The following is a 144179-nucleotide window of genomic DNA, read 5'->3' on the forward strand; positions in this document are numbered from 1 at the left end:
AGTAATTTACATACTGTACAACACAACCAAGTATAAATGATGCATTATTCTTCCATTTAGCCCCATTTGAATTGATTGATTACCAAACCTTCCATTTCTCATCTATGAGAATTGGGATTATTTATAACTTGTGCTGAGCTTACACCATAATGCATCAATCAAGAAGCTGAGTTGCACTTCCCTGACCCATAATGGATATTTTAATGATCAGGACCTGATCCTTGTATTTTTTATTTATTTATTTTGTCAACATTGAGCTTGAGAAGAGAAGCCAGAAAATAGAAAACTGAAACTATGGTTGGGAAAGACAGCACCCTCCCATTCCTTTTCCCCTTGCTGTACATTATTGACATTCATTGCTGTAATATTTACTTTAAGGTGTACCACAGAAAGTAACCCAGGGCTGTTTATTTTGGTAATGGGAGCAGCAGTGCCTGGGGAGCCACAGGGGACTTTCAGTTTGTGGCAGGGAAAGGAGCAGAGTGGTGCCTGGATGTGACTGCTGGTGCAGAGCCTGGGAGCAGGGACACACTGGGTTCCAGTGCTCCAGGTGCCACCTGTACCTGTCACCAGCCTACCAGCCTAAGATCCAGCTAGATTTACACTTGGACGTGGGGATTTTGTATGGACTGGATCTCTGTTGTTGGCAGGTTGACAGTGTGAGTGCATTTCCACTTTTTGTAACGTTTCCTTCCCCCAATTCCATGTAAAGCCCTCATTTACACAAAATCTCCCTGCCTTTCCCTGCAGTTCAGCTCAGAACTGCTGTCTCCCCTCCATCCCCACCAGGCTCCTGCCTTGCTGACTATTCCATGGGAAGCTGAAAGAAGGAGGCAGGCCTGAGACATTGAGCACTAAAATCTTTCCTAGTTAAAAGCTGCAATTCCAGCTCATTCTTTTGAGTGAAGGAAGAGACATTAATGATGAAATAGAGGCCACTGAAACAGAGCATGGGGGTGCTGGCTCTCCTAAAAGTTTCTTATTTGAGTTGGAATATCGTTAATTGATTAGAGAAATCCCAGAACAGGCCCTTTTTGGCTATGATAGCTTTCACACCTAATCACTGTGCAACCTTTTGTGGTCTGGCCTCACCTAAAGGCATTTTTTGTTCAAAACTGTTCAAACAGTGAGGAGCAGAAGTGCAGAGTGTGGCATTGCAGTGTGTCCAGCTCACCGGGCTCTTACCCTCTCTGCTTCTTTATTAACATTTGCTCTGCTGAAAGAAAGGAAGACTGAACATAAAATCCTGAAGGTCATCCCTACAGTTGTCTCAATAACAATCTGTGTGACTTTAACCCTGTTGAGGAAAAGTAATTACCCTTTGGCTTCTGGTGACCTCGACTAACCTTTGCTGAAGGACCAGAGGAAATAAAGGCTGACCAACAGCCTGCCCTCCCTGCCCTGTGGTTAACCTGCTCTGGGAATGAAGAACACCCTCAACAATAGAACCTGAAAATGTTGCCATGGAAATATCATTGGAAGGAGAAACAAAAATCTATTACAATTAATAGTGTTTTATTAGGTGACTGCTATAGAACTGTTTAATCCATGGAAGTTGCTTGATCTGAGAATTTGGGGTCAGAAAATTTCAGGCAGAATAAAAGAGGGGAGGGAAAGGTACCTGTTTAAAAATTCAGGAGCTGTTGACAGAGCTGGGGTGGTTTGCATGAGATGAAAGAATCAGATGTTGTGCACTCTGAGTCTGGGAAATGATAGCAAAGAATGAATGCAATTACAGTAATTGCAAATGAACCCTGCTAGCTCTCCCACTGCTCAGGGAGCATTGATACACCAATATTTGGGGGTTCTTATAGGGCAAATATCAGGGGTCAGTTTCCCCTTTGGATTGTGGAGAACACAGGGTTGTTTTCAAAGCACTTCCAAAATCAGGGCCTAAATTCTTTTGGGTTTATTCCCATTCCGTCCCCTTCCCCCCCTCCCCCCCCCCCCCCTCCTTTAATTGTGTATTGAATTTGACACCTTGCAGACATTGCATTTCTGTAAAATTCCCTCTGCTTTTTGTTAGGCAGGATCTTGGGCTCTCATTTCCCCAGCAGCTGGCTTTAGTTGAAGCTGACAGTGCTGCACTTTGCAGAAGTACTTCAGCAGTTTCCAACAAATATCGATAGTTCTCTGACCACACTAAGACAAAGAATTATGAAGACATCAAAAATCCAGATGTTGCTGCTCCACAGTTCCCAGTTTTTACAGCATGATAAGGCACTTCATTCTATGACATTCTGTGACATTTCATTATTCATGGGACAAACTACAATCCTTTAATGTCAGAAAAAGTTGTTAATGTGTTTCTATAGGTGCATCCCTAAATAATTTTTAATTATCCTGCTGCTTTTAGAGAAGTGAGAAATTTCTGCATATTTGTTTGAAAGCAAATTAACAGACAGTCGTATGCATATATTTCCTGCTATAGAAAATGAATTAAAAATTACACATTTGTTAAAGTCACATGCCTGTTTCCTTTTCTTCAGTTGTTTCCAAAACACAAATATTAAAAATGCTAAGAAGATGTCAACAAGAATAATTTAGTTTTACTGGAAATCTCATCATTACTGTAAATGGGAGCAAGCCTAACTGTATTTCTCCTAGTAAAAGCTGAAATCATGCTAAGGAAATGAATTGCAGTAAATATCAGATTAAAATATTTTACTTTTAAAATTATAAATAATTTTTTTTTCTCTCTAGTATTCTATATGTCAGCTTTTAAAAATTCAGCTGTGGATTTCACCATGTTGTCTTCAACTTCAATGTATTTTCCAGTGGTGATTTGCAAAGCGAACATCATGTACTGGATTAGAAACAGACATTTATTGGTACATGTGAAATTTTAGGATAATTTTCTGTATTGCAAATTCAATAATTTCTGTAATCTTTTCTTAATTATAACACTCCAGCTCAGTTTCTGAAGTTCCTTTGCCATTCAGAATGTTTGAGCTGAGAGAGCAGTGCAGGACTGCAGGAGTGACAGTGCACCTCCTTTTGTTTCTGCAATGTGGACCTGTGTGTTGTTGCTTTAAAATGAACTCTGCTTCTCTATTCAGACACCAAAAGAGGCTTTGCTCAGGGATTTGAACTACACTTTGTGCTTCAAGTTATCCAAACAGTGCAGGGCAGGAGAAAGGAAAATGCTTTCATTAATTTTCAACACAAATTCCCACATTCCTGCCTCCAAACTATTGTTTGCTCATATAACTCACCTGGCTCTCGTGCTGAGGAGTCCCAGTACCTGTCCTGCTGTCCTGTTCTTCCCTCGGGGGTTCCAGCTGTCCATGCTCTTCCCTCTCTACCTCCAAAGGGTGCAGGTCCATGGCCTGATGGTTGAAGCTCAGAACTAAACTCCAGGAAGTCCATCCTTGTCTGTGGAGTTTCTGTTCTGTTTATTGAGAGAGACAAAGCAGGAGGAGGATTGCAATTATTGCTCCAAGGTAAGCTTCTCCATCCCCTCTTGTGTTCCAGGACTTTGGGCAGTTGGAAAAAAACCCTTGAATTGTGTGCATCATTTCATTTCTACATCAGAAATTTCTGCTAAGGTGTCTTCTTTTCTGGATTGTGTTCTCTTATGCTTTGTTTGGCTCATGGGCTGCATCTTCGTCCATTGTTTCCTAACGTAATTCTAAAATGTTTGCATTGATCAAGATTTTAGTCTGTGGGATGAATAAATATAGAGGGATGAGGGATCTGGAAACAGATTGTCAAATAGTTGTTACTGCTGTTGAGTGTTTGCCACCAAAAGGATTTTCTAACTGAATTAAGAACGAGCTGTTTATACTCATTCTGCTTGAGAACATGTTTCATACTTTCATTCCCTGAAATGTATTGTTGTCTGCTGCCATTGTCAGCTGACTGGGAAATCAAATACCAGCTCTGTTTTCAGGGCCTTATTTTCCTGCCTTTTTTGCTATGCCCGAACAGGTGTGTGCTCTGTTATGTTAAGCACAGTATAGCTAAGCAATAGCAAAGCAAAATACTCCACATTTTTATAATTCAAGTGCAAAATCTGGTGACATGCAACCACATTCTTTAGAAAACAAAATCCTATTTATCCTTAAATTAAATTTTGTCCCTATATCCATTGATATTTTTGCCATAAAACACAGTTGTTTGGTAGCTGGTGATTAATCTTGCTAGCAGATTGTCATAATATGGTGTGGAAAGGCAGAATGGAAATTATTTCTGTTCTATTCTGACCTGGTAAATTCCCAGATATCTATAAAATTTAAGGCTTTCAAACATCCCCCAATTCTTAAAGCTTTAGTTGATCTAACATTGCCTAACTGGTGCATGTAACTGGTGGGCTCCTATTGTTCTATAGCATTATCTGAAATATTTTACCTTTCAAGAGAGAGACTGAAAATACCAAGTTAATGTTCTAGAAAGAAAAGAGAATTGATTTCATTATCAGCGGTAATTGTGACAGAAATAATAATTATAGCAAGATTACTTTATGGCAAACTATGATACTGAAAGTCCTGAATGAACGTCTGATTCTGGAAAATGTAAATACAGCCTGAATCGCAGGAATGGTTACGGGTTATTTTAGCACTTGGCATAAACTAAACAGGAGGTATTTTTAATAAAATAGGATGACATTTCTGCAGCAAATTACTCTCACTTTAAAGTCATCTATGAGCTATTTATTAACAGTACAGCAATAAAGCATTGAATATAGTTTGGATAAGTGTTTATTGCTAGCCTACATCACACAAACAGACAAGTAAATCTTTAGCATGATGCTTTTGTTTCTAAAGCAACAGCAGTATTAGATATCCTAAAAGTTACCACAGTCATTAAATACCTTATGGTGCTGTGTCCCTGGTAATCCAATTTACAAAACTCTATTCTCAGCAGAAACTCCTGGGATATAAGTAGTTCTCTTCAGTGAGCCCTTCCTGCTTTTCCTTGTCATGAAGCAGTGATGGTACATTTTTATCCTGTTGATAATTTGACTCTCATTAAACTATTTCTTGCTGCCCCACTGGGCTGTTCTTTATGTTCTTTATTAGGGTGGAGGTAGCTGGAAGCCTGAAGGACTGCAGCCTGTGTATCATTCTTCCTTTTTTACTGTACCTCAATATTCAACATAGCATCATTATTCTGAGGCAAAACGAGAAGCTGGTCCAGCATATATTCCACACATTGCTAGTCCTTCCTCCACATCCTGCAGCGCCAGGGAGGGGGATTATTGCTGCAGCAAAAAAAAATCTGGCCATAGTGGAGGAATAATCACTGCAGTCCAGCTCACCCCCACACCTCTCTTTCTCTCTCGCTCCTTCTCTCTGTGCCTGTGTTTGAGGCCCCAGCTGATTCAGTCTGCATCCATCCATACATAAATCATTGCCCTTATTCTATTGGTTACATGGTACATGGCAAGTATTGATTTTTTCCTTTGCCTCGTTGCTGGAGAACCCATGGTTTTTGTGAGACTGAAAATGCAAAAAAAACCCCAAAACAACCACATCTTTTTCTGGAGATTTTGTCAAGGGACAAAAATGACAAGCAAGGAGGGTGCTGGGTGCTGTTGTAAGGTTTGTGTGAGTTAAAAATCTTTGCCTTCTCTGTTCTACTCTCCATTTGCCTGGGTCCCAAAAAGTGGCTTGTTTAATCCCTGCTGCTTTAGGTAGGGATACTGCCTAAACAGCAGGGGAATAAGGAAACAGAAACAGGGCCTGGGCTTTTCAGGATGGCAGTGCTTAATTATTAAAAGTTTAATTATCATCTGAAACACTAACAAAAAAAAAAGGATAAAGAACATAATAAAAATAATGCTTTTTTAAGGGAAGAAATGACTCCTAGGCATAGGATAATATATATGCTGTGCAAAGTGGACATTTGTGTCTTTTGTGCATAACACATATAATATTGTGCTTAATTCTTGAGATAGGTCTTTGTAGCATTTCAAAACATGTTTAATAACTATTTATCAATGGGATTTCTGTATCTTAGTGATTTTGCTCAGCATTCAAAGCTGCCTGAGAAGGTCTCACAAAAGATGGCACCTTGTTTCCTCAAAAAAGTATCTTTGAGGAACAGAAAGACAGTTCTGAGACAGAATCTGAGGTGATCTCCTTCTGCAATAGAAAATGCCCTGGTATAAGACTCTGTCTTACAAGGAGCCTGATCCAAACCACACCGGAGTCAGCAGGAATGTTTTCATTGACTCTGTAGCTGCTGGATCAGCCTCAGTTCACACAGACACAGATATTTACCTCTTTATTTGGATACAGTAGCTTTCCCCTATTTTGAAGAAACAGTGTAATGGGTTAGGATGGATGGTTTATAGGTGGGTATAGAATATTAATATATTTAATCTAATCTGGTTTTCACACTGTGATAATTGATAAAAGATTCATGTTAATAATAAAAGTATTGGGGTTTGTATAAACCAGAATACTAAGGTCTGAAGGTCGTTAGAGTGTGGAGTGGGCAGTGACCCCTCACGTTCCCCAGCGCTGCTTGCTCCATCTCTATAAAATAAAGCAATCTAAATTTTGCTAAATATCAAGACCTTTTGTTTCTAATTTATAACACCTTTAAATGACATGTATTGAAATATGTATTTCCTTTACACTCAGTAGTGTGAAATGTGACTTATCACGTTCCTGTGCCATTCCTAACTACTAGATTTTGTTTCTTTGCTTTTCTGTGTGTTTGAAAGCCACTGCCCATTCTTCCTTGGATCTCCACTGCCTTTAGACCCCAGTCTTTCACTGAATATTGACTCTGTGTGTCATTTTACCTGACTTCTCCCTGAGCAGGTGGTATTTTCTATCTGCTTGCACATAAACCTAATACCTTGAACAACAATGCAGCTTTAGAGATTTTGTGTTGCTTTGCCTGTAGAAATTGAGCATCAAGCTAAAATTATCAATAAGAAATCCCAGCCAGATTCCTCCACTTGCCATATGGCACATAAAGGAGTGGAAAGCACAACTTGCACTGGCCCTTCAGTTGAGAGCCAGGGCTCGACCACTCCATCAGCTTTTCCCTGAGCAGCCTGCAAGGATCAAAACCTTGGCTCCTCCTGGAGGGAGCCATCTTCTCCAGGTGTGAGGGCAAACATCAGCAAAAGGGCTTCTTCCTTCACCAGAAGTACAGTATCTCTGAAAAATGTGCCTTTTGACTCAGTGGAAACTGTAATTTTTCTCCTGGTTTTGTGTATACATAGCCCAGGTCTTCTTTCTCCTTAGCAGTTATTTCTGTACTGATTGAAAGAGGAACAGTTCTGTGATCTTTGTGATAAAAGGGTTTGTTACACATCAGTGTGTTTCTCATTCAAATTTTCTGGTTTCAGTTCACTTATTTAACTTTTATTAATAAAACAGGAGGGTTCCTTGGCTAGCTGAAGTGTCCTTAGGTTTTTAATATGGCTTGAAGAATTCACTTCTTCTGGTCAAGGGAATAGGGTGAGTCTGAACATGGTAAAGTTCCTGATAGTGAGGCAAAAATTGGTCTTGGTTACTGGGATTTTGTAGAACTGGTGCAGAAGTCCTCCCTGAAAGTTCCTGATGTCAGCTCAACAGCTCTTTAGAGCTTAATTGTTCCCAGATTGCAGGTTATTGTATGAGGGTCTGGACACAGACACCTTTGACTTTTTCCCCTTGCAGGGAGCATCAGAAAATTCTGCCAAGTCCTTCTGGTGTGCTTGAGAAATGAATTGGCATAGACAGTATGTTCCTGGGGCAGGGACCAAGATTCTCCTTTGGATCCACAGGGAGAGGAAGATGGGATGTTAGAGGAATTAGGATGGAATTTTCTTTGTGCTGGTCAGAGGTCCTTAAAAAGGGAACTGGGCTGGTACTTCCCCTTGGTGGGTGCTGCTGCAGGCTGAGACACACGGGGTGGCTGTACAGATCATTTGGGAAGCTCCACCTGGAGCCAATGCTGAACCTTCCTTGTGCATCCAGCAGCCCAGCTCTGACCACAGCCATTGTCTGCCCTACTCTGTAACAGCAGGACGGGGCTAGTGCAGCCAACTCAGCCAAATTCTTTCTGCACATCTCTTCTGGAGGAAGACATGCGTTGATTTATTGTAATTTCCTTGAAAATGGACATGAGAATTACTCAATAATGATAAGGTGGCAACCAATAAAAATACCTTTGTTGAAAAATGAAGATTGAGGATTTCACCCTCTAAGGCTTTCATAAATGAGGCTGCCATGCAGAAAAATAAGTCTTGCCAGTATCTGTTTCATAGGTGAAATTAAAGAGCCCTGAGAGCTGAGACAGAAGCTGAGGTTGTGTTTGAGCTCCTGCTTGTGATACACACACGAGGAAACTGCTGAAGGACTTTGTGTCCATGTGGGAGTTTGACCCCTATGATGCTGCCAAGGGCACTGGGGCTGCCGTGCTTTGCTCAGCGAGCCTTAGGCACAAAAGCATGTGGCACAGCTCAAACTTGCACGTTGCAGTTTCTTAAAAATAAATGAAAAAAATTCCTACCCCAAAAAAGGGAATCAGGAAAAGCAAGTCCTTTTTGGAGCAGCACCTTCCCCTTTCTCTGTTTTGCTCAGCTTGTTGTTGTGTAAATCACTCTTCTGCACCCAACAAATGACCAGCACATGCTGCAATATGCTGTAGAAGCCTGTTGTGGATTTATCCTTTTAAATAGCAGTAGAATGCAGTGCCACCTCATTTAACCGATGCTGAATGCTGCATGAGATCCCAGAAAAGTTACTCAGCAATAATTTTAAATCCCATCCCTGGGAAGAAAGGGGGGAAAAAAGAAAAGCACAGGACTATACAGTTGGAGCCTGTAGCTGCAATAAAACCCAGGAAAAGGTTATTTTACCTGAATTTATCGCTTAGCAACCAAGAATCTACCTCCTGAGATTGCCGTTCCTGGGTTACCAAGTAACTGCCTGTGACAATTACCAAACAGCTGTCCCAGGAATCTACATAGCCTTTAACCCCCATGGGCTGTTGACAGCCAACAAACAATAGAAACACACCCTAATATTTTATTTAAGAGTTGAGGGAAGCCACAGCTGTATGGATCATGCAGCCAGCTGTATTTAACTGCTTCAAACTACGTGGCCTTACTTCAGGTAACTGCTCTGTGTGTTTAAAGATGCATTTGGATCTTCATCCTCCAGACTTTGGGTCAAATAATTGTGTCCAAACTCTCAAGACAGGGTTTGCTGTTGTGCGGGAGTGGGAAGTGGCTAATTAGAGAGTATGGCAGTGATTTACAAATTTTTCTTATTAATTAATTGAGTTCATCTTGAGTTTTACTGAATGCAACTGCTCCATTGATTATCGCAGAGAGGGAGAGCATTAATATATGAGTGATTTAAATTAGGAGCATTAATAAAGGAGTGATTTAAAATGAGGGGGGAAGTATAATCAAGACTGGTAAGATAAAAGTAATGAAAAAAGAATGCTGAGCTTGGATATTGAGAGGAGCTTCTTGATAATGAGCTGGATTATGTCTGAGGATGGTATCCCAAAAGAAACGAGGGGAACTCCCACCCATAATGTATGGAAGTGAGCTGGAAACTTGAGTGTTGCACTGGAAATGTTTGATGTATTGACTTGGGTGTCTGACTTGAGCTGTGCCAATTGTGGGGTTTTTTTTCCCCCTCTTCCACTTTCACTTTCTTTTGTATTTTAAAACAAACTTACAGATTTTGTTAACAGAGTAACAAAAGAGCAGCAGCAACAACTTGCAAGCACATTTTCTGCTGCTGCTTCAGACTCCCTGAGCTGGAGAGCTTTAGGGCTGTGCCTTCTTCAAGTTCTGAGTGGCTCCTTTTAGTTTAGAATAGAAACAGGAAGAAGGATTTTTCAAGTTAAGGGCCCGTTCACATTTACAAATCCCAGGCATTCAAACTGGCTGGGATGGCAGCAGCTCCTTTCTCCCTCAGGCTCTGTGCAGGTGTCCTGGGAGGGAACATGAGAAATCAGCTGTCTTGCTCCTGCAGCTTTTCTGTAGCAGCTTCTATCGAGATAATAGAAACTGCTCTGCTACACTCATTTATTCTTTCTTTTTTCTTCTTTCTTTCTTTTTCCCTGGCATGTTCCATGTGCCACAATAGTAAGAAGTGGCTCAGAATAGTCTCCACCAGCTTTCCACTGGCAGCAGGTTCACAAAGGATATTTTCCCCTGGCCAGAAACCACCTCTTTGGCACTGGAGGATTCTTTAACCACCTGGGCAAAGTAGACTGCATTAATTTGGCTCCCTCTGCTCTTTCTATAATTTTAAAAGCAAAATTAATGGCATTTACTTTTTCTGCAGACAAATGTAATAACTTTTTAGGTACTCACTCTATAGAGGAATTTCTGGCTCGTGAAAAAGGTTTAAACCCCCATAGCCACATCAGCATCATTTCCATTGATAAAGTGACATCTCTCATGGATGGGAGTGTCCCACTGCACATACAAACAGCTTTCAGTGAGTCCATGCAGGCAGGAAATGCTGAGGACTGGGACACACCTTCAGGGACCAGCACACACCTGTGCAGTGGGCTCTCAGCAGCAACACCTTTTCCCTTGGAACTGAAATGAAACATTTTTGTTATTGGTTATTCCCTGTGAGTGACCAGGGACGTGTGATTGCTTAGAAAATGAGCACAGACCTAGGAAATATTTATTAAAAAAAACCAAAAAAACTTGAAGCATAATTTCTTGTCAATATTAATGACTTGTCATTGCCATCACTGCAAAGCCTTTACATGTCTGATGTGGAGGTTTGGCCAGGTTTGTAACTCTGTTAATGAGATGTCTGAGGGAAGCATCTCCATGGTCATAAGCATCTGATGTTTTTTGGAGAACAGAATTGTCTCAGTCTTGTCACTGCCTGAAGGGTGGTTCCTTTGCAAGTACTAAAGGGACTTCCACTCCTAAGATGAGTGTTGGCTTATTTGGGTAGGAAGGGATGGGTAAGAGATCACAGCAACTCTTCCTTGCACCTCCTTCTGCTCACCATTTGTCTCCATGAGGAATTTGGTATAGGGAGGCTGTGCTGGGACATTGGTTCTGTATCTCAATGACAGATCATGGTTGTCCTAATTTCTGGCTGGAAACTGGTTGGTTATGTTGACAGATGTTGCAGTGGTTCCTTTGGCAATGTCCTGTTGTGCAGACTGTTCAAACAGGAAGCTAATCTTTTAGTATTTGCACATGTTAAATGTTTGTTTTAGTAGGAATTGGCTCTGACAGCAGACTGGTCAAACTGCATGTTTTTTGGAGCAGCAAACTCTGGAATTTTCAAAATCCCTATTAGGGTTTGGAGCCCTGCAGGACTGACTTTTGAGGAAAGGAGATTTGTGCTCCAGGTTGCTGCTGTGTCACTTTTTGGGTGCCTGTGAGTTCTTGGTGGCACTGAGTCCAAATCATAGCCTGGTGTGGCATTTGCAAGGACTGTTGTAAAGCAGAGCCTGTGCTGCCTTTGATTTCCCTTGAGTTTCTCCAAGTTTGGTTACTGAGCTGGCCTCAGTAAGGGAAGAGCAAAGTGGCTGTGGCTGGTGCTCAGCAGCAGAGTGAGCACAGCAAGGAATGCTTCCCTCCACACGAAGACCAGCTGGAGAACTTGGTCTGAAAAAGCTGATTTTCCATCTGAATCTCTGGCTGGTTGATCCCATTTCAGGTGACTGCTTTTTGACTTTGGCAGGCAACTTCTTCAAAGGACAACCTGCTAATGTTGGTGTGAATTTTGTTTCCTAAATTTCCATGAAGCAAAATTCTACAAATTATTTATTTGAGGGATAACAGTGTTTCCTGTGTGCTGGGGTGCCAAGCACATTATAGGATGCAGCTTCACAGAGACTTCTGGTACATGTGTGGAGCAAAGGCTTAATCTGGTCCAAATCTCCCCAGCCCCTTCCACTGTCACGTAGTAGGTGAGAAACAAGAGGCTTCCAGCCACATGTGAAAGTTGCTTTGTGCCTTGATGGATGGCCTTTTGGAAATCCTTCAGAGCTATTTTGGGTAATGGAGCTTGGAGGTGGAAAAAGGCTTTGTGGCCAGGCTGGCAGATGGATTTCTGAGAAACACATTTGGTGCCTAGAGGGTTATTTGTGTCATTTGTCAGGACAGAACTCATGTGAGGGAGAGCTTGCTCAGGTGGGGCAGATGACAATTTAAGATGTATTTGCACACAATTCCATGAACAATGTGTGCGTTTATGGCAAAAATGTTTTCTGGTGTCTTCTTCCAACAGTTCAGGCACAAAATGCACACCACTCATAACTTTCTAAGGAAATCAGAGCAGTGAGGTAGCAAGGGGATCCTTGAAAATGTTACATCTGCAAGAAGGGAGAAGAATCCTTGAGAGTCCAGTGCTGATCAGCATTGATGAAATCAAGGAAATCTAATGAAATATGTTCTTCAAAACCTGATATTTGAGTATCCTGGTGTTCAGAGTGATGTATCAGTTTGGAGCTTGTACTGGTTGTTCAACCAATTAGTTGCATTTTGAGCAAATGTGGTTTTTGAAGATTTAGTGTCACGCATATTTTGATGGTTTACTGATCTCCAGGATTTTAGATGCTATCTTTTTATCTTTATTTATGATTTTTCTTTTCAAATTCACCCATCCTAATCACTGAGTAATAGCATTGGTTCTGGAAGGGGGACATTCTTTCCAAAAGAAACTTAGAAGTGCTTTTATGTATGTTGGGTAAAAGTGCAGTGCAGAAAAGGCACTGTCTTTTAACAAAGTTGGGTTTTAAGCATGAAATAATCAGGATTTGGATGTTATTAAAGTAATATTTTTTGTGAAAAGGAACTGGGTTTATAAAAATGAACCAACTTTTCAGCCAGACCTGTTATGAATTGCAAAAGCAGCTGGGAGACTTGGCTGAAAAATCAAGGTTGGGGTTTCTTTTTCGTCAGAGTTTGTAAGATATTTGGAGGGATATAGCATTTATTTCTTATTTCTCTGAGTTTCAGGCCAGGTCTTTGAAAAACCCATCTGACAGTGAGTTTGTTTGTATATTTTGCATTTTTTCCCTAAGTATGCTAGGCTCATTAGCAAGCCTTGGAAAAGGCATGCTTTCTTAAAGTGAGTATGGAAAACAAGATACTAAGGGCTCAAATGTGTCTCCAGAATATAAATAAGCACAGCTTCCTTTGCAGCAGATTCTGACCGCAGCTATACTGGAAGCCTTGTTCCAGGGAGAGCCATGAATGTGCGTTTGCTCGGAAATGCTGAACCTTCAACAAATTTCCTCACACAGGTGGCTGAGTTCCTGGCTCTGGGAGCTGCCGTCTGCCTGCAGAGGGGCTGCAGGGCACGCAGAGCACCCTGGAGGGCAGGGATACGACGTGGGGTATTTCTGGGGAGGAGATCCTTGCCCAGCAGTAGTGGAGGTGTCAAGGCTGTCCCAAATCCTGCAGTGCCCTTGGTGCTGGCCAGCAGTGAGCAAGCACTGAACAGTCTGTTGCTGGCTGTGGGCTCCCTGGAAAACTTCCCTCTTTCTGTGAATTGAGGGAAAACAAATAATTTTTCCTTGCTTTACCTGGAGCTGTTTGTTTGGTTGTGGTTTTGCCTCCAGCAGTGGGGGGTGGGGGGGGGGGGGTGGGTTCTACCCCTGCACACACCAAGGACGTGGCAGTGGCAGCTCAACACACTTAAATCTGGTTTGCTCCATCCAACACCCATGGTGTAAATGCTACTGGATCAGCTCCAGTGGTCTGACCAAAGAGGGCACTGCTCCAAACCATGCTGTGAAACCTTAAATGAAATAAGAAAAAGATGTCTGTGGCACTGAGTGAAGCAGTCATCTTCAGCCGAGCATCTGAATTTTTATGGTCATTTTTGAATGTAAAGATGGGATTTGAGAAGTTTGTATGTATGAAATATCTGTGGGAGCACTGCTTAACCAGTTGGCACAAGGTGGGTGTATCCTCTTTAGACGTAATTTGTACTTCTCTGTTAAGCCAAAGTCATTCTATTCACTATCATTATCCTAAATAGAGTCCTTTGATGATCTCATAATTCCAAAAGTACAATAGTCAAATAAGTCTTGATTAAAGCAGTCCCTGTTTTCAAGCCAAGCATATGTTAACACTGGAGAATAAAACAGTGAAGCTGCAGTGGTACTGGAGAACTTGGAATATCCTGAATTGCTGCTTGAGTTTCTTGAGGCAGGGTGTAAAATTTTGCATTTGAAACGTACTCTGGAGCTCAAGTCTCCTCAAAGGATAAGATTTATCTGGTTGTTGAATTTATCATCAGTAGAGTATTTATATGAGCTCAGGCATGACACCAGGTGACACTTTTTAGATCCCTGCAATGTCTGATGCTGCTGTGGCAAACCCTGTGAAATAATTTTGATGAATCTCTGTTCTGGCTGTAAGTGGTTTTTGCTGTAACCCACCTGTGCTAGCAGAAAAATCTTCATCTTCAGAGAATGTTTATTTTTGTCGGGTTCATGAGCTTTCCCAGCTACTCTTTATCTGAAATCACCTTCTGGAGTGTGGCCCTGGAGATAACTATATTCTATTTATGCTGTTATAAGGCCAGTTAGATGAATGCTCAAAACTCTGCTTTTGGGCAACAAATTGACATAGTGGGAAATGATGCCTTTTTTAATATTCTTCATACTCCCTGTTTTGTGTGGCAAACACATTGATCTCAGTAGAGCTCCCGTCAACCTTGGCCAGCACATGCAGTTTCCCCTCACAAGGTGCAGTGTCACGTCTCTGTGCTGCAGCAGTGCACGGTTCTGTCACTCGGTGGGATTTACTGGAGGAGCAGTCCTTTTCCTGATGGAGGAGAGGGAAGGAGGAAAATATTTTCCTGTCTGCACAGACTTGAGAGCAGCTCTGGAGCTGAGGGCGAGCAGGGCTGTTAAAGCAGTTTAACGAACTACAGCAGGAGCACTCCCTGGAGCTCTGGGACCAGCAGAATTTGCCATCCACTTCCCTCTCATATCCTCTCTGGCTGGAGCCAAAGCAAAGGGAAGTGTTTTCAGAGCACAGGGAGCAAATGCTGCTAAGTGAGCAGGTTATGTATGTATGAGCAGGAGGAGCAGTATGCTGGAATATCTGCTCAAGCATTTGGGGAACCCTCTGAGTACTTGATTAAAGCTTCCTGTAGTCAGCAAAGCTCCGTGTGAAGGCACATGCAGCAAATCATTCATTACTTCTGGGCTTTGCTGCCCAGAGAGCAGCCTGCATTGGTTGGGATGCAGAGATGCATCTTTCCCTGGATAACTCAAAACCAGCATTTCTGTATAAGCAAATTTCCCAGTTAGCTGTTAGCTCTGTGATTTACACTACTCCTATCCTTCACCAAGGCACTGGTGTTTTTACTTTTACTATTGAGATAATCAAATGTCATTCTTACTGTTTTTAATTCGAACAGAATTCCGGGAAATTGCACAAGTGTCCAGAGAGTTAGGAGCCTGGATCCCATAGCACTGACTCAGTGAACACAGTGGTGTATGACCCCTCCCATGGCCTCAGGGCCACTCTGGAGGGTGGCCCAGGGATCCCCTGGTCATTCCTCATTTCACTGTGCCCTACTGAACAGGTTTCTCATGGAAACCTGCAGGTGAATTTCCTGGGTCTGTTCATTAATGATAGCCTAGGTTTATTTTCTCCTTTGTCTTGTGTCACTAATCAAGCGGTAATTGAATTAGCTGGGAAGAAGGATAAGATAAATTATGAGTAAGAATTAACTGTGTGCACCTGAGGTCAGAAGGCACCTAGAAAATTCTAGGTGAGCACTGGCTGGACTATAAATGAGATTTAGCAGGAGGATACTAAGCTCTCTGGAGAATCAAGATGCAGAAGTGTGTATTACAAATCAGCTGCAAAAATCCAGAGGTGTCTCAAACTCTTTGGGCAATCCCTTTCTGTTTTAAGATGGGGAAGCAAAGGATTGCACTTACGTTCTTTCCAAATGCTGTATTTGATGAAGGGAATTTCCCTGAAATGTATCTTTTTGTTCTTGTGTGAATAGACTCTGCCAGAAAGATATTTTCCCTTCTCTATCAATACTAAGGTAGTAAATTGTCTGTCCCTGTATTAACTCACTGGCCTTCCTTTTTTCCCCCCCTCTGCTTAGTCTGCACTTAAAGTTCATCTTTCACAAAAAACATATGTTGGAGTAAAGACAGGTTATTATTTTCATGCATTGTAATGTACTCTATTACCTTCTCCATCACAGCGCATGTAAAAATAATTATTATTCCATGTGTCACTGTGAATACATTTAAGATTCTTTAGGTCTTCTCTAGCAAGGGCTGATCTCTGACTCACTGGGCTCATTCTATTTTTATGTCAGAATCAGCCAAACATAAACATCTTAATTTTATAAAAGGCTTTCCAAAGTATGAAAAAAGTGTGTTAAAAATAAATAGAAAATTAGGTAATTCAGGAAAATATTAAGGTAACAACATTAAATTATTATTACATTGAAACCCCTTAAATAAATGTAATTAAGTTGCAATATAGAGAAAAATTCCAGTCTTAAACACTAAAGCAGACAAAGGCAGCAATTTATACACTTGCATTTGCTTTGACAGTTGTATTTGCTCTTTTGAACAAAGGTTGTAATTAGGTGACTTTTATGGGTTTGTGAACTTAGCTTTTTGCCGCAAGTTTAACCTGATTATCCTGACTCCATAGCAAGAGCCGCATTCGATCTGTTCACTGGATTTTTAATGTTCTCTTCCCACCAAACCTCAGCTGTGGCTGCATTAAATAAAAATAAAGAAATTGGTATGGTAACCTCACCATCTGCTATGCAGCTTTGGGTTTTGTTCTGGAGTCGGAGTAGAAATACATTACTGGAAATCATGGGTTAAGTCGCTGAAATTAGATGGGACCCCTGCAGTCTAATCCATAGGAACCAGCCAATTCTTTTGAGTTTTCTGTGTTTGATTAGTTGTACTGTAATTAAAGAAATTACCAATAGTCTTCTATCTGGAAGTGATTAACCCACCAAGTGCTCATACCTATATTCTCTAAGCATTTCCAAATAATATAAGGCTTCATTTATGTTCCTTAATAAGGAAACAAATGAAAATCGTCTCCAGCCTTAATTCTGTGGCTTGCATGTGACAAGTTGTTCTGTCTTGAGCCTTGGTGATGGCTGTTCAATTGTTGGTGATTATGCTGCATTTTAATTAAAGAACTGAAATGCTATTTGTATAAATGGAACATGCTTCTCAACACAGCCATGATCCACAGAGGGAAAGAAATCAGATAATGATGGGAGCCACCTAAGCAAACAAGACCTGGCACACTGACCCTGCACACTCGTGGAGATGTGGGTGTGATTGTTTGAATTATGGCTAAATTTCTCCTGGCCTCTGCAGCATCAGTGTCTTCATTCATTGAGGGACAGAAAGGAATAAAACCTGTGGGGAAAGAAAAAAAAGCCTCTCTCAATTCTGACTTCTTGATGATGATAATGATGATCTTAGCTATTAAAACAAACAAACAAAAAAAAAGCAGAATTGAATTATTTTGTTAGATTTACAGACTGAAAGAGCAGCAAAATGCAAATTCATCCTTATCTGGTTCTCATTGGAAGGAGGAGATTCATGGCCTGTCCCCCTCAAAAGTAAGAACTTTGTGCCCAGAGCAAGGGTCTGATGGCATGTACACATGAAAAAGGGCCAATAAGGTGATTTTGCCTTGTCTGTTCTGGGAATATTCCTGGGCATGTTTTCACAGTAAATGTATTTCTGCCTCCTCCCGGAGCTTGGGCTGTGCCCTGCACATAGGGAAGGGGGCACAGATACCTCCTGTGACATTCCTATGGTCTGTCATTTCACTCTTCCTGTGTGTAAAATGTGGGTAAAACCAAGACAGCCTCTTAACAACATGCAAATTAATACAACTTCCTTAAAATAAGTAGCATAGTATGTCACATTGATAAATAACCAACAGATAATACATAGAAAATTTCAAGAGTTTCTTTGAGACCACAAAGTAAAAATCACTCTACAAAATTCCTAAATTATAAATTCTCTATTTGGAATTTCTTCTTTTGATTCAATTTAGAAGTTGTATGGTTCTCACAGCAGCTTTTCAGTGGTTCCTTAAAAGGGATTATTCTCATGGAATATTTTTTTACCTTAACAGTCTCTCCAGTTTTCAGTCTGAACTTGTATCCATGTTATTGATGTCTCAACTGGATATTGCAGGAGAGAGACACTGCAGATGGGAAAGCTTTGAAGAGAAGCATTTCCTAAGCCAAGATTTTTTACCTGCAGCCTTGCGCTGCACCTAAAGGTCTGCATAGACCAGTTTAATTTGACAAGTAGGGATATAAATGCTATGGGAGGTTTTGATGGACTTTTAATATTAATGAGGAAATCAGACATGAGCCAGGTCTTGGTTCTCACCTGTGCTGGGAACCCTGTGCTGAATCCCAAATCCGTTTTAGCCAACTGATACATCTCCTTAATTTTCATGGATTTCAAACAGAGCTCAGCTCCTCCACAACCATCTGCTGAGATGTATTCTAGTTGAATTCATCAGTTTGTGTTAGTCTGTAATATGATGTATGTAATGGGCTTTTACAGCAAATAGAATTTATGGCTTCATTTCCTGTGCCATGCAAATGAAAGTTCTGTGTAATTAATACAGAAAAATCTGCTTACGCAGCATTTGGCATTGGCTGCTGCTTGTCCTCAGGCTGCAGAAATAAGTAAGAAATTTGCAAATCAAACAGGTAAATTTGTGTGCGAAATGTCACTGCATGGTGCAAGGTAGCACATTCTGTACCTCCCCACATCACTGCACTCACTGAGGGGTCAATGGGAGCCAGGGTCTTGTGGGATCATTCCAGGTGGACATGAGCCTTTTTTGTTTGCTGGGCTTTTGAGCAACATGTATTCACTGAGAAATGAAGAGAGCAGGGGTGCTGTGGAAATACCCTTACTTTTTGTGGGCCGTGAAGCTGTCGGGATGTCAGAATTGGAAATGAGAAAGTCTGGTCTAGTCTCACTGCTGAGCCTCTTCTATGACCAACCAGTGGCACCTGATAGCCCCAGGCCCTGGAGAGTGGAAAGCAGAAGTCAGGGATGGATGAAGTTGCCTGTTGGGTCTGAGGTGGAAAAGGGCAGTTGAGAGCTTCTGCCAAAACCTCTCAATTCATGGCAAGGTGGAGGCATTTCTGCCTAGAAAGAGACTCTGAAGGGGGCTGTAGAGGGGTTGTTGGCTTGTTCCATCTCACACAAAACTGCAGCAAGACGGGATCTAAGGAAGATCCCCAGCCTCCAAAACAAACTCCTCATCTTTTGTTTGCTCTTTTTTGCCTGCTTTGATTGAAAATCCTCCGGAGAGAGAGGCTCTCACCATGAGTTACACTGTGCTTAGAACAGTCTGTCTTCATCATGGCTGGTATTTCTAGGAATTACTGCTTTTCCAAGGGAATCCACATCATGGAGAAATAATCGTATTCATCCTTACTGAATCTCCTTTCCAACATTGCAAGGACTAAATGGAAATAGAGAATAAAGCTATTTTTCTGGTTCTAAAAACAATTCTTCTGGGTCATGTGGAAAATCATCGTAGAGGTTATTTGTGGGAGTTCAAACGATCAGTTGTTTTGCTTTCATTTTTCTAGGAATTGCTGCATGGCTGAGTGTCAGCCTCCAAAATTCTCAAAAAGCTCCTGAAAAGAGCTGCTCTGTTTCCTTTGGAAAAACTGGATGGCAGCTGAAGGAGGAAAAAAAAAAGTGTTAGAATGTTTCCGCTTTACTGGGATTTGGAAATATAGTTTAGGATTTACCTGTTTGTGTCACAACTCAGATGGGACAAGGAATTAATTTCTGGATAGGATTAATTGTTTTTATTGTGTTGTTACCCACCTATAGGACAGAAGGACTACTTACGGGTGGAACATCAGTGGCAAATCATGAGGTTTTCTTTGAAAAACAATGCCATTTCTCAAAGGTTGGTAGTGTGCAATAAAGGAGGCTGATGGAGCGTTTTCAGAGTTAAGGAAGGGCTGTTGGATGTGCTCAGTCATGGGGGCAGAGCCACGAGGGCGTGTCTGGGTAGGCCCTGGGGACAGCAAGAACTGGTCAAGTTTGCCCAAAAAAAGAGATGGGTTTCCTGAAAGCTGCTGGCCGAGGCAGGATGCTGAGGTAGCAGGACTGCTGACCAGCAATTCCTGCACTCTTAACTCTTTGTCAAAATGTAATAATTTTTTTTTTATAGTCAAAGGCTGAAAATAGAGAAAAAAAATAAAGTCAACCAGTGCCTGTCCAGTGTAGAGCAAGTGGTTTCCTGGTCCTAAAGCAGTTGTCAAACCACAGGTCATCAGCTCAGTTTGCAGTTCTTTCTCTGCAATAAAAAAAAAGTCAGAGCTGAAAAGGCAGCAGAGAGGTTCCTTCTGGGCACACCTGCACTTTTAAAGGTTACCTTGCTATTTTTAACTCTTATATCAGCACATATATTTAAAAGATAAATGAAATCAATCAAGACAGGAGCACCCAGCCGTTTGCCCTCTGTAATATATTTTTTTTTTCCAACACAGAATGTCTTTTTAAGGAGTTACACCTTATATGGGAATTCCTATGTCCTGGTAACAAGACAGAGAAATGGGATAAATGTAGCAGGACTGGGAATGGTAGGAAGCTATATAAGCAGTTTTCATTTTCTCTGTCTACTGTGTCACATGTTAACAAAAGTAAAAAAAAAAAAATAAAAAGGTTCTGTAGCCTGTATGTTGCATTTTTTGTGATCAGTTTGCATGGAAAGCTCTGATGTTCCTGTAAAACTTCTTTACATCAAATAAGGGAAGAAATCAGCTCGCCTGCCAATGCTCATCTTGTTTCCAGCACGCACATTTCATTTCATGTTTTGTTGCTGTGTGCTGTGCAAGGATGAGGGAGGGGGATACCACAGCACTGCTGTCTGGAGAGAATCTGTTGTACAGAAATTGGAATTCTAAGCCTCAAAGTTGCAAATCTATTTCTTGATACCTGTCAGCTTCAGGAGCACAGAATTAGCTTTTCTCCCTCTTCTCTGTCATATCAGCGGGCTGAAATGAGGTGCTTGTCTCCTTGAGAAAAATCGAGGCACAGCCAACAAATGACATGCACAGAAATCTGAACAACTGAAAAGCTTTGTCTTCTGCCTTAATTAGCTTCCTTGGCTCTAATTTCTAGTCTGCCTAAATACATGTTTAGCAATGAGGTTCACAGAGCTGAAAAATGTTTGCACTATGATATGTCATAGTGCTTATCATGTTCCCTGGTAAGAGATGTGCCACTCTGGGAGTCAGAGGTCTGGGGCAGAGGAAAGATCACTTAGCTCTACGTAGAACTAAATGCTGAAGGGATTTTGGCTTAGTAAAACAGCCATAGGCATGAAAAAAATCAGGACTTTAGCAAAGAAATTTGTGTGAGGGGGGAAAAGTTTTACTACTGGCTTTTAATTTTCTTGGCTTCTCAAATATATAGAGGGACTGGAGAATAATTACTGAGTAATTTGTAGTGAGAATTGGCCGTGTTCTGCTGGATTAGATGTTTGTGCAGAATTTCTTTTGTATCTTCAGCCAAAGCTTCCTGTGATGCTGCTGCTGTTGAGGATGCTGAGTCCCAGGTGATGGATATTCACTATTCCAGGCATGACCTTTGTGAATTCATGCTCTGAATTAGGCCCAGTCCAGCTAGAGGAGCCCTGGAAACTTGGGAGACCTCACTTACGATCTGCTGCTGGAAATTCTCCTTTCCATGAACAGTTTAAATCCTGTGGAAAACTCCCACTGACTTTGCAGGGATTATCCATTTGTGGAAAGTTATTTTGAGGGAGGTGCATTCCTTTGTAAAACAGCTGGCAATGGGTCTGGCAAGTGCTGAGGTCTCAATCCTGGTCGTGTATTTTTGTTGCTCCGAGTCTGTCCTGTGCCACGTGCAATGGGAATGCACTCTGTGACTACAGCTTGCACTTTCTATTTTAGTCCCATAAAAAATAATTTAAAAAAGAAAGCAAGTGCATTGAGTGCATAGGTGTTTTCAGATATTGGACCTCTTCGGGTGTATCATGTTTGTGTCTTTGTGCAATTCTGCTTGAAAAGAACAGACCCAGCATGACCTGTCTTTTGTCAGAGCCTTTGGGCTCCCAGGTGAGGGAAGTTGCATTTAAATGTGTTTATAAAAAAGTGCTTTCATTAATTTTCTGACCATTGTTATTAATTGTACTCTTTTTCTATTTTAATACTTTATGTTTCTATTTGTTTTGTGATCTCATTCATCGATGTATTTTCAATAATATTCCAATTTGAAGGAGAAGTAGAAAAGTCCCCATGCTAGTTCATTTAAAGAACATGTTATCTGTTATCTGTTCAACACGTTTTCTGTGATGCTTCAAGACTGAGAACCCTTTGCTGCTTTTACATTTAAGAGTTTGCTAGTAAAAACATACCTCTCCTGAGGTTATTTAAAATCAGGACCTACATTTCTCCCCTCCCCCTGTTGTCTCACATACAGAATCCCATCTGATACTGCTGTGCCAGAAAATGTTAGCAGATAAAGTGCAGAGCAGGTCAGGGTATTCCTAATTCAGATTAATGACCCCATTCCACTACCTCCTTAGCAGGAAATTAGAAAACGCTGGGAAGGAGAAAACAGCAATTCATAATGTGGGGCTCTCCGTATTGGCAGTTGCACTCATTAAAGCTACGATATTGTTTTGATATAAAATAATTGAGCCTGACTTATTTATGGGATGTAGCTTGTGGAGATTCCTCCAGAAAACTGCTGGCTCGATGTCTGGATCACCCCCTAAAGGGGAGCTGGCCTTCCCCTGCTCAAAGGAAATGAGTATCCATGCAGAAGCAAAATTTTTGCCTGGGTAAATGGTCCCAGTTCAAGAGCATTTAAGTCCAGCCTAGCATGGAAGTATGGAATGCTCCTTCAGAGAGCAATATCCACACATCACATAGGCATGGAGTAGGAAGGAGCTCTGTGGGTGATGTGTCAGGTGAGGCTGGACAGAGGCTAAGGTGTGTATGAGCTTGGATTTTCAATTTTCAGCACTGGAATTGGTAATGTGCAGTCTGCTGAAATCCTGTGTCAGGTGTATTAGGTGTCTCTTTGGACTCTTGAGTTTGGCTTGTAATCTTTAAGGACTCACCAGGTACTCCAAGGTGGTCTCGTGCACAGTTCATTGTTGCCTTGATTGAACACTGAGGTCAGAGGCCAGCAGGAGTCAGAGGTCCCTGCAAACTCACGCTGTGCACAGGCCCGCTGAGCTCTCTACCTCCGTGTCATGAAGACAAATGGCATTTTTGAAAATTCTCCCAATGAACTAACATTCATTTTCTGGTGTCTCTTCCTTCTCTATTGCTTCCTAGTGAGCTTTGTTCCCATTACTTCTAGCCTCCTGCTTTCCACCCTGCATTTACACCCTTGCATGGAAGAGAAGCAGATTGAACAAATTAAGTAAGTCGGCCTGTCTAATGAAATGGCTTTGGTGGCTTCTGGGTTTTTGCCTCTTGCTTTTTACAGGAATCTCCTATAAATCTTTAATGCCCACAGTTGCTGGGCTTTTTCTGTCCGTAGTTGGCAAGAACATCACATTTTCTTTGTATGGTTTCTCAGACTTAACTGAGAATTTTTCATTCTCTGTCTATATATTTACATATATTATATACATTTGTGTATTTTTACTCGTTATTTATATATTGCCAGTGGTCATTCTTCCTCCTTGTTTATTTTTTTAGCAACGGAATTTTCGTAAAAGTGCTTTTCAGGAGCCACTTGGAATAAAAGCTGTTTCTTAGGAGAGGGTATCTGTGCTGTTGCAGTCCACAAAACTTCCTTTTGACCCTGGAGTGGTCAGGGTGTGTTTTTTCTCCTGGTCTTCTCATGCTGCTTTGTTTGCTCTTGGACAAGTTAACTGCTTCAGAATCAAGCGTTAGCTAGATTATTATTTTCTTGCTCTTGCAGATGACGCAACTTCTAACACAGCACCACTCTTACCAGATGAAAGTGCTGTGGATTCTTTCCAAGGAATATGTGAACAATTTTAAATTGCTCAGCTGAAACTGCTTTTACTGAACCTTTCCCCCTTCCAGTCTGCACTGTGTTTCCACTTTGAAGTAATAAATACATACAGGCCTTTGGTATCTGGTTACCTTTCTTCCTTTTTGTTCCACAGCTCATCACTTCATTATACCTGAAAAAAGTGATGTTCCTGTGAAGTGAAGCTTATATAAAACACTGTTCTGGTTTGAAACAGTGCCTGAAACTTCAGTAGTGATTCATGTAAGGTCTCATGTCACTTGTTGAAATCCCAGTGGGAACCTGATTCAGCTGCCAGTGTTGTTATCCTATAAACTTCAGTGGCAATATGGCACAATGAGAAATATAAATTTTAAATTCATCCTTCTGTGCCATTTAATTCACTACACATAAGCATGTCCACAAGGAATAGCACAAGATTTTGTTCTTGCTTCTTCCATTGCAGAGATTATTGTGCAGTGTTTTGCCATTCTGCCACCAGAATGTGTAGAGATGGATGATAATATTGAGAAATTATTATTTTACATACTTGTAGTGAGTACAATGGATTCATTTCAGTCCCTGTGTGTATTTCAGTCTCAGAAGGAACAAAGGGGATCCAGAATAAAACAAATGCCATCAATTGGGGGTTGTTATGGAGAGAAATAAGTTCTCAAAAATCCTTTCAGCTGCATCCTCTTTATATTCTTGGTGTTTTTATGTGTTCCTACTACCCCAGAGATAGAAAGGCCATAATGGCTCCCTGTGGGGAGCTTAAAATGCCAGAAAGGGCTGCAGAAGACATGAGCTGGGACAGTGCTGCCACAGTGTTCACCTCTGGAGTCAGATTTGCTACTTGGAAAGCTGCATATCACTGGTGAGTTTATTTGTGGTTGTTTTCTTTTAGTTTAAGATACCAGAAAAATGCTATCCATGCTGAGAAGAGTAGCAAGGGCGCCCTCACCTCTAGTGAGATTCTGGACAATTTCAATAGTCCTTCTGCTTTCAAGTTCACTGGCTCCAGCTTTCTTAGTTGAAGGACCTTCTTCCTGTCTAGAATTTCCTGCACTCGAGGCAGTAACAATTCAGCTGGTTTTGGGAATTCTGTGAGCAGTTTGCACTCAAAAACTGGCACTAGGACTTAATAGAAGAAACACGTGGCAGTGCTTGCTGAGATGGAGGGTACCTCATAGCAGGATGAAGGCGAAATAATTTGTTAAAAGCTGCTGTGCAGGAGTAGTGGGCCTGGGAATGATTCAGCCTCTTGATGCCAGATCTTCCCAGTGCCTCCCAGTCTACAAACAAGGGTTTTCGACCTCAGAGAGGCATAAATTCAGCAAAACCTAGGTTTTGTCACCACATACCTGTCATGCCTCAAGACGAGCAGTTCCCTCGCACATGCCTTGGAATGCTTTGGAAAGGGGCTCTCTAGATAGTGTAGTTTTGTAGGGAATAATCCAGTTCTTTCACTCTGAAAAATCTCTGTATGTATTTAGGAAGAAGCTAAATAAGGAGGGAAACAAACCAAGACGTGCAAAGGACCACAAATAGCCTGGTGGTTTTTGTCAGTTTTCTGACAACACAGACACCTCTGTGCTCGACAGGTCTGACATTTACTCACTTTCTAGGAGTTGACACTTCAGAGAATATGTATTTATAGGGATGCATTCCCACCACTTTGCTTTGCAAAGACTACTGATTTAGATGCCTAATTTAGGAGCACAGGCGTGCTCTGTTGTCAGCAGAGCCTAAATGCAGGTCTCTGAGTTACCCCCTGAAAGGAGGCACCTTTCTCCAGTGAGTTCAGAACGACCTGAGGTTCCTAATTTAGGCCCATGAGCCATGTGTGCAGTGTGTGAGCCTTGAGTAAACTGCACTCAGGGATTAAGTGCTGGCCCTGGCACTGCTTCCCCCCACAGCAGTGAACTCTTCAGAGATCACGGCTTGGTCAGACTTGAGTGTGGCTGAAGAGAAAGATCATCTTCCTTCCCTGCTGGATGTAGCCAGATCCATGGGCCTCAGTGACTCGAGGGCAGAGACACAATTGCGAAGGACTGTGCCAAAAATACCATTTATTCAGTGAGGGAAGAGGGAACTTCCTACCCTGGACCCAGCTGTGCATGCTCGACTTTGGGTGGCAGGGCAGTTAGTGGCACGAGCCCCTGCAAGATGCTACATGCACAACTGGCTACCATGGCTGTTATCGTGGGATGAACAGAGCTGAAAAAATAAAAAAGAGAAGAAAACTCGACCCCAAAGCAACCCCCACCTCTGCAGAGGTGGAGGTTAATAAAGTGAGGACCAGAAGGGGCCTGGGAGACTCTGGCTCCTCCATCTGCCTCGGCCAAGGGCTCTTCCTGTGACCCCACACAAATTGTGGATCTCTTGGTTCTTCTCCACCTCTTTGCAATGAGAATGATTTTATTCACAGAAGGTGATGTCACGAGATTGTTGTGAGGGGATGTGGCTCAATGTTTGTATAATGCTTTGAAGATGAAGAGTGCTAAGTATTGCTATTTGAAATGACACCAAAATAAAACAAAATATGTTCGGTGCAGCTGTTCAAGCCAAATCCATTTTTAGTTAATCTTCCAAGCAGGAATTCAAAATCAAAGTAAAAATCCTTGCCAACTGGAACTCTACAGCTTGATGGGAAAGTTAGAAAGAAATTAATTGGTTTTAAAATAGTTGTAACTGTATTGTGATGGAGCGTGAAGTGCTCATCTACTCCTAATTGCCAGTCAGTTTGGACCTGGGGAATTAAGGCTTGCTCAGGGGAATCTTTTTTTCAGAAAAGAAAAATAGTTGGGCTGTCTTGCATGGCACATTGTATAAACTGTCAGGACTCTGAAAACATGTGCTTTTTCCACTTTATGCTGCCTTTTTGCAGTAATGCAAACCAGCAGAAGATGTGGAAAACAATGAGACTGCCAAATGCCACCACAGAGCTCCTTGGGGGAATTGCTGTTCTCTCTGAGACAGCTCAGCCTCTGATCCTGCCCCAAAGGGATGCTCCAGTAGGGCAATGGTTCTCCTGGCCCTGGGTAGCTTCTGCCTGGAATAATCTGGGATCAGATGCTGTGCTGGTCCCTCCCATCATCTGGTCCTGGTTGCTCATACATAGGTCCATGACAGGAATCTTTTCCCATTGGATTAGGGGTGTCAGTAACCACACAACGCTTACTCACAGTGTGATGGAGCAGAATTTGCTCCCCAGTCTTTGTGATGGCCTTTAGCCTCTCTCCCCTCAATTTTGGGAACACAGAAATTCCTGTGCTGAATCAGACTAATGCTTCAGTGTTCCAGCAGCAGCAGCTGACCTAAAACCCCATTAAGGAGACAGATGTGCTTCAAAATTCTTTCTACCTCATGGCTGATGTTTCAAAATGTGAGAGCAAAAATCCGCTGCCTGCACAGTCTCTATAAAAAGGGTACAATAACACCTTCACTTCCCAGGAACAGTGCTGAGCCTAGACCATTAGCAAAACATTTCCAAGTCCTGGACTTAAATTAGCAAAGCTCAACTACTTTTACTTCCCAAAGATCTGCTCCTTTTAAGGAAATGTACATTTGATTTAGAGGTTTTCCTGGTGTTCAAAGGGGACTTGGACCTGTTTCTCAGCCTCTTGTGTTTGATGGCATTTGTGCATGTAAAGCACCTTCATAAGAGGATTATTCATTACTTCTCACTTTGAGTGAATGCACTGTTTTCCAGCTAAACCATCCTGTTTGAGTTGTGCTGTCCTGTGCAGAGGTATGCCTTCAGATCCCAGTTTTTGTTTTCTTAATACTTTTGAAGTTACTTGTTCCTAAAATATGACTCTCAGTAAACATTTCAGTGCTTTAATTTGGCTTAAATTTACACTTGAATATTAAAGTTCCAAAATAGCTTTATGAGCAAATAAAAATATGATGGCTCTGGGAGCCTTTATTTTCGATATCTTTTAGTTATGTTAAACTCTGTACTCAAGTAACTGCCTTATAAACAGCTTTATATTGTGCTTGATTGCAAGTCATTTGAACAACATTCCATAATGGGTTGCAAATGGCATAACATTATGTGCCCCAGTTTCTGCAGCCAGAATGAACAAGATAATTGGAAGGGTTGATGATAAAAGTGGACATAAAAAACATAACCTTAAATCTAAACCCTCTACATCAGAAGTAATAGAACAAAGTAAAAAAAAAAAAAAAAAAAAACAAACCCATATATTTTTGCTCTCAGAAGCGACATAAGCCAGCTCATTCCTGCTTACTGAAATGCTTTTTCTTATCATATTCCAAGTAAAATTTTTATTTCCTTTAAAGCTGTGCTTGCTGTGACAAAAAATGATTGCATAAATATTTTTTCCTCACCTTTGGAAAGCTGGTTCTCTCTGAGAATCAATTAGTTAGCTGTCAGAAGGAAATCTGGATCATATATTTTGGAACACTTAGTGGGCAGAGCAGTGTTGAAACACCCGTGGCAAATGTTCATTACTTGAGGTCTGGCAAAATTAAAAGTGCAGCACAGGACTGACATTTTTTCCCCCTGCTGGAGAGAAGCCTGTATAATTAGATGCTTATATTTCTTTCCAAGGTGTAAACCTTTTAGATTTGTGTGAATGTTGCCATCAGCTACAAAAATGGGAAATAGCAGAAAAAATGGTCAGTACTTGTGGTATTTTGCAAAATCTTGATTGCAGAAATGTCATCAAGTCAGTAAAAGATATACACATTTTCCAATTATTATCTCAAAAACCTTGGTATTTCAAGTACTTTCTGAAACATATCCAGAAACTTATGAGACCCCAGTTCCTCACGGTGCAGCCTCTTATGCCCCTCCCAAAAAATAAACCTCAAACCCACCAACAAAATATCTTGCCTGAGAAGTTCTGACAGAAACGAAAGCATTGTTAAGTGAGGGACGTGTGTGCCTCCTTTGTGTGGGCAGTGTTTTGGGTGTCGGCTGTTTGATGATCATACATTTTAATTAAGGCAGGGCACGGGGATGTGTGCACTTTATTTGAGCTTGTTTTCCCTTGTAAGCCTAATGAACTTACTGAGCCCCACAAGCAGGAACAAGCCTGTCAGGTCCCTTTGCCAGCAGACTCTGGCACAGATCACTGAGCTGAGAGTATGAGATGGCATCACTCAAGAGAGGGGATGATCCAATTCTATAGAAATCCAGTTACTGTTCATGGTAAAATCCAGTACTCTAAGGTGAGGCAAATTTCCCTCCTACCTTCCTGTGAGGAAGGTGATACACTGGGGGAGAAAGATGTTTCCCAGATGCATTTCTAGGATCAAATGCTTTTGGAGGTGGCTGCAACATTTAAATTCTGGCTTTCTAAGTGCTTGTTTTATCAGCTGCTCTCAAGCTTATGAGCTGCAGCTGGATGGATTGTGGTCCTTTTGGGAAGTGTCCCTTGGTTTTATTTCATCACAGTCTGAGAGCTGTAACCATGAATTCCTGTGCAGTCACCTTTATGTGCACTACACTGCAGTAAAAGCAAATTGCTCACGTTTTGGTTTTTGTTTTGATTTGATTTGACTGGAACAGTCTTTCCTGACTTCTGTGCAGGAGAAGAGAGTGAGGCAGGAAGATCAGTTTTCACAGGGATGGTCCCAATGGTTAGAGCAGCAGTCGAGGATGAGGATTTCTGCGCCTTTCCCTGCCTCAGCCATGGCTCACTGTCACTGACACAATTCATGTCCCCTTTCTGAGCTCAAGTTCACAGGGATTTGTGTCTGACACAGTGAGATAGCATTGGCTCATGTGGTGCTGAGGGAATGGCGTGTAGCTGAAGCAGTGACTCGGACCAGGTCCTGCTCTTGTTTGATTACATCTGCCTGTAAGCCATGCCTGAGCTTCCTTCCTCTATTAAACGATACTGTAATCCCAGATTTGTACATTAGGGAATCCCTTCAGTAGGTAACCTCAAAGTGGCCAGCGGTACAAAACGTGTGCAAGAATGGGGTCTGTTAGGGGAAGCCCCGTAAAATGGTGGGAGATTCTTGGGAATCACCCCAATAGCCCTGGAAATGGTTCTTTGTGTGAGTCACAAACAGCATGGACCTTTCTCAGGAGAAGCAAAAGACAATTTCTCTGGAGTTGATTTCTGTGGTGCCATTGCCTCTTTACCGGTGCGGGGAGAGGAGGCTGGAAGCAGGCATAGGCCTGGAGGCGTGGGATGCTCCAAAGGGCCGTTAAGTACCACGGCCTGAACTGAAGCCGCTTTTTTTTTTTCCTGTGGAGATCAAACAGGAGGAGGTCTCAGACAGCCGGGGAGTGCTGATGTACATATTTATGTTAGTGTATAATTTGTGTGTATTTTATCTATGCCGATGGCCGTCTGGGCCGGCGCGCTGAGGCACCACCTGTGTGCGTGCGCCACCTGCCGGCCGCGATGCCCTCCCCGATTTTTCCCGCCGCTTTCTGTGGGACCCAGGGATGAGTCGTGAGGGGATTTGGCTTAGGAGGGAACCGCCTGGGCAGGCTGCAGGTATTTGGAACTGTGGGAGATGTCCACATGCCCTGTTACATGGCATCCGCATTTATCCCGCCTTATTTTTAAGTTTCTCCAAGCTGTCAGCCCCAGAGGAAACATCCCCCTCAGTGGAGATGCCCGGTTATCTTTCAGTCTCTGACTGAGTTAATGGCAGCAGGGATTCCTTTCAAGGCACCCTGTTCTCCATTAGCAGTTACTCCCACACAGGGCTGCTCTTGCAGTGCTCCTTTGTGGTGCTGGAAGTCCCACGTTGTTCCAGCCCTCTCTGATGGGAGCACACAGCCAGAAAGGCCTGGATTTGCCCTGGATTTGCCCTGTGTACCCTGTGGGCACAGCTGGCCTGAAGCAAGTAGCCCTCAGTCCTTGGATGTGTGCTGGGGATGCATCCTAGGGCCCTGGAGAGCTAAGCTGTCCTCTCAGATCCACTCTTGCCCCATGGAGCACTTGGAGTGATCTGCTCCCCGTGGGCACATCTGGATAGGTGGCAAAAGCTGAGGAAGACAAGTCTGGGTCAGCATTTCTTATCAAAGACAGGTACAGAGCAAGTTTATTTAAGCTGTATTTGACTTGCCTAAAAAAAAGCCAAAGAGGAATGCAGCTCTTGGCTCCTCGGTACAATTATGTTTTATTTGATGCTTGATGTCTAATTCCTGCAATTTTAGTGCTCGTATTAATTATTTTTTAAGATTTTGATTAATAGGTCCAGGGGTTGGCTTGTTTGTCTGTTTATCCCCCAGTGATTTTCACTAAATAAGAAATCCACACAGTTCACTGAGCTGACTGAAGTGATTCTGCTGCTGTTTCCCTAGTTCCCATGCAGTACTTCTCATGGACAGATGAGGCTGCTATGGAACTGGTCATTTCAGCTGGGCCAGTGATATTTAGGGGACTGTCCCCTCCCTGCTTGATACTTGCTGAGGGCTCTAACAAGCCTTGATGCAAGTAGTTACTCCTGCCTGGCTTCTTCGAGTCTAGGTCACTATGAAGTAGGATAACAGAGGGCTGGTTACCCTTGAAAAGTGCTTGAAGGCTTTAGGTGGTGCTGAAGGTGACCACCAGTGTTGCAGTGTGACACCTGTACCAGTTCTTCCATGTTCTGTGCGGGTGTCACCTCACCACAAGCACATCTGAGCTTTGGTTAGCATTTAGAGGGCACTGGGCTGCCTCGAGAGCTGCTTCTCTCTTCTGCCAAAGCATTCCTGCCTGGACTGCTCCTGCAGTTTTTTACCACAACACTAAGCTTGTAGATATTAAAGCACTGTCAGCTGAAATTCCTGGCTCCACCACTGACTTTCAAATTTGTAGTCTGGCCTTAAGCTTAGCACAAGCAAATGCTTATTTAGTTGTTTTGCAAGTATGAGGCAAATGTATAATAAATTGTATGATTTAATGACATCACCAGATTTCTGACTAATCAAGAACTCTCCAGAAGCAAACAATAAATGGCAACAAAGCATATCCTTGGAGTAGATTTTATGTACAAAACCCTGAGCATTAGCAATCTCATTTTTAGTAATGAGCTAAAAAGCACAGGATCAGCTTTTAGGATCAAAGATACATTCTGTTCTACACATAACAACACATGGTATGGTACACATACATGATGTGCAACAAGCAGCACACCTGACACCCCCCCAGCCAGTGAAAAGCAGTCTCCAGGCAGAACTGTTTGGTACTCTTATAAATCCGAAAGAAAATCAGGTTGTATTGTCCCAAGAAAGAGCATCTAGTTAGAGCAGCCCAAAACATTATTTTTCCCCAGGGAAGCATATTGAATGAACCACATTATTCTCCAGATAATGGACAAAAACCTTCTTTATTATGAAAACTTTATGCCCTTTCATAAGCATTAATAATGCTGGGGGTGTGTGGGTGGGAGAGCAGGTGGGTAAGAGTGCTAAACGGAAAAGCAAAAAGCAGAGCTATGAGGCTGTAATTTCTTATGAAATATTGCTCCATATGATACCTCTTTGCTTTTGAACATTTTTATAGAAGAGAAATACTTTGCATTTCCTGTAGTCTTCAAGTTTTTGCTGTTTTTTGTGACTGCAGTACTTCTGAAAGGCAGTGGGGAGGGGATAGCTTAGGAAAGCCTTTATTTATCCCAGTGATGTACTGTAACGACATCAGTGGAAATCTCCTTGTGCTCTGGGCCAGTGCCTGAATTTTGTCTAAAATCATCTCCTAGGCTCAGAGCAATATCCCTCTCCAGCTCTCCAAGCCTCCTGAGATGGGACTCACTGTTGCTCTTCCAAAAACATTTTCCTGTGCTTTAAAAACTGGGTGGTTTTCCCTCGTAATCCTCTTTGGAGGTCACAGAGCAATAGTGGCAGCAGAGGCTGCTGCACACAGGGATGGATTCAGGGGATTGTTGGGATGAGCTCCATGTAAGAGTACCTGGAACCCTTCCATCTTCTGTTTGCAAAAATTCTGTCATTGAATCTGATTCCTACATTGTGGCTACCAAATGTTTCAGCTTCACAGCTCTGGCTCATGTAGTAGTAATGGCCCTGGAGGTTTTTCAACCTGTTTGCCTCACTAATGCTATTGTAAAATTCTGAAATATTCCCCACAGTTACTAGTAAGGGTTTAGGACTGTCCTGTTATGAGAATTCCAAGGAGAATTTCCATTCAGCATCCAGAAAACTTTATTAGGACAGAAACTCTTTTATGAAGTGGTCAGATTGAAGTTTGTCTTCATAGTTGCACAGTTTTTTTCATGGCTGAAAGTAAAATCCAGTGAGCTGAAAAATTCACTATATAGACCTCACTATCCAGCTTCTGTCTAAATTAAAGAAAGACTCCATTTTAAAGAATAATAACATAATAAAAAACAATTAACACGAGAATGAATATTTGCAGCCCTATTAGTCAGAAGCGGGAGAAGTAATGAGCAAGATTAAAATCAGTGCTGGCCTTTCCTGTTAGAAGTGTATGGGCGTTTAATGAATTTTAATGGGAAAAGGAAGCTTATAATTGATCTATTTGTAAGAACTTTATTCAGCAGGGTTTGAGTGATTGCTGTTGGCTTTCACTCCTGGTGCTCCCCTTTGTCACCTCAGCCTGTGCATTGGGAACACTGGATCTATATTTATTTATGTAATCAGGCAAACATGGGAAGTGTGCTATTGATTGCATGGACTGGAAACGTGTAACCAGGACCAAAAAAAAGGGGAATTGGAAAAGGAACCAGCTGCTCAGAGGTTGCTACAACCACCTAAAGAGTTAGACAGGAGCAGAGGAGTCATTTGAAAGAGGTAACTGTGTCAGCCTGGAGAAATGCTTTTGGCTCTCCACACACTTAACACTCAACAGTTATAGGGGGACATGTGAGAAAAAGAGATTCCTACAGGAACCTCTGGCTGGGCAATTTGCTCTGGTCCATAAAAGAAGGCAGAGAACAGCAGAGCAAAGGCAGTCTCAGCCTACATAACTAGCAGGGAGAATGCTGCAACATGAATTAATTTTCATTAAAAAGGTGCATGAAATAGCAGGAGGACAAACTGCAAGTCTCTGCAGATGGAAAGGGCAATGGGAGGAAGGCACCAGCAGGGAAAATGCTGCAAATTGGTGTTTTGGAGAAAAGGCAAATACATTCACCCTGTCAGCTGCGGGAGGTTGCTCCTTATTGCAGGCTGTGTGTGGTAGCTAAGATGTGTTGGTTCTCGTGGCTTTGGGGATTGTTAGTTTGGGGTGGTTTTAGTACCTGAAAATCCTCAAAAACAGCTGCAAAAAAATCTAACGACTATGAGTTTTCCAGACACTGACAATGCTGCAGACCAGTGGTCTGCAAAGAAACCCAGAAGGAACTTTTCCCTTCTTGCAGAGATCAATCCATTTGCCACAAACACAACCGATGTTGAAAGGAATGTCAAACTTTAAGGTTTCAATTGGCAGCAGGGGAAGACGAGTTGCCAAAATGTGTCTTTGTTTTGTGTTTCTGAAAGCCTCAACTCCTCCTAGTGGGAGACTTTCATGTTTGACCCCTGCACAGATATGCTTGCATGTCATTTAATCTGCTGTGGCCTAGTCAGAAGGCTCTGGCTAAAAGAAATGTCCCAGGAAGCAGATCCAGAGAAGCTGACCCATGGAGAGCTCTGCACTGCTCTGATTTTAGTATTAGTGGTGATTTTTGGGGTGCATCAGCGCGGGCTGCACTCACTAGGTGTCTGGTGGGGGGTAATACCCATGTGGGAAGAAGCAATGGGATTTGGTCCCTGGAGCTTCCCAAATGCAGGTTTTCTGTGTGGGTGTGAGCACTCTAGTAGCTGCAGGAACTTCACTGTACCCCCTGTGCATGAGAAAATCCTAAGGAAAAAGGGATTACAGTAACACGGATCTGTGGAAATAACTAAAAAGGCAGAATTTCAGGGACGATTTCAGAGCAGATGTGAGTTCTTACTGACAGTTCTTACTTACAGGACAGCTCTGAAACTGTGTAATTACTTTGTAATAAGTTGTACAGGATCCTTTCTAATTATTACATGTGCAAATAAGTGAGAAGGGTTTTGTAAATGTAGTGGTCAGAGAAGGAGAGTAATTGAAAAGTTAATTCTAATCATATGCTATGCTCATGCATTGATTTTTAAATTCATATTATCCATTAATTAGTTAATACCTGTAAAGTGCATTGAAGATAGAAAGTGCTAGAAATTACTATGGACTATTGTTACTATCATTATCCACTAAGTTTAATTATTTCTTATACATTTTAAGTGGATTATTGAGATATAAACTTGGCAAAGATGAATTCACACTGTCCTCAGAATCCTGGTGAAGTGAGCTGTTGCAGTAGCCATCCATACAAATCAGGAGACTACCTTGTTTATGCAGATTGATACAGAAACCTTCTTAGGTTTGTCCTACACAAACATTCCATCTTCTGGCTTCTCTGTCCCCCAAAACACTCCTCATTAAAGGCCAGTCTGGCATACCTTCAGCCCAGCCTGGTGGTGGTATTGCTACAGAGGGATGTGTCACAGGGCTGACCAGTGATTTATGACCCTGGAAGACAAGAAACAGGATTATAGCACAAAGATGAGAAGATTCTGAATTTCCCTGTGGGGCCAGCATATTTCTGTCACACTTTGAAGTAAGGGAGTTGTCTTTAAAGTGATAGTATCTTTAACAGGATCTGGTTGTAGTTGGTTCTCTTTTCTTTCAATGTCTGTAATCATGATGAAACCCTCTGTCTTTGTCCTTCATTCTTGTCTGAGCTTTGGAAGGTTGTATGGAAAATAACTGTTTCTATTCAGCCTTTTTTATTTATATATTTATTTATAAATAGCTGCTTTTGAGGGAAGCATCAACATCTGATCCTCTTGGAAGAAAACTTCTGGGAGGTTTTCCTTTCAGTTTGGTCCAAACTGCTTTCCCCCGCCCCTGTGATAGATCAGGGATATCCTGGGTTTGTGTAAAGTTGAAGATAGTCTAGTTCCAGATCCTGCTTTATTTCCAAAAGTAATTTCTCAGCTGCACATGTTCCCGTGGCTGTTTGCAACAGGGCTCTGTGTTCTGCATTTTTCCAAATGTTTTGATTTTAATGCTTATAAGAACCACTGCTAAAAAAATCTCCCACAAAAAAAAAAAAAGAAAAAAGAAAAAGAAAATTAATAAAACCACATTTGCGCTATTTTAAAAGACATTTATCAATCAGCCAGGATTTTCTGACACATGGCTGACTTTCTAAATTCTCTTTAACATATTTCCATTTTTGGAAACGTAAGGAAGTGCCACTTGGATTACTGCAACTGTGTGTGGATTTTAGTTGACAAGAGAAAAAAGTAGGCAATGTGATTTTTTTTCCTAATTATTTTTTGTTAGCTGTTTCCCTCTTCTAATTTTGTTTCTGTCATTTTCTTTGTCTAAATGTCATTCTCCATTTAAAAAGAGGTGAGAACCAAGACTGGTAAGTTGTAATTGAGCAGGTTATGAGTCCAGGACTCCTTGCAAGTAATGGAAAGCCATGTTCTGAAGCCTGTGAGTTTTGGGAGAAATTCTGAAATATCTAACTGGTCTCTGCTTCCGTAGCACTGAATTCCTATTAAAAAATTGGGGAAGTTTGTTTCCTTTTGTAATCATAACTTCCTGTTAGTCAGTTCTGGGGTCTTAGGCTGTGGCATCATATCCCCAGTCCTTCAGGACTGAACCCAGTTGTCCCTATCCACAGATATTAGAGAGTTACAGTCTGTTCTTTAGCCTTGAAGAGCATTGGGTGAGTCAGCCTAGGGCATCTCACATGGTGCTGAAGCTGCAAGAGTTTGCTGTGCACAGATCTTTGTGCAAATTGTTTATCTAATGTTGCAAGCAGAGAAAATGCTCATCCCTGAAGGTTGGGGGTTGGGGTTCTTGGCCTCTAATATTTCCTTGTTGGAAACAATTGTTTCAACTACAACCTACCAGTTTATTTTCAGAACCACTTGCCTTTGGCTTTTTTCATACCCCTGCTGTGACAAAATGTACAGCAATGAGATTCTCTTTCCTCTCCCTGTGTATTCCAAACATTATGGTGTGTGCATCTCAAATTGCTGGGAAGTGACTGAGGTCAGCGGGATTTTGCTGACTGTTCTCAAGGATTGGTTTGTGCTTCACTTAGATTAAATCTTATTTCTTGGAATTACTAAGTTGCCCTCTCTCTGTTTTAGCTCTGTTTCATTCAGTTTAGAATGTCCACTCTGGTCTGTCATGTCTGTGGCTGTGCAAGCCACACACAGAGATTTTCTCTACCCATGAATTTCCTGCTCCACTTAAAAACTCCAACAAGCCAAAGAACTCCTCACTCCAATGCCCAGTTTCCTGAGTTCATGCATCTCCTCTGGAACTGATTAAATAGTAATAGCTCAAAGGACGATGCTTAGAATAGAAATCCTGATTTCGGTGTTCCTTTTTGTTTTGCTATTCCCATTCATAAGCAAATAGACCAAAATCTGCAGTAATGTGCATATCATTGCAGCATGGTGTTGTAATGATACAGCATGTAACGTTAAGTTAGCACTAGATAGAGTAGTTCACTTACCTAATATATTGAACACAACCTAATTAAATATTTAATGAATTTTTCCTGCTGAGAAGAATCAGTGGAATAACTAACGAATGTGTTCCTGGAGATGAAAGTTGCAGAGGAAGGTGATCTGTGGGGGATTGTTGTTCATTCAATAACCTCATGAGCTGCCTTGCTAATTACTGTGCACCTTCCTTCCAAGAGGGGCACTGCATACGTTGATATGTAGATGCATGTTTCAGTGGCCTGAAACCAGTGAAAAACTTCAAAGTCTTACTGCATGACATGATGGTAGATGTTCAGTTGATTACTGTTTGCTGAACTGACAGTAAAGTTATGGTTTGGTCCTTCCTTACTTTAATGTGAGTGCAGCTTTGCAGTGAGAAATGCCCACATACTAAATGGGACACTCAGATTTAACTGATTCTGCCTCTTTCCTTTGCAGGAACCAGAGGTCTAAAGGTGTATCTTGTAAATTTTAGGAGCACAGTCTTTTTATGAACTATATTGAGAACAGTCCTCTCCTTTAGTGGTTCTATAGTTAGGTCCCACACCATGGCTGGGGGTCTTGGGTGCTATTGCAGTGCAAATAAATAAGCGAGGCTTAGGGTGGATAATACACTGCAGTCCTTATTCCATCCTGAATGCCATTGTCAGAATTGATAATTAATTAATTTCTGGAGCCACTGGTATCTGCACAGGGCTAGAGCAAGTGAACAGTTCATCTCTTTGCAGGCATCTTCCTTTTGCTGTCCTGTAGTTTCCATCTGATGTGAAGGCAATGACTTTAGATCCAGCTGGGCTTTAATCCCAGCTAAAGCATAGAATTTCACTAGGCACTGTGATAGTTTTACTGCCATGCCATTGACTCTCCTTTTCTGTGCAACTTTTCTTGTTTTTCTCATCAGAACTAATCTGTAGATAGCAATAAAAAAAAAAGGAAAAAGGTGTGTTCCTCTGTTCAGCCACTGTGTTCACTGGGCCCTTTACTGACACTGTGAATGAGCCCAAAGGGCTCTGAACAGCCCCTTCACACGTGCTATTGCCATCTTCCACCGGAGCCCTGTGAGGAATTGCCAGTGCGCTGGAGACCCTGGGTTTGCTCAGATGTGAGATATAAACCCCAAGAAATACTGCAGTCCTTTTTAAACTGCTGGAGCAGCACAGAAAACACACTCAATAGGAAGTGCCATGTTCCTTTAGATAAGCTCTGAATGCTTTGCTTCATAGGAGCCCCAACACTGGAGGGTTTTGTCGTTGTTGCTGTTGGGTTTTTCTTCTGTTATTTTCCTTTTGTTTGCTTGGTTTTTAATTAAAAAGGAATTGGGGGGAAAAAGCTCAGTTCTAAAGAATATGGAGAGGAAAATGGGAATTATCAGAACTGCAACTGGTATAAAGGAAATGAATGCTATCGCAGGCACATCTGCTGGAGAGGTTGTGTTACCCCCGCTGCTTTTTACTACCTTAAAGGGCTTTTGTTTTGGAATTCTTTATTTCTTGCCGCAGGAGCTGTGCAGAACTAAGCAGCCCTCAGATGAAACCTGGGTTAGGGCTGGCAGGGTGGCGTTACAGGTTAACTTGTCAGGAAATGAGCTGTTCCCGAGATGCTGTCCTGGCTCTGGAGCCCAAACAAAGAGGGACATTGTGGAAAGCAATACTCCAGATGCTGTGACCTGGCCACTGGCTTTGGGAAGTGCTGAGCTGGACTTGGGCTTGCAGTGAGGACATGAGATTCATATGGACTGATGTGCAAATATCTCCTGTGAGTGTTCCTTAGTTTTAGGCTATACTTTCATTACTTGGTTTCCAATTTTGTACTCAAGGACCCATGCTTGGCTGGATGAATGGTTTTGTTTGTGTTTTTAAACCAGTCTGGTATTTAAAGTGACACCAGGGAAACCTTCAGAAGAATCTAATTTTGCTGCTCTGTAGATACGTAATCCTAGTAAAGATGTGAAAACCTTAGGATGGGAAGTTTGGATAATTTGGAAGTCCCTGGAATTGTTTCCCACTGAGCTGCACAGTGGAAGTTGTCAGTAAAGCATCAAGAGACAGGGAGAAATTGGCTTCTTCAACAGAACACTGGTGTCTCTGTGACAAAGTAAGTGGTGAATAAATAACCAATGATTTCAGAACAGAGCCCACCGTACTGCAGGCAAAACCTGAAATTTTGGGAGATTTGTTGTAAATTACAAAATCCTGCCCTACCAAGGAAGGAGCTGGATATAAAAGGCCATCACATAACCATGAGTCAGGCAGAGTGAGTGGGTGACTGATTTAAATGTTTTTTTTTGCTAAATTAAGATGATTGTAGACAAAAAACAGTGTTACAAACCATTGGAGGTCTGTCCTGTTGTAGATTAGTTTTGCTTAAGCACATAGAGCTTTATAAAAAAATGCAGTGAGTAATCACTTTTTGCAAAAATGTTTTATTAGCAAGTATCAATAGTGCCTTAATCTAATTCCAATGCTTGTGCTTATTAAGTATGTTATAAATGCTTAAAGCTCTATTGATGTCTTAGAGGAGGACAGAAGGTCTCCATCTTCACGTCTGTAGATACTGTGCCAGTATTTGCCATTCTTCCAGGGCTGGGGAAGGATGGTGCTGCAGTACATGCACCTTGACTCACTCTCCACCATATGGGTGTGCACTTTATTTCCATCAACAAGAAGCATCGGGCCCCTTATTGACTCACTAATCAAGTATGAACAGGAAGCAAAGTCCAGTGTTACCCAAATGAATGGGAGCACAATTAAAACAACCCCACAGATGCTCTCGTTATGTGTCTGTGTTGGATCCCAGTCAGAACAAACTGTCAGCTCTGCAGAAAAGTTGCCAAGGCCTCCACAATACAATCAAGCCCATAAAATTTTATAATTAATGATTTCCCTCCAACATCTATGGATGCCTCTAAGTTTTTGTCTAAGGGATGTTTTCTGCTGGGTTGGAAAGGTGCCTGTTTCCATGTTTGATGTTGTGTCTAAGGATCAGCCATCAGCCCACTTGTTTATTAACCTTGGGCAGTTATAAAGCATGTTCATTTACATGAACCTCACTGAGATTAACAGGCGGGTTCAGGAACATGGGCCAACACCTGCAGAAGCAATTTCCCTGTCAGTTTGAGTGGCAGTATTTTTTCTTGGCTCGGTAAAGGGGCTTTTCCTTACTCACCTGTGAGTAATCCATGACTTGGGGATGCTGGGTTTGTCCTGGAGGAGGGACACACAAGTCTGCAATTGAAATAAAAGGAAAAGCGCCTACATGAGACCTTGCAGTGGTTTTCATTTGCAGATTCCAAGCCAAAGCTGCAAGTCTGGCTGAGCCACAGGGACTGCCTAAGTTTAAGCAGGATGTGCTCATTGCTCTCCACTCCTCTCCTCTGGGTCATCTTTGGTGGCTGTTCTGAGTCAGGTTGTGTTTCGTCTGCTCCAAATGCAGGCTTCTGTCAGCAGGGATGGACTTGCTCCATCTCCATCCCTGGCCTTGTGTGTTCCTTCCACCTCCCTTGCATCCCATACAGCTTCTCTGAGCCAGATTAGTGCAGTCATCCATGGGAAAAACGGTTATTATTCATACGTGGTAGATTTTCACATTGTTTTTTCATTGACTCATGAAGCTGATCCAGCTTACCACACACTTGCATGGTCACTGGACCATAAGGAAGGTGTAGGTGGCAGCAGGAAGAAGTTCATCGAAAACTTTGCTTTGAAAGAATTTGTGAATTTTTAAATTTGAAAGAAAACTTTTCAACAACTTTGAGAAGAAAAAGCTTTTTATGCAGTTAGTTTTCTTAGAGAATAAATAGAAACTATTTACCACAAGTAATTAATTAAAGGGGATTTAAGTTGCAACTTCTGAAATTTTAAAAAGCTCAATGACTAATTCAAGGTGCGCTTCCCCTCTTTTTTCAGACTATTAATTTGAAAACATTTTATTCTAGAGTTCTTTTACATTTTCTCCTAGCTGGAAATACATGGACTTCTTTCTCTCTCAAAAGTATTTCTGGGCTGAGAAAAATGCCTGTTGCCTGGTTTGGTTTGCTCAAAGTTGGCCATTTACTTTTACCTGTGATCAAGTGCAGGAGCAAAGGATGAGGATTGCATCTGTAAATGCTTTGAATACAAAGGTGTCTATACTGAAGGATTTAGTTTGTGGCCAGCTTTAGCTTGTGGCATTATCCATCATATCCTTTGTGCAGTGAAAGTGGGCATGCAATGATGTAGGAAATACTGTGTGGATGGCCTGGTGTCAGATGATGAACTTTCATATGTACCAACACTCTGTGAACAGACTCCATTAGGAAAAGTTGATCTATATTGGATTGTAAAATGCATAATCTAATTTATGCTGGTACAGTGACTGCAGGAGTGGCAGGCCAGGCTAGCAAGTGAAGCCTATGATGGTGAAAGAGATGGAGGAGGAGTGTGGAGGAGAACTTTAACCAAGGGATGGACAGAGAGAGCTGATGGCAGCTACACAAATGTGGGAATAATGGACCAGACTGGCAGGCAAGAGAGGCATGGCTGGGTTGCTGCCATGGTGGAGAGAGGCTCTGTAGGGACAGGAGGGGAAGGCGAGGAAGGGGAACTCTCTCCTTGGTCAGGGATAGGAAGGTGTGGAGCTCTGCCCAGGGACAGGTGATGAACCAGCAGAGAATGAACACTGGAGAGCAGCTGATGTTGGGGTTGCTGTGTTGAGTGTCAGCTACAGACACATGACTGATGGGAAAAACATCTAGAAGCAACTATAACTAAAATTACTTGAACTTTTCATTTTTAAAGCTCTCTCCACTTCCTTCCAATTTGGGAACATCTTTCAAGTCTGAACTCCTCTCAAAAGTATTTTTGGAAGGTCTGAAAAAAAACAATTTAGCCATCTTTGTGTAAAATGACTGCTAGGCAAGTGCTCAGCTATGACATATTTTTGGCAGAGAGCTATTGAACATCTTTAGGGCCGCACTGGAAATGTCCAAGAGTTTTTAAAATCATCAGTTAATTATTATTGATTATAATAATCCTTAGAGACTTCGCCCAGCAGTCAGAGACTTAAAGCACTGGAGGGTCTGCAGGCAGCAATGAAAAGCAAGTCCTTGAGGATACGCCAGAGAAATTTTCCAGGAACAATTGCTGGGTGTCTGCATGTCCAGGGGTGAGCAGGACAGAGCAGTGAAAATGTTACTGTGCTGGCAAAGCCTGGTCAGCTGTGGAGACTTAATTGGCTGTGGATCCACATTGCTGCTGGCATTTGGCTCCTGGCATGAAGGAACTGGAAGGATGGATGGGGACTGCTACTCCCCTTGCCACTGGACAGAGGCTGAAGCAATCTCAGCATTGCTGTCTCCAAACTCATTTGCCCAGGCTCTCCATTCCAGGCTGTGAATGAGAATTATTCAGGGGAGTATTGCAAAAATGCAGCTTTAGTGTGAAAATCAGAATGTTTGTTGTGGGGTAGTTGTGGTGCTCGCCACGGGCAGTAAAGCCCCGGAGCAGGAAAGTGCTTGGCATTTGAGCAGTGAGGTGGGCTGTCTAAAAGGAAAGTTTTAAAGTATCCAGGAGACGGGAATAATTATGTTGCACATTGCACTCTGGTTTTGATCTTGCTGCACAAGCGTGAGTGAATGTGAAATTAGATCCTATCCTTACAGAAACGTTCCAGATCAGTTTCACTTGATACGGTTTTGCTTCCAATATTAGAGATACACTTGTCCCAGAGCTTTGAAGTTTGAACTACTTCCAGTGTTGTACTCCATAAATTCCCCTATCTCACTGGTGCCTGTACAATAACACCGAGCCTCCTGAAGACACAAATGTGGAGGCGCTTCTTATTTGTGGGGAACACGGTGTTCCCTGGAGCTGTTAATCTCAGATCTGTGCTCTCCATGGCTTCTTGTGATCAAAAGCTGTGAAATGCTGCTCCAAAGAAGCACTGGTAATGTTGAGGCAAGGGGACACTCTTCCCTGAAGCTTTTGCATTAAAAAAAGTTTTGGACATTTTTCAGTTAACTGTTTATATCATGGTTGGAAGTTAGTTTGAACTTTTAAAAACCCAACATCATGTGATCTTTCAACTCATACACTGCTGAATTAGAAGAAGAGAAGCCTTTATTTATTGCTGCCAAGCTGTTCTTTTTTCAGTTGCATTAACATGAAATATATTTGGGCATAAAAGGTGACAGCTCCTTTTCATGGCCTCTTACTGTATTTTTGGTGTGGCTGGTCAGATGCTTTTATCTCAAGCTTTGTTATTTGCAGTGGAAAAAAAAATCAGAGGATTTAAGAGAGTGATAGGGTTTGCAGAAAAAGTAACATTTTCACACAGTACTTGGTGCTGCTCAGGAAATGGGATTTCATGCTGGCAAAGCTCTGTGCTTGGTTGGAGCTCCTGTTGACAGTGATGGGATTTGGGATTCCTCCAGCAGCTGAGCCAACATACCACCCTCCTGTGGCACAGGTATTCCTTGGAATAGGGACAGAGGAGCCCAAGCAGCAGGCTGGACCTGTGGGAGCAGCTCAAGCGGAATTCCCACGCCAGGACCCATCCTGGATAGGACCAGAATGTCTGGCATTTGCCTGGGAGGCTCGAGGTACTTGGAAAATCGATCATCTGAAAGAAAAATCTCTTCATGAAATTGGGAAGGGAAAACATAGAGGACTAGTATGGTATAAAGTCCAAGTGTAGCCTGTGATGGATAGGAGCAGGAGAACTTTATAGCTGGCAGTTCAAGGAGAGGATTAGAAATAAGAACAGCAGAGCAGTGTTTGATTTAACCCTTCTTGTAGCAACTTTTAAATAGGACTGAGAGCAGAAAATAATCCTTGTCTGCTCCTCTGGCATTGGCAGGAAAATGCCAAGGGAGCCGTCTGGGACAGCTGTGTGGGACAGGTTCTGCAGCTGCCTGTGCAGAGCCAGCTACAACCTCTTGATCTGCTAGTGCTGGCATTAACTACTTCAATTTTCCCTTCAAGGACCAGGAATCTTCTTTAACCCTACATAAGTCTAAAATTGCAGAACTGGAAGTTGGAAGGGCCCATTAAACGAGGCAGCCTCCTCTGCCCTCAGGGGGATTGTTCAGGGTGAACTTTGTGATTGAAAAATAGGGATTTAACCAATTACACATCTAGTAGTTTCAGTTCATCCACCTCTGCCTCTGAGATCTGTCGTCTCATCTCTCTTGGTAAACAGCATGAATGGATTATCAAGTTTCATTCTCAGATCATCTGCAAGGCAGATCTGTGCAGAGTTTGTATCTTTAAGCGAACTGGGGAATGTGGGTCTCTTGCTACCCTGCGGCTGAATATTTTTAGGGAAGGCGTACAGGCAGCCCAGGCCTAACTCCTATGAGGGGTTCAGTTCGTGGCACGCGACCTTCAGCTGGAGTGAGGAGCTGCACTCGGGTTTGGTGCGAGCTGTCGGTGCCTGCGAGCCGCGCGGATCCGAGGCGGTGCTGCCGGCAGTGATGTAATGTCACCTCCCGCCAGCCGCCCCACCGCGGGGCATTGCGCTAATGCGCGGGCGGCTGCGGTTGTGCCTCCATTCCACGGGGCCGGGAGGGCTGGGAGGCTGCCGCAGGTGTGTCCGTCCGTCCCTGGGGTGTGTACGTCCGTCCCGCCCGCCGCCCCGGGATGGCCCTGGCCGCGCTGGCGGGCAGCGGCCGGCAGGGGGAGACCGCGAGCCGCGCGGCGCCGGCGCCGCCCCCGTCCGCACGTGGCGTGCGCCCCGCTGAAAAGCCGCGAGCGGCCCCGCACCCGCTCCTCTCCTCTCGGCTCCGTCATTCCCGATAATTCCCGCTCCGCCGCCTCCCGGCCCGCTCTGCCCTCCGCTAGGGTGCGCGGCATCGGCGCTTCGCATCCTCCCCTGTATCCCGCAGCCCCGGGCGGCGGGTGCCGTGAGAGCCACCGCGCATCCATGGCACTGCGGCGGGGACCAGGTGCATGCAGCTGGCGCTGACCTGTTGCAAGAGCCGGGCTTGTCTTGGGGACCTTTTGTCTGGATCTTTTTTCTATTTTTTTTTTCCCCTTCTTGACGGGGGAAGTTTGCTCCCTAGCCTGTGGCCCGGCTTCCTCCACACCCTTTCCTCCTCCTTTTCCTCCTTTTTTCCAGGATCCGCTGCCTGGGGCCAGAAGAGGTCTCCCTCGTTACCCCCGGCCCAGCGCTGGAGCTGGGGGCACCCCGCGGGCTCTGGGCTCGCCCTTTCCCGCGGCGGCGGGGCGGCCCCAGGAGCGCGGGGAGGCTCCACGAGTGCCCCGGGCTGCCGGGCTGCCACCATGGCCAAAGTGGCGGCCGAAAGTTGCGGGGCAGCGCCGGCCGAGGACTTGTCCAAGGTGTCGGACGAGGAGCTGCTCAAATGGAGCAAGGAGGAGCTGATCCGCAGCCTCCGCCGCGCCGAGGCCGAGAAGATGAGCGCGATGCTGGACCACAGCAACCTCATCCGCGAGGTGAACCGCCGCCTCCAGCTCCACCTCGGCGAGATCCGCGGCTTGAAGGTAGCGGGGTGGGCAGGGTGGGACCCCTGAAGTTTGTGCGGTGTCTCCGCGTCCCCCGCCCATCCCGCCGGGTGCAGTCTCGTCAGGTGGATGGTCTGGGAGGAGCTGCTCCCGAGAACCGCATGAAAAGTGGATGAGGAATGGGGTGAATAGCGTTTGATCCCGCTTAATAATCAAGTGTCCGGCTAAGAGATGACCTGCTATTCAGCAGGCTGTGGGGCACAGTTGGTTTATGCTCTGCCCCAGTGTTTTTTTGGGGTTGATAAAAACGCTGAAGTCTTGTCAGCTTTGTGTTAGACTTCATTGGTTTTGAGTGAGGTGTAATGTTCCTGAAGTGCAGGAGAAATAAGGGTTTGTGTAGCTCACGCTGTTTTCTGTCACTATTTTCAGACGACTTAGTCTATCAGGCAGGCTGGTAGGCTGCTGGAGAGAGCTGGTCATTTCTAGGGTGCAGTACCGTGTGTGGCAGGGTTTGGGATGAGCAGAACCAATTCCTAATTTATTGATGTCTGAAAAGGCATCTGGTAACAGATCGCTGATCAAACCATTCTCAGTTGTGTGTTTGTGTACGCTGCAGTCACAGGCAGACGAAGTCTGTAATGGAAGTCTCCCTTCTTAATTTCACTCTCTTGGTGGATGAGAAGCTTAGTCCCTAATGCTTCCTTCCTAGTTCTGAGAACTGGGAAGCAAGTATGACTGCTTACAGACTGCTTACCTTGCTTGTGGATTACAGACCTAGGAAGTTACCTTAGAGTAGGCAGAATACAGAGCATTTTCTGCCTTATTGCTTTGAGAATTTTCAGGAAATTCCTTCAGTGAGGTAAGGCTGGAGGGAAGGAGAGAAGAGACAGAGATGCAGTGCGTGCTTTTTAATTATTACAGGAAAGTGCATTAGAAGTTCTTCACTTGTAGAATGGCTTTAAATGACAGAATTATTGAGGCAGTGTCTTTGATAATAGTGTAGCACAAAATAAATAGCTCATGGGGGAAGACAGTTCCTGCCACCGAAGTTTTTGTCTTCTGCCAAGTATGAGTGTGTGTGCCCCTTTGGTGATGTCTGAGGGTAAAAAAGACCCACCCGTGGCAGTGTTGAGCAAAACTGAAGCTTATATTTTAAACGTAAGTTCAGTTACAACAGTAGTATCTTTCTCCCAGTTATGTGCAAAAGTATCTGGATTTCTGCATCTTCCAGGTAACTGACCAAGCACACTTAAGATGGGCAGGAAGGAGTCACAAATTCCTCTCTCAATTCCAAACTCCTTAAGTCTTATTTGACTTCCGCCTTTTGTTCAGATGCCTCAGCTGGAACTTTCGAACTGAATCTGGGAGCAGGAGGTTTTTTTGAGCCCTGTGTTGGTATCTGGAAATTTCCCTCCTTTGTCCTGTATGAAATAACTGCTCCATGAGTAAGAATGACCAGCTGGATGGGTGTCTGCTGTTTTCTCACTGAGGAATTGTGGACTTCCATAATTTTTTTATTCCACTATGACATAATTTCAAACATCTCTCGCTAGCAGAGTTTCTTAAGGACATCTTAAGGCCTCTTTGAGATTTTTTTCCCATTGTCAAATGCAGGTTGAAATTATTAGAATTCTAAGTTATTTTGAGGCAAAAATCAGACAAACACAGGCATTCATGCACCTAAATCCAGTGGAGCTACAAAAGCTTCCTTTTCTTAGGAAACTGTGCTGGAATGGTGTTTCCATAAGACTGACTTTTTAACAACTATGGCTAATCTCTAGTTGTAATGTCATTCATAAGGAATGAATATATAGATGATGGGAGGAAGATAAATATGGTCACAAGTCCCAACTAGAAGGACAAAATACTGAAAATGTTTTTTTATGCTGTAGTAATACCCTGAATGTTTTTACTTCGGAGCATTTGCTGCTTCAGACTGTTCCTCACTTAGGGAAGGGCATAGAATCATGTGCTTCGTTTTTGTTAGGGTTGAAAAATCTATTTAGGCAGATTATTTCCTTTCTGAGTGGTTGAGACAATCCTGGTCAAGTGATGACTGGCAAGGTTTTTTTATGCCAATCAGAAACAAAATCCAGCAAACCCCTATTTTGAAAAGATCTCTAAAATGGTCGTCTTTATATGTGATTATGCTTTAGGGAATAGGGAGTATACATGTTAATAATTAATTAAAGAGAGATCACAATTTCTGATGTACCTTGCACTTTTATTGAGCAATAACTCACAGGTGAATATTTCTAATGGGAGTGAGATCATCTTAAGAGCACTTACAATCTTTGCCCAGTTTGAGAGCTAAATTACTCTGATATTTAGCATTAAAATTAATTAAGCACCTGATCCTTTTCTGAAATTAAAAATTAGCTCCAAGTTAAGGGCAGTTTTTGCTGGACAACAGCTTTGTTTGCTTGAAGTATGGTGCTGTTACAACATGCCAGATCTACACATGGAATTATTTATGCCTCACGGGAGTACTTAAATATGAGTTTGCAGCAGTGCTGTCCACTGGCCTGGGTAACAGTTTAGCATCAATTCCTTTTGACACTCCTCTGTCATGATAATCTTTCTTTTAAAGGACATCAACCAGAAGCTGCAGGAAGATAACCAGGAGCTGAGGGACCTTTGCTGCTTCCTGGATGATGACCGGCAGAAGGGCAAGAGGGTGTCCCGTGAGTGGCAGAGGCTGGGCAGGTACAGTGCCAGTGTCATGCACAAGGAGGTGGCCTTATACCTGCAGAAGCTGAAAGAGCTGGAAGTGAGGCAAGAAGAAGTGGTGAAGGAGAACCTGGAGCTGAAGGAGTTGTGTGTGTTGCTGGATGAGGAGAAGGGAGGAGGGGCAGGCAGCCGGAGCTCTATCGACAGCCAGATCAGCCTGTGCCAGCTGACTGCTACCAGTGCCTACATCAGAGATGTTGGGGATGGCAGCAGCACTTCCAGCACAGGCAGCACAGACAGCCCAGACCATCACAAGCACCACCCAAGTACCAGTCCAGAACACCTGCAAAAACCTCGGGGGGAAGGAAGCCCTGAGCACCAGAAACACAGAAGCATCAGCCCAGAGCACCTGCAGAAGCCCAGGGCTTCTGGCAGTCCTGATCATCACCTGAAAGGGCTGAGCCCTGAGCATCACAAAACCATTGTCAAAGTACCTGAACAACAAAAGTGCAGCAGCAGTCCAGAAACTATCCCAAAGCACATTTTGAGTAGTAGCCCTGAACACTTTCAAAAGCAGAGGCCTGGTGGTAGCCCTGAGCATCAAAAGCACACCGGTGGCAGCCCAGATCACCTTCAAAAGCACACGCCCAGTGGAAGTACAGAGCACCTGCACAAGGTGAGGGGTACGAGCCCAGAGCATCTCAAACAACACTACGGAGGGAGTCCAGAACACCTCAAACACCTCAGCGGAGGCAGCAGAGAAGGTACCCTCAGGAGACAAGTGACAGATGAGCTGTCCCCTCACCACAGGAGTTTGTACAATGGAATGAATGGTGGGTCAATACTTGGAGCAAAAGCTCACTTTGAGAATTGCTAAGGTAGTTTCGGTGTTATTCCAGCTCTTTCTGCAGCAGTAATGATGTTTGGTGTGAAACGAAAAGCAATGAGTCTGGTGTCACCATTATTCCTTTAGCAGATTATTTAATTGGAGCACACATGTTTGTCTATCCAGCAGGTGTGGGGTAGATTAAAGAAATAGGGGAAAAGTGCATTTTGAGTTTTGGTGTAGGGTATCAAGGAGAAGCTCTCAGCCCATACCCTGCTCTGTGGTTGGTAGATGTAAACTGTTTGTCCCTGGGAGGATTTGTGTTTGCATAAGAGAGGACTTGCATTATGTTTCTTGTCCTGCCTGTATCTGAGTCAGCAGAGTGGAGGTGAGTGTCTCCAGTTTAATTTCCACCTTCCTAATCTGCCTTGTCTGTAGCTTTAAAGACTTTAAAATTTCCTGTTTATTGATTGAAGGCTTCTTATATTGTTTTCCATAAACTTTGGAAAATACCCCAGATGAAGAGTAGGTTCAATAGAAATGAATCTGAAAGCTCCTAAAGCTTTTCAAAGCCTTGAGCTTGCATATTTTTAATCATAACAAATTAAATATGTAGGAAGATTAAGAAGGGGGTTCTTTGCTGTTATTACTGCTGCCTTTTAGAAAGGTTTCCAATACATGGCTAGTTTTTAAAAGCTGTGTATCCTGACTGATAGAAATAAATTATTTGTCTTAGGAGAGTCACAATGTAAGTATTGTGTTATTTTGAAAACTACAAACTGTACAGTTATTTCTGCTGTAGAAATAACTAATTTTAGGCTTAGCAGAATTCCTATAGCCTGCTGCCTTTTATTTCTTCCATGTGCTTTGGGATGTTCTCATGAAGGTGATTAGTGTCCTGGTTGAAAACCCTTTTCTCCAGACTTCTACACCTAGATTTGATGACAAACTCTGCAGAAAATTATGATTTTTGCCGTAGAAAATTGTCTTGGATGGAATTTATGTGTTTCCATTTCATAATCAGCTGTGAGAAGCTGTGTTGGCATCAGTGGAAATGACCACTTGGATCTCCTTGTGAGATGGGTGCTGTCCTCAGAATTTGTCACACTGGTCCAGTTACCTCTTGGGATTAACTTGCACAGTGCCTTCAATTATCCCCTCTCTGCAGGGGAAAATCCACATTGTTTTCAGTGAAATGTGTATTGTTGACAGGGGTGACCAACTTCAACATGATAAGTGTAGACTCATCTTTTTAAAGATTTTAGAATGATTAGTAAGGTGTGTGACAAATACATGAAGAAGAGTAATACAGAAGCTGTTAAAGTTGGCCTTGCACAACTTCCATTAAATGCTGTATTTTTCTCCATTCAGTTCTTTGTGTTTACTATTGACCTTCCATAAGTAGCATGAAGTATGGAACCAGACTTCCTAACAATGACTTTTTTTTTGCACCCATGATGTTCATCACTCCACCACAGTTTATGTAGGAAGGTGATCCAAGGTTTGAAGTATGTATTTTTAAAGCTCACTCAATTGCAGGGGAAGTAAGATGTGTTTTTTTCTGCTGCCAGCACTGCAAGCTTTCTGTTTGTTTGGTGATTTTTTTCCCCCAAGTAGCCTTGTTAAGAACCAAATTCCTAACAGTGCAGTAAAAACAGTTGTTACTTTATTCCTGAGCTGACTGGCATCCTTTGTGCAGCATATTTCAGCTGTCAAAAGATTGGACTCAGGCCACAAGGTGCTGGAGAGGCCAGATGGTGCTTTGGGACACTCTTTATTGACTTTAATCAGAGCTTTGCCTGCCCTGTGCTTTATATAGTCACTTTTACAGAGAAGTCCCCTTTGGTTTGACAACTTCTCTCGCCAGAATGTTGCCAAACCTCTCTCTTTTTTTTTCATATTTATGTAATTTGATGCAAGCTTGAGGTTTAATTCTGACATCTGACCTTGATGAAACTTGGTGAGACTCTTGACAGTTCTGCTGTGAAGGAAAGGCTTTAAGCTTCAGGGAAATACTTGTTCTTCACAGCAAGGCTGAATCCTTCTGGGTATTTTGTGTTTTGATTTTGTCAGCTACTGTGAAGTTGTGGGCAAGAATTAATGTGGAAGTGGTAGAAGTGCTGGTCATTATAACTTGTTATTGTTATGAAAATAATGTATAAATGTTAATTTGGATGTTCTGTGTGTACCTGACCCTGCCAGCTGAAGCAATAAAAATCCTGATCTTGTTGTAAGGAATCCTGAATTGTAAGGAATTCTGAAATTGTGACATTGGGAGATAGGAAATGGCCTGGAAACCTGGCCCTAAACTCTGATGACCAATACACAAGGACAATATTTTGATTGTGATCCCAAAGTCATCAGCAAGAATATTATATCACATTCATGGAATCCAGTTTGTTTTCAAAATTGGAGTGCCTCTAGCTGGCAGATGTAGATGTGCACCTCTGTGTCGTGAGTTTGCAGGGCACTTCTAAACTTGCTGTAGTCCTTGTGGACTGTTATGTGAGCAGCAAGAGTGGTGACCTAAATGATGTTGGTGACCCTAAATGATGAATAGCAGAGACAAGGCCATTCAAACATAACATTTTGATATTTAAATGAGTAAAATACAATCTTTTAACTACTTAGAAATTTTCAGAGTCAGTACAAGCCTGTCCCATCTTCCTTGGTTTGAAATGGACTCTGAATCATGTCTGAGAGAAGTTAATTCCTTTGAATGTCAAACCTCATTCCAAAAGTACTGTGCTCTCTACCTGGACCTGATGTTCCTAACTGGGAGCATGTTTGTGAACAGCCTGGCTGTTACTGGAGAAATGGGAGCTCCTAGCAGATCCCATTTACCTGGATTTGTGATCCTCTCAGCACCTGGTGACCACAGGGAAGCGGTGGATTCCAGAGGGTGCTGTTACCTCTCTCAGAACTGGAGCTGTAGGTAAAGACATCATGTGGGATAGATCAGAGGTTTGCAGCTTCCTGCCAGACTGGAGCTGCAGTCAGAGCAGTTGCAGTATAATATTCCAGTGCAATCAGAAGTGAGATGTGCAGCTGGAGCTGCTTTGCAGGATGTTTATGCATTAATCATTGGCCTCCATGCATGTTTTAAGCTATGTGGGAAATTACCTCAGCCTCTCATTCACAGGCACAGCTGAAGGAATAAAGGATAAGGTGATCACATTTCCTTTCATAATTCTTCTCATCTTCTATGCTCAGAGGTTTGATCTTGGTATTTTTTCTTGTATGACATGCCAGCTTTCATTTATAAGATTTATAAGGTTTTAAAAAAAAACCCCTCTACTTCATGGTTCTCCTGCGTATTTTTCTGAAAAGTGTGTCCTTAGCCTTTGGAGTGACAGAAAATGGGATGGGAGAGCTATATTTGGCTGGGTGCCTGCAAATTGAAAACACATGTATTTAATTCTAGAGGTTTTAACCAAATAAAACATGATAACAATCTTTTGCTATAATCGCACCTAAATGTTCTGGGTAATGAGAACAAAGGTATTTGGGATAGAAAGATGCTGAAATTAGATGAGAAAATACCAGCAGTAAAAACATTGTGAGAAGAGACCATTAATGCACCCTGGAAGAGTATGTGACAGAGTTTAGCTGTGACACAGATATCTGGGGTGTGCCTCTGTAAATTGATCTGCTTTCATCATTTGCAGTCTAAGTGTTGGTTTTTTATCCAAGTTATTTATTTTCAACTTTCTATTTTAACAAGTTATTTGTTTTACTGTGAGCTTTGACTTTTGTGTGAAAGGAAGGAATCTAAAGGCTTTCATGTGTGCCTCTTGCTTCTTGCTGAGGTTATTAATGAAGTCAAACTGCTGACTAACACCTCCTGTACTGCTGGAGGTGTGAGGGCTCTTACAGAATAAATGCAGCATCACCTCTCCTTGAGCTAAGGTGTTCGTAGGCTAAACAGAGACTCAGCATAAATTTTGGACCCTTTCTCTTATAAATGCACTTGCAAGAAGGAAAATTAAATTAGAAAACACTGCATGGAGTAAACAGAGGAAACTGCAGTGTGACCACAGAGAGAAAAAACTCACAACAGTGTTACTGGGTTAACTGATACCCTCTCTGTGCAAACAGCTCCACTTTGGGGAGTGGGATGATGTCATGTTTGCTTGCATGTAATGTTTCTTAAAGCTGAAATGCAAATAATCTGCCTGACATCAATGGCACTGCACAGCACTCTCTGTATGATTTGATACTGACTGCACATCTGGGAGTCTGAGGCAGCATTTCTTACTTTTCAGTGTAATCAAGGCTACAAGGATCAGTAGATTTTTTTTCCTTGACAGTATGAAGTGACATCATGTTTATTTCAGGTATTTAATTTTGAAGTGTAGAGCTCTGAAGCTTTGTCAATCAGAGTCTTTCAATTGAACTCTGTAGGTTTGATGTCAAACTTGTGAATTTGTTCCACACTGTAAGAGAATTGGGGCATGACATGTGAATATGGATGTGACTACAGCGCACTGCATTTGTTACCCAACTCGGTTTTTTGTGGAGTGATTTATCATGTCGAAAATTGTTTTTGTAGTATCAAAACAATTAACCTTCTAGAAATCTGTGTTGTAGGACTCTTGTAGGGAGAGGTTTACAATTCCATGTCCTTAACTTCACTGACAAAACTCGTTTTGATTTTCATGTTTCAGTGTGTGTGGAACATCCTTCCAGCAAAACTTGTGATATATTAATGGCAGAGTGATGCCTCTCTGTATGGAGAGTGGCCTGGTTTCACATCGCTGTCTGGACGTTCAGCACGGATTCCTGCAGGTCAGGGGCTGACCGAAGGGGCAGACAGGTGCTGGGGCAGGGTTTGTGGCACTCCTGGCTGCACTGGGATGTGCAGGGGGACTCAGCTGCACAGCCCCTCCTGCTGCAAGACTGACAACACCCCTGCACCTTCTGGGAAGTCACGGCTTCCAAGTTCTATGTTTTTTTCCTTTCTCCCTGAGGCTGCATATCCTGCTACACAGGCGACTGTTTTGCAGTGAGGACTTAATGCTAATTCAGCCGTTCTTTGGTGGAAGTGAGAGGCAGAGCAGGGAATAGAGACATTACCTTTAAACCATCTCCCTTGTACCTTGTCTCTCTGGGAGCAAGGTCTCGTTAGTCCGTGAGAGGGGAGTTATTGAGGTGGGAGAGAGTCGGTGCTGCCAGGGATTTGGGAACTAGTCCCGCAGTTCGCGCGGCAAAGCCCCGCGCAGTGCCTCCCTGCAGTGCCTGTCTCTCGTGTTTGGAGAGTCCGCTGGAACTTCCCCGACACCTGAGCCCGGAGCTCCAGGAAAGAAGGGCTGGTCAATCAATCCCAGTGCCGGTACCGATCGTATCCCCACAAACACCCTACGAACCAGCGTGTGCTCCCAACCCCTGACTGTAGTACTGGTACACCTGGGATAGAGCTAGCGTGCTGATCTGGCTTCCGTTTCCTTTATTTCATTGGGCGTTTTTGAGAAACAATGTATTTCCTGAATGGTGAGTGGGAGTTTATTATGGTGCTTACAGGGAACAGTAGAGAAGCTGATTTCTTTTTCATGGTGATTGGGTCAACGTGAGAGCCATTTGCCTTTAGCTCAGAGAGTTTACCAGGCGTTTGCACGGCTGTTAGAGCTGTCTGCCTGAAATAAGTGGTCACATTTGTGTGTTATTTTATTTTTCTTAGTGCTAGAATGGCAAATCCTCACATTAAAGCCTTGTCTGAGTCCTTGCCTAGAGAGAGTAACTTTAACCTGAGCTCAGGACCTCATGTATCAGCTCTTCACACAGCTTTTGGAGTTAGTGCTGAGAGTTTAGAGCAGTAAAGTATGGGTTTAGAGGTATTAGTGATCAAATTGTAAAATTCTCTGTAAGAGCTATGGCACTTGCAATGCAGTCAGTATATTACAATAATTTTTGGTGGTTGCTGCTTGTTTAAGACATTCAACCTTGTAGTGTATATTATGTTTACCAGTCAGAATGTCCTGGCTCTTCTGTTCACCTATTAATGTTGCTATTTTTTTCTTTAATTTTAAAATTTTGTTGTGAACTTAACAATGGAGAGTTGTGCAGGATGTGCAAGGGTTGGAGCTGAATGGGTTAAGAGTTAGGGAAGAGTGTGGCAGGCAGTGTAGTGTGGGGTTCACATTTTGTACTGCCCACACACAAAGTGCAGGGATGTTGACAGGAGTAAGGGACAGCGAGGCATTCTAAATTACAGGGTATTTAATGAGGTATAATAAAGCCTTGTGTACATAAGAGAATGACTCTGGCAATGAAGATTCATTGGCTTCTGAGCTCGTAAGTTATGTCTTAAGCTGTGCTTCCGTTTACTAATTATCTTGGGTCATATTGTCATGTGCAGAGATATATAGTTACTGAGGGAGCACTGAGAATTATCTTCAAGTCATGATCTTGATGTAAATCTTGTCTGCCTGTGCTTCTTCACTGGTCAAAGGGTGGTCTCTGTGAAGAGAATCATCTAGGACTGAAACACAGCATTGAATTTTACTTAATGCAGAAAGCAGTACAATCATCTCAGAGGGAATGAGTTATACAAGTATAACATGGGAGGCGAAGGGCATAAACTAAAGTTGTCTTTAAAAAAAATAAGCAGGAGTTACATTACTCTGTGCGTTTGTAGTGGGCTGGTAAATTTATTTTTAAGTGCTTTTAATTCTGCAAGGCACACAGAAGAGGGTCAGGACTCTGATCTGTGTCCCATGAGCATTTGGTATGCAACATGGAAATATGTGCAAATTTATTGATTGTGAATGGGAAAGCTGCTATCTTGTGTTAGGCTGTCTTAAAAGATGAACAGTTCTGTGAAGGGCTGGGAATAACAAATAGTTCTACTTGTCATTTCCGCTATAAAATTTTGTCTGCATTGTTTCTGTAACATTCATGGGGATTGAAGAAGCCAGCAGATCTGGACCTCTGTAGTTCAGTAAGAATCTGCTTTTTCTACTCTTTATTTTTTATTTGCATGATTCATGTGAACTTTACTGGTTTGTAAAAGTCCACATAATAAATTAAGTGGTTATTTGGACCAGTGAAACAGCAGTGTTCAAGCACTGTCAAGAGTAAAAGATTTGTCATAGCTGAAAAAGCCCAGTGAGCCATGTGGTAACCAACGATATGGAATGTCTCCTGAAGGTCTCCATTTTGGTACTTCCTCAAGGTTATGCAAATTAATTCCAGAGCCTTTATGCCTGTAATAGTAAACATTTCTAATCTGATCAGTAGTAAAATAGCTTCTTCAAATGTTTGACCTCAAAACTCACTACATTTCTTTCACTGGATCTCTTTAAGCTCCTGCAAGCTGTTAAAATTTGCCTTGATCGACTGTGGAGCCTGTACCTGTGACTTGGATTCAAAGGAAAATATCAGAAAATACCCTTTTTTACAAAGGGTACAAGGCTGATTCATCACTCCGTGATAAGCTCCCCCTTAGGCCAAGTGCAGAGAAGCCTGGAGAAAAGCATTGATTGCTGACCCACATCCCCTCTTGGCTTCTGAGTCTGTTTTTGGTTTACAATGGACAAACTTTAATGATGTTCAAAATCCATCTATGAATTTTGTGGTCTGCAAACATTACTGAGGACATTAAGATAAGCCTCTTAAAAATAGTGTGGAATTATGAAAAAAACCAAAAAGAACATTCCACTGGAGGCAGATGAATATATCAAGCACAAGCACATGAATGCTGGGAGGCAGAACCTGCAAGTTGACTCAGATCCTTCCAAGGATTTGAGCACTTCAACTCCTGTTGGCAGCTGACTTGCACTGCAATGGGATGCCCAAACAGAACAAGATGCTTAAATATCCCTGCTCATGCAATGCTCTGAATGAAGTCACTTGTCTGTCACTGTCATTCATCTTGTTTGCTTGGGTCCATTTTAGAAATGTATGTAACCTGAAGTTAAATTTTGGATTTTAGGTTTTTGCAGTGTCATTAAGTCCATAAAGAAAACATGACAAGAAAGCATTCCAGCAATATTTTTTTCCTAACCAGCTCTCCAACTGCCAAGACCAAAGGCTCTTCAGTGTTAACTGAACAGCAGAAGATACCAGGTCTCTTCCAGGTACAGGTGCCAAGAATTCTATCATTCATTCCTGGTGTTGGGACTTTATGCCTGGACTGCACATCTATCCATACTGCTGAATGCTGCATTGTGACCACTTAAAACCATAGCATGTGCAAATATTTTGGAGAGCTATGAAGACAAAAGGTCCTGAGTTTTTATTTAAAAAAAAAAATCCTAATATCAGCGTGAGGGTATTGGGATTTATGTGTTTTAGCTTCTCCATGAACATAATCAAATGGGAAGGGTTTTTTTTTAAACTTTTGAGTGTACTGAAATGTTATATTCAGCCTGAATTGTTGGATTGGCCGACAGCATGGAAGCGACTGGTCAGACTGTCTTGGAAGCGTGGATCCCAGAGTTCTGTGCTGTCAAGTCATTCCATAATCCTGGATTTGTCAAGAATGAGTTGGACAGTGTTCACTCATTATATTGATCACAAATACTACAAATCCATCTAGATTCATGGAATCCCTGGCTGGGAAGCTCCAAAAGGAGACACAAAAGGACTTGCATGGCCCACTTTCATGACAACTCTACAGCAATACAAATCGAAGTGTATTTACTTACCAACTGCAACCTGGAAACATGTCCTTCAGGCACAGGAGTCAGTTTCCTGGGCAACATATTCTATTCCACTTTTCCTGTTTCATGTGTTTTTATTTTTTTTAAAGTAAAAACCAAGAGTTGATTGCAGTGTCACTTTGGAAAATGGACGTTTGAAGGATTGGTGAAGAATGTTTGAATGAGAAACAATTTCTATTGGTGTTGAGAGCAAAATAGTGTTGAATTTATTATCACTGAAAAGATCTATAGTTTATATGTAGCAAACCTTGTGCTTAGTAGAGCTGCATGGAGCATGTGTATTTTTCAGTCAGTCAGTGTTAGATATTAATCCTGCATGTCACTTAAACCTAATGTAAGATTTTTGGATATTCGTTGCCCTTGCTGCAGGGGGAACAGGATCTTGACTGCAAAGATACAGTCAGGTGATACTTGTTCTCAAATTTAATGCTTAAGTGCTTTTAATACCTCTTCACTTTTGTTAGATTTTGATTTATTTGTTTGTTCAGTGCTGCTCAGAAAGATCCTGATGCACAGGAAGCAATGAAGCTCTGGAAAATCTTGGGTAAGAATCTGTAGTGAAAGATAAAAGTTACTGGTAGGTTTTTACTCTCTGGAATGAGAAAAATCCAGATAGTGTTTGCATTTTGTTTATTAGGAAATGCTGTTCCCCAGGGAACCAGGAGCATTTTCATGTCAAACACTGAGGCTTGCTGGTCTGTGGCTTTGCCCATCAGGTGTCAGGGGAGCTGGTTGCTGCCTGAACCACCTGCTTGATTTGCATCTCAGGTCATGGAACTACTGATATGGGGCCCAAATGCCAACTTTCTGTCCCATCATATCTGTGGAAACACAGTGGGAAGGGTTCTTTGGGAGAGTTTCTTCACTGCTCCACAAGTCTCAGCAGAGCACAGGCTCAGTTCAGCCACACCCAGAGACATCTGTTGCAAACATAGAGATAAGTTTCAGCAAGCATAGTTTTCTCTATTTTAATGGTGTAAATCAGAAGTGGCTCTTTGCCCTACAGATTGCAGGTCCAGTTCTGTTTCTGTGCATCATCCCTTCAGCAGTCTAAATTCAGGATTCAACTTTTAACTGAGGGCTTGAGCCAGCTCAGATCTGTGGAGAACCAGGGGTGGATGAGACTGTAGACCTTGGCTTGGTACGGATGCTGGCTTGTTGCCTGTCGATCTGTCCATGTCCTGCTCCATCTCTTTATTTTCCATGCCATGGAAGGTGTGCCCTGATAGCAAACCAGTTGGCTGGGCTAAACATTGATTATGTGGAGTTACAGGATTTTGGGGGAGAGCCCCTCACACATGGGGATAATCAGACCTTGCATCCTGTTCTGCTCTGGTTTTGTGAACATGTGTTTTTATCTATGTATTGTGCAGGAAACTTCTCCCTCTGAACACAAAGCCAAATGCTGGAAAGCCCAAACCCAAGTATAAGTCAAATCTGAAAGCCAGCAAAATAAATGTTCAATGACATCTATTTTCACAGATTCACAGCTTATTCTGATTTGGAAGGGCACACAAATATCATGAAGTTCAACTCTTTAGTAGATGGCCTGCATGGAGATTGAACACAAACTTGGTGTTATGTGCTGAGTTCATCATCAGAGGGAAAGACTGAAAATCTGTAACATATTGGTCATCAGGTTAACAACGTTTATGCCTCTTCTGGAAATAGCTTTTGCAGTATGTCTGTCCTTTTCAGGCCCAAAAGCTTCTGCTCTGTTTTGTGCTGCAGAAGCTTTCTGAGTTCCATGGAATCCTGTGAGCTTCTGAAAGTTGTAGAGCAAGTCTGTGACTCCAGCAGTGGAACTGGGGTACCCAGGGGAGAGGAGGATGTTTCTGTTTTCCTGTGCTCCCTTGCTTGCTGTGGAAAGCCATTGGAAAGCCCTTTCCTTGCTCCAACTTGTAATGTTGGAGTTTGAGTCTACCAAGAGTCCTATGTGACTGAGGAGAGAAAGCAGCTCTGCCCAGAGAGCTTGGCTGGATTAACTCACACATTTCTGGCCCTGGAGAGCTCCTGTGTGTGTGGGCTGGGATAGCATGGATGTGTGGAACATTTATTTATGTGTGTGAACACTCCCCTGGTCACAGCCCAGTCAGAAATTCTGTCCTTATGAAGGTGAGACCTTGATGTGTATCAAGAGCTGTGGGTGTGTTCTTACTCTGAGCAAATGCTTACACTTGTCAGTAGTGCCTGGTTCCCACTTGCAGCTCTTGTCAATACTTCTGGAAACAGTTTACCAGCCACACAAACAAATACTGTCGTCATCACCTGTGCATTAAGAACCATGAGCTAAACAAAAGACAAGACAGGATTAATCAGCCACCAGCTAATGCAGGTTTCCTGAGCTTTTGCTGCTGATTATTCCATTGCATCATGGCAGTTTTCTAACAGCTTTGTTCTTAGATTTGTCTGTTTTCAGCATGGTGTGAAAATTGGGGCTGAAGTTACATGCCTAGAAAACACCTTTATGAGCAATCAGCTCAAGACAAACATTTTCAATGTGTTTCCTTTCAAAATCAACTTTTAGGGCAATGTTTCCTTCCTTCCTGAATTGGGCTAATGGGAAACAAAGCTATTTTTAATTCTCTTTTGTGTGTGCAGCATTCCTGTTACAAATGATTAATGTAACTTTTGCATTTACAGGGCTGCTTAAAGGTGTCCTGGCACACAAAGTGATTCACAATGGATCCAAATCTGAAGGGCTGTGGCAGCTGTACAGAGGAAGCTCTGTTTTCTGTCCTGTTTCTCATGACCTGTTTTTACTGTTGCAGAGTAGCTGTGTAGCTGTAGTTGTCTTGATTTGGGAAATGAAGGTGCTGGTACCAACCAGGGGCATGGGCAGCTCTCTGCTGTGGATTTCAGGCTGCTCACTGGTACAATCCAAAGGAGCATTCATCTTCCATCAAAATAAAATTTGAAAATGAACATTCTTGAGCTTAAAAAAGGAGAAAACACAGTATTTTGGCAAGATGGTCATCTGGCCCTCAGCATCCATCAGCAGTGTGGCATGTTGTGACTGTGCCAGGGAGGGGGGAAGTGGTGCTTAGCAGGTGTAAATCTGCATGGCGAGGCTCAGGCTGAACATTTGTGACTTGGCAGCTGTGGAAGGGAACCACTCAGGATTTGGAGCTGTTGTGGCTGGGTGCCGTCAGACTCCGTTCTAGCAGGTAGGTGGCTGCTGCTCTCTGTCAAACTGCGGACTGAAATGTTTGTTTAAAATCCTGTGAAGCCGGGGCTGTGTTTAAGGGAACACTGGGGAAAGGGTCTCCCTGCCTGCCGAAAGCCGGAGTATCGTCGTGCGAGGACACTGCCGCAGGGTCGGTCCGAAAAGGTTTTGTGAATGACCCCGCTCGGTGCAGGGTTCGGGTGCAGAGTTCGGTGCAGGCTCTAGAGCTCCCCAGCGCTGGGCACTCTTGTGGGGAGCTGGCATTTGCCGTGCGGGGATGGCAGCCCGGCCATTCCCGGGCAGGGACATGCGCTGACAGGACTGCCGCGACGATCCTGCTTGGGAGTGCCAAGTTCCTGCAGTCGCAGCAGCTTCCTGTCATGCCAGGCAGCCGGCCCTTAGCGGCCCTTCTGAGACCGAAGTACTCTGACTGCAGTCTGATGTTTCAGTCCTGGGCAGGTATTAAAGAGACATTAGCACTGCTACTATTTTCATCTTAATTATCAACCACAGCAAACACCAGCCTGTGTGTCCTGAGCATGATTTAGCAACCTGTTAGTCTTTTAATTATCTCCTTCCTGATTAGCTTCCTCTGATTATTTGGTGGTTGAAATAAGTGTATATTTTAAAATTCTGGAGGCAATAACTTTAGAAAAAAATAATTGCTTTTTATTTTGCAGACATTTTGTCTTTCTTGCTGAAGTACAGGAACATATGGTGCTACTTCTGAGGTAGCACTTGTCTAAATATCTTTGCTTGTAAAATTTTCTGCAGAGCCATATAATTTTCTCCTGTAAAAACATTTCTACTGTATTTAACTAGTTTTATAGCTACTTAATGGGATTATCATGTTTTTATAATTGCAAACTTTTAATGGATGTAGGTCAATAAATTAAACTCTGAACCCTGAATAAGATGAATGAGCAGTAAGTAGATAGAAATTCAAAGAGCAGTAAGAAATAGTGATAATAGTATAAAGAAAATGAAATAGTTTATCAAAACACATCCCAGGTATTTTGAAAGGGTGAAAGCAGTAATTTTATTTTTAAGCTGAACTCTTGGGCTATCACTGGCAGTCAGTAGACATGGAATGCTCTAACAGTGTCCAGAATCCTCACATGGGAGCAGATTACATCTATACTTGCGTTCAGTCTGGTGGACAGGCTTCCCAAGTGATGGTGTTCCTTCTGCTTGAGCCATGGGAAGCTTGAGCCTGCATTAAAAAATGTAAACCAGCAGCACATTCATCTATATACAATTAAGGGATATTGGAAATGTTCCTGAGAGTGGCATAGTCAGGAGAGTTCAGAGGAGTGGAATAACTGGAATATCCTGTATATTTTTGTCTACATTGCTAGACTCTTACTCAGCATGACAGATGATTAGTGAGAGGCTAATTGGCCTTTTAAATAAACGTATTTAGAAATGTATCAAGATGCATATCTCAGGAATGATGCAGATCTAAAACCCTTCTTACACAACAGTGGGAAATGCATTCCAGGGGCAGTGTGCCAGGCTCCCTCTCTGCTGCCTTGGACATGCTGAGCCAAGGCTGGAGCTCTTCATATGCCGGGTAACTTGGAAAATGCTGCAGGGATGAAACATCTCTAGGGTCCAGGAGAAGAGGAGCTGGCCCAGTCATGCCTGGGGGGCAGAGCTCTCTCCCCCTACGGGATCGCAGGTGGAGCAGCAAACTCACAATTGCTGGAAGCGGAAAGGCAGGAGAAGGATGGACTGAGCAGGACCTCCTTTCTCCTGCAACTGGGCTCAGGACTGACTGCCATCTCTGGGGAAACATCACTCAGACGTGGAGGTAGCTTGTGTAGCAGTAATGAGAGCAGGCTGTTTCATGCTTGAGGTTTGGAGCCACACCCTGCTGAGTGCAGACAATAGAGTTGCTCAGAAAATAGTTTCTGAGGGTTTTTTTGAAAAGAAAGTGGATGAGGTCAGATTATATCTAAGAGTGCACAGATTGTGAAGTGAAATAGTGAAAAAACAAAAATGTTAGAAGGGCTCTGGGCAAGGGAAAAATATCATAATCCAGTTACTCAAAGTTGGATTATGTTGAATTTGCCCTGCTTTTGAACAGTCCCAAAAATGAAGGTGTGGGGGAGCAGAATTAGATTACAGGATAACCAGAGCTCCAGCATTTCAGAGTTGGAAATGGTATAAAAGTCATCATTACCTACAGCTTTTCCTATCACTTGTTTGTGGGTGCTGAATACAACTGAAGGGTTTTGTTAATGACTGTAGTTTTTCAGTCAGTTACAGGTATCAGTTTGGTCTCCTGCCCACCTCATTGTGCTGGCAGGTGGAAAACAGGACATTTATCACAGTGCCAGCCATGGTGGAGCAACCATTGTGGTGCTGCTGGTCCTCACCAGCTTCTAGGGGCTGGTCAGTATTTGTGTTTCTTTAGCATCTCTGAGCTCCCTGTGGCTTTTGGTGTCTTGCACTTGGAGGAGCTCCTGCCTGTTATAAGTGAGTTACAGGAATTGGCAGAAACAAATTTAATTAGATCTTATACAATTTACTGAGCAAGTGACAGTAAGCAAAACAGCGCTGGGCGGCCTCGGAGTCTCTGCTTCACTAACGGCGCACGACCCCCCACCCGATAGTCTCGATTTATATACTTTTTAACTTCCTGTGTTACCTATACTTTTAAGCACGTGCGGTGTGTTGTTTTCTGCCTCCTGGTGGTCGTGAGGATGAAGGCCCCTCATCTTTGCTGTCTTGATGAACCTTTACGTACTTGTTATACAACTTTTAGCTCTTTTTTTTAATTTATTTTTTTGTTTATCTTACTGGATGGCTGTAGTTAAGCGTTACGTCTGCAGTTAGGCCTTACGTCTGCAGTTAGGCCTTGCACAATGTATTTTTCCATTCTCTTTTCTGTTAACTAGGTTCGGTGAACAAATACTGTTTGTACTTTGTTACACTGCCAGTCTTTCCTCATGAGTGGGAATGGAGCTTTGACAGTCCTGGCTTCTGATAGTCTACAAAAGTTAATTTCTTTTTGTAGAAGAAACTCTCCTCCTCTACCAGAGTTCTCTATGAAGCAGGATTCTTCCCCCATGTGCTTGAAGGCAGCAATCTTTCATTATGGAGTGTTTAATTTTTCAAATGATGCTGCCACAGTATCAGTCAATAGTCTGTTAGTTGAACTCTGCTGCTGAATCTGAGCTTTCCCATTAAAAAAGGAGAAAGCAAAATATTTTTCTATCCACTTTTACTAAATTAATCTTAACGATTTGTGCACATCGTTACTATGAATCCTTTGACTATTATTGCTGGTGGAAAAGCAATTAGATTGGAAAACCAACTAAAAGTCTATTGTGAGATTAAAACCTACATTTCTATTTATTTTCCTTGATTTATTTTTGATAGTGGATGATTTATTATGCAGAGTTAGACAAGGATCTAGGAATTCCTCCTTGTTAGTCCCTGCCTAGCAGCTCTTTGAAGTTTATGGCACTAAGACGTTCCTACAGGTGCCTGTGCTTTGGGGCTTGCAAAAAGATCCCAGGTGAAGTGAATCTGTAAGAATCTAATGGTTGATTTGATATGTGGCCATACAGGATAGCAGCTCAGTTAGGGCACCACTTGTCTCATTTTAATTCAACTAGAAAATGCTCACTCAGCTGCACAAATAGGACTGTCTGTACACCTGTTATGGGATCAGATTAATTAAAGTAAAAACAGTAGATTAACTTCAGTTACAAAGGTTGCCATGAATTGCTCCGTAATAAATTAATCCTGTGTTATGCAGGTAGAAGCCACCTTATAACTAACATATTGAACTACAAATTTCTGATCCAACATAAGTTTTGAGGGTTTTTTATTTTGTTTTCAGCTTTGTCAAGGAACTTAGCTAAATAGCCTTGCAAAGGTAGAAGGTTTGAAACCTTTATTGGGTAATTTGTAATGCTTAGTTTTAGCCTTAGGACTATTTCTAACTATAGCTTGAAGTATTTTTAGTCTCTCAGTTTGTCTAAATAATAAATTTAACATGAATCAAAGGTACTGTGGGATAGAAGGCTTTCCTGGAAGGTTACTCAGAAAAGAAATAGGTTTGGTTTTAATTGCACAAGCTAATATGAAATTGCCTTTCTGGTTTGAAAACATAAAGTGATTACGTGCAATTGCCTGGGAGCTTGCTTCCATCCATCCATCCATCCATCCATCCATCCCACTGCCAGGGTGTTTGTGAAGAGACAAAATGTTTATCAGGGAGGGTTTTTATATTTCCAATTTCACTGTAAGGTAATATGTGCTTTTTAGGGAAATGTGTAGCTGTGGGCTGCATTCATTGACACTCACCTCACCCCATCCCCTCCATGCACCCGCACAAGGTTCTAGGTTGGATGCGAAGCTCCTGGTGGGAAATTCCAAGTGCAGGAGGGTGCACTGGGGGTGACATAGAGCTTGTTCTGTAGCTGTATTAGTAAGCTCAACATTCAAATGTCTCAATATTCAAATTCAGTCTCTCTGAGATGCCACAATATGGGAGAAAATAGAATTAGTACAAGTGTTGCCAATTCATTACTGTACTGAAGGCAGGAAATCAGCCCTTCTCTCTGCCACAAATTAATATTATGGAAGTCTGGGAGCCATCCTTGCTGGGCACCAGGCTCTGCCTAGTGCTTCAAAGAAGAATTCTGTGTGACTTGCACTCAGGCTATGTGACAATCTGTGATTGCATTTCTGGAGATTGGAATTGGGCTTTGCCTGTTTCCTTTTGACATCACTTTGGGGACAGCTGAGGGCCAGCAATGTTTGCTAAAGAGATAATGGTAGGCTGATGGCTCTTCTCCTTGAGAAAATGCAGATTTTAGTCACTGATAATTGAAAATTACAATTACTGTGTGATCTTGTGTGTGGTTTGGAGTTTATTTTCTTCTTAAGACGAGGAATTTCTTAAAGCATCTCACTGCAAAATTGAACTAGATGGAGAAAGGTGGTGGTTAAATTGTGGAGAGAGTGAAGCACAGGATTGTGGAACTTGTGGATGAAGTTCTGCTGTATTGCAATTACTCCTGTGGGCATCACAGGAACAAACATGGTGCGATGGTAAGCCCAGAAACCTGAGGGTAAATAATTTATTGAATGCATCCTAACACAAAGATGTTCTGGTGCTAAGTATCTTGGATGACAAAAGCATCGTATGCTTTTTCAGTCACCTCCTTCACTAAAGATGTAATAAAGAAAAGTCTGTGTACAATTACAGCCTAGGTTATTTCTTACACATGCAGGAGAGAAATTTGAAGTAGAATCAAGGAAATTCTGAACTAGGATTGCTGAGCCTGTTGTCCTGCCAGGAGCGGACTCCTTGAAGCAGGAATAAGAATTAGGATTGCCAGGAGCAACAACTGACCTTTCAACACTTGAGGTGCTGTTAGTTGGCAGATCAAAGGGGTAGCTCCAAAGCAGAATTCCCAGCCTGTTCAACCCCATTTTGATGAAAAATGGAGTGTCAGAGGGAGATGGGACATTTATTTTGCTGCAAAGAGTCATTCACTTAATGATTATCTTGATTTTATTTTCACGGGAACACATGTTTCATGTTTAATAGTCAGCGTCTTCCTTAAGTCTGCTTCCCACCGTAACCAAAGTATGAAAAATCAGTGGGAATGCAGTGAAAGAAACAGGTGGGGATGGAATAAAACCTTGGTATAGTTGGCCACATGTAGAACATGTTTTAGAGCATTAACAGAGGTGAAAAAGTGTGGCCAGTAAACCACGGGGAGAAGGAACACAAGGATTTGGCTTTAATTTCATTTTTAGTGGGAAGAAGAAATGAATTTGAATGAGAAATTGATCATACACAGTTTGATCCTTTTGCAGGAATATTGACATTGATTTCTGGAGGGATGGGATGTGCCACCTTGTTCGCCTGTGACTGTGCTTTTCTCTTGGTACAGACTAATTCACTGATGCTCCAAAAAACCCCATCCCAAGCAAAAACCACCACAAGTAAACAAACAAAATCTACTTCACTGCATGGAGAATAAATTAGTTTTTAAATCTCTAATATGATTGTTATGGTGCCACAGAGGCTGAGGAAATATTCTCCTTGAAATATTGCTGCTCAGACTAGCTCCACGCTGTTCAGTAGTGGCAATGGTTAATTCATTTTCTAAAGATCACATAGATACATGAAGCTGAAACTTTGTTATTTATTTTGAGCTCTGAGGAATATAATGTGAAAACCTATTCAGGTTTTGCTGTCTGGCCAGAGGCTGCAGTCAGTTTAATGAGACACAGCTAAATTTACTATGATAAAGTGCTGCTTTGTGCATGAAATAGATGTTGTGGTCCTGTGCTGGTGATTGATGATTTATTACCTTCAAGGCTGTAGAACCAATGTGCAGAATTAATTTTGAGTGGATTATTCATTGTTTTTACCCCCTGGAATCTTGTGTGATAAACATAATTTAAAAGAAAAAGCTAAGCTCAAAAATCAGCTATGAGAGATTTTAAGGTTGCGCATTTTGCAACACCCTTCCTTTTCCCCATGAGATGTTTTCCAAACCTAATGTAGCACCAGTTTGTGCTGCAGAAGATGTTTAGAGCTCACTTTATTTGGTTCCTTATCAAATTACTGGTTTTACTCTGTAAAGTTCTCAGGGGTTTGAGTGAAGCTCCAGTGTAGGGACAATCCCTGTGTGCATGGCCCCTCATTCCCTGTGGCAGTCCCTGGGCTTATCCCAGCTGACAGCCCTCAGTTTGGAACCCTCAGCACTGGGACTCCACTCCCAGGGAAATGCCCACAGCAGGGCTCACTCAGCCAGGGGAATTTTCAGCTCCCTGAAAGTCTTGTAGCTGCCTTTACCCTTTAAGTTCTGTGGAGAATAAACTATTCAGGCAGAGGATTAGCACTAGAAAATTTAGAGGAGAATCCAGCCAGAAGGAGATAGAGAAGGGAGAGGTGCGTTAGAGGAAAATGATTGAATGTGGTGTGGTTGTGTCTCTGGAGCACAAGCACCCCATGACACAGAGTTTTGGAGTTTCTTCTGATGCAAGCAAGCCTTGGGTCTACCTCTTGAACTGTGGGGATTTGAAAAAAAAAACTGTGCTGCTCCCCCAGTGGGTTCCTTACACTCAGAGCTCTAAAAATATTCACTTACGTACCAGCCTGAGCTGGAGGTCTCATATTGGCAGTGCTGGGTCTATAAGCTGAGCTGGGTGCTGGAGGTGAGCAGCTCAGGCAGAGTCCTGCCAGAGCAAAGAGGAGCTCAGCTCAGCCGTGTCAGCCTCCAGGGCTGTTCCTGTTCATGTCTGCTGCTGGAACCATCATGCTTCTGAAACCCAGGGAGTTAGGCAATGTGTGCTCTGACAGGCTCCACAGCAACTAAATGTTGTACTTAGGTGGAATTTTGTAGTTCCTTAAGCAGTTTTGGTCCTTGCCCTACAGAGCTGAAGTGAGCCAATGACTTTTCTTTGTTGAGAGGTTGTTTCATAACCCTCCTCCAGGCTGGGGCTCCTGTGCAGGTCCAGGGTGGCACGAGGGTTCATCAGTGTCTTAGCTGACAAAAGCAAAGGCTCAGTGTTTCATTTTATCCTTAATTTATTTAAAAGGAAAGAAGCTGTATTTCTGCAAGCAAGGCTCTTCTCAGCATCTGAAAGCTGAGCAGGGTCAGTGTGAATTGTTACCTGGATTTTTAACCTCTGGAAAGAATACTGGTGTGCTTGTGGTGCAAAAACCATTATCTTTTGAGTCAGTCATAAATACCACAAGGGTAAAGGTTGATATATTAAACGGAGATTCTTTCTACTTGCTCTTTGAAATACCAAAAACCAAGAGCTTGAAAGTTTTTCCAAGGCTCTCTGCAAACATTGGTGGTGGAATTATAATTCACTTTTTGTCAGGAGCTCTGTGTGGTGCTCCTGTGGGCTCCAAGCAAACACAGCCCTTGTATCCCCCTCTCCTTTGAGTCCTGAAGCCGATTCGTGTTCTCTCCTCACAGCACCTGTTTATTCTCTTTATCACAACCATCCTTACATCATCTCTTTGCCCCTTGTCCCTGCCACTCTGCTGGTGGTTTGGTAGATAAAATAGATTTAATCAGAATCACAATTGCTTGCTGAGGGTGGGCATGGTCCAGGATTATGTCAAGAAAAATCGTTCCCCTTCTGGGGATAAACCTCCCTTCTCTGACCTGTTTTCTCTCTTGGAAATTCTGTCTCCCTTTTGCTTCCCTACACATCTTCAGAAACTTCAGTGCTAAAGAATTTTATGATTTCCAAGCCAGTTTTTTGGCCTTTATGTTTAAGTAAATAAGTATCTAGTGACTCTTTTCCTCATCTGCTTTCAACTCCTTTGTGTATTACAGACACCAAGCCCTGCAGTGCAATGTTCCAGGGAATATTCTGTTTGGTAAAAATCAATCATTATATTCTTTCTACATCTCCCTGTTTTGTTGTCTGTCATCTTGGATTCATCAGAATGATCCATGTTTGGGTTTTCATCCCTAAATCTGGCCAGACTGTCTGATGAACAACTGTTGCTGTGAGACAGTTTCCTTAAAGGGCTCTTGGCACTCAGACTTTCACCCCCGGAAAAATTGTGAAAAATGAATGATGTTGTAGGAGACATGGGTTTGTTTTCAAGGACTAAGCATTATGCTCAAGGTAGTCATAGAAGAGTATTTTCAAATTATTGATGACTGGAATGTAGAGACATCAAATTTCTGCTATGGAAAAATCTTTTTGTATTGGAGAAATGTATGTGAGGTCCAAGATATTTTTCTTTCTCAGCAGCCAAACCTCTCTGGGCTCTTTGTAGCTCTCTGAAATGATCCTCATGTAGCTGGACTGGTGCTGTGTGCTCCTGCCTGGGCAGGACAGAACAAACCTGGCCAAACTGAGCCCTGTTTGCTGTTCCTCTGGAAGAGGCTTCCCACATCTCCTAGAGGTGTTCTGCCTTATCATTCCAGGTATTTAAGGCATGAACTTTCAGCACTTCTCAGCCTTGGCTTTGCTTTCAGTGGTAAAACACATTTTACTGATTTCTTTTGCAAGTGCTGCTTCAGTTTCTCTTCCGTCTCCATGGTGTGCTCCTCACTTTGCTGTCAACAGAAATAATAAACTTTTCTATTATTATTATTATGAGTGATGGAGGAAATTAGCATAGTTCAGAATCTCATTGTAAGTTTAAAATCCCTTTTGGGTCTTGTCAGAAGAGACCCCAGAGTTTGTTACTCTCCTTGAGACAGAAACCCATGGTCACTCTATCAAAGTCTTGATGGGTGATGATCAAGCTACTCTTGTTCAGGAAGTGTGAGGTGTGACAGATCAAACATTAGGCAGCCTGGGCTTCATTTTTATGTCAGAGAGATGTCTGTTTCAGTGGTACAGTGTCCCTTCCCTGCATATTTAGCAAACAAAAATGGTTCCTCAGGGTAGGAAAAAAGGGTAAAACAGTCTTTGGCCAAGAACAGCATGTGCATCAAAAATGCTACTTTTTGGAATATAATTAATTAGTAGAATTAAAGCTTCTAAAATGCTGAGTGTTGTCAGCAAGGAATGAGAGATGATCTTGAAACAGGATAGAACTTTGGGATACAAAACACTGAAGGATTCATAGCCTAGTTTAGATGCCTTTAAAATAAGGGAAAGGAGATTGACTGTACTTCCTAAAGCCACAGATATCATTCCAGCTTCTGGTTCTGGAAATTCAGATAACTTGAGCTTTGTGATCTTCATTAAACCTTGACAAAGTTCTCTCTCTCATTCTGATACACTTGCAGAAGCTTTATCCTCATGTCCCAAGGCAGAATTTGGATTTGATGCCTCCCTGAGGATATATTGCACTTGGTATTACATGGCCACTTTGCACTGCAGGCTTCAATTTAGCTTTTCCTGGTTGAAAGACAAAACAATGGTAAAAAATAATAGAGAAAGAATGAATGTCTTGTACTGGGAATCCAGAATAAATTTGAACCAACTCTGTGAGTGTGTGAAGTTGTGGTCTCTCTGTACCTGCTGTGGTGGAACGTTTGTTTTTAATCCAGAGGGAACAGAAATGAAAATCTTGTACATGAATGAAACAAAGACCCCCAAATGTTTGCCTGATGGCAAATGTTTAATGGCATGGTTTCTTTCTTTCTTTTTTTCTTTTAAATATTCTTTTCCTTAGAAAAAGCAAACTGAAATCCTTCTCCCCAGCTGAGGTTTTGCATGTGGGCAATGTCAGCAGGACCAAGAAGTCTCTGAAGGACAGGAAGATAGGGAAAAAAGGCACTGTATAGTTTCTAGGCAGTATTCCTTACACTTAATGCAATGAGTGGTCAAAATAAGCAGATTTAGGTGTCAAGTTTTGGAGGTGTTGTACCAGAGCCAAGAAAAGGGGAGAAAGGCAGGAAGCACTGGGATGTGCTGAGGGTGTTTTTGTCTCATAGAACACATAAATAGTAACCGTTTCAGAGGGAAAATAGAGGTTGTGGAACAGCAGAACTCTGAATTCCTGTCTGGACTGCTCTGAGTTGTGCTGAGTGTGCAGGCCCTGGAAACACAAACTTGTTCTGTGTCAGAGTGGGAGAGGAGCTCTGTGCTCAGGAATCCCATCCTCCCACGGAGGAGCAGGCTGGGGCTCCTCGGGGACAGAGAGCCCATCCCACAGCCCCGCAGCTGCTGCGCCAGTGTCATATGCCGAGTGCCCAGCCTGATCCTGAGCTGTAGGGATGCTCTGCATGCTGTTTTGGCAGGGATGCATCAGCTGGAAGTGGCCGGGAATGTGTTGCAGTGCAAGTAGTCTCAGTGCTGACATTATTTTTACTTGCCTAGGCAGCATCTTGATGAAATCAAGGAAGACTGAATATGTTGAAAGTTTTGAAGTGGAAAGGAAATAATAATGATGCTGTTCTTGAGGGCATTTCTTTTCTCAGCCATGTCTTCACTTCTTTCCTCAGTAGGGGGGGTGGGGGCGGGGGGGGGGTCTGACTGCAGGAGATGGCTTAATCTGATTTGATAACAGCTGGAATACAGAGACTTTTTTGTTTAGCTGTTTATGCATCTTAATACATCTTGTTCCTTTCACTTCCTGTCTTTTTTCTCCCCAAAAGAGTTTTAACAAATACAAAGACACTGTAATGAGGAAGGAAGAAAATGACTCCTGACCATAGAGCTGTGGAAATTAAATCCCTCTTTTCCTTTTCTTTCTCTCTTACTAGAGAAAGACCTTGTGAACGTGACTTCATGCAACCAACCCCCTGCAGCCACAGGGAATGGGAAATAGTTTGTGTGGGTGTTCCAAATCACCAGATAGAAGTGTAAAAATGGAACAGATGAGATGTCAAACCCTTAACTAATTTCAGGTGGCATAATGCAAAGACCTTCTGACTGATGGAGAATTTGGCTTCATTTTCAGATCTTCAAGGCATTTCATACACGTCATCGAATAATGACAGCTCTTCTGAAAGCTGCGAAGATTTGGATAGTGGCCACCCCAGTGATGCAGAAGTTTTTCTTTTCCATTTTCCTTCCATACCCTGACTTTACTGCTTAATAAAATAGTCCATTTTACCTGGTAAGGTCAGCCAATGTGGAATTCATAATATGGATTTGGCTAAAGCTGTGCTCTACACAGTGGATCTGGTTACCAGGTGCAGCAGAACTTCAAAAATAAGATGAATTAAAATGTGGAGGGAGTTTTCTGGGTCTGGCTATTCAACTTTGGGGTTCTTTTATTTAGAAGTAAACATCTCAGCTGGGGTCTCTTAGCCTGATGTAAAATTCCAACTTGATGGTTTTCTGATAAATAGTCTGTCTCCTGGCCTTTGCTGAAGCTCTAGGAAGAAATGAAAGCTGCATGTAAAGCTGCAAGCAGAATAAGCCGTATTTCACTTTTATAGGGGTTATTACCAGCAGTTATTTTTATTGTGCTCAGATATAACCCAACTAATTATCCCTTTTGTTCCTCAAAGGCTTAAAACTAAAGCTTACCAAAAGACAACAGATTTTTCAATATTTCCTGGAAAGGTAAAGGAAAAGTCTCATGAAGAGGCATCAGTTAAAACATCATTTTACATCCCCTGGGCTGGGTGTGTTGCTTATGTCTGAGCCTCTCTCTCAGCTTCAGTTTGGACTCTGTAGGGGTCTGGATGTGCAGAGCAGTTTTGTGTTAACTTCAAACAGCTGAGGGTATGATGCACATGCAAGAGCATCTATATTGCTCTCCCTTTGATTTGCACCTGAAAATGTCTAACAGGTACGTGGCCTTGTATAAACCCTGACTGTGAGGTGGTCCTTACCCTGGATTTCATTAAAGAAAAGGAAGCAAATACCTTCATTTCTATGTAGACTAAATCTGCTTTTCCCTAATTTCATCACCGTGCATTTTGATCTTCACTAAGAGCAGGAGCAGGTCCCCAGCCCTGTTCCCTGGGCTCTTGCTGAACCAGTGTAAGAGCAGCCAGGGGAATAAATACCTGCAAGTTCACCCAGAAAGTGCTTTTTGCTGTCAACAAAATATTGAAATACTGACCTTGCAGATGAGTGGGAGCTGCTGGTCCCTTGCTGCTGTGTGCTCCTGCTGTTGTCTCCTATGGGCTTCACTGGGGAAGCACTAGCATTTCAGCTAGGGAGGAATCCTGCTCCTCACCTGGAGTCCGCCATCAGAAACCCAGGTATTTATAGCACATGTACCCCTGTGGAAAGTGCTGCTATTGTATTTGGGACACTTCAGTTCTATATTTAACTCTATTACCTCCAGTGAAAACCCTCACATTCTGCCTGTTAATTTTCCTTAGCTTGCTCTCAGCTCATGCCACATGTCACTTCTTTCTGCCTCTAGATAACTACTGCCGTATATCTGTAGGTTCCAAAACAAGGAGAATGAAAGAACTTTCAGGCAAGTTGATGAGATTAAATTGACACAGTGCAGGACTAGAGCTGAAAATGTTAGACTGCTGCTATGCCTTCTCAAATACCCTTTTACCAGCTAAGAAAATCTGCCTTTAAAAAATGGCTGGGACATTTAAAAGTGAACAAAGGGAGCATCCACAGAATTCACAACCAAGGTGTGAGTGAGATCAGGAAGAAGACCCCAGTTAAAGCAGTGATTGACCAGAGGTTTTCCCCAGAGGAGGTCTCAAATATTTGTCCTTCTGTCACTTTTTTAGCAAAAGATTCAAATGGCTCTGGGAGTAAAACCACACTCTGCATGGTGTTTGCTTTAGAAGTGAGTCATGACTGGGAAAACAAACTTACTCAAGATGCATCCCACAGCAAAACAAACTTATTTGAGATCAGCTTAGTTGAATATAATAAATTAGTCCAATTCCACTAGAATTTTATATCAATTAACCTAAATACAACCTAAATACAAATATATGTGTTTTGTATAAGCTTCATTATTAATAATAAGTGAAGCTCTGGTCATCTCCTCCTTGGGGACAAAAAAAGAATTAATTGGTGAGGGATAACTGGAAAATACTATAATCTCTGAGGAGAGGTGGGGGAAAGTGAAAGTACATAAACAATGAGTAACTGCAGAAGACAGATTGAAGCTTTATTTTAGTTTTAGATGATGTTGGAGATGCTCTATGAAATGCAGTAGCAGAAAATTGAAAGGCAGTGAAAGAAATGAAGATGTTGTTTGAACATATAAATAAAATTTGATACTTAGAAGCAATTCATAATAGAAGAAAAGATTGAAATGTGGCTATTAAGAACTCATGAGTGACAGAGCAATCTGGCTGCAGCTCCATGTGCCAACTCCTGTGTGCTGCAACATCAACTTGATTTGAACATTTAAAAGCTGTGTTTACCCATTTATAGTGGTGCTTCATTTCATTCTCAACTCCTAATCCCCCCATCAATTGTTTATATTTTTTTAATAGATCAGGCCCAGAGCTGTGCTTGTTTGGAGGGCATCCCTCTGTGCAGAGGCTGCCTGCATCTGCAGTGTAGCTACAGGTTGTGTGTGTGGTTTGACTTGCTCTCATGTGAGTTCACCCTGAGGATGCTGTGATTTTAAACACTGTGCCTTATTTTGGTGAAGTGGATGGGTATAATTAGGGAATTTTCAAGTAGAAATTTGTTTGGGCTAGATGTGCAGACATAACACCGCACAGATTGCATTCTAAAGATACGCACATACCTCTCTGTGAAAATGCTGAGCAGTCAGGAAAGAGTTTGAGTAGAAATAAAATATAAAACAAGGGAGGAACCCTCCACCAGTGTCTGTGAATGAGAGTAAAGGCATTCCTTCCTACAAATGCACCAGGGCCAAGAGGGAACAGGCCACAGAACCATAAAAGAAGATGTGCAGTATGTACAACCCCATCTATTTTTACAGTCACTTGTCTTCCACTCCCCTACCTGCTTACCAGCCTTAATTTGTTTTATCTAAGTGAATAGACAGAAGTGAAGAATTCAATTAAAAGGGACCAAGTAAACAATTTTGCCTTGCAGCATCCTGCAGGGTATGGATTTGGGTCATTTGAAGACGTTTTTAAATTCTTGACTAGAAGCAGGGGAAAGGTTGGTGTTTCATCTGTCATTTTGCTGGAGTGTAATAAACCCCAGGTAACAGGCAAGGATGTTGTTGCTCTCAGGTTGATAAAGTCTGCATGGGAAGTGCTGCTCAGTTCTTTTAAATTACACAACTGCCAAATTATAGACAAACTCTGGAACACAAGGAGTTCTTACGAATTTTATCTCTTTCATTTTGCCATGCTCAATATCCTGCCCTTTATTAAACCACCTAAGGGATGGACAGTGAGAATCAAGAAATCTTGCTGTCCCAGGCACATCCTCTACCTCTCAGTTACTGGACTCCTTCTTTTTACTAAAACTGCTGTCTCTCATATGTAGAAATGGTATCATGTCTGAGAGATATGAAAACCATCTCTGAAGCACTGGAAACTTTCCTGCTTTGTGCCTTTTTCTCATGGATGTGGGATAAATCCCATCTTGAGACCTCACCATGGAGCAAAGCGATGAGCAGTGCTTTGGAGTGGATTCTAGGTCACAGGGTTTTTAAATTTTATTTTATTTTACTTAAGATACAATTTTAGAAACTCATTAAAGCTTTGTCCTTATGGATTAGGCAAACTTAAAACAATGGCAGTTTTTTATCTGAAGGATACAATGGAATTTGTTGACAAGATTAAGGACAGGCTAATGGTGTCACCCGAAGCCCACAGGAGTTACCGAGGAGTTCACTGATAAAAGATTTGGGCCTGGCCTCCAGAATTTTGCAGGTGGAAAGAAGAAAAAAAAAAAAAAAAGGAAGCTTATTTTCCTTCTTGGAGAAGGAATAATTCATTGCTACTTCCTAATAGAAACCATGGGTATTGATTTTCCATGGATTTATGTGTAGTGGTTTACAAGACTAATTTTTAAAAATGTTTTCTGTTGGCAGATGTAAGCAGTCTCCTGCTGCACTGATTGAACAACTGCCATTAAGCAAATGGTTGTCATTAGCAGGTACTTTTTTAAGCTTCATTTTGTTTAAGCATATTTTTTTAATCTGAATATCAGTAGAATTGCAAAATAGGAGGAAAAATCCATATCTAGCTCAGATTTCTGAGAAATCTTTGGGAAAATTGATTTATAAAGCATCTTAAAAAGATGGACACAGCTGTACAGTGTTGACTGTGTCATTCTAAATATAATTCTAAATCCTATTAATTCTGAATACAATTTAATGAAAAGGAAGCTCGGGGAGAAATATAAATGGGTTTCTTAAATACATAGACATTCCTTATGGAACTTACCTGCCCTGAATTTTTAATTCAGCGATAGATCTCTCTTTAGCATTTTATTTTTAGAGCAACACTTTAGCTGAGGGAATGTACAAATTACAATCTCAAAGTTCTATTTCTGGAGGTTTCTAACTCAACATTGAACCATTTATTCTGAGGGGAGAGCCACTGTGTGAGGTCTCTCGTGTCCTGGCTGGGAAGTTGGTAAGTAAGGAATTCCCTTATCTGCAATTTAGCTTGTGGGATTTGCACTCAAATACCTGAATCAGCAAAAGCCTCTCTGCATTTTAAGAGCCTCTGATTTACTCGATACCTTTGTAGGAGTTCTTTTATTAATAATTATTTATTAGGGATCTGTTATTGTTACCTTTGCCCTGAGGATGGGGAAGTCCTGTTGGTTCCGTGGGAATTGCAGCTGCTGATTTCAGCTCTTGGAAATGCTGAAAGGGATTTTTGGTTTTGGGGCTCTGTCTCCCTGAGTATACCTAAACCTCTGGGTGCTGAGGATGATGTGCTATGGATGCAATGGGAGATACTTCTGAAATAAACTGGGATTTATTGAGGATGTTTGGCTTGTCCTGAGAACTGTGATCTACAGCTAAACCTTTGTTCTTTTGATGCCAGCTCTGCATGTGTGTTCAGCTACTGTTCTAGAATCTTTTATGAAAGTAAAAATTGCTTCCTGCAAGTGTTTTACTACACTTTCAGTAAGGGTTTTAAAGCATGTATGTGATCTTATTTTCATGACACATTTTTTATTTAAGGTACCTATTAATATCTTCTTAAATATTAATATAATTTAAATTTTACATGCTACTGCCACAAGACAGGGATACTTCTGTGAGAAACATGCTGTTGTGCATTATACTTCAGGGCAAAGTTAAGTCTTAGTCTTAATTCTGCAGTATATCTGGATTTAAGAAATGGGGGAGTCAAGGATCTCAACTCCTTCTTGTTCCTTTTGGTTTTCATATCTGTTATAGTTTTGATGAGAAATACCTGCAAACTGCAAAATTTTCCTTGATGTAAACTTGAAGAATTTTTTTAGCATTTTCAGTTTCTCAGTAAGTAGGCTTATTTTGTTTCAGTGAGGTTTTGCATCTCTGTACAATGAAGAGTTTTGAACAGTCTTGAGTCTTCATCTGACTCTTCTAATATCAAGGGAGATTTTTTGTTATGGCTTTAATGGGAACCAAGCTGGCACTTGGCTGCCTTTGAAAATCAGAGCCATCACTTAATAAACAGCAAATCACAGTCAGCATTTACAGTGGATGGTCAGCATTTGCAGTGGCTGCAAACAGCATTTACACCATAAGTATCCTCAGTAGGTAAATCCTTACAGAAGTGAGAGGGTTACTGTTAGCTAAGCCTGGGCTCTCCAGGTTTGGCTGCATGCAGAGGGCTTCTTCCTAGGGAATTTGTCCTAGTGCTGTGGTCACTGTGTATTGCAGTGTGAGGCAAGTCTCTGTGCTGAATGGGGTTGGCTCTGGAGGAGGGAAAGAGCAAGGGAGTGCTCCTGTGATTTACCAGTCTCAGCCCAAGAACAGCTCCCATGTTTGCTGATGCCAGTGACAATGTGTGTTGTGCTCTTGGGAACATCTCCTGTCCTTCCGCCAGGCTGTGCTTCTTGACTCAAGCCAGAGTTGCTCTTACGGTGCCTGGAGTAATTATTAACGCACAAGTTGTGTGAAAATGCAAATAACTGTACCTGTTTTGTACAGTATCTAGATAAATGTTGGAGTGAAAATCAGATTGTTGTGCTTTCCCTGGGCTGAAATGGGAGGAACCACAGAGAAAAGCTGTGGCTGTGCTGCCCTGTGACATTCGCCTGTGCTGGTGAATTCCCTTCTCAGCCTTCTCTCTACCCAGGGAGCCCAAGCCAGTGCATCTAAAGAGCACAGTTTGGGTCTGGCACCTTGAGTTCCACCCAAATCCTGCTAAAGGTGTCTAAACTTGTTTCAAATCTACCTTGAACCCAGAGGCCCCTGTGTGTGGCAGTGCCACCATGGTGGGCACTTGTATGTCTCTCTTCAGAACCATCACTTGCTGCTCCAAGGCTGGATGTGCCAGGTCCAGATCTCTGGGAAGAGCTGTGGCTCTGCTGTGTTCCCATTTGCCAGACGCCCAGGGGCTGTGGGCAAGCCTGTTTGCAGGTTGTTCCCAGTTCTGGGGCAGCTGTGACCAAATTCCTCACTGACAGCACATCCAGGACATCACTGGGGCAGTGTCCATCATTTCAGGCACTGACTTCACAGCTCCTGTAACATAAAGCAGCTTTTATGTGTTGGCTTTTTATTTTTGTAAAAGAGGAGCTAGAAAGCTTTTATGATTTTCTGATACATGAGCCAGAGAGAGAATGGAGAATACAAAGCTTTTCCTTTTTTTTTTTGGGGGGGGGGGGGGGGGCAGAATTGTTTCCCTTCACACCTGCTTGCATTGACTAATTCAAGTAAATAAATCAAGACCAAATTTTCACTTATCCTCTGCATATTAATCATCTTATCCATACGGCTTCTCATTGTGGCTCTTTAGGGTGGGGACCTTGTTTGAACCAGTTTATTAGAGAAAATATGTGTCATGGTCATTCATATCATAATGTTCATTACATTGGTGACACTATCAGAATTAGAAGCCTTTAAAAGAAAATGCCACAAGTACTCACTTCCCCTGGAGCTAAATGAGTGAGTGAATAATCTTTGAAATTAACTGAGTAAGTACACACTTTCTCTCTGGAGATGGGACAGACTCCAGGAATAAATATGGGCAATTCCCATTTTGAAAGGAGCATTTGGAAGGGTTACAATTTGTTCCTGTAACAAAACCAGGCCAGTTAGGAGCAAAAATGTGGGGGACAATTGCTGAAAATACCCGTGGAAAGAAACAACCATTGGGTCCCTGGCTGGCTACAAAGCGGATGCAGAGCAACAGTCAAAATGTCAGAAGTACCAGTGCCAGGTCAGACAAATAATAGAAGTGACAAGCCACCTTCTGGCCAAGGACAGCCCCTTTTCATACTGGATTAATTAGCATTCAAAATGTTTCTGTGTAAATTCTAACCTCTTGAAAAAGGCTCTAAATGGCACCCTTGAAAATGGACTTTTTCACTCCTTTCAAGCTTGTCCCCTCCCCTTTCTTTGCAAGAGAATCTAACTTCATTGGAATGTGATTTTGGGGGGGGTGTTAATTATTTTTTAAAAATGTTTTGCTTAAATAAATCTTAATGTTATATCTTCATTCATATGGCCTCGAACCTGGCTGCCTTTTTCAAAGCAAATTTCTTTTCTTTGGGTCCTCCAGCTGCAAAAAATACACAATGTAGATGTCTGCCCCAGGGTCAAAGTGATGCTTCTGGGTGTGAGGTTTAACAATGTGCATATTTATTCAGCTGATAAACATGTCAAATGTAGGAGATATGTTTGACTAGAGAGAGAAGCAAAATTTTGAGGGCATGGAGGAAGATGTCCACTCTTACTGCTGTCTGTGGGCTTTCAGATGTTTTTGTTGGCACTTCTCTAAGTGTTCAAGGTAACAGTTTATGGGTGATATGAAGGTCTAGGGAAGTTAATTACTTATTTATTAATTCCCAGTCTCAGAAGTTAACAGGCAATGAGAGTAATGAGAATGGGGTAAAATCTGAAGAGAATTTCAATAAACCCAGATTAAAAACTGCAAAAAGACTTGGGAGTTTGCTAATTGATCGTCTTCATGGAGAGAGAAACCATGTTTAAAATTGTCCATGCATCATTTGTTCTAATGTAATAACGAAAAGCTATATAAAAGTAATTTTTTTGGGGGGCAAGAAGTAATTAATCTTTCCTGTTACAATGAAACAGATTTTTATTTCTAGAAAGAATTATGCTGGGGACAGCAATCCTACCTTTGATTATGTGCTATTGCACTATGAAAAGTGCAATTCAGTCATATTAATCTTTCCTTCACGAGATTTTCAATTTAGTGTGGTATGAGCTAACTGAACTTAAACTTGGTATGAGGCTCCTTAAAGGTGACATTTCAAATAAACATAATTTTTCTGCGGTGCTTTCACAGAGGAGCTTTAACGAATGACAGATGTGAAATAATCTCACAGTCAAGAAATATAACTTGTAAAACTTGGGTGTTTTGAGTAACAACATCTTTAATTTCTCTTTTGCGTGATTAACTTTTGTATTGTGGTTCCCAGTGCCAGGAGGAATTAATTATAGTGCGAAGTGACTCACTCTCATCCTCTGGGAGACCGAGATCTGGGTGAGAAAGGTTTAAGGTCTCTTCAAGTCCAGAGTAGTAGGTGAGAGGCAATTCCTGGTGAAAAGTGGAAACTCCACAGGAAGCAGGTAAAGGCTGGGGTTTGGGAGCTGACTTCCAGCAGGATGAACAGATCCAGCAGTCCATAATATCGATTCCAGGCTGCTGGAGAATGAAGGAGACTGTCCTGGGAGAGCTGCCCCAGCCCTGCTTCTGAGGCTGCAGCTGCAAACCTCACAGTGTTTACAGAGGCTGTGTTTGGATCTCATTTTAGTCCTTGCTTTGGGGATTTCAATTGGCTGATAGGAAACTCTGGAAGGAAGGAGCCCAGCCTCCCCTGGGGCTTGGTGACCCCCAGGTTACAGCAGCACTGGCACAGAGAACAGGGGGTGCAGCTGAACCTGCGCCCAGCTGCCCCACAGATGAATGTGCCAATATACATCCAAAATGCAGATATCCACACCATATAAATGTCCTGTTTTCCACCTTTCTCTGCCCAGGAGTCACAGAGCAGGTTGCTCACCCCTGTGCTGTGTTCATCTGGCAGAGCAGCACGAGGAGCGTGGGTGTCCACCCCTGGTGCTCCCACTCCATCATCTCCAAAGCTTTCTGAGCCATTTTACTGCCCTGTGCAAAGGGAAGTGCTTGGTGGCACCCTGCCAGGGGTGGCAAGGCAGCTGCTCACAGAGATACACATCAGCAAGGGGAAGTGGAATTTAAACTGCCTTTTAATTTGTGCTGAGATGTGAACTGGGAATTATGAACCAGCACCATTTAATGAAATACACTGTCCTTAATAGACTGGAAGGGGGTGCTTAACATGTAAGGCAAAGTAAGTGCTGGATTTGATTGGATTAGTGGCAAATTTAATCTAGTGGATGACAATGCTGATTCAACAGTCTACTTTTTTCTAGGATCCTAGTGAGTTTGGCTCGACATGTGATCTGCTCAGTACTCTAAATGAACTGTAGGCTGGATGGGTTTGATTCGGTATTTCAACAGGAAAAGCAATTTAATTTGAGAAGTTGCAGTGTACAGAATGGGAAATTACCTTTTTACAGCATCAGAAAGCTTTTCTGTGATGCAAAATTTCCTCAGATATGCTCCTCAAGCAGCAAATAATAACTCACAAAGACATTTCCACAGAATATGAGTGCTTATTACAGAATCTATGAAAATTTGTGGTTTCCATTATATTTTCCAAGTCTGAATCTAAAGGACAAATATCCTTCTCCTGTAAAGAGGTTTATCTGACTCAGCAGATTTGATTGAATGCTCTTACAACAGGAAGATGAAAGACTATGTAAATAGGTTAAGCATAGGCTGAATTTTAGTGTGAAAAGCCTCTTGAGGCTTCAGAAGCACTTTAAAAACTGATACTCAAATCACAAGTGTCCTGCATTAGACCTAGGTCAGTGTGTTAAATATTGAAGAGTGAAATATCTCTGATTAAAGACTAGGAAGACTGATTTGGATCTTGAAGTAATTAGTGTCTGTGATGGGATGTCTTGTTCCTAGGAAATCTCTGTGTCATAGGGAGAGTCTGAACACCTGGGAATTATGAACTGAGGCAGCTCTTGTTTCAACAGAAAACATTTTCAATTTATTTTAATGTATTTATCTTGTAGTTCTGAAATGTACTCTCTTGCTTCAGCTGAGACTGTTCTGTGGTTCTGTGAAAGACACTGGTTTTGTAGCCCCAGCAGTGGATGTTATTTAGGCTTTGACAAGGAGAACAAAGTAAGAATTGACATGACACAGTGAGCAATTACACTGAAACAAAATTGGCCACTGCCAACATTTTCTGTGTCCAGTGGCAAATCCTTGATACTCAAGGGATTGTAGGCTTTGGATGTAATGGATGGCAAGAAAAAAGCACAACTTCTTTACAGGGGATTCTTTACTGCCACACAATAAACATTGTGTTTGTGTTAAAAGTGGAGCGGTAAAGACAAGGTGCTTTTCTGAAAGTAAGGTTGCTGATTGTTACTCACTTCCTCTGATTTTAATTTCCCAAACAGGTCTGCATTCCTCTGACTTCCACAAGAAGAGACTTATCTCACTTGTTAGCTCAAACTGAAGTCAGGTTTCCTTTCTTTGACTGCCACCCTGTCTTTCCCCTCCAAAAGCTTCAAACCCAGGTGTGAGTCTATCCCTTAATCTGTCTCTTACTAAAAGTTCCAGTCCTTTAGAGATCTGACCCTTTAATCTCATATCCTAAGGCAGAGCAGTAACTTGTGTGTTCATGCTTAACTCAAGGAGAATTTTTATCAAAATATAAAATGTCCTCAGTAAGGATCAGCCAGCAAATCTGCAAGTTGTCACAAGGCTCAGTGGCTTTTAAATAAAGCTACTGATGTTTAGGTGGAAATGATGTCCCATTAAAATGTTGGCCAGGCAGCTTCCAGTCCCTTTCCACCTAAAAGGGCTGCCAAAGTCATACACCTAGGTGAGCCTGGTTTGATCCTGCTGTTGCTTTTCCTCTTTCTCAGATGGTGGGAAGCATCCCTTGGAGTCAGTGTTCCTGGGAGTTTGAGTATAACCCTTTGTAGCATCCTTGGATCACTGACTGAAAGAAGGACTTGACTAAAACCAGGAAAAGCCCGTGGCCTTCTAACAACCCCCTCCTGTCACCATGTGTGTTCTGCAGTGGGAGCTCTTTTCTTGCTGTCCTGCCCACTGTAAATTGTCCCTGTGTGCTGACTATGGAGCCAGGCCCCAGTCAGCACAGTGCAAATGCTCTCAGCAAAACGGAGCCAGCTGTGTCAGCTGCCTCTGCAAGCACTCCCTTAAGAAAAAGTGAAAATGAAACCTGGGAATGAAATATAAACAGGTGTGGGAGCAGTAGGAGTCTGAGGTGGGAAAACTCACTACTGCTCCCTCGGATATGGGCTAGAGATGTGTTAAATGTCTTTTTTGCCTTCTAGCTATTTTAACAGTGGGACGGAAAAAAGGTACAACCAAACCACACCTCAAACCAACCCAAAGCTGGACAAACAAAGCAGATGGAGCAGTTCTCATTACTTCTCACTGCACTTGCTGCCCAAGTGCTTTGGTCTCAGTTCATAAGGCTCATAAGGAATGATGGGACTTGCCATTCTGGAAAGGTCACCAGAACTGGGACCTGAGTGCCCAAGAAAGGGTTATTTCACCTGTCCCAGAAAGTTCTCTTTCCCTTTGCTGGCTAGGGGAATGTGAAGCTCTCAGGAGCTGCTCCGCCAGAGCAGCTGCCGCTGTTGTTTTTCAAGGAACTTCTTCGAATCATGTTTATCCTTTGGGAAAAACCAGCTTATAATTTTCCTGATCTGCTGGCACCTTTCCAGGAAGGCATTGTTTTGTGTGTCAACCCTTTCTAGGGTTGGTGTGTTGCAATCACTGCTCTGGGAGGAATGGAGATTCCTTTTAGTCTCCAATCCTGTGGTCTCTTTTTCTGTTAGTCTTCTTCAGGACTGGAAGCTTCTGTGGGGTTTGGAGCTGATGGCAGTTCTCTGTACCCGTGCTGAGGCCAGGATTGCTTGTTGCCATCTGGGAAATACCACGGGCCTGCTGGGGGGTCATCTTTTGTGTCAGATTTAGGGACAGTGTTAACAGCTGTAGTGTGACAAATCTTGGTAGCACAGAGGCAATTCCATACCTGTTTGGAGCAGGCGGATGCAGGAAACAACTGTGGAATGTTATGTGGTTTTCCAGCTGGGGTGGACGGGTTTCCTTCTTGTGCTCAGTATGCTGTAAACAAAGTGACAGGGTAATTGATACAGGTTTTCTCCTGCTGTTTCCATAGGTGAACATGAGAGCAGGAGTGTCCTGAGGAATGGTAGGAAATAGTGCCCATGGATTGTCAGGCTCACAAAACCCAGGAAATATGTAGCCCTCCTGCAATAATTTATTGCTGCAGATCTTATGTTCATGTCCTCAGTCACACAAAAAAACTCATTCATAAATTTAATTTTGGTCCAGTTGTTTCTGCCAAGATTTTCTTTACAGGAAAAAGCCCACAGACTTCTTTTGACCGTATCCACTTCCAGCAGCCAAAAGGAAACCAGGCATTGCTGGAATTATTATCAAAATTCCATTGTCTCTGCAGGGCAGGAAGCCAGACTACTTTGTTTTAATAGCATTTTTCTAGTCTTAAATCTCCGAGGCTCTCTATATGTCTCAATTTTCTCCAGAAATCTTGGTATGCTGTCTGCATTTTGTTACAGCGGCTGCCCTGGCAGCTCATTTATACACTGATTTTACCTCCCTTGCCCACAGCACTACAGTATCTGAGCTGATCCCTGTGTAATAAAGCAGTAGAAAGGCTGGTTTGCTTGTCTCTAGCATGACTTGCTGTGGTCATACATATATAATATAATGGGATTTGTAATCCCCTCCCCCCTGAACTCAGAGTTTTCCTGCAGTTTGTAGTTACAGTCACATCTGTATTTTATGCCCAGAAACCCGGGGATAATACTTTTTGTCTTCATTCTAAAAAATCTCAGGAGATTCCATCCTACTTTGCAGCTGCTGATAGAGAAGAATTTCAGTACTTTTTTCATTTTCTAGAATTTATTCTATTTTACAGCATTACTATATTTTAGTTTCATTAGAGATTATAAATGGGACTCTACCACCTGCTTGGGAAATGCTCACATGTCTCTTGTAGCTTTTTGCCTGCTGAGGGGGCAACTTCTTCTTCCTTGTAACCCTATAAAAGAAGCTTTCACAGTGGCCAGAACAAAATCCTGGTAATTTGAGGGCAGGTAGTTTCTGGAAAGACCCTCCCCTCACGTGCACATGTCCATACAAACACATGCGCTTGATCTTGGAGTCTGAATCATCTTTCAGCATGTGTTGTGTGGCCCAGGAGGGGCAAGAAAGGGCCTAGGGGAGCTCCTCGTGCCAGGGGTGGAGGATTAGTCACAGGTTGCTCTGTGTAAACCTCAGCAAGAAGGACATGACCACTTCCAACAGCCTCTGGAACCAAAGCTCTGCACAATTATTTGTATGTTTGGGGAGAGGAAATGCGTAAATTGCTTTCCCATTAGTGAAGTAACCAGGAAATCAACAGAGGAGACCTTGTTGAAAATGTTTGTTTTGTTCTGATGATGAAGATAAGCAGCTGGGAGAGCTCTCAAGCTGGACTGCATCGTCCCAGCTTTGTCTGGATGTCTAAGGCCCACGTGCTAAACACAGCACTATAACCCTGCAAATGGGAACTTGAGGAATTATTGCAGCTGCCAACTTGCCATTTTGAGGTTCTAGAGCACTTCCTGCATTTGGCTGATTTCATCCCTACTGGATGAAATGGTGCTTGGAACATAAAAGAAGGAGGTGCTGGAGTGGCCAACAGCAGTGGCATCAATTCCTGTGTTTGAGGGACAGCTCAAAGGGGGACATGGATTTGAGAATGGCTGTGCTGGGGGGGCTGATTTGGGTGGACACACATCCACAAGAGTGGACAGACCATTCCATGGAAAGCAATTGAAGTCCTTCAGTTAGGGCTGCATGGAGAGATAGTTGAGTCTTGGAAGCGTAGTAAAATGAAAGAACTTCCTTCACCTCTTTGATCAGGAAGATGCTCACAACATTTAAAGCCAAAGGATCAGCTTCACTAACACTGGAGAGAAGTCCCTTCAGTGGGGGAGCTGTCAGGCAGCAGCATCCTAAGGAGCTGCCACATCTGCTGTGCTGGGATCTGCAGGATCACTGGAGAAGTCTCAGATGCAGCCCAGGGAATGGGCAGCTGGTTCTTGGATGTGCTGACTTGGGAAGTCTCAGCTGATTTTGCTACAAAGACATTGCAGATCCACAACCAGCAGCAAAGGAGAGGACAGGGGGCTCCATTTGCCATGTCTGAGGGTAAATCATTAATTCAGCAGTTTTATAGCAAGTAAATGTGCCTAGTACAGCTCTCAGTAACACAAGCTGTGCTTTGTCACCTGTGTTGAGATTACTTTTACATTATGATTGTTTTAATCAGTATCATATTAATATAAGTGCAGTGCATGCTGATTACAGTGAAATAACACTGAAAAGGCACTGAGAAACCAGAAAGTTGTTTATGTGGAGCATTTGGCTTCCTCTGAAGCCCTGACAAAACATGGGGTCCCATGGTTTATGCTTCTCACAAGTGTTGTTCTGCATCATGATGTGGGTTTGTGTCCGTGCACTTTCACAAAAAAGTACAGTCTGATTAGTCCCCAGGCCCAGCTGCAACAATATATGGCCACGGGAATCTCAGGAAGGCAGCAAAGGCAACAAGGCAGGGGAAAATGTGCATTTAGGACAGAATCTCACCATGTGGATAGGGAAATACATAAAAGGTGCCTAAACCCCATTCCTGGGAGAGCTTGGAAGCCTAGAAGTGTAATGTGGCAGGGTTTGGCTTGCAGCACCTGAGTCCTGTCTGCCCTGGCTGCTGGGAGTCTCTCTGGTATTATCCCATAATCCCAGCATCATGTCAGGAGCACAGAGATACTGAGCAGACATGCAGATCTTCAGAAATTAGGGAAATAATGAGCTGAAGCTGAAGCAGGATCCTCTGTTGGGTGATGTCTGGTCTGCTCTGGCACAGGAATCTTTCTACCTCTAAGGTCAGGATGTTTGGGCTATCAGGAGCTTGCAGGAGACATCTGCAGAGTTTTCCTAAGGGCTGAAGTAGTTGAGTGCTGATTTCAGCCAGAGCTGGGCACTTAGACTGATTCCTGATCTCTGAAGTCCCTCTTGGGGCTTTCTCATCGCAGGAATTTTGTCTGGAGACATGGATGCTCCAGCTACAGAGGGAGCAGCCCAGGAGATGTGAGTCCCTAGAGAGCAACATGCTTGCACTGATAGATTTTAAATACCTTGTAATTTGGATATTTCTTTTCATTATCTCTTCCCCAATCATTCCAAAGGAGTCTTACAGAGGACATGGAGGCTGTACCAAAAGCCTTTTCCTCTGCTATTGTGTAGCTGCCAGCTGAAATGGATAGAGCTAATTTTTCCTTGGAATTAGGTTCTGTGCTGAGATTGCTGGTGCAATTTTATAAAATGCTCATCTTTCCTGCTTTAAATGTGTCCGGCTCGGGAGGGACAGGCAGGCATTACTGTACCATGGTTCTTTAATGGGCTCTGGAAGCAAGAGGGTGGTTTCAGTCCCCAGGACATATTTAATCTTGTAACGTCTTTTACTGCATTTAATAGCCTGTCCTACATCTTAATCACTCCGTGTAGAGAAATTAATCCAAACCCCCCTTTTGTCCTGATAATTTTATATCTCTACTGTGTTTGCCCATGTTGGCCTGTCTTCCTCTGGCAGTTTCTGAGCTCTGCCCTTGCCTGCTCATGGGAATGCTCCCATAGAGCTGGATAATTGTATGCATCTTGCTGCTTTTTGCCTTGGATGCTTACTGGTTTTGTAGTTTTTCCTGCTGGATTTACAGGAGGCTTTGGATGCTGTGTGCATACCACAGTTCATGCAGGATGTTCCTGTTGCAGGGAATGAAGCATCAGCAGGATCAGAAGTGAGAGAAGGAGCTGGAAACAGAGGCTGAGAGAGTGGCTCTGCTGCCCTTCTTGCTTTCCTGGCACTGCCTGCTCCCCAAACATCTCCTGGAGCCCCTGCCTCTCCCTCCAAAATTACCCCATATAAACCCAGAGCAGGGACTGTTGGTTTCACTAGCACAGGGAGGAGGAACAGTTGTGGGTTGGCTGTTACCCCACATATTCACGTGGCCATTGATCTTTGTTGTGAGTTTTGGCATCTCTTTTGTAGTCGTAGCAAGAAAATGTTCAGTGGTTCAATGGTTTCAGTGATGTGAGAGCTTCTATTTCTGTACTCTCAAGAACATAGTTGGGATTTGGGATTGAATCACACAGTCACCCATAAAAGAGGAGTTTACAGGTTGGATAACTGCCTCCAAATGAGGCACTAGATGAGCATAAAATTGATTGAGAGGTTTGGTCTGTTTCAGAATTCCTGGAGATGCAGTTTTCAGGTTTGGCCTAAGCTGCAGTTTGCCAGGTGGAAGCCAATGTATTATTAACTTGAGATTGCTGTACCAATAGTAAAATTCTCACCTAAACTAACTTTTCTAAACTATGTCTCTTCCACATCTGATGACCGGAGCCTGTGAAATACAATTTTATGTGCTAAGAAAAGTGGCTGTGTGAATATCTGTGGGGAGTTTTGGGGATTGTGAGCGACCTTTAGTGCATATATTTGGTGTCTCAGTCAGTTTGACCCTCTGGGTTTTGCACAAATATTGCTGTTGCTTGGAAGCTTTTTATTTTCATTTATAATAATTTTTTTTTAAATTTTGTCCTGTAAGTGTTCATTTAACGGAGGCACAGCAAAACTGGGAGAAGCTGGGGGTGGCTCTGTGGATGCAGTGGTTTCTCAGTGGCCACAGGTTTGCAGGGGACCCGGGGCCTTTTCATCAAGGGAGACTTAAAAGATGCAATTCCAGGAGGCACCAGTGTAAGATCAAGATTCCTGTGTGAAATCAGGTGGAAAGCTGGAAAAGGCAAGCCTGAGAATAGCCTGGCTTAGGGAAAGAAGGAGGTGAGGCCATTGGCTTAGAGAGATGAATGAGTGCTGCATCTCCCTTCCTTCCCTAAGCAAAGCTGTTCTCAGCTAGTGCCTTTTCCAGCCCTCCATTTGATTCCGTGCAGGAGCCTGCTGAACATCCACCTCCCTTTCCTTCTACTGTCTTTCCAGTCCAGGGGCTGTGCCTGCTCTTGGCGACACTCCTAATGAGCACAGGAGAGTGTGGTGGCACAGGGACAAACCTGGGTGGTTGAGCAAATGGAACCAAGAAAGATTTTACTGGTCATAAACCACAGCCAGTCAATACCACAACAAGCTGACAGCCAGTGGGAAAGGCTTCAACAACAGCATAATGGGTTTGATTTTCTCTGTTTCCATCAATAATGTGTCAAATGCATTTAGCACAGGCTGAAGGGGACCTAATGGGGTATCAAACAGGCCAGCAAGGAAAGCCTTGCTGTTGTCACCTCCAGCACCAAAAAACCCCAAGCAAAGCAAGGTTAATGTATCAGCAGCCCATTTGTGTGACAGTGTTATCCAGCTGATAGAGCATTACCTCAGCTGACACCTGAGGTAATTTTTAGGTGCTCCTATGATTGAATCCTTTATTCTCCATGCAAGGTTTTTAAACCTTTTTTTAAACATTTTTAAGCTTATTTTTTTTTCAGATTAATTCTACTGGGTTTTCTTTTGCACCTACAGCTAAATATGCAACATAACCTCCAGCCTAAATCAGTAACATTCTTAAGTGAAAGCCAACAATACATTTCTAGTAAGTTGTGCCACAGGCAGAAATTGGGTGACCTGGGCCATTCCTTGGTCACCAAGGGAAGAAGGAAAGCCTTGGGAGAGCTTCACCACAGTGATGTATGTGCAGAGTCAGCCCAGACCTACTCATTAAACTGCCTGATCCACAGTGGCACCTAAATCCAGGCAAATGCAAACACCTTGGAATCTGAGTCAGACTCCATCACTGAATTGTTAAAGGCATGGCAAGGCCTGCCTTAAGATAAGGAGAATATGCTTTCTTCTGATAAATAGTTATCTGTGATTAAAAGCTGCTGCACCTGAGAAAACACACTATTTTTTGTGGGTAATCTGAATAAAATTCTCTGATTACAAGGTAATTAGCACCTGTCTGTGTGTAATGTGTGCTGAAAAGGGGAAATGTGGCACATGATGCCTGAGAAGTGTCAGGACTGCAACTGCATCCTGGGTGTTTGAACCAGCATGTGCTGGCTCTTCCCTTTGCTAGGATTCAGTTTTGACACACTTGGCAAACTTGCTCAGCTTAGTTAATTATATTTTTAATTACTGGGAGAAGTCAGAAATTGCTGGATCCATAATCACAAGGAATCTGAGCTTGTGGCGTGACAATTTCAGACAACAGCAAGACTGAGAAATGCAAACCCTCTCTTAGTACCATGGTGCTCACTGTCCCAAAACTTCCTGAGAATATGTGCCTTTGTTGTCAATAGCTCCTAAACATTCTGGTGAACTTAATAAAATCCTGCCTTGGGCAGATGTCTTTCTTTCTACATGATAGCACTAATTCCAGCATCGCTGCATTGTGGGGGAATTTGGCTGCACTCTAATAAGAAATTCTCCAGCACTTCTTCACTGTGGGGCGTTATGTAAGATGTGCAGCCCTAATAGGAAATCACAGGAGACAGGGCTAAAATTGACCTTGGGAGGGCCTCTGATCCTGCCCTGGGGAGGTGGACGCTGCCAGCACCAGCTCTGAGTGCAGGCGTGTAAATTGCTGAGAGTATAAATCCAACAGTACCATATTTTTTTTTTTAATCCAAACAAGGTAGCTGAAAGGGGATGGATTGCAGTGATAACCTGTCTCAGTCATGAATAGTATTATTGAGGTAATTAAATCAGATGACTAGGAGTTCTAGGACAGGGAGATGGTTTGCATGTCATTGAATCTGCTCCCAAGTTAGCAGAGAAACTCTTTCCTAAACATGTGGAGCTGCCAGGTACTTACAGGAGGGTTTAGAGCCCCCTTGCACAACCTTGCTTTTCATTTTCCATTTATTGAAAGATTATTTAGTTATCACTGCAGTGTGCTGGGTGTGGATTTGAATGCCCAAAATCTGATTTAATATGCAATTATTAAATTCCTGCCAGCACAGCGCAGGAATCTCAAAGGTCTTTTCCAACTTAGTTAATTCTGTGATTGTGGAAGAGCAGCATAACAAATGGAGTTTGTTGAAGTTGGAAAGTTGAATATACCTGAACCAGTGCAGTCCCATAGCTGCCTGTGAGTTGTAAGCTTCCAAAACAACACCACCAATCAAACAAAAAACCCACATAAAACCCCACAAAGCAAACAAACAAACAAAAAAACCCCACAAAAAAACCCCAAACCCAGAAAGAAAAAGGAATATATCAGAATTTAACATGACATCCTCACCCCTTCTAAAACATTCGAGGATAATCTGACTTAAAGAATATTATGAATTCCTTGCTAGATTGAGACCAGGCACAGTCATATAAAAATGGATAAAGCCAATGCACAAATATGCCTTTGGCAGCAGTGTGTCTGATAAAGTTTGACATAACCCCAAAATATCTCCTTGCTTCAAGAGTGTGGATGTCAAAAGAAAAAGAGATCAGCTATGTAAATATTGATGTTCTCTTACAACATGTTAGAGTTACAGATGTGGAGGGAGGGTGAATTGTCACTGAATTTCCCTCAATGATCTTAAGAGCACAGGAAGCTCAAGGAGGGAAGCTCATTTGGTGGTAATCCATTCCTGAGAATGTGATTTTTTCCATATTGTTACACTCTTAGCAATGCCTCACAAAGGAAGACGGGAAGGAATGGAAATTGAGCCAAGGGGCCCACAGGGGTCAGAACTGGCAGTAATGACATGAGCCAGGGATTGTTCTGTTTGCACAAGTTGTTCCAGAGCAGAAGAGATGGATCATACAGGTCTTCTCAAAAACACTTTTAGGTGCAACTTCTGTTTGGTTGGTTTTTTTTTTTTTAAGTTTGGTGGTAGTGTTCCACTTCATATGTTTTCAATTTCTCCATCTCCTATGTCCTTGCCTGACTTTTCTGCTCATTTCCCCTCTAAGCTCATAACATCCCAGCATAAATATATTAACAGATCCTGAAATATATATGTGATTAGTCTTTGTGTCAGGAAGACCCACATACATTCAGATTTGTTTGCTCAAGTCTTTGGTAGATGACCTAATTTCCCTTTAAATCAGATTACAAGAGGAGATTTAAATAACTGTTTCACACTTTAGAAGGGTTAAGAGGAACAGAGATTCCAAACCAAATCCTCAGCTGGTAGGAGCTGGCATGGGGAAGTTGAGAGCTGAGGCAGTCATGTGATTTGAAGCAGTAGAGATCTCTGCCCGGGACTCCTGACAGACAAATGAAGGAATAAGAGGCAGATGTTGCCAAGAGGTGTTGTCTGAGGAGATAAAGAATGCTCAGCCAGGAAATCACAGCAAGCCTGAAGCTGAAGAGAATCCAGAGGGGAGCTTGCACAGAAGGAACTGGTGGGCACAGCTGGGAAGTTGGACTCTAGCATGAAGTCCAAACCTGTGCTGACACAGCAGTGAGCTTGTAGCCAAGGAATATAGAGCTGGCCAGTGCTAGAGACGCCAGCCCCTCTGACAAGATGGGTGCTCAGGAGCCATGTCAGGTAGAAAACAACAGAGGGAAGGGTTGGGATGTGCCGTTTCCCATGCTAAGGGCTGTGACGGTGAGGGAGCTCCCACAGCTCCTCCCGGGAGTGCCTGTGCTGGGAAGGAGCTGATTTGGTGGGAGGGCCGCTGTCGCAGGGAGTTAATTGAATGAGCTGTTCATCTCCTAAGTGCTCATCTGAGCCCGGCTCAGTGGCTCTCCAGAGATGCACCCATCACTAACTATGAAAATCCTCATGCAGCAGAGTACTCAGAACCTCAGATTACCTCTTCCTCCTTTATTGCACAAAGCTATTTTTAATCCAGTGCCTGGCTGGCCATTAATCATCTTTGACAAATTACTGTGTGTTGTCTCCATGTTGTGTAAATTCCCATGCATATTTTAGCCTATTGCAGTCTTGTAAGAGAAGTAAGTGACACCTTATTTCCCTTATTTTATGGGCAGGCTGCAGTAGTGATGAGGTATCAGAGGAAATTCATGCCCAAATTCATCTGTCAGTTTAAACCACTGAACAGCTGTGTTGTCAATGCAGCTTTGCAGGGCTGCATCAGCCATCAGCTCTGCCCCGATACCCATGGATTCCATACCATCAATCACCAATTTTGCTAATTACATGGCAATGTGAGTACGAATATGTGATGGGAATTGACATCTCAGAGGAAGTTGAGTGGATCACTGAGTCAGGAACAAGTACATGCGGGATTCCACCTACAAACAAGGGAGGTGCAAGAGTCGCAGCAGTTTTTCTGCAACTTTTTTCTTACACTTGAGTGCTACATTCCTAGACATGTCTCTCTCTTGGATCCAGGACTTTAAGAGCAGCAATTCTGTGTGACCTAAGAAATGTGTGATGGTAGAACTCATGGGCACTCTTAGTGCCAGATCAGGGATCTCCTTTTCTTATGTCAAGTTCTTGGGAGCAGCCTGGGAGTGACTCATGTTCTTCACAATGCACCTGTGGAGGTCAGTGAGTGGCTGGTGAGCAGAGCAAGCAGGGTTTGCTCTTGATGCAGTTCTGAGGGCAGAGCAGGGCAATGGGAGCATGTCCCTGGCATGGGGGGGAGAGGACGACACGCTGTGAGCCGTGCTGTGCCCCAGCTGGTCCGGCTGTCAACCAGCTGGGAACCTCCCAGGCCCTGGGGACACACAGCTGCTTCCCAGCACAGCCTGGCAGGAGCTGGGGTGGAGCCCAGGAGCTGCTGTGCTGCCCGAGGAGGCTGTGTGTGCCCCAGAACCCTGGGACAGTGTGAGGGGTCCCTCTGACCCTGCTGCCTGCATGGCACCCTCTGCTCTCCCTGGGCTCCACAGTTCTGACCTGGTGGGATTGTGCCTTATCCCTGTAGAGTGTTTCCAAATGGGGTGGGTTGGAAGAAAGAACTCAAGCCTGTGTTGTCTTTCTGTGAGATTCCTTGGGTCTGAGAAGGGGCAACATGAAGGTGCAGCGGGTTCAGAATCACAAGCAACAAGGAATTGATCAGTTCCAGAATCAGTGGTGTTTGATCTGCCCGGGGAGGAGCAGAGTGGGATGTTCTGTGGATATTTGAGAGAGGCAGTCTGCTGTGAGCGCAAATGAGAATGTGGCGCAGGCTCTGACATGGTAAACACAAACAGATCTTTGTGGATAATACAAGTTTTTTTCTGTTTGATTTTTTAGAATCAACCTTGTCCTATGTTAGGCAGCTGGAGGCCAGAGTAAGACAGCTGGAGGAGGAAAATCGCATGCTGCCCCAGGTGGGTGACAGCTCCACGGGAGTGCCTGGGCTGCAGAGGCACCAGCAGCCCATGTCCTTCCTGCCTGTGAACACTCAGATAACCCAAGGCTCTCACATCTGTTTACTCATCTTGCTGTGTTTGAGTAAGGGATTCATTTAAGGCTGTGACAATGCTTTAATTAATTTTTTTTCCTTTGCAGGCTTTGATACCTTGTTAAGAAATTTTCCTGGAAGCTGCTGCTCTAATTAATTAATTAATTAACAGGTTGCAATCACAGTGAACTGACCCTTTGCATTCTGGTTTTATTCCAAGAAGTTCTTGTTAAAATATCAGCTGCTTTTTATAGTTAGCCAAAATATTTTGCTCTAAAAGTGCAAACATTCTAAATAATAATTGGGTTATATATATTTTTAGTGCTTTAAGGAATATATTATCTACATTAATGCAAGACTGAAATTCAATTGAATAAATAAGCAAATATTTTGTTAAAGGTTTTCCTAACATGTTTCTAAGAATGAAAAATTTAAGAGTCAGGTACAAATGAATCAAAGACACTTGTAATTTTCAAATATGCACATATTTACTAGAATGTATTTCTATTATATTTCATTAAATAATCCTCAAAAAAATCCATCAGGTCATTAAATGAAGTTACCCATCAGAAAAGAAGTTTGATTTTTTTTAAATTGAACACTAGTCCTTGGTCTGATGGACTTAGTACCATTGTTTGACTGTAAAATCCAAGGTAACACTGATGTAGTAAGAAGTAAAATCCACTGGCTTGGATTTATTGCCCTTTTCCTAAGGAAGATCTTAAAATGTGGTGGTTTTCCCCCTCATCTTTCATATGACAGTTGAAAGGGCCTCTGCAACTTTTTGCTTGGCCACCTTGGGCACTTTGCCTCTTTCTACTCTAACTTTTGGATCTGGAAAAGAAGGACAAGAAATGTCTGCTCATTAACATGTAAATGGTTTTCAATAGAAAAGACAAAGGTTGATCCTCAGTGATAATGAATATTATTTTCTTTTCAAGAATGGTTTTCAGGGCAAATGTTAACAAACCCACCCAAAAATACTGTTTGGTTTGTCATGGGTCTGAAACAACATTGGGAGATAAATTGTGGAGAACATTCTACATGGGCCAGGTCTGTAGAAGTGTCCATGTGTTTTATGATTGATCTGTCTGGTTGGAGGCGCTGAGGCAGAACTCACAAAAAGAATTCCCAAATCTTACCAAAGCCTGGAACACCCACACTGTGTGCAGTCTGTGCAGTGAAAATACCTTGGCTGGGGTGCCAAACCAAAGAAGAGTGCCTGTGGAAACAGCCTGGCACCTAAGCCTGTAGCTGTTGTAAAAATCATTGGAACAAAATATGCTCAGGGTAGGGTTTTGAAGGGGAAGAGTGAGCTGAGCAAGCCTGGAAATGAGTTTTTGTTTTCAAACAGCCAGGTCAGTTTGTCTTATGTGTGGTTTTGTTGGCACAAGGATCTGTGGAAGAGTTCTGAAAAATCTCGTATCTCTGGATACTTCATTCTAAGACTTAATGAGTGGCAGGAGTTCACATTTCCTGGCATAGTTTACTCTTCCTCCTGGTTGAAGTCATGTCTTTGGGGAGAGAAAGGAAGTGTAGACACTGAGCTTATTCTAACTTGCACTCATCACCTCACTGTTCCATTTGCCTGAGTTTGTTTGGGGGTTTGTTATTCCTGTGGGTCTCACCTAGAACGTGCTCACCTCAGTGGTGATCAGGCCCTGCCACAAAGACAAGGATGCAGGATGGAAATGTATAAACTTCTGGCACTGGTTTTATTCCATTTAATGGGAGGAATGGGAGTTTTTTAGGTGTGAAGCCAAGCCTAGTGCTTTTGACAAATAAACTGAAAATTTACAACAAGTTCTGCAACTGATGAAAGTTTTTTAGCATGGCCCTTACTCAGTTACAGTGTCCTGCCTTAAAATTTCAAGAGTGTTTCAGAGGGATGCGTTTTGCTTTTTGGATAGCCCCTCTCTAATGAGGTGCTGGAGCACTGGGAGGGTTTGAGAATTGCAGGATTGCACTTAGGAGAGAGGTGACAACTCACAGTTTTGAGTGTGACACCTTTGCTGTCTCTGCTGAAGAACTCTGGCCTTGACTCAGGCTTTTTTTCTTTCCTCCTGCCACACTTTTCTTCTTTTTTCTCTCTGCTTTCAGTATCCTTTCTTCTCCCCCCTTTCTGCTTATTTGTCACTCATGGAAATGCACTGACACATTTGATGACACCTCTCCAGACAAATCATTCTGTTCCTCTGTCACTTAGATGTGGTTCTTTTCCAATTTCTTTTGCTGTGCTCATCTCCCTACATATGTATTAGTTTTCTTTTCAAAACCCCACAGACCTCTAATGTAAAGGTTTTATTAATATTTAGTGACAAGAGCATTTCCAAAGCAAATGGTTTTAAGTGCTGCCATCACTGTTCAAATGGAGCCTGAGTTTCGAAGGGCTGCTTTGTCAGGGGAATTGCAGTACCACCACTGAGTCAATATTTTAGTTTGATCAGGTAGTAGAAAAGGTATAAAGATTGGAATATTCACTTAAGCCTGTTAATGTCTCTTGCTGTGCTGCAGAGTGGTTGAGAAGGTGGTTCAGAGCATAGGAAGGGGTTTCAGAGTTACAAGGTTGCCGTAGGTTGCAGGTTTGGTGAGAGTTGTTCTTTTGTTGTTGTGTTCTGTTTTCCTTCTCTCCAACAACAAGATATTATCCAGACCCTTTCAGTTTCTGGCCACAAACAGAACTTTTGAGAAGGAAAACAGATACTTTCCAAGATTTATGGCACACATCTGGATCTTCTGTTGGGAATGCCAGACTGTGCTGGCTGCGGCCGGGCCAAGGGGTGAGCAGCTTGCACTGGTGCTCCTCAGACACTCCTGTGGGCAAGGCTGTGTGATATCAGGGCCTGGGGGCTGCAGGGCTTGAGCAGGAGCGTTCCTGGCTTGCTGGATGGAGTTGAGGCCAGAGTAGTTCCCTGTAGGGTTGAGGCAGGAGCAGTATTTGGGCTCTGGCAGTGCCTTCTGCTGACTCAAAGCACACATGGAACAGCAGCACCCCTGGGGATCGGGTGGTACATCTGACACTGAAAAGAGAAAACGCAGCATCAGCAGTGCTCTAACTACATACAGTGCGTTGACCCTAGCTGGAGGCCAAGTGCCCACCAAAGCTGCTCCATCACTCCCTTCCTTAGCTGGCCAGGGGGACAAAACACAGCAGAAGTCTCATAGGTTCAGATAAGGACAGGGACAGATCACTTCCCAGTTACCATCAGAACAGAACAGATTTGGCCTGGAAAAATTAGTTTAATTCAGAGTAGGATAACGAGAATTAGAAACTAAATCTTAAAACAACTTCCCCTCACCCCTCCTTTCCTGGCTCAGCTTTACTCCTCATTTTCTCTATCTTCTCCCCATCAGTAGTGCAGGGTGGACATGGCATTTTTTCCTCTTTCTTAAATGTGCACTCTGTACTGGGCAGTGACAGGGGGCTCATCTGCACTGAACTGCAGGGCTGAGAACTGGGAAGTCCTCCCTAAAGCCTCAGCATTACTAAAACCCTAAATCTCCTCCTGCCACTCAAATCTTGTCACACCAGTCCACCACACCAGGACATAACACCTATGCTGTTGTAATGAAGATACTCAGCAATAATTAGTAAAATATGTAGGGATCAAAGATTGGATTTGGATCCCAGTTGCAGCTCCCTGGGCTGTGACAGCCCTGGTATGTCAGTGAGTAACTTCAGAGGGCTGGAAAGAGGAGTGTCCTCCCAGACTTGCCATGGTGTATGATTGCTCCCCATGCCTTGTGCTGGGGGAAGCCACATCAGGATCTGGCATCTACATGTCAATTTGCTGAAAATATCCCTGAGTTTTTGTAGGGGTGGTATTTCAGGGCTGATCAGCTCAGCTGAAATTCTCTGGTAATGTGGACATCTGTCATATAATGACAGTGAATGCATTTGCAAAGGACAAACTTGGCAAGTCACCCAATTTAAATTGCTTCGGTTCTTATTTGTTCCGTGGGAGGAGGACACTTTTCCCCTTCCAGCTCTTTGACCTTGTAATTCAGCTTCCCCTTTCAGTGAAGGGGAGGGGAAGCTTTTCCAGGATGCTGCAGACAAAGTGCCAGTGGGGCTGGATTTGGGATGTAGTGAGTGAGCTCCTGGGTCCCACAGGACAGAACCAGGAGGCAGCTCTGGTGCTGGGCTTCTTCTCCCTCTCACCTGAGCTCTGTTGCCTCTGTTTCCTCGTTCTTGCCTTTCCAAGGCTTTTGGTCCTTTTCTATCTCTTTTTGCTGTGTTTATTTCACTTGCACTGTTGTACTTGGTGTACAGAGAGTTGCAGTTCCCAGAGGACAGGTGGTGTTTTCTTTTCCAGTTATAACTCTAGAAGTCTGGAATTACTTTGTCCTCAGGATTTTTTAGTAGGCTCTATAGAATCTTCTAGATTTTACATGTGTGGCCTCCAAGGTTTGGAACTGCCACAGCCCAGAACCTTTTTCTCTTGCCTGTTCATTATCAAAAGAGGTTTCTGAAGGGCCTGCCAGGAATGGCTGTTTCTGAAGGGGTGTAGCCACCAATGGTTTTGTCCACTCAGAAATCTGAGTGTGCCTCCAGCCCACTGTGAGAGTGTGTGGATTTTGGCAGCAACATACTGGAATAGTTTCTGCTGAGGTCTTTGAGTACAGGTGAAAAACTGCAGCATTTGAAGATTGTGTATTTTAACTGACAGGAATGTTCCCTAAAAAATGTCACTGTTTTCTTTACTGTGTTATTAATCCAGCAGAGCAACGTGCTGCAGTTATTGCTTTCTGCTTTTCCTTTCTCCTGCCTGTTTGAAACAAGATGACGTATACAATCTCTGTTTGCTTTGAGCTGTACAGGGAAAATGAGGGCTGGGGAAATCAGGGGGAAAAGCTTTGAAAATCAGGTAGTGATTGAACTGGCATGGCAGCTACCCAGCAGGAAAGATCTGCTTCCCAGCAAACCACTTGCCTGTGCGATAAGAGGCTGCTACAGAATGAGGTAGGGCTTGGATGTTGAGTGAACAGAGAAGTGCCCAGCAGGCAGGAAAATCCTGCTCTCTTGGCAGCTTTGATGAGTTGATTGTGAGTGTCCTTGGGGCAGCCATAGATTGCTTTTCCCTTCCTGGCTCTCCCTCTGGAGAGGCTGGCACATGGACTCCCACAGACTGAGCTGGACACTGGGCTGGGCACTGCAGTACTTTTCATTCATGACTGTCCTTATCAACAATACAGATTGAAAAAATGAAGCTTTCTATTGACTTAAATAGGAAAGCTCATGATTAATTCTCTCCGTCATAGAATACCCTGTTCTACACTAGGGTCTTTATTCTGACCCTGACCAGGGTACAGTGCAGGGTTTACCTCTGGCACTGTGGGAAAACAGCCTGACTAGTAACATTTTGCAGTTAGTGTGAGTGAAATGCTACATTTCCATTCATCTGGGCTTTTTGTTAGGTGGTATTACAGGGCTGAGTCAGATTTCCTGTTCTTTCTATTTACTAGAGTCACGTTTTGGCATTAGATATTTTGTAGATTTACTCTAGCAGCAAATGGATCTGTGCATTCAGGGATTCTTATCCTTGTGGGAAGCCATACACAGGATATAGTGTGGGTTTTGCCTGCTCTCTGCAGTAGGATGACATCCACAGAGATCCCTCTAGACTCAGAAGAGGTCATGTGCACTCTCCTGTACTTGGGCACAAGGGCTGGCCAGGGCCATTAGGGAAGGCTGGTTGTGTGGGATGAACAAAAAAGTAAATTATTTCTCAGGTGCTGATGTTATACAGCATTGTTTGTTCACAATGACTCCAGATGTTTAAAGTTTATAGAGATTTCAACACTACAGAGCTGTGACTTCATCCCTCCTGTCCGATTTGGATCCACTTCCACAGTTTGTTACTGGTTAAGAAATTAAAAGATCTGTCACACAGAATACTGCTTTCAGTGGCTGGACGAAGGTGCTGTGTGGAGCTAGGGAAGAGCAGGAAGGGAGCAGATTCCTTTTCCCATGCTTGAGGTCTTGCTCAGGATCCAGTTGTTCTCCGGGCTGGGCAGTGACAGGGGCTCAGTGCAAGGACACCAAAACCAGATTTTGGTGGAAGGTGAAACGTGTCTGTGCTCCACCTGGAAAGCAGCAGCAGCTGTGCTAGACACTCTGCAAACCTCAATTCCTCATCCCCCAAAGCTCCATGTGTTCAGACACCACTGCTTTGGCAAAGTACCTTTTCCTCCTGTTTTGCTTCATTGCCTCAGGAACTCCTAACAGGGCCCATGCTGAGGCTGGGCATCCCCATCATCCTCTGGAAGAAGCTTTCCCAAGGGAGGCTGAAGCTTTACTGCCTCATGGAAAGAAGTGACCTCACCTACCATGAGAAGTCCCTGAGCCGAGGAAGGGCCTTCAGGGCTGCAAAATCTGCCTTACTTTTTAAAGAAAAGCTTATGTCTCTTATCAAGGACAGAGGGAGGGAGGAAGGAGAAGGATGTCCATAGGGGAAATACTAATTTTCAATCTCTTAACAGTGTGTGCTGGCTGCTCAAAGCAGTGTGTTCATAAGTTTCTCGTTCTCATGAAAGGAGACAAAAATGTGCTACATATGTCAGGGAAGAGGCTGTGGAACACAGCTGCCTGGAGGAAGTGCTTGAACTCTGAGAGCAGCACCACTTGCAGGAGATTTGGATTTTATTGTGTTCAGGAGGCTTTACATGTGTAGTCCATACTCATTTTCTCAGTGTTTTAATGGCAGTATTTCTATTTTCTATCCAAAACTGACCAAAATCTTTGCTGCCTCTGGAGTTAGTAAAGAAGCAGAATATTTTTACTGATGAAAGCTCCAAAGCTGACAGACTGAATTTATCCTAACCCTTGTTACAAACTTCTTTGTTACCCCTTTTCCTTCAACTTTCATTTCCTTTCTCAAAGTACAGCATAAGTCTGGCCAGTCACTAACAGACCTAGAAATACTTCCCAAAGCAAAATAAGTCCTAAAACCTCTCCACACCTCACAGCAAATGGGTGCTGGGAGGATTTCAGGATGCTGCTGTTGTCAGCCTGGTTGCAAGATCCATTAGTGCCCACTCTAATGGATTACATGGATCCGGTGCTTGGCAGGAGGACAAGTTTGTGTATGAAATGAGGTTTCAGATTCAGGCTTAAAGGACCTTTTCCACGGGTTTAGCATATGCAGCATTCTGGGGTTTGGTGGGGTCTTTAAAACATATTTAATTTTTGTTTGTTTGGTTTTGTTTGTTTGTTTGTTTTCAGTATGCAAGATCCAGTCCTGCAGATGAATGTGGGAGTCGAATCGATGTTTGGGGTGGCTGGGAGGGTTCTCTCTGCCCCTTGGCACTGCTCTGAGCCTGCAACATTGGTTAAAATGGCCTTTAGCATATCCCAAGAGCATTAGGAACTTGCTTTGGACTGGGTTACTTTCCAATGAATTTTCAGGTAGACTGGATCTGTGAAGCTCAGCTTCGTGTCTTCGCTCTGTGCCTTTTTTCTCCCACACCTTTCCTATTTCATATTTCCTACTGTTTATATTAGAGACACCCTCAAAAACCCTCCATTGTGTTATGTGTTTGCTCAGCAGGGCAAATGACTGCACATGGGGCACGGATCCTCACCAGAGGCTCTTCCCACTGTCATTATTTTTCCTTCAGAAACGCGTTTCCCACACATTCCAGCAGGAATTACAGCTACATTATTTCTTAGTGTTCCCTGTGGTGTTTGGTACTCTTTAAGGGAGGAAATTTCCCTCCTCCGGTGTTTGAAACATTTTGCTTCTTTGTATTTCTCAATCTTTTTTTTACACAGAGCTGTGCATGAGGAATGAAAAGGGAAGAGCAGGGCAGTTTGGGAGCAGCTCGGGAGCGGGGCTGGGGCGGTCCCTGCGGCTGCAGCACTCACATTGCTGCCCACGGATACAGCAGGGGTATTTTTAGCACTCCTCCAGAGCCTCCTGCTTGCTCAGGTTACCTCACTCCAGGAGATGCTTTACATCCTGCAAAGTTTGAGGTGACTGGGCTGGAAGAGTTTAGGTAGCTTGCGTATTTTTTGGGCAGTGTCCTGAAGAGCCCTTCCAGGTGTCCACTGGGAGGACAAAGCCCCCGAGATTGTCACTTCTGGGGACAAGCTGACATCTCTCAGGCCGAGGGGGCCATGTCCTTGCCTGGAGGAGCTGGAAGCAGGGAAGGAGTGAGCTGGCAGTCCAGAGCTCCTGGCTCCTTCTCTGGTCAGCTGCCACTCAGCTCGTGTTGCAAAGCTTGCAGCAACGTTGAAAAATAGGAGTTCTGTTGAAGGAACAACAGAATTAGGGAGATAAAGTTAGATCTTCTCAAAACCGTCCTCTCCGGTTGAATTTTTCTGTCTTAACTTTGTAGTGCTTCTGTGAGGCAATGCACATACATAAGAAATGTTGTTACTATGTCCTGATTTCCCAGGGAGACGACCTTGAGGGCCAGAGCCTTTGGGTGACACTCAGCAGTGCCACCCACACTGCCTCAGGTGGTCCGTGGTTACTATGGGACGGAAGGAGGAGGGCTTTGGTGTAACACATGCCTTCCTTCAGCGCTTCTCAGCCTTTTGCAAAAGAGCAATAAATAACTGACATCTGCTTTAATCAGCGACCAAGCCTTTTGTGTATTAAATAGTGTTTAATTTTTTGCAAAGGATGCCATTAAGATGCCAGGAGGGGCGGAGGGGAGTCACTGCTCTGCAAACGAGCCAGCCAACATCAGTGGACATGGCTCAGCCTCTCAGCAGTCTGACTCAGTGGTAAATGCTCTGAAGGTAATGCTGCTCCTCTGGTACAGTCCATGCAAAACGTCGTGTCTGTCCCTCAACACATGTCTATTGTCCTGGCAACATCCCTGTGGGCACCATGGGGTTGTTACCGTCATCATTGGGGTTGTTGTTGTTTGTCACTCATTGCATCTGTGGACTGTGTGTTTCCTGAGCAGGGTCCAGCCCTCACAGCCATGTTGACTCCAGCTGTAGCTGCTCTCCATGTTACGTTTGTAGTTTTTCTTTGAAGCTGGAAGTGGTGTTTTGCTGAATAACGAAGTCTTTCATTGAGTATGCATGTGTGTCCTCCAGTAGATTACAAGGGATTCCTTTAACCTGTGCAGAGAGAAAGACTTTAATGCAGAGATAAAGCCAAGGCACACAGTATATTTGTGTTAAAAATAGCAAAGACCACAATCCCAAGGTCAGTGTTGAAACTCCCTTGGGAACAGATGTGTTTTACCCTGAAGTCAAGGCCAGATTGCAAAGGCCTGTGTGGCATTGATACACAGCAGTTGACATGGGTAATCTGAGGGGTAAAATATGGAGTTCTTCCTTCTGTCAGCAGTAAAACTGTTGCAATTAAAGATACTTAGAAAGTGTTACAAGATTCCAAGTTTTGTGGAATGACATGTGACAAGAAGTGTCTGAGTTCCCTGTCCCATTGCTAGTGATGTCCGTGCTCCTCTGGAGGGAAATAAAACGGAGGAAGAGCTGAGCAGAGTGAGGACTGTGTATTCCTTTCTCCCAGTTCTTCCTCAGTCGTGGTTGTCTGGGGCATTAGGCACCTTTTCTCTCCTGTGCTTCACTTATTTCTAACCTGCTTTAGGTTAATTGGGTGTTATTCCCCACTTGTACAGGTGTTGCAGGGACATACTTGGAGGGGAAGGCTTGCCCTCTTTCTGGAAGGGCCTTGTGTAGACATTTGCTCTGGTTTTGAGCTCAGCAGTGCTGTTGACTTGCCTGGACATCCGAGTTCCTGCGCAGGGTGATTATGTCTTTCAGGCCGGGTGACATTGGCTTCTCCTGGGTGGAGCTGAGGAAATGGCTTTATGCAAGTGAACCGAGCACAAATGGCAGCAATCAGATCCCTTCCTGTAGCACAACCCCCGGGCACAGCAGCGCTTCCCCACAGCCTCCTCTCCTGTTTTCCTGGCATCCAGAGGGGAGAGGCAGCACAGAATGCCCCAGCCCCTCTCCCCGTGCCCTCACCGGCAGGTCCCCAGCCACGTCCCTGCCAGCAGCACTGCCCAGGAGGGCACTGATCTCACCCTCGCACAATGCACTCAGCTCCTGAGGAATGTCTGCTTCACACTGCTCCAGGTCCTCTCTGCATCTCCCATGTATTTCACCTGCTGCTGCCTCGAAAATAAAGCCATGCCGTGTAATTTTGTTAAGAGATCATGGGTCTTTATGGTAAAAAAGCCTTTTGTAGTTCTCTTAAAATCCCCCTTGACAAAAGTTCTTCCCTGGACAGAGCATTTGACAAGGTGCTTTTGACAACCTGTAATAATAGCTGGTTTGTGTAAGTGAAATATTGGAACAACAGCTGATGGTTTGCTTGCTGAAATGGATTGATAAGAAATACACAGAGTTGAGTTCAATATGATGTGAAAGCTGAGCTTTAAGTTCACTAGGAGGTACTGCAGGAATTGATATCAATGAAGTGTTGTATCCAAATGGAGAGTGAGCTGTCAGCTCACAGACTGCCCTGCTTTCCCAGACCCTGCTGTTTCCCAGGCTGGACACATGGGTTTGGCCCCACCTTTCTTGGGAATCTGCAGAATCAGGTGCAGGAGGAAGAACCAGCCAGCAACAGGAGCCTGCTTTTCTGTACAAATTTGACCGCTTGGAATTCCTGCAACAAAGAAATAAAACATCATTGTTAGTGCAACCCACTTGTGCACAACAAGAAATCTAAAGAGCAGGAATATGTTTTGAGGGACATTTCAATTAGAAAACAGAGGAGGGAGTTGTTAGTAGTGCTCTTGTTTTCCTGGCTTTGAAAAAAGAAAAGAAAAAAATATTTTAAAAATTGCCTGGAATCTCCTGCTGGTGAAGGAAGTGGGAAACAAGAGCAGAACTTTTCTGGTTGGCTAAGGCTCTCCACCAGGCAGGATGGTTGGAAAAAGAAGTTGCCACGTGTGTGTCTCCATGCCTGGGCCTCTTGTGTCTGCCCAAACTGCTTATGGTGCTCCACACAGATTGGCTTTGCACTAAGAAAGCTGGAAAAATGTGCAGGGTAAGTTTAAGGTGTTTAATTTTATATTCCTTATTGAACCTGGAAACACCTGAAGATGCAGAGTAATCTTTGTTTAAATGCTGACAGTATGCCCTTGAAGATTTTGTATGGAAATTAGGTCAATTACTGTTTCTGTAATGCAATTACTGTTTCATTAGGAGCACTGTAGTGTTAACATGTGGGTTAGTATTGATCAGAAAAAAATCTATGTGTATAATATATCTGGGATAAAGTATTGCATGACTCAGCTGACTTGAATTTATCCTTCATAAGAATAAAACTTCACAAGTGCGATGAATCCTTGCAGCCTCAGTTTCCTCACCTGAACAATGGCCCTTTTGTATTTTTCTGCCTATGATATTCCTTCACAGTTTATGGATAAAACCCCAGTTTGTAAGTCATACATATGTAATAGTAATCCATAAAAATTATTGTGATGTAAGTAATGCCACTTCTAAGATGCTCAATTTGACATTATCACTTCATTTGTGTAAATAACAAATACGTACTTGTGTCCCACCTTATCCCTTTGTTCCCCAGCCATTCAAAGCTCTGCTGCTGTCATTGAAATTCTCCCTATTCCTCTGACTTTTATAATCTGTGCCTGATTTGAGTATTGATATATTATTATACTTTTTAAAAAATTGGTTATTTCCTTTCTGGTTTTGTCTTCTCTTACACCCACCCAATCCACGTTAAAAGCACAGAGGATTTGTGTGATGAACTAATGATAATGTTTCTTTTCTTATGCATCCTCCTTGCAGTTCCTGCCAGGCTGTAACTCAGTATTTAACTGCAGCTTGATGCACTGTGGGTGTTTCACAGGAAACATTTGCCATGACATTGTTTTGCCTGTGAAAACAGTGGAACGATGACAAGTTTCACTTCGAGCTCCAGAATTTTGATGCATGGTGTTGATTGGTACCAAAATGCAATCTGGTACCAAAATATTGCAAAATGCAAATCTGGATGTGTAATTCACACTGGAGGAATTTTGTAGTGGTATATGATTGTGGTGGTATTTTATTAGGATAATGGAGGTGGGAATTCTCTCCTCAGGATGTGCATATGGAATTGGTGCCTTCTCATCAACAATGTATTTGGGAATGGTTTGGCTTTGTATTTATAAGCTTTTAGTGCCTTTTGAGAATGTAGCCACATGTGGCGGTAGGTTTAGAAGTAGTTTATGGTGTATTAATAAGTATGCGGTAATTCCAAAGCACAGGAATGTCTGGAGGGGTGTTATTCATTACTTTTTGCAGGTTACTGGGAAGTTTTGTTTGCAGTTCACTTGGGAAGGGAGGCCAAGCGAAGGTGGGATACACCACTTGGGATTAGGGGTGTAGCTAAGCTAGAGGGCTTAGGGAGCTGAGATTTCCATGGGCATTTCCTGCTGGAATGCTGGAGTCCCACAGGGCTGGAATGCTGTTGCAACCAGCAGATGTAATGGCTCTCACCTGCAGCTGGGTGCAGGTACCTGCCTGGCTTCCAGGGACATTGCTGCATCCTGGCACTCTGCCGGGTTGGAAGTAAACTAAAAAGGAATCTCCATGGCTGCACCATGAGCCTCACATCTGTCCTTTAGCTAAGGTTTCTGCTGAAATTTGGAATGATTTTGAGTGACATTTTGACCCAAACTTGTCATTTGTGCTTGGGACATGGGCTCTCTTGTATGGGTTTGCCCCTTCCTAGCAATCAGGGGTCACTCATTCAGTTGGAAATAAAGGACTTTGGGAAGTGTCACCTCCTAGTTTATTACTGTGTCAGCATCAACTGCTTGGCAAATATTGTTTTAATATTTATTGTCAAGAAAAATTGTTGAAAGTCATGGGTAGGTGCAATGTGCCTTCTCACAAAAGCTGTCCAGGAGACCTTCCTATTTGCTAGTATTAAGTTAGGAAAATCAGGAACCAGAGGCTGGAAAGAATAGTCAGATCCAGCCTGGCTATGCCACAGACATCCAATTTGGGATGTGTCACTGAACCCACATTTTTCATGCTCTCACCACTGCAGTGTTTCACTGCACAGCAAATGTGCCTAAAGCACACACATTTTTTATGATGGTGACTTGGAATTTCTGGCTGCAAGATTTTGGTCATATGGCAAGTTTGCAGGGCTTGGGTCATGCCCACCCATTGGAATTAAAGACAGATCCCTTTAAAGATTTGACTTCATTTGGCCCTGTAGTCATGTTGCTTCCAGTCTAAAGGATTTCTGGTTTTCATGCTTACGCTCAGGTTTTCTTCACCAAAGGCTCAGAGAAACTGGTTTATTTCCCCATCTCTTGCACAGAATCACAGTAGGACCTTGGGCTTCTTCTGCCTTTGCTCACCAGCTATAGGAACTACCTTTTCAGGATGTCAGCTTCCCAGGATCCAGCCCTTTTGTCTTTATTCAGTCTGTTCACTGCTGGACTTTAGGCACTGGTAAAATACTGGTAAAGTAATGAATGATGACAATGGTGAACAGCTTCTATCTTTCTTGACAGTCATATTGCTGTTGGCTTGGGGTTAGTGGGTGATTTAGTAGCAGTTACAAAAAATAATCTGAAATTGTGATACAATTGATAGGAATCAGCATTCTTGTCTCTACTGATCCCTGAGAGGCCTGGGGACATGACACAAGCTACTGTTCTTGTGCTCACATTCCGTCAACCTTTCTATAAATCATTACAAAATACTTCCCTGAATGTTGGAGGGGGTATCACTTCTCTGCCTTTTTAATTCCAGTACTGAACATGGGTGTTTAGCAAAGTGTAGCACAGTGAGTGCAGGTACAATTACTCCGACCTCAAGGAAGAACTGGTGAAGTAAACACTTCTAATGCCTTGCTTGATTTTAAGAGAACAAGTAAATACTTTGAAATAGAGAACTGTTCTGTGGTTTTTAAACTGGAGACCTTTAGACACCTCTGGATGGATCTTTGTGCTTCTGAATCACATTCTGCAAGAGATGTGCTTGGGGAAGTAGTTGGACAGAGCTTCTGTTGAGGTCTGCAAACACCCTCAGTCTCATGTGTGAAGCATAAAATATCCCAGTGATGCACGTGCCAGTCCATGTGTCCCTGTTTTTAATAATTTTTACCTGGCAGCATGTGCTTTCTGTGTTCAGAAGGAATGTTGTGTCCCTTGAGAGACAGTCTCTGCTCCTGTCGTGTATCGCTGCCCTGTGTCCTAGCTGTGCTGCATGGTGTATGTTCCAAGCTGTGGCATTCCAGATGCATGTCCGTAGGAACGCCAGTGCTCCTTAACTGGGGATAATGAGCTCTCTTTCCATCCCTCCCTCTAGGTTGTGTGGAGGAAACTTGGAGATGCTGCAGGGTCGTGCCCTGGAATTAGACAGCACTTGTCAGGAAATCAGTACAAAGGACCGATGTAAGAGGCCCTGAGCACGTCCTCTCTCTGAAGAACACGGTCTGAACTGCCCAGGGGAGGGGAGGAACCGCCTGTGTCCACGCAATTCCCAGCTGACGACGGGGGTCTGCACTGCAAGAGACTGGTGAAAAGGAGGGACATTCTGCACAGGGGTGTGGCGTATGGTATTGTCCCTCAATCCTGCTGTTCCAATATCCCAGCTAATGAAGCGCTGCACTCGCACTGCAACACTCCACCCTTAGAAGCACTGAGGTACTGCTATCCTAACCAAAAGATATTTGGGATTCTGCAGGGGTTACATGAAATAAGTTTTATTTTGGTTAGTTTCAGTGAATCTCTGATAGGTCTGAACGAGTTTTCCACTGGATTTAAGAGAGGTTTTTCAGCAGACTGGAGGACACTGATAAACTGTGCCTTTGGTCTCCGCAGGTTTGAGAAAGTCGCTGCTTAGTTACTCACACTTCAGTCTGTAAAGGGTCCGTTAATGGTGCTTAGGCAATTTCCAGGTGGTTTTTTTTTTTTTTTTGCTTTGGTGGAATACCTGCCTTTGGAGGTGCTAAAAGGCCATAAAGTCCTAACCAGCTGGTTGTGTAGCATAACTACAGTACTTGTAGTGATCCACAATTTCTTTCTAAATGAAAGTCAATATAGCTTTCTTTTTGATTCACTTTGATGCACATCTTCTGAAGAGGTGTAAGGTGTTTAATGAGCAGCCCTTTAATGAACAGAATACTTAGGCATCACTGTTACAGGTCTCAAGTCAGGATTTCCATCAGAATTTATTTTGGAAAGTATTTTCAAATTGTCAGGGTGCTAGTTTCTGTTTAATTTAGAGACATGCTGGTTTGTTTAACAAGAGCCTTACAAGGATCTAAAAGATTGCACTGCATTATAAAAAAAAAAAAGCTTTTCTTGCCACAGTAGAGTTCTTTCAAAGAAAAAAGGTTTAATTATCCTCAGAGCATGTCTTTCATTATTATGAGGCAGAAAGCTCTTGTTCAGATTGCCTGAGATTTGACCAGACAGCGCCCTAGATGTGCTTAGTTTATTCTTATCTCTGTGTATGATCCTCGTTGTGTGTATTGAATTACAATGATAGATATTTTGTGTATATCTTAAAGCAATGATAGTTTCATGTATGAATGTGCAACAGGCTTGTGACTGAATGCTGTTGCTTAACTTTTTACCATAGCTGAGAATCAAAAAGACTAATAAAATTAATAATAATAAAAAAATAGGAATGCAACAATTCCTGGGCTTCTGTTTTGTTCTTGGTTACTAAGATTTGAGCCAAAGTCAGAACCTCTGTTTTTTCTGAGCTTGGACTCTATCCATGGGCTATTTGCAGTGAAATGTAGCTCAGTTGCTGTACAATCTTTGTTATATAGGAGTATGAAGTAAATCTGCTATCTGTCTTCAGAAAAAGTGTGTTAATTTGAAGCAGTAATTCTGTTGGTTTCTGTTGTTATTTTCACTTGGTACCATGCAATGTAAGGCCTCAGATCCAGCAAAACTCCCATTCACTACTTCTCCTTGAGTTGGAAATGCAGAATCCAGCCTTCTGTTTTGAACCATTGCCCCCCTGCCTGGTTTCTGATATAACCCCCAGCCCATACAGCTATCTGTTCTCTTCCCATGTTGCTTTCTCCCCTATATTGTTTGCAGAGTTCAATTTCAATTGTTGTATTCCTATCTCTGTATGTATGAACAGCTGTAACACCTGTACTTGTGCCTGCACTCTGGATATGCAGGGGCCAAGTGAGGGACACTGGTCTTTTGACACTACGCTTGTGTAAATTTTGATACTGTATTAAAACTATTTTTTTACAGTTCTGCATACAATGGGGTATCAAGTATTGTGTTTATCTTAGCAATAGTAATAAATTATAGAATCCTACCTTTGTTTGCTCTTCTTTACTGACTGAAGATCTGAGCTGCTTGGGCTTAAAGGCAGGAGCTACTGGAATTCTTTTCTGCTTGGTTCAGAAATTAGCTGCATGCTGTGCATCCTTCTTCATTTTTTGCCAGGTGTATTTTAAAAACCCCAGCAATATGAAGCTACTTCTCTGTTTTCTGCTAAAGGAGGAATAGCTGTGGGTAATTGTGTAGAGGACTGTGACCAGGTGCAGCTTGTTTAGTCCTAAGCTGTGCTGGTTCTTTCTTCTGTCCTCCTCACAGAGCAGTCTTGAGGTGAGGACAGGAGAATGTGGAGCTCTTGGAGCCTTCTTGTTCAGGTAAGGGGTGCTGGTGGTGGCGTTTTGTGTTACCATGTCCCTGCCCTGGGATGGGCTTGTGTGGGCCAGGGGAGAGGGCTGGGTCTTACTGCAGAGTAGAGAGCTTTCACTACATTTTCTGGAGGAAAGGGATACTTAGTATGGTCAATATCTTTAAGCTAATAAATCCCATGGGAACTCATTGAAATGCCCTTTCCTAAGAGGAGAAAGCAGGCAATGTGTGGAGAAGGGGGTAAATGCTCTTGGGAGGGTCTGTACCCTGCTGAAATGTTTCTTTGCTAATAAATAAAAATCACTGTAGTACTTGGGGACTTCTAGCTCATCTGTCTTGCTCCCTGCTCCTGTGTTAAGCCTTTTTCAGTGAAATGTAACTGTGCCAAGCCTTGTGGACTCTTTGTGCAGTTGTTTCTAGCAGAATTCTGCTTCAGTTGAAGATTTGCACGTGTTGTTACATGGCCTTTCCCAGGATCTGAGCTGAGCCTCAATGAACTATAAATTCAGTGTGCGAGTGAATTTTAAATAGCGCTTGTGTAGTGGGTGTATGGAGTAGATTTTACCTTCTGTACTGCAGATAAGCTTCTTTACTGAAGGGTTAGAAGATAAAGAATGGCACTTTGTTTTCAGCAAGTGACTAGTTTCAGTAGAGCCTGTTCCCCAAAGGTTGCAGTTGATGGACATGTTTATGGATGTGGCATGAAGCCAGAGTGCCCTTTTTAATGTTTTGAGCAGAGCTTGCCCAAACAGCCTCTGTGGCCTGGGGACAGTGCCTGACCCTGCTCTCCTTTGTGCTACCCAAACCTGCCAAACACCAAATACCCCCCAGGCTCTTAGTGTTGCCTTCCTAACAAATACCAGCTGTGCCAGTGCGCTGGTTTGTTTAATTCCCCAAATATTTTTGAAATAAGTCCCAGGGTGATGTGTGTTCTTTATACTGATCTCACCACTTTGATACAGAGCTCAGCCAGTTTCCCCCTCACTTTTAAGTAGAAAAAAGTCTTGATGTCCTTTATTTTGAGCAGAATGGGCCAGCAAATGGAGCTGCTGGGTATGGAATGCCAAAATCTTTGTCTATCTCCACACTTGTGTTTTCCAGGCTTGGGTGAACCAGCCATGAGTATCCCCAAACCAGCACCAAACTGCACCTCTGGTGATCCAAGATTTCCAAGGTAAGAACAGCTGACTTGATAGCAGCTCTGCCTGGAATGAGCAAATACAGGCTCTGCATTGCTTAATTAATCCAGACTCCTCCTGGGTGGTTGTTGTTTGGGTTTTTTTTTTATCCCAGAAATAGCATGGCATGGGTGAGATTTTCAATGTGTGGAAACTCAGAGGAGAAGGATTAGCAGGGCTGTGTGGATTGGTGGGGGTGAAGCAACACAGAGATTATAATGTGAAGGAAAATGAACTTTTGAATACTCTTACATAAATAAAAATGACTGTGTTTTAAAAACTTAAGATAACACAGACCAGAGACAGAAACTTCACTTGAATCTTTCTTTAGTGTGAAAGTTCAGACAGTTCTGTGTGAATAATTTAAAATTTGAGAAATATTGATGGGAATGATGAGAAATAAGTAAAATCATAGTGTCCTGTGATATTGATATGAGGGCTTTGCTGGAGTCAGGCTCCAGGGAGCTCCAGCCTAGTCCAAGCATTAGTGGCTCTCCTCATGCTACCAGCTTGTGGGGAAGGACCCCAGGGACTGCATCACATGCCTCTGTCTGAAACAGCTTCCTAAACACCTGGTTCACAAAGAACTGCCAAAGTAATAATATTGAATTGTTTAGTGTACCTGTTAGAACAAGATAATTACTCTCCTCTTGTATAAGAACTTGGTATAATCTTTTCAAAACACTGGCTGTGGCCCTGAAGTTTGAAGTTTCTTTGGTTTTTTTTTTTTTGCCCTCCACTACTCTGTATACGTTGAAGTAAGATTTTTTTTTTTTTTTTTCAATGTAAGTAAGTCTGCAGATAAAATAAAGGAAATAAGAACTACTGGGAGCCCATTGCCAGCTTCTGGAAAGGAAGAGGACAAATGGAAGGGGGATGGGGACCTGCCCTGCCAGGATCCAGGCTGCTGCAAGTGAATCTCGTGCTGTGTTTAAGTGGGACAATCTGTCTTCAATGAGCTCCCATGTGTGTGGCAAACACAGAGAGAGAAGGTGGTTTTATCCTTTCACAGTTGACTTATTTTTTTTTCTCATCACTCTTGGTGAATGCAAGGGGCTGGGATTGGCCTGTGAGCAGTGGAGCTCCCAGGTCTGAACACCTCTGCTGTGGAGCAGGAGGGTGTGTTTGGGGCCTTTTTTTTCAGGAAACTTTAGAAGTCCCTGGTGTGACACAGGGCCATCCTGGCTCAGGCCAGTGTGCTGAGCCCTGTTAAACCGCAGCTTAGGTGTAAAGGTCTGAGTGAAAGGAAAATGTTCTCTTGGGTTTGGAGGTGGCCTTTCCAATTAGGATCCAGTTTGTCAGAGTGGTGGGAGTTGGCCTGAACATCAGTCAGTGATGTGGGGCTGTCAAGCTGTTCTGTTTTCACAGGCTTTAGACTTCATAAGAGAGGAAATACACAATCTGAAAATAGTGTTTTCCTCCCCCTGCTGATGGGGAAGTCTCCACAGACTGCTGTATGCTCCCATTTAGGAAGGCCCACAGCCCACCCTACCCAACCTTGAGAATCCCAGGAAAATCACACCATAAAATATGAAAACGTTTCTATGGGAACTGTTCCTCTACTCCTGCTAATAAAACAGACAGTATAAAAACACGAGTAACAACAGATCTCTGTTTCTGCAGCAAACTACAAACAGTGAGTGCTACAAAGGGAGCTGGTAAAGAGCAGAAGTGTAAATCAACAGAACTGCTAAGTTAGATATGTGCATGCCTTTCTGTGAGAAAGAAAAAGCAGATAAACAAAGCCCTTGGCGGGGGCAAAAAAAAAAATCATTTTAATTACAGCATATCCAGCCATTGTAAACCCCATGGATTATGTGAAATCAGGTTTGTTCCTCTGATCTGCAGCAGGAAACCCTGTAGCAGATCAAATATATTCAGGGAGGCTGTCCTGCTAATTGCTGCTCCTAGCTGAGCCAAAGCAAACTATTCAGACAAAGGTGAGAATTCACATTTTATTTAATATTAATTATGAAATAGCATGTCTTGATGGGCTTCACAATAATACTACATTTCCTGGGGAAACAAAAAAAAAGTGGTTCTAATCATGTGAAATAATTGGAGAATTAACCCATTGCTTCAGGCTGGAACCCCAACATGTGCAAGCAATTAGGTGCAAGATGAGTGATGTCATGAATGAGGCCTTTTCTTCAATCACAACAAATTTAGACTCATTCTAAAGCCTTCCTTAGGAACATTCTTGTATGTTCTAACAGTGTGGTGTTTTTTTTTTTTCCCCTTTCTGGAATGATTTTCACACTTCCTTTTGGTTTTTGTTTTAAAGCCTGTTGTGGCCATTTTGCAGCATCTCTTTGGCTTCTCACTAGAGACTTCAGAGTTTTGCACTGAGTATTTTGGGGGTTGGATGTGTTGTTTGGCTAGTCTCACTTTATGCTGATAAGCATGGACTAGAGGTTTTAGTTTCCTCCTGTGCTGTTCCAGCACGTGTGGGTTGTCTTGGAGCAGCTTATTTGAATCTGTAGCCATGGACAAACAAAGCCAAAGAGACAGGGAAGAAGTTGTGTCAGTACACCTGACAGAAAGAAAACTGCAGGAATATCCATAATCCTTATGTGCTTATGTGAAGTAATAACTCTACTGTGTTCAGGAAAGTGTTTCTGTGACCCCGATGGAAAACTGAGCTGGATGGGAAGGCAGGTGTGTGCCAGCAAAGTGCAATAAATGTGCTGTTCTAAAGGCACTTCAGAGACATTGTCAGGTGTAAAAATGAGCCGCTGGTTAAAAAAAAAACAACAAATAAATGAAAAATAGACAACTTGAGGCTTTCCCAGCTGCTTCTCTGGGCTTTTTTGAAGCTGTCTTTTCTTGGAGGATAATTCCATGTGACAGCAGGCTTGACTTTTCCCTTGCTAATGTCCCTACCTTAGCAGGAAAAAGGAACAATGGAGAGAAGAAGCAGCCAGTGATCAGTGCCCAGACTGGTGCTGATAAGATTGTCTTGGATCTCGATTAATTCATTGATGCTGAGGTCTCAGTTGGAAATGTCCTTGCCTGGTTGAGGAAGGCACCAAGGGCTTGGTCCTGCTGTGTCCCACTTGCTGGGATCAGAGCAGGGGTTGTTGGGGGTCTTTCTGTCCCCTCAGCTCCCTGGGGCTGGTTTGTACTAGTGGGGTTTTTCACTGGATGCATACACCCTGTCAGAGCCCTTCCTGCCTCCTCTCCTCTCACAACTCCCATCTCCCCTCATGACTCTCCTCCCTTTCCCCCCTCATAGTGTTCCCTCACAGCCCCATCTCCTCTCTCTCCTCTTAGGGCCCCATTCTCCCCTCAACTCCCCTCTTGCTACCCTCTTTTCTCTCATGACTCCTCTCCCTTTCCTGTTACAGCTCCATCTTCCCTTATAGCTTTATTCTCCCTTCACAACTCCCCTTTCTCTCATTTTGTCCTTATACCTCACCTCTCTCCCCTCACGGCCCCATTCTCCCCTCACAACTCCTCTCTCTCTCCTCACAGCTCTGTTTTAACTTCATGGCCCCATTCTCCCCTCGCGGCCCAGCCTCCGTTTTACCTCATGGACCCCATTTCCCCTCACAGCCCCATCTCCTCCATCTTCCCTCACTTCCTCATTCTCCCCTCACAGCGCTGCTGGAACCAGGCCTTCACCCCCAGCACAGGTACTCGCCATAAAATACAGAAAATACTGATCTGGGAGAGTCTGGAGGGGAAAAAAGTGGAATTTGGGGATTTCCAGTCCTTTTTGTCGTAGAGGGAGAGAACTTTTCTTGGTCTGGATGGAATCTACATAAATAACTTCTACCTCCACCTGTGCCCGTGGGTAACTCAGGACCTCTTGATGCCACAGACTGTGGAAAACTTTCTAAATGCATGTTATAAAAAATGGGTTCTAAGTCATATTTGCTGCATTTTAGTTTTCTGTCATCATAGAAAATATATAACAATCCATAAATCCAAGTGATTGCAAGAGGGAAAGATGTTTAATCTAATTGCCCTGTGCTGTTTGTTTGGTTGGCGAGGAAATATTAGGCAGACTTTTTTCCTTCTTCCGTAGGAGTAATTAATGTTCACGAAAAGTTTTGGGCTACACTGCCTATTAACCACATTTTTTAGCTCCTATTTCACATACTACTAGCCCCAGAATTTCAGTGACCTGAACATGAGAAGCTGAAATCATATAAATAAAGGGATAGTATTAGAAGATAGCTGTGTAACCAGAGTAACTCTCTGCTCAGATATCTGTGTGAGTTTTCATTCTTTTCAGATACATAAAGGTGTCTAAAGGGCAGCAAAAATTACTGCAGTGCTGAGATATAACTACACACAAACCTAAGTTTTTATTCTGTTTTCAGTTACTTGAGTGATCTGTACAATATTCCAACCCACCAGAAAATTAATGCTGGTTTACCAGATACTCACTTTAAAAAAAGGCCCAAATAAGTTCATGTTTCTATTGCTGCTTTACAGACAGTCTTGTTAACTGGGATTTCATGGGTACAAATGACTGGAAAATTACCTCAAAACGATGCATTTTCTCTTCTTGCTTTGGTGTGTCAGTTGTGATTTCCCAAGGAGTGGGTAAATTACATGGAAATTGTTGCGTGCAGTGCTTAAGAAGGTTTAAAAATCAATTCCCCCTTGCAAGCTGGTAGAGAGGGGTAACTCTGCATTGGGTTTACTCAGGGTTTGTGGAGCCTGTGCCTCAACAGCAGGCTTGTTTTATTTGATCTTGGCTTAGTGTTTGTTAGTATGTGGAATTGTTTGCTCTGGTTCTACCTGGGAATGCTTGATAGCCTTTGTTTGCGAACACTGCTCAGAGAAATCCTGCTGTTTGAACTCTGCTCCTGAGGGAAGGTCCCTACAATCTGATGCTGATTTTGGTCCTAGTCCTTCAAATAACTTCAGAAAAGAAAGGTAGATCCCAAACAGCCTCATTTTTGTTAACGCATTTCCCCTCAGTTTTAAACCTTCCAACAGGTGTCTATTTGGGTCTTTTCAGTTGCATCAGTGTGAAATATTTATTTGCATGAAGAAATGCCTTCATCTCTTGGAGAGACAGGTTTGATTTGTATGTATTCCTGCTGTGCACAGGAACATTTGCTGCTGATTAGAAAGCAAAGTGAAGTGCTTGCATGAGCAGATTTCTCCCCTTTGCCTTCTTGTTTCTCTTCCCAGCTGGAGTTTTCCAGGTGCAAAATGGTTTTCACTCAGAGGAAAGACCATCTGGGTTTTGTTGATGCTCAGAGGAGTAAAACTTTGCAACTGAGAGCTGATTTCAGTTCTTCTCCTTTCCTGCCTTGGGTCTGGAGGTTTTTTTTGGCTGTGCCAGGTAAGTTGGCAGAGGCTGCTGGGCTGTATGAAGTCATGCTGGGCTGCTGGAGCAGCTTCTCACTCCTTTTATCCCATAGGAGTGCATTTGTTTTGTGCACCAGTGTCAGTCTGTCAGAGAAACAGCATTTCTCCTGAGGAAAGTGATAATAAACATTGTGTTATGTGATGCTTTAGCTTAGAGTCCAACGTTCCACTTCCAGCCTCTGCTGTCAGCATGGCCTGAAGCAAAGCCATGGATGAGGGAGAGAAATGCCCAAAGGAGGATTCTTTGAATGCCTTTGCTGTAGTGGGTGCTGTGGACCTCCCTGGGATATGTTATGGGGGGATAGTTTTGATCACTCTGTGCAGGGCAAATCTCCAAATCTCAATATTTGTATGTGTGTTTCTCCCTCCTGGCCAGGGGAGCTCATGGCAACCAAAAGAGATTTCCCTCGAAATGTAACAATGCCCATTTATTGTCAGGGGAATGAGTAATTGCTGAAGTGTAACACCTCAGTAGTGGCTTCTGGGAGATTTTGGTCTGTCGTGTGAAGCACCAATGCAAAAATGTTTTCTGTGCTTTTGCCATGTCCAGTTATTTGCCCAGTCATTGGGGAGCAGCTCTTTTTTGGGCTGTAAATGTGGCCTGATTGTCAGAGCTCCCTCTGAAGGGCAGCAGTGCATCCAGGCACGGTGTAGGTCTGTCACAGCAGCCCTGGGCACACACAGCCACACAACATGAGTAGCTATTTCCAAAGGACCTGAGCCTTATTTCTAGGAGCAGCTCCCAGATGGCAGGAGAAGCAAGGAGGTCCCAGCCTGTCTGCACATGGTAGGTGACAGAGTTCTTCAGCTACTGGTATGCTTTAAACATATATATTTATATATGTTTTGATTTTCAAGAATGCCAATTCTTATCTGGTGGTTTGTGCTATATATCAGTTGTTTGTGTAAATGGATTTTTGCCTACTCCAGGAATTACCCTGGCAAAGGACTTAATAAATTGTAGGAAACAGGAATGAATAGGAAAGTGCAACCTTTAACCACAGCATAAAGGAATCATGGATGTTGATTTTTTTCCTTCTGTAATGAATGTACAGTATTTTTCTCCATTACTAGCTGTTGGCTGTAGAAGTAAAAATATAGAGGCAGGCAGGGCAAAGCCATAGAAATGAGGAAATACTAGTACAGAAACCCATTTGCACTAAAATACTATACTTGTCTAGAAGATAAGTAACACTGTGTTTGTAGTGGTAGCAGAGTGATGGTTTGCTATCAGCCCTCATAATTTATCTCATGTAGAGCGTTGCATGTGGACTAAGGGCTTGATAGAGCTTCTCTGCCATCCTGGTGTAGCAGGAATCAAGGATTTGTGTTTCACTCTTAACTCAGTGGATCATGGAAGGGAAGTCAGAAAGCAGATTTGATGATCAATTTGCTGGGTGTGCACATTACTATTGCTGCAGCAATGGCTTAGTCCACCCGAGGATTGTGTGGTCTCCAAGTGACTAATATATGCTTGCTTGCTCCAGGGGAGCTGGTATGTTTAAAAAAATCAGTATTTGAAGTTTGAAGAATTTCCAAGAGTCCCTCTTTGGGGCCTGTAGGGTGGGCAGCTTGGCCACAGCTGAGCTGGGCATTCAGAGAAGGTGGGCCCAGGGTCTCAGTTTTGTCTGTGCTCTCCCTTTCTCTAAGTGGTTGTGTCAGTGTGCTTTGAGCTTAAAGGGAATGTTGCTGAACATGTTGCAGATTTTTAAACGTGAGTTTGATACTGTTGTAGGGCAAGAAATCATGACCAGTGGGCTAGCCTGCAGTCAGTGCTGTGTGGCCATTTCGAGCTGATGATGCAGCCACAGGTTGTTAAACAATTTTAAGCAGGCCTATCTTCAAAGCTTGTAAAACTAATGTTTAATGAAGTGAAACACAGATCAATGGTAAATTTTTTGCAGCAGCTCAGCTGCATTGATTGCAAGGTTCAAAGACTTTCAGTATGGTCCCATTAAACACCTATAATGTTAGGGTTGAAATGACACTTGGTAAATGTTAAAAGGTTGAAAATAATTCCGGCTTTCCAATAATCTGCTGCTCCCTGGTCAGCAGGGAGGGGTGGGAGCTGCTGGGGCACACAGCAGTTGCTCCTGGGTCAATCTGGGCTGGAAAGAAAGGGATTTCTGTGCTGCTGCAGCACCTGTGGCCGCTGGGTGTGCAGGTGTGGCAGCTCTCCCTTAGCACTCCCTCTGTGCAACTCTTGATTCTTGTTCCCCGAGGGGATTTTGGCTGTTACACGTGGACCGGGCTTTAAACCTGGGCCAAGGGTGACGACCAGGAGCGGTTTGGCCCCTTCGTGCCTGGGGCGCTGCGGGTGGATGTGCACGGTGGCCCCGGGTGCGGACCTGCTGGAAGCTGCGTCTGCCACAGCGGCTGTTTGGCGAAGCAGCTGAGAGTGTAATTTAGCTTGGCTTTGGCATACTGAAAGCTGGATCCTGGCTCCAGCCCGGTCCCCTGGTGAGAGGTCTGTAATTTGTAACCACTCAAGGATGCCGGCGGCTTTTCCTCTGCTTCACGGATACGCGCTGGACTCCGCAGGCTCGGCTGAGCCGTGTCCCCTCCTGCCCAGCAGTGGGATGGGAATGGGAAGATGTACGATCAGGCAGGCAGTACGGCAAAAATAAAATCAATACAGATCAACTGAAGGGTTTTAATCATGCTTTGTAATAACTCCTTATCTCTCCGTCCTCCATATTCGTTACAGTGTGGTGTCACTGGATACGGCTCACTTGCAAATCAGTGTCCCCATGCAGTGTAGTGACTGTGAATGTGTACACACACACATAGACCAGGAATGCACCCCTTGCTGTGAGGATGGGGGAAGTGCATGGAAACAAACACAGCCAACTTCCAGGGTGAGTATAGCAAGCCTGGGTCTTAGGGAAAGAGTCTGGGTGCTGTGTTTGACCCTGGCAGCTCCTGCTCCGGTCGGCTGACATCCCACACCTCGCACCTGAGAAGGGAGGGTTGCTCTTTTGTAAAACAGCAGCTCCCTCTCCTGCATATATTCTGACAACAACAATTAGAAACATAGCAACACACCAGGGAACTGCTAAATATAGAATGTCTTGAAGGGATGAGCTTATGTTTCCTGGATTTTTTTGGTGTGATTCCCCTACCTGCCTTGTGGATGGTGCAGGAGAATTTAAAGGTCAGGTGAACAAACTACCTCAGAAAGAGGAAAAGGGATTCCCTACTTCTGCCACTATGGCATAAAGAAGAGAAGCAGGGGGACTCCACTGGGAAATAAAGGACCATTAACTCAAAATGAGATTTTGCCAGCCTGTGGTGGAAAAAGCTCCTTCTACTTCTGGGCTAAAGAGGAGGAAACAATACTGAACTAAGGGAGTGTGGGGGCTTGAGCACAGCAGGATGTTGGTCCTGCACTGGAGCTCTGAGAAGGGAGGCTTTGCTGAGGCCAAGCCCTGACCTGCCTGGACCCACAGTGCTGTGGGACATCACAGCTCCTCTACAAGAAATTCTGTCTTTAAGAAATTCTTTCGCTTTAGGAAATGCACAAAGAATGAGTGCTTTAATTCCTGAATGTCTCAATTCAGGATGAGTTGTTGCACTGCTGCAATAACACAAATTTTGCTCATATATATTATTTATTTAATAAAGGCTGAATGAAAGAGCTCCCTCACTCCCTGTCTATGGTGTGCAAATGTCTGGGGAGGATTTGCTGCTTGCTTCAACAGCTCAAACTCCTAAAGACTTGACATCTTGTTTATATTACCTAAATAGATACATGCTATTTCCGGGAGCCGATGTTGGGCTTTTATGATAGTCTTCATACACAGTTTCATTTTTAGCATAGGAGAGGTCACAGCGTTTTGCCAACTCAAAATACCTGACACTGACAAGAGGAAGCAAATTTCATTAAATAAAAAAGGGGTCAGCACTTCACAGGCTGATTATTTATAAATAGTGCTGCCAGTTGATACCTGCTGGTTTATTGAACTTAATGAAACTCCTGTAGCTAAATGTGTATTTTCAGAAGGTATTTGACCTTGGGTATCTCTCCTGCTGCGGGGATGCTGTCTGCTGTGTCAGTGGTTCAAAATCAATAACCTCTAGTGCTGTCCTGTTGAGAGCTCTTGTACTCAAGGGTGATATTGTAAAATGTGACAATATTGTGCTGATGCATGACTTGATACCCGTATCCCTGTGGGGAATGGTGGGCAGGGTTATGTGATGACTTTAAAAAACACACTGATAATGAATGAAGAAACATTCTGCTGGGGATGCCACTTTATCCATTTAGCACTTGGAACTGCTGCCCTTGTGTCAACCTTTACCAATGCTGTCCTTGGGGGTCTGAGTGAGACCTGTTTGCTGTTGTGATCCACAGATTTCATGAGATTGGTTAGGGCTGTGGAATTCATACTTTGCTATTCTCCTGCTTTTTATCATGGTAGCAGGGTGATAGCCCTATGTGCAGAAATTATGCTTGTCTTGTACGCAAAAATCAGTGCTCAAGTCTCACTTTAGGAGCTGTCTAGATGTTTTAGGCTGTTGCCTATAAATAGTTTAAGGGTGAACACGAGGAAGGGAGAAGAGCTGCCTGATGCTGGAGTAAATGGTGATAAACTGGCAGTGGCTGCATTTGTTGTATCAGTTGGAGGATAATCTCAATCTAGAAAAATTGTCTGCCTGTAAAGGCCAAAGCAGAAAGATCAAGTTCCTTTTAGGTGCAACACTTAATTCACATAAGGGAATGTACATTGGTGGGCAGATGGGTTTGTTGCCTTGCAAAGGTCTTTTCAAATTATTTAAGGCTCCAGACTGAGATGCTGCACATAGAGGAGCTTCCTTGCTCAGCATCAGTTGAAAGTTGTTGGCACTACTTACGGACTAGGCTGAGCTTGAATTTTCTGGGTTCCTGGGTTTGGAACTGGAGTGTAGATTGAAGCTGAGCTACTCTATAAACTTAGTACGAAATATTTTGACAAATATTGCCAATCTTCACAAATCTTTGCCAAACCTAACTTGTGTTGGAAGATGTGTAGCCTTTCACAAGGACAATACTGTAATGCTATTACTTCCCTGGAAGCATCCTTATCATGGTTCCAAACCTCTGGCTGTGGAAATGCTCATGTGTCTCTTGATTGACACAGGCTGACAGGAAGAGAAGCAATAAATGCAAGTGTACACATAGATGTGTAATTGCAATTCTACAAAATAACTTTTTTAATAACATCTTTTAAATATGTGTTAAAGAGCTCAGTGGGTTTCTTCTTAATATACAGTGTAATTAATTCAAATGAAAAGAAACAGCCATGCAGACAGGCTTTTCGGCTAATGAACAGGATGCATAAAATATGCTCTGCCTTACTAAGGTGTTACTGTCATCTGACATTTTTTGGAAATTCCCATGGAATTTATGTTAGCTTCTGATAGTGCTGATGGAGTGGGTGAATTATTGCCTCTTTGTCTTGAGACTTGAGCTAATCCTCTGTGCAGATTTTTGGAAGTTTCTTTTTCACATTTTGGAGTTAGGCACATTTTTAAGAGAATTACACACAGGAAAGGCTATCCCAGCAGCACAGGCAGAAGAGACATATCACTGTGGGCTAAGGCAGAGGACCTGTAAGTCTCATCTTTTGTGCTAGTAAGGCTTAGACATTTACTGCCTGTTTTAGTCCTTTGTGCATTATCTGTGTAATGTTTTTAAAATATTTCCTGGCCTTGTCTGAGGGGGCTCACTGACAAACCTGAGTGGAGCTCAATAAGACCTTCTAGAGGGGAAGTGATAGGGACCTTGTGATGATCAATAACTGCTTTCTGGTAGACTGGGGGTGTCTCCAGACAGAGCCATCCCAGAATACTGCATGTGTGTGAAATGCTGGGTGCTTTGGTCTTTCAAAGCAAAATATTCCTGAATGAAGAGGAATCAAGCCTCCTTAACATTGCGCTTTAAGTAGTCTCTTGGCAAATATGGTTCTGGCCCAGAGTATTTCCCAGGACTTGTGTATGGGATCAGAACCAGTGTCCCTCATCTTTCAGACATTTGATATGAGTAAATGCTTTTCTGTGCATGCTGAAATAACAGTTTGCAGGCTCTACTTAACATTCGTAAAAACCCAATTTCTTCCATAGCCTCAACAATAAACAGTTTTGGGAAAATATCTTGAAGAGAAATCCCTTTAATAAAGCCCAGTTGGTTTTCTTCAGTGAGCTTTGATGTTGTTTGAATGTGTATCTGTCCTGGACTACATGCAGAGCATCTCCCAGTATTCTCTACCTGAAATATCAGTAAGCTCATCTAGCAGGGAGTCCTTCATTTCCCTTGCTCAATGAAAATGCAGATTTTTCTCTCTAGCTTCTAAAGTCATCTTATTACAGAAGATATTTTCTGCCCTAGAAAAAAACAGAAGAGGGGCTGCTAAAGGGATAATGACAGACTCAGCCTTAAACCCTGAACTTGCAATTTATTTGAAGAAAATGTTCAGGGAGTGCAAAGACAGGACATCTGTTTCATGTTATTCCCAAAGCAACCTGCTTATTCAGCTGCAGACATCCCCACCTGCTCCTCTAATGAGTTCAGATCTCACAATATTCTATGTTCCTTCCTTTGAACCTGGGCAGAGCTCTCTGAAACAGGGGAGCATTTCCTAAAATTCAACATACAGAGAACTCTCTGCATATGTGCTGCTGGAGTCTCTCTGACTCCCACACTCCTGGAGTTGCGATGGCTAAATTGGGCATTAGTGTACATGCTCCTAATGTAGGATGTTGTGTGTGAAACGAGCAGCTTTGGGGCTGGTGAGGGGTTTGGGCTCTGGCCTTGCAGGCAGAATTTTTCAGTGTGATCCTTTTCTAATGCACTGCTGGCATTTGACATTTACCATTGACTGCTTATGCAAATTAAGGGGTAGCAGAAAGATACTGATTTCTATTTTTTTTCCCTCCCTGTACTTTAATTTTACAAAATAAATATCAGAGCTGCTTTGCAGGTGCTTTTTAGCATAGGGAGCATAATGCTTAGGGAATACAGCTGAAATCCTTGTCCAAGGTGCAGAGTCACTGTGTTTCAAAATGCATATGACTTTGGTGGAAGCTCTGGACTAAGTGCTCACAGCCTGCAGCGGTGCTCACAGCATTGGGAAAAGTGCTCCAAAATGGTGCAGTCATCTGCTCAGGCAACCTTCTTTGGGAGGAAGGAAATGCCCTTGAAACTTCACAGAAGTGACAGATCCTGGTCCGAGTGCCTCGCTCTGAATGTGTGTCCATGGCAGAGTGGCACCTGCCTTTCTTTGGAGGCTGGGGATTGAAAATGATTTTCCATTAAACCTGAACATTCTGAGCTGACTTCTTGTGACCTGTACAGAGCAGAGTAAATGGGGCAGCAGTGAGACAAAGAATGGCTTTTGTAGAGTCCCAGGGAAGGATTCCTTCTTGGGCAGAAGCATCCCTGGGAGCCTTGCTGTGTGTCCTTCCTTATATTGTGCTATTTTTTGCTCTCCCTGCAGTCAGATACACATTGTCATACACAGATCCCCTCATTCGAGAAGGACCTTTGGTGTGTCTTGTGCTAAACATCGTCATTCTTGAGCCATTTACTTGGTGTGATGCCTTTTGCCTATATCAGCCACTGTTTCCTGGGCTAGTCTTGGCAGGAGAGGACAGGTCTCTGATGGATTCCCAGGAGGGCTCTGGGAAGGGCCCATTAGGATGGGAGCAACAGCAAAGGAAAAGCAGTGAGAAACTACCTTGTACTGGCACCTGCTGGTAAATATTCTCAAATAATTTAAAGAACTTGATAGACTCAGTGCACCAAGCCTTCCAGCTGCCCTTCCAGCAGCCCCAAAAGCCATAGCCATGGATATGTGTGAGGAGCAGTGGGCAGCCCCAGCCCAAAGCTAGGAGGCTCTGGAACATGTGGCTGGATTCAGGCACAGAGTGAGGGAGCCACTTCGCTGTCGTATGTGCAGTCTGGTACTAAGGGTGAGTTAGGGGTGAACCTGGAGATGGGATGGGAGTATCCAACATGATGGATGTGATGGTGTTGTTTGCAGTCACAGACCAGAAAGAGAATTTCTGGAACTGTGAAAATAGCTGCTCAGTGCCACCCCAAATATCACTGCCTATGAAGGAGACAGATTTATTCTTCTGATCAAATAATCTTCTTGGTTTTGCTATCCTGAGCAAAGACAGTTGTTCTTTGTCAGTTTTTCATTTCCCACTGATTTTGCAGAAGATCAGGGTAAATATCAACAGTGCTTTGTGGTGCCAGCAGAATCCTGGATGAGAGACTGGGATGTGCTGTGGTAGTGGTGGCAACCAGTTCTGGTTGTGATGGCTAAAAGCACCAGAACTGCTTTAGCAGCATTTTTTTGTGTCTCTGCTCCCATGTCAGGAGCTCTGTGTCATACCAGTGGGCTCCTGCCGTGAGCCAAAATAAAGTGGCAGCAAGACCATGAGCCATATGATCTTCTCTGGTATGAAATCCAAAAGCCTCCAGCAGGGAGTTGAGGACTTTCAGAAAGCTTCTGCATCAGTCCTGGGTTGAAGGAGTCTGTGGGATTCTCTGTAACAGGAAATTGTGTGTCTGCATGTTGGGCCTGACTAGATGAAAATCTGTAGCAGGGGCAGATTGAAGGATGTGCAAAAAAACGCAACTAAAAATTGTGTATAATGAAAGGGGGTTTGCAAGTAAGTGTTTCAGTACAGTACACCAAGAGAACAATCTTTATCACAGTAGTGACAGTCCAGTCCTCTCTGCTGCTGTCTCCCAGGAGCAGCAGATCCCGAGAACAGAGCTGTTCTCTGTTGGAGTGAGCAGGAGCAAATTGCCTCTTTCTCTACAAGATAAAAAAATCGGCAGCTGTGTTTGCCTGTTGCACAGAGCTTAGCACTTGGATTGCCTCTAGCTGCAGTCTTTCAATTTGTAAAAAAAAAAATTATATGCTAATTAGTTTTATTGGGTTTGGCCAGCTGTCAGGTAAGAAGCTGGATAACACAGTACTGGCATGGTGCTCCACCGGTCCAGACATGCTCCATTTCCAGTAGCTTTCAGAGTCTTTAGTGACTTGTATTGCACAATTATTGCATACCCTGAATCAGTGGAGGCAGCACAGTACACAGCCAAGTGCCTTTTGCAATGCTCGATATTAAAATTTATGGTATTTAAGTTGCTATATGTGTAGAATCAAGTATAATGATTTTCTCTTTGTAAATGGGGTGGATTTTTCCTGTTATTGTCATTTAGGCTTGCTGGGGCAGAAAAATAGATGAGAGCATGGAATTACAACAGGTTCTAAACTCAATTTAGCACCAACTATATATAATTGTACTTGAGAAATAATAATAGCTGAAAACAATGGCATGATAGAAAAAATGTGAATCCACCCTGGAAGAATGCCTTTGCTATTTGCAGCCAATTTCACATGCTTAGTTTTCTTCCAGTGACTAAAAAATTCAATATACACAGCAGATGTGAGACCTTACGAGGGGGGGGAACACCAAAGAAAGATGAATAGCAAGCTAACAGAGTTCAATGTGACTGTAGTCTTGTCCCTCTTTTTGAATGACTAGACAGTTTATTCACTCCTAACTTAGAGATTAAAATTAAAAGGAGGCATCGTCAAAAAAAATGCAGTCCACAGTGTTCCCTTGTGTTGCTCACTAACCTGGGCTGTAAATGTGACATGAATTCTGATGTGTGGCTGCAGAACCTGAGAGGATAATAGCTGTGAGTTTACAGCTGTGGGACAGGCCAGTGCCCTGCACCTCAGAGCCAATATCCGGCACACAGCAGCCAGGCATGGCGGATACAAAAGGTCAGCTTGTGCCCATTTAACCACAGAACACACTGTAAAATTCTGTCCCCTTTAAAACAATTGATAACTGGTGATATCTTCACCATTATCTCTACCAGGTAATAGATCTCTCTCCATCCAAGTCTTCCTTTAGGAACAACAGAGTTCTTGATACCCCAGGAGGTTGTTTGCAGATATCAGCTTGGTTTAAGCACTGTGATAACTGACTGTAAGGGGCTGGTTTTATTCCTGTAATATTCCTGTTAATAACAATAACTTTTGAGAAACCCATTAAAAGTCTGTGATAGTAATTTAAAGGAAAGGTCATATGCACCATTCCTCATTCCATAATGATCAAGTTAGTAACTTTTGATGGGTACATGAAATGATGCTGTCATCCCTGGGCAGATCACAGAATCAAAATAGGTTCCTATTTCATTCAGGAAATGTTCTTCTGGCTAAAGCAGGTGTTTCCAACAAAGGGAAGGTTTGCTGTTTCAACTGCATCCAGCCAATACTGTGAGTGTCTGCCAATAGACAGCAACCCATAATCTATATATAAATTAAACAAAACCCCTTCATGACAGGAGTATTATTAAAGCTGCAAAGTCAGACACTTGCAGGTGAAGAAATGTCAGCACCAAATTTTCCTGGGTCACCTCAGTTTGTCCTCTCCTTTGGTCGTGCACATGCATGATAATGCAGTTTATAATTATACAGCCAGAAGTTACTCCTTTTTTATGCCATACCCCCATATTGAGCAGCTGAAATGCCCTTGGTGCTGGGGCCTTGGCTCTGGGTTGTTGTTACTTAAACCAAAAAGGTGACTTATGGAACAACAGCAGACATGTCCTGGAGGAGAACATGTTGGGCTGTTGTCCTGTGGATTCTGCTGGATTTTCAGCATCCTGTTAAAGCCAGTTTTGCTGCATTGTGGATGAGGGGGTGAGAATGGGGTTCCACACCAGCACAGGTGCTGTCAGAAATGGGCTGTGGGCTTTGCATACAATGCTGTGAGGAAAAATTATACTGGAAATCGTTGAGAAATTTCTCTTGGTGTTTTGTGTCTCTGGGAGCCCATATGTGTGTCTGGTGAACCCTGGTGTGGTTTTAAGCTCATTGGAAAATAGCACTTGTGCTTTATAAGGCAACGTATTTCCTGGGGAATTTGGAGCATCATTTTGGCAAGAACAAAGAGGACAAGTTTCTCCAGTCTTCTGCTCCAACATTTTAAACTTCTTTCTGTGTATTTCTGATCCTAGGTACAGAAAAGATTATTAAAAAAAAATATAGCAGGAGTGTATTGTGATGATTCTTGCACAGTGGTATTTGCAACTTTCAGAATGAACTAATTTGATATGATTTCATACCTCCTTTCACAGACTTGGCAGCACTGCAGCTACAGTGCCTGATGGTGGCTGCAGATCTCGCTGACCACTCCAGCAGATCCCTCCCTGACCTGCTGCTTTTGTGTCCAAATCCTTGCCAATGCATGGAGAGCTCGCAGCATGGCTGGAAGGAGCTCAGCCTCCACATCAGAGTGTGTGTAAGGGGCCATGTCTGAGGTACCTCAGCTGGCTTTAACTTGCTCCTGAGCTCTTGGCTGTGTGTTAAGCCTCTGCCACCAGTGCCTTTCGTTTCTAAGTAATGAATCTGGGACTGGTCTATGCAAGTCTGCTGTGCATCATCCAGAGCTTCCAGCAGTGCTGAGGGCATGAGATCAGCTGTAGATCAAGGCTGTGCTGTGTCCTCAGTTTATCTTTTCTGTCTGAATTGTCTCCCTTTCTGTTTTGTGTCCTCTCTCCTCCCTGTTAAATCTGAGGGCTGACTTTGGCACATTCTCTGTGCTGTTGGGGGCAGGGGGTGTCTCAGCAGATCCTGCTTGTGACACAGGGACCAGAGTCTGCAAGGGCTTACTGATCTCTGTGAAATCATAGTACAATATAGATATTGAAACATGAGAGGAGAACTCAGGCACAGAAAATGAACAGGAAATCAGCTTTTCTCTATTAACTCTTCATCTGCTGTGAATCACATTTGTGCACAGTTCTCGTTTTGAATTTATTTCCTGTATTGTCAACAAAAGGGGAAAAGCCCTCAGTTTTATTCAGCATAATTTTTTTAATAGATGTGTTAGAGATGATAATCAAGTTTAAATTTCTAGAACAAATGTGTAGATTTACACATGAAAAGTTCAATTGTTTTCTTTTTAAATAGAAGTTTTTGTTTAATACTTGAGTTTACTCTTGCTTCAGAAGGCAAAGGAAATCCTGGTATAGAACCAGAGACAGGGAGTCGTAACAGAAGTTAAACTGCAATTAGACATGAAAGATTTTTTTATCTTTTGTCTCTGGAGCCTGAGAGAATGGTGCCTCTCCAGTGAAGGCATCACAAAAAGGGAAAATTAGCCTCATTGGAAAATATTTTATTCCTCTGAGACAGAAGGGAAAGTCTGAGCAGAAATATTTTTGAGGGTGTCAGTCTGTCTCTCTCTGATCAGACTGTGCAAACCCAGCACTTCTAGTTTGGTTTGGGGGCTACTCTGCAGCTGTAAGCCTCTGGCAACAGTTGGCCCAAATAATCAGCAGACACTCCATCAAACCCCTTGAAGACACAGGGAAAAAGAGCAATTTATTTACAAGTTTATTCCTTGAATAGTCCACATACAACAAATTTAGCAAGGTTGCATCCTGTCATAAGAAGTTTGCAGAGACTTTGATTTTTTGAAGTTTGCAAAAATGGAGCAAAAATGTGAGGGCTTGCAGATCAAAGTGAGTGGCACTCAGGCTCGGGGTCTCCTCTCTATGGAGGTTCTCATCAGCTCTTAGTGGGTCTCTGTGAATTATCCTTAAAATGTGTTTCTGTAAAGGAAATCTCATTCCCAGAGGCAGGATCAAGCTGCTAAAGATTGTTCAAAGAAAAAGCAGCACTGGTTTTATTTACAGAGACAAACCTCAGCCCATGAGGTCTCTAGTATCAGCCTCCCTTTGTCCCTGTGGTAGCAGCTTAAAGCACGGATGTGCAGGTGGGATGGGAAAGGACTTGGGTTGGTGCTAGGGAGAGCTGTGTTCACACTGTGTTTGCTGTTGCTCCCTTTGCGTTTGCTTTACAGGACTGTAATCTTGTAAGACTCTGTTTTAGACACGAATCGAAAATATGGAAGGACATGCCTAAATTGTGGGGATCTGAAAACTCATGTGGAGCTTTGCTTCTTCAAACTCCAATGTTGTCAAACACAGCAGAAGAGTGCTATAAATGTGGTGTAAGTGAAAGCCACATCAGACTCGTGGTGTAAAGCCTGTGCTTGAGACGGATGTCTCAAAGACAACGAATATATGCAAGTCACATTTGCAGCTAAGGAACATTCTTATATCCTTGTACAGAAGTTTATCACCTTCCCAAGCTCATAATGTTGATTCCCCCCCCCCCCCCCCCCCCCCGGCTTGAGGTGGTGATTGAAGCTCATGTGCATGCAGAGGACCAGCTTGCTGTCATCTCGTTGGCATTCTGGTTTGCTGCTTGCAATTAAATCTAAATGTTTCTACGTGCCTTCTCCAAAAGACAAGAACCTGCTTGCAATGAGCTTTCCGGAGACAGGGATCCAACTTCCCACTGTGCTCACTTCGTCTGACTTTTGGAGCACGGAAGGTTGCGATGCACCAGCCTGCAGGGACCCGAGCGATGTCTCTTAATTGTGCTCTGTAATCAGCGGCTCGTTTGCAATCCTCTGCAATGACACAGCTTTGTCCTCCAGCTGAGGGCACCACGGGAGGCCACTCTGCAGGCAAAGGCACGAAGGAAGATCAAAGTACGCTTGGCAGCTCTGCTTCCATGCTGGGAAGCTCCTTGGAGCTGTGAGAGGGGCCTCAGCCTGTTTTATGGTGTATTGATTGGTATAGGAAGCATAAAATACTGACAAAACCCACGGTCTCTTGGAAAGCTTCCATTACCCAAGGCAAAATGGGACCCAAAGGGCTGGGGTCCTAAAAAGTATTAATTCCCTTATGAAGATGTATGTGACCTTGGATTAATCCTGTATCAGGAGAAATGGGTCCCACTGAGTGTTTCATGGGAATGTACAGGCTCATAGGAAGGAACCTGTGACACACACCAAAATAAACTGGGTGAAGCAGGGGGGAGCCTTCATTGAATCGTTCAGGGGTGAAGGAGCTGCAAAGTTGTTCCACTTTTCCCAGAAAAAAAAAAAAGACTGAAGGACCTGTACTTTGTCTTTTCTTTGGCTTAGTAAAAGTCTGTGTATAAGCTCTACATATAAATGGAGGGACTTGAGAGTTGTTGCACATCTTTCACCCAAGCAGCAGTAAATAAGGGCTGTTGAAGAAATGGAGACCACTGGGAGATGCTCCAGGAGAGATGTGACTGCTTCTTCAAGGTGTCATTGGTTCAGGTGCTGCTCCACTTGGAGAGCTGAAAATGTAAGGGCAGAAATGGCAAAATAACCACAGCACTGAACTATAGTGCCATGTGCTCAGAACTTGGGTGAACAAGACAATCTGTGACCATGAAATCAACTTTTGGAAAGGCTGAAGTATATCAGCTTAGCCCTGCAGCTGCTTCATCCTTGTGCAGGAGGTGAGCCTACACTGTAGGATGGCTCTCTGAGTCCTTCCTGGAATATTTTCCTTCCAGAATCCTTTCTGGAGCACTAGCCTTTCTCATGTGAAACAGTCATTCCCTACTTTGATGGATTCTGCTGAAATATTACATCTGCATAAATGGAACTGCTGCAACCCTGCCTGGATTGAAACAGGCAATGTTGTAGGATGGAAAGAAAGAGCTGTGTTTTTCTTCAGGGCAAAATTTCTTACATTCTGACAGCTTTTGAAAGAAAAGTTGGTGCATGTGGAGTGAAAATCTTTGATGGGGAAGTGAAATGAAAATGAATTATAGCTCAGTTGTTTCACTTTTTAAAGGTGAGGTGATCTTTTTAAAGGTGATCTTTTAAAATTTCCAAAGTGGTCATCCAGATGCTAAAAGGCATAACTTTTTCAATTTATTAAAGCACACTTTCTCCTTTATGTCCTATGAAACACTGTAGATGTTCTTGACCATATACCTCTGTCATAGCATGTGATACATACCTGAAGTGTCTTCATTCCCTCCAGCCAGAGGACCACAGGGCTGTGCTTGCTTTTTAGCTTTTTTTGCTGGTCCCTGTGATGAGCAGAAGTTGGACTGAGCTTTAAAAACCTGAAGGGTAGTGCTGCCAAACCAGCAAAATGGTAAAAATATCATGTAATCCATATTCTCCTGCATGGACTGGGCTCTAAAGCAGGCCTGACCTTCTGTGGGTAGTGCTTGACTAGGAAAGCAGATCTGTGCTGTGAATGGAGTTTATGTAGTTGTTATCCTTTACTGTGGGGAAAACTGCATCTTGATGTTGTAGAGAGGGAGCCTTAGAAACACGAGCAGGACAAATGCAAATAAAGGAGAGTCAGGAGTGGCTCTCTGCCTGGGAGGGAAGAGAAGGGTGAGCTGAGAAAGCAGACTGAGCAGTGTCTGCTCCTCTGGCCCTACTGACTCTAGCCCATGGGGTTTCAAGCCAGGGACAACATTTCTCCTAGGAATAATTCAAGCGACTTTTTTTCAATAAAATATTGGTTATGTTTAGTTTACTACACTTTATTTTATTAACATGAATTTTAATTAAGCCTAGTAAAAATGTTGTCTCCTGTAACAGTTTGGTAAAGATGTAGGACAGGTTCCAGTAGTAAAGCCATTTAATTTCTTTAGGGAAAATGAAGAAGAAGAAGAAATAAAAAGTGTTTTATGCATTCTAGTAGTGAACATTAAGAACAACATCTTCTGGAAAGATCTGATGTTGGGTTGGAAACTGAACAACCACATTGTTCCTATCCTAAATAAATTGATTCTGCATATATGGCCTTAACTGGACATGCGACTGATTTATAGTGGGCTACTTCTGTACTCCAAATTGAATGTATAGAGATATCAGTAATTAGTATGGGGTACTTCTTGAGTGTATTTGGGATAAGGCAAATAACAGGCAAAAAAAAAGAGGTTTCCGAGACTGTCAGTATTTTTATTGGTGTAAATATGAATAGCTCTGCCAAGGCATTATGGTAGATGACCCACACCTAAAGACCTTTTAATGTAATGGGAATTTTTCCATTGTTTCTCTGGCATTTGATTCAGGGTCCCTTTTCCTGGAATTTGGCTAAGAAGCCTCACTAAAACTGTACAAAAACTGTTTATTTCCATTTCTGCTTAAGCAAACCAACCTGACATGGAGTATAGGGTGGTTCTGGAGGTTTAGTTGGGTTAAACTGTATTTTTGTTGTGTGTTCACAGGCTGCTCCCTCCTGTGGATTTCTGCCACAGGACTTATTTATTGCTTTTCTCTAGAAATAAGGAGTTGGATGGGTACATCTGTCCTTTCCCTGTTATGCTGCTCTGGGTGGCCCAGGGTAGCAGTGAATTCAGGCACCCTCTCAACTACCTCCAACTCTACTTAACTAAAGCACCTGGTTTTAAATGGGGAATTTTTGTAGTGAGAATTGGCATAGGAGCACATTTGGAAGGCTCTGAAGAAAGCCTTGTGTGTGTTCATTTTTGTTATTACTGTAATCTTCGCAGAGATGTAGCACCCAGTCAAATAGTGTGGGATCACTTTTGAAAAACTCTGTTCTCACATCTTCTATACAATTCCTTTTTCTGTACCAGGTCAGAGCACAAATGCTGTGAAAAGTGTGATTTATTGGTAAAGTAGTGGGTTTTTTTCTGAGGGAAGTTCAACAAAAAATGACAAAACATCTTTCCCATCTGTCTCCCAAGAAGTACAAACCCTGTCTTGAGATATTGTTCTTTTTTTCCATGCTTGGAGACAATAGAGGGCCTGGTTCCTTCCCCTGAGAAGAGTAATAGATTTTATTCTTCTAGGCTGGGACTGGTATTTGAAATGCTCTTGGGGTGCTCGCCTTCACTTATCTTGTTTCTTATCTCTTGAGCTTGCCAGTAAGTCACTATAGAAGGGGTTTTTTTGTTTGTTTGGCTTTTTATTGGTGTTTTTGTTTGTTTTTTTTTCTTTTTGTTTGTGTTGTGAAGGGATTTTTTTCATTCCTTTCTGTGTTATATGATGTCTTTATCATTTATATTCAGGGGAGTAGCAGGGCTTGCTAAGAGCACAAGGCCGTGTTTCTTGGGAATCTCAGCTCTGCACACATTTGGCACATCTTTGATTTGTAGGTAGAGAGTTTTAAACCTATTTTAGGGTGTTACTTTTGCAGTCAGTGCAGAATGGCTGTCGCCATGAAATCCAACTCTTGTGCTAGGTTTTGTGGAAACATGAACCAAGAATAGATATGTTTTTTTGCTTATGGGTAGGGCTCTGTTCCAGTTCTGTGTCTTGTGCTCTGATCAAATTGCTGAAGGCAGCCTGAGAGTGCAGATGTACCAACACTCTGCCTAAATTAACATGTCCCCACTTTTTCTGGGGTCTGAAGGTTTTTTTGGTAAGCACTGTTCTTGTTTGTGATCTACAAATGTTTTTGTCAGTTGTACTGATGGAGGGATGGATGTTGTCTCCTTGGGGGAGGACCTGTAACCCTCCCTGACTCAGCTGTGTTAATTTGCCAAAAGTTCTCCCTCCCTGAGCAAAAGGAGAGTTTCAGACCTGGTTCTTTCAGAACCACAGTAAAGAGTTTCCAGATGGAAGTGAGGAATGGGGTAAAACCTGGCTCACAGCCTGGGACAACTACACAGTTGGGATATAGCCAAAATGTCCCTCTCTGGCTCTTCTGACACTTTCCTAGGCTTTCCTGCTCTCTCCCCTTGCAAAATTCTATATTGTCCTTTCTCATCTTTCCTTTCCAACTCTTTATTGCTTTAGTAATACCGAAAGGATCTCCTGCTCAAGCTGCCTGACAGGCAGCTTGTAATAACAGACACACAAAACCAGCACAAGAGATTTTCCTGGTTTGACTAGGATTTGTGTGCAGGAAATCTCCTCCTGAGCCCATGTGAGTGCAGAGGAACTTTACAGCCCAGCAAAGCCCCCGCCAGCCCAGCTTCTCCCACAAGAGAAGGGTAAAAATATCAGTCAAAGTCTCCCATACCTATTTCATTGAAGGCAGCAGTTTTTGGGTGGGCACTCAGCCCCTTCACTTTCTGTGAGGCCTGGCTGCCATCCAGGGCAGCATCCAACATGGCAGTGGCGTTGCATGACTTGCATCCTTGGGAAGTTTGCTTGTTCTGTGCCTTCATTTGATGAGCTGGGTGTGGAACATGGGATCTGTGGATATTGCACTGCAAAGGGAAGCGATTCCAGAAGTGCTTTGGGAGAGGCTGAGGAGTGTCTTCCATGGCATTTTCAAACCAAAGTGCTCCAGAGCTGTTCATGAGCTTATTAGCACTGAGCCCTCTTAATTCCAAGAGGCTGCTTGCTGGCCACTTGGGGGATAAGAGAAGATTAAACAGAAGAGCATAATGCTTGAAGATGAATCCTTAATATCTGTGATGAAAAGGAGGCTGGATTAAGTGAGAGTTGCACCTCTGAGCTTCTTTTCAGAGCAGGGATAGCTGATCTCACCTTCAGCTTCCCCCAGCTGCCACTGGAAATCCTTTCTGGAGGTTTATGCTTCAAAAAAATAATTGTATAAGGGACTGAGTAGAATATTGATCAAGACTCTCAGGATCTGGTGGCAAAATGATTGTTTGAAGGGTGGCATGAGTACTGTAAACACAGAAGGGGTGAAAACTCTGAATTAGAGGAATGCTCTGTCCTTCCTCTAGAAGGCCTCTTACAGAGAGCTAAAGAGAAGTGATAAAATGTGAGCAACAGTCCTGATTCTTCTACTGCACTTTGAAAAATATGGACAGACCTTGCTGGAATTCACAGACTCCTACAGCTGGCAGGAAGGGCAATCCTGGACAAAAGGATTCTCTCTTTCTTTGGGCTGGACTCCATCTTGGCTTCAGGCTTGTCCATAGGGATTTCACCTCCAGAAGGCATGCTGTGGGCATGGCTTCATGCCAGTGGCTACTGTAGTGGTGGAAGGGTTCAAAAGAAAACCAAGAGGATAGTTGGGGTTTTGTCCTCTTGGAAAGTCATCATAGGAGCAGGAAAATAAGTGTACAGGCAGCTCTTGACTCACGGTGCAGCTGCCTCAGGGTGTAAAATCTGATGCTGGGTGCCCTGGCTGTCTCAGAAAGCAGCAGATAATCCATGTGTGAAGGAAGGGCACAGAAATGGCTCTTTCAAGATTTCCCATAAGTGAAACTGATCACTGAACAAAGAGGTGGCGTCTTCTCTTCCCCCTTTCCAAGGATATTTGCTGTTTATTAAATGGGATCTGACTTTGACCTTGCCCATTTTGCACTGCTGCAGCTGATGCACACTCGAGTCTTTGACCAAAGGCTTTACTGGCAGATCTGCCACTAGAGAGTCTGGTGCAGCTTTGCCCATATCTTGACTGTCATGCTCTTAAACTTTATCTGGGGAGAGATTTAAAAGGATGTTTTGGTGTGGCCCTTTCCAGCAAAAAATGATTTTGTGTTGCTCCTGGGAAGCCAATTGCCTTGATGAAGCTTTTGGAAGGAAAGAGGAGCTGAAGCTCACAACTTGTAAGGGACTAATGCTGATGTATTTCTGATATCTTTGTTGGAGGTCAACCATTTTAGGACAAGTAGCAAAATCCTTTTTTTCACCTTTGTCTGGATTTTGTCATTCTCTGAGAGCTCTGAGGTTATAGAACCCCCCTGAAATGTGCCTGCAGCCATAACTTTGGGGCCTGTTTCAATACAGTGAGTGGGTGTCAGTGCCCTTTCCCTGGCATTGCCTTCCCTGCAATCCTCACTGAGGTGCCATGGATGACAACACTGAGCAGAATGTTTGTGCTGATTTCCTTGTGTTGTGCTTTAGACCTGGCAGCAATTGACACATTATCAAACATGGGAAGCCAGGAGGTTCCAAAGGGAAAGGACTGAGCACATCCTAACTGAGGGAGATACAGTGATTGCACCACTCAGTGCAGGCTCCCCACAGATTTCCACACCACTAAGGGCATTAAGATGACATCAGTGCTCTAAACCCACAAGAGCCAGGGATTTTGGACTTTAGGATGAAGCTCAGGTTTCTAAAGTTTATATGTGTGCCTCAGTAGCCCTGTCTGACCTCTAAACGGAGTTCTGGGGAAGTTTGTTGGAAGTTGGAGCAGTTGACACAGCCCAGTGCTGGAGATGGACTCTTGCTGCACCAAGAGCTTTCTGATGTCTCTCACTGGTTGCTGTCCTGCTGCCAGGGAGAAATGTAGTGTAGTGAGCTGAAGAGACTGATCTGCTTATGGTGACAGACTATGAAAATAAACCTATATCTAAGAGCAGAGTTCTGATGGTGGACTTTTTTTTTTTTTCCCAAGTGCATTCACAGAGCTTGGGATATTATGCTTTATTTTCTTACTGCTCAAAGTAAGAAAGGTTGCATTCACTACACACACAGAGACATGTAAAATTAAATGCATTATGAAAACAATAAATAATTTTGAGTATGCCTCTTAAAAACTTGTTGAGTTTCTGGATGCTTTGGGTCTGCCTGAGATGGAGTTAATTTTCCCCACAGCTCTGAGCTTTGTCTTGATAGCCAAAAGGTGTTGGTCAGACCCGAGTGAGCAGTGCTGGCACAGCATCAGGGCTGTCTCCCCAGAATTCCCCCTCCCCGGCAGCCTGGAGGTGTGTAAGAGCATGGGACACAGCCAGGACAATTGACTCAGGCTGACCGAAGGGATCTCTCATTCTACATGACATCAGCAGCAAAAGCTGTGAGACAGCAGGAGAAGAGAATAATAATAATAGTAATAATAATAATAATAATAATAATAATAATAATAATAATAATAATAATAATAATTTATTATTATTATTATTATTATTATTATTATTATTATTATTATTATTATTATTATTATTTATTATTATTATTTATTATCTTGTCTTCTGGAGCAATCCCTATGCATCCTGAATTCCTACAGCCTGGGAAGTGGCTGCATATTGCCTGCTGATGGAAAGTAGAGAATAAATATTTTGTTTTCCTTTGCTTCTGTAAACTGCCCTTCTCTTGATCCGTAAGACTTTTCCCATCTCATTTTCCCTCCCCTGTCCTGCTGGGGAGAATGATGGAGCAGCCTGTGGGGATCTAACCTCCAACCAGGGTCACCCCACCACAAACAGGGACTTGTCCCCTTACCCTGACACTGGGATCAGCTTTGCCAAGGCAGCTGAATGACCTGAGCAAGGATGTAATGGAGCCTGATTGTTCATGCACTTATACCTCATAATTGATTGGGCTTTGGCAAAGCCTTTCCTGCAGGACAGAAATTAGCAGGGCAAGAGCTTTTTAAGAAAGTCAGTTTGCAGTCAGTAAAGAAAGGAAAAATTACTAATTATATATGCAGTCAGTTCTGCTGGTGAGACAGTGATGACCTTCCTACAGAATTGTCTGTGGAAATCTTTGTCTTTTTTTGGAAACAAAAAATCTCTTGGAGAATACTTTGGGGGGAAAAAAGGTTATGATAATTGAGAGAAAAAAAGGAAAAACACAGTACAGTGATATCCCCCCCCCCCCCCAGTCTTAAATCTGCAGTGCCTGGGCTACGTACTTCTGTCAGCAATTTTCTTTCCCCTCTTATTTTTGCAAGAGAATTTTAATATGAATTTTGTCATGATTTGTGAGGCACAGGAATTGCCTTGAAATCCCCCAGCCTGTACTGTACCTGTTCCCTGACCTTCTGGCACAGCCCCTCTCTGTGTTGTCCCTTGAATAACATCTTGGATGATGAGCTTTTGTTGGGGATGTAGCATTGGCTGGTGGGAATGGGTTGGGTTTGGTTTGCTTCAGCCAGCAAACACAGAGCCTCCAGCTGGGACAGCCATGGAATTCCCTAGTGAGATGTCAGGTGTGGTAAACTACACCCTCGTCTAGGAAGATTATCTGTAGAGAGGCTGTTATCCAACAGAATATAAAGAACATTTATTTGTATTTAGTAATGAACCATAAACTGCATCAAATCAAACACAATTCCCTGTTGAACAGTCAGCAGGTACCAGGGCAGTGTATGTAAGGGGGGTCCTTGGACCTAGGCATTATCTGCTTGCACAATTTTTTGCCAGGGAAGTGATCTTTGAAAATAAAACCCATCTGTCTGCTGAGATCTGTGTCTGTGAAGAGATGCTGCTTATCCCTGACCTGCTGGATTATATCACTTCTGTTTCTCAGCAGAAATGTTCTTCCTCTGCAAGTGAAAAGAGGATGTCTCACAGAAATCTCTGCAGAACTCTGACCTGTGCTCCCAGGGGAGCTGGGGTTAGCAGCACTCCTGTCTCCCGCTGTGAGGAGTGCAAATGGCCTCTGCCAAGCCTTCCATATCTCTGCCAATTCTGTCTCACAGTTCAGTTGGTTGATTTTTAAAGATTTATTACAGAGCTTTTCTTTTCTAAAGCAAACCAATGCCATGAGTCTTGCATTTAAATAAATGCCTGTGCTCAGGTAAAGCAGCCAATACCATAGACAGGTAAGATTAGAGGTGATTTGGGTCATTTGCCAGTCGGTGGGAGGGTAGAGTCAACTGCCCTCACACACAGTCTGGGGGAGTATCTGAGCTGGTCAGTGCTTTGGGGCACTATGTAACAGGAAAAAAAAGAAGGTACATTTTGTACCTGGATTATATCCCAGTCAGTGTGGTGGGTTTGGGGATATGGTGCTTGTTTTTTAGCTCTTCTACCTTCTTGAATGCTCTGCATTTGTAATGCCTCCTGCTCTGACAGGTAAAATCTCTGGCACTCTTCTGCTTTTATTTAAAACTTTTTTCCTTGGAGAAATATTGGGAACGGGCTGTATCAATAGTATCCAACTCTGTAACCATTGGGAACCATCTTGTTAACAACTGAACAGTTAAATCTTTCCCTTCTATGGTTGAAAGATCTTCATTCCTCACTCTTCCTAATTGCTCTTCTCAGTACCTGCCATCGGCAAACATGTAAATTTGATAGGATAAGGAATCAGCTTGTCTTATAGACAAAACTGAAAATCTTGTGTCTGTATGAGACTGAATTTAGTGGGAACATCCTGGGGAGCTGATGCACTAGAGTTCCCATGAACAAAGCATGGCAAACACTTGTGCAAAGGTCCCTAATCCTCCTTGGCCATGTCCAATGGCACTTTTGAGGGACTTGCTGGAGTTCAGGAGCTACCCTGTCACAGAGGTCAATGACTGCTTGAGCTGAAGCGCTCTGAACTGTCCCTGGCAAAGCAAAATTTGAGGTATTGGATTTGCAGTCAGTAAGGGAAATATTAGAGCTTACATTAAGCAGTAGAGAGTTGAGGTATGATATACTTTATCATAATTTCAGCCTGTAACATAACCAGTGATGGCTTGTTCTTATCTGAGTGCTTACAAACAAGGTTTTGATCCCATCTAGCACATTGCTGTTCCAGCTGGGGGAGTAGGAAATCAAAGATAAAATGCCAAGATGAAATGACCTTCCCTTCCTTTCTCCCTATAGGTGATTTATATTTAGGCCCAGATACAAACCAAGATTTCACAGATGGTTTTCTTAGGGTAGACTCAACCAAAATCTTGGATCCAAAGCTTTTGTGTGTTCAAAGTAAATTATATCATAGTTTATTCCCCTTTGTGGCAGCAGTGGAGTGAAATTCTCAGGCAGACATCTGTGTACAGTGAAAAAAGCTCCATGGAAATGCTGCTGTTCACTGGAATGTAGATTTATTTATTCAAGTCCTGGAAATCCAGATGAAAGATAGAGAAGACAGAGGTATTGTTCTAGTGAAATTGGCAGCAATAATCGTAATCAAACCACAACTGTTTAGGTTTGAAACAGAATCATTTGGATTTGACCAAAGCTTGGCATTGTTGGTTCTCTTCCTTTCTGACACTGCAGATGTGTTTCTGCTAAACCATTATATGTTTAGCATTGGCTTCCATTAAAACCACATTAAGACTGTGGGAAGAGCTTTGTCACAGCAGTGAATCCCTAAGAAGAGCTGTGTGTGACATATCAGGACAAAATTGTTATTTCAGTGTTTGAGCAGTGACAGCATGAGGCATAGAACCCCTTTGGAAATGGGAAAAACTGGGGATTGCTACAAGGCTCCTTCATTACCCATTTGGTGTTGGTGAGCAAAGGGTTGTGCTGAGGTGAGGATTTTGCTAGAGCTGGGAATGGAGTTGCTCCCTAGCCAGGGAGGAATGATGGCCATTGCATGAAAGGAATGCCATAATTAGCTTCCACAGACTGTACGGGAGTGCTGGTGTGGAATATGTCCCTAAACCAGAAATGTACTGTCTCTGGTGTCAGGAAGAGTGCTGTTAATACTTCCCTTCCTCAGAACTCAGGAGAAGTTATAAGTTCTGCCCAGATAAAGGCTGAAATGGGGATATTTTGAGTGGAAAACTGTTGGCTTCAGATTTTATTTCCTCCACTCTTGTTGAGGGTACACAATAAATCTTCTCTGGTTATTTTCACTTGAGGCAATGATGCACCAGACTGATGTGTTAAAGCTTCCCCAGTACAATAAATAGCCTCAATTTACTTTTTTAGCAAGCCTGCTAATTTTTATGGATTTCTAGAACTGTTTAGAAACTGAGGAATAGCTGTATGATGGAAAGGGATATAACTCCCTCACCCCTCCCCCCAAGCACAGGACCTTCAGAATATCTCCAGTGAACAAGCAGACAGACCAGTGCATTTATATCAGAGAAGTGAGACCTGTCACAACTGGTCCTTCCTCAGCTGCAACTGGTACAGCACTGTTGTCTTGGGCCACATTCAAAAGTTTTGTAGGTGACTGGGGTGGCACTTTGCATCCTCTAGTCCAGACTGGAGATTTTTGCTCTGAGCCCTTTGAGCAAAAAGGAGATGAAATATGGTTTCTTTTTGCTCAGAGGGGCCCAAAGGTCTTGGAAGAAAATCAATTTGCTTGAGAGATTTCGCAAGGAGAGCTCTCAGCTGGTGGCTGGCCTCTCTCCAAACTCTCCCCTGTCCAGGGATAGGCAGGATAATTTAGCAGATCTTTTTGCAGCAGAGTGGGATAACATATTCGTGGATGTCCAGGTGACTGAAGAACTCAGTGCGTCAGAGCACATGGGAGAAGAAATCTGTTTGTTTTTGGCTCTTCCTTCCTGTGAAGACAAGGAATGTGTTTCACTCTGTCCTGTGGCAGGCACCAGTTCAAAGTCACTTTGAAACAGGGCAATGGAAAGCACAGAGATGGTCCACAAATGTCCAAACATTGATTTCTCTCAGAAGTGCCCAATATTTCCCTTCAGTATGTGGATGTACCATGACTGATTTTTTTATTACCAGCTAGCTGATTTTTCCATTTCATCAGGTTTTTTTTCTTACTGCTTTAACTTTTTAATCTTCTTATCACCTCTAGCTATGTGTGGTTTGGTGTTTTTAAATGAAATTTCAACACTACTCTTTTTCAAGAGAAAGCATTGGTGTTGCTTTAGCAGCCTTGCAGACATACAGCTATTACTGGTGTAACACAGCAATGGAATAATGTGACTCTCCCTGAACCCTTCTCTCTGTTTGTTTTTACTGTCACTGTGTGTCTTGGGATTTAAGGATCTGTGAAAACCTTCCCTGTGTGCAGTCCCTGGGAGGAGCCAGTGTGTGCTGGCACAGGTTGCCCTGCTCTGGTGGATAGATGAGTTTTTTAGTTCTCTCCCATCTGAGTTAGTGGCTGTGATAGGAAAACCAAAAAAAGAGGGAAAAGGGGCTCTTCCCCATCTCCAGCTGCACCATGTCAGCCCTGCCTTCAGCTCTTTGAACACCTTGTGCTGTCTCAGGATATTGTTGCAAGAAGCAAATTTCTTGTATGAATGTGCCTGGTGGTGCTGGCAATGAAACCTGTGGTTTATGTTGCATTTGTAGGATGGAAGCTAATTTAAATTCATTACCCTTTCATGAAGTTTGTTCCATGGGGCTTTCATTCACTGTTGTCTGTGGGATCCAAATAAATGAGAGTCCTGGAATATCAGAAGAAGTGTAACCACAAGAATTACGCATTTCCTTGTTTAGCAGAGAAATTATAAAATCATTCTGACTATGTGGGAATACAATTACAGAATGCAAGTTGTAAATCCTAAGTTTCCAGCCTCATGTCTAACCTGCATTTGGAGGAATCTTGTC

General features: G+C 43.0%; 1 protein-coding gene across 2 annotated transcripts; it reads left to right on the top strand.

The window, feature by feature from the left end:
- The first annotated feature begins 45207 nt into the window (after window positions 1-45207).
- Window positions 45208-109496, top strand: CCDC85A (coiled-coil domain containing 85A). Of its 2 annotated transcripts, XM_062489417.1 has the most exons (5): window positions 45208-45909; window positions 48461-49373; window positions 94984-95060; window positions 103764-103883; window positions 109407-109496. In XM_062489417.1, exons 1-5 carry the CDS (start codon window positions 45358-45360, stop codon window positions 109494-109496), a joined length of 1752 nt encoding a protein of 583 aa, XP_062345401.1. In that variant the 5' UTR covers window positions 45208-45357. The 2 variants fall into 2 exon arrangements, with proteins under 2 accessions (XP_062345401.1, XP_062345402.1); XM_062489418.1 differs by lacking the exon at window positions 103764-103883 and having other exon boundaries at window positions 45691-45909.
- The last annotated feature ends 34683 nt before the right edge of the window (window positions 109497-144179 follow it).

Source organism: Cinclus cinclus, chromosome 3 (assembly GCF_963662255.1).
Source record: "Cinclus cinclus chromosome 3, bCinCin1.1, whole genome shotgun sequence".
In the NCBI taxonomy this organism is placed as follows: Eukaryota; Metazoa; Chordata; class Aves; order Passeriformes; family Cinclidae; genus Cinclus; species Cinclus cinclus.

Excerpts from the sequence above, each read along its gene's own strand:
- CCDC85A (XM_062489417.1), top strand. The coding sequence starts at position 45,358 with ATGCAGCTGGCGCTGACCTGTTGCAAGAGCCGGGCTTGTCTTGGGGAC. Across the intron at positions 49,374-94,983 it reads TTTGTACAATGGAATGAATG|AATCAACCTTGTCCTATGTT; the intron begins GTGGGTCAATAC and ends TTGATTTTTTAG. Across the intron at positions 103,884-109,406 it reads CAGTGGTAAATGCTCTGAAG|GTTGTGTGGAGGAAACTTGG; the intron begins GTAATGCTGCTC and ends CCCTCCCTCTAG.